This window comes from Chiloscyllium punctatum, chromosome 25 (assembly GCF_047496795.1).
Source record: "Chiloscyllium punctatum isolate Juve2018m chromosome 25, sChiPun1.3, whole genome shotgun sequence".
NCBI lineage: Eukaryota > Metazoa > Chordata > Chondrichthyes > Orectolobiformes > Hemiscylliidae > Chiloscyllium > Chiloscyllium punctatum.
Genome location: NC_092763.1, coordinates 7,330,512 through 7,474,690, shown reverse-complemented (window position 1 = coordinate 7,474,690; position 144,179 = coordinate 7,330,512). Strand labels below are relative to the sequence as shown.

Here is a 144,179-nt window from a genome sequence, read left to right as displayed (position 1 = left end):
GACCGCAGCTTTTTACAATATATGTAAATGATATAGAAGATGGTATCAGCAATAGCATTAGCAAATTTGCTGATGATACAAAGCTGGGTGGTAGGGTGAAATGTGATGAGGATGTTAGGAGATTACAGGGTGACCTGGACAAGTTGGGTGAGTGGGCAGATGCATGGCAGATGCAGTTTAATGTGGATAAATGTATGGTTATCCACTTTGGTGGCAAGAACAGGAAGGCAGATTACTACCTCAATGGTATCAAATTAGGTAAAAGGGCTGTTCAGAGAGATCTGGGTGTTCTTGTCCACCAGTCAATGAAGGCAAGCATGCAGGTACAGCAGGTCGTGAAGAAGGCTAATAGCATGCTGGCCTTCATAACAAGAGGGATTGAGTATAGAAGCAAAGAGGTGCTTCTGCAGCTGTACAGGGCCCTGGTGAGACCACATCTGGAGTACTGTGTACAGTTCTGGTCTCCAAATTTGAGGAAAGACATTCTGGCTATTGAGAGAGTGCAGCGTAGGTTCACGAGGTCAATTCCTGGAATGGCAGGATTGCCTTACACGGAAAGACTGAAGCGACTGGGCTTGTATACCCTTGAGTTTAGAAGACTGAGAGGGGATCTGATTGAAACGTATAGGATTATGAAAGGACTGGACACTCTGGCAGGAGGGAACATATTTCCGCTGATGGGGGAGTGCCGAACCAGAGGACACAACTTAAAAATACGGGGTAGACCATTTAGGACAGAGATGAGGAGAAACTACTTCACCCAGAGAGTGGTGGCTGTGTGGAATGCTCTGCCCCAGAGGGCAGTGGAGGCCCAGTCTCTGGATTCATTGAAGAAAGAATTGGGTAGAGCTCTTAAAGATAGTGGAGTCAAGGGTTATGGAGATAAGGCTGGAACAGGATACTGATTGGGAATGATCAGCCATGATCATATTGAATGGCGGTGCAGGCTCAAAGGGCTGAATGGCCTACTCCTGCATCTATTGTCTATTGTCTATTGTCTATTGTCTAATCAACATTATCACTTATTGAACAGAGAAGCATGTGCAGTCTTGAAAATTTTGTATTTAATGTCTAACAACTGCAGGTGAAATTCAAGTTGACTCAATATTCTGTGAAGCAGTCTTAAATGAAGGATCGCCATTCCTAGTACCACAGTGAGATGCTGTGTAGGTATTTAATTTGCAATGTAAGGTATGTAATCGATCAATATTTAAATATCATCTATTTTAGAATTTGGATTTGAACTAGTTGCATGTGGGTTTAGTCTGTGTGTCTGAAGTGGTTTAATAATAAACTTGGATGGATTTATGTAGCAATAGTTAAAACATTTTTAAAAAGACAGTCTGAGAGAGACAGTTTTCGGATACAACTGGTAATGTATTTTCATTTGGAGAATGTTTATTTTGTAACTGTACAAAGTAAACAGTTGTGCATTAGCCTTTCAGCTTAGAGGCTTAGAGAATTGTTTTCCCCAATATACAAATACCCATAGCTTCACAAAATCTTTTGGGTTTTGGCTATTTGCAGAATCTTGATGAAGCTGGATGTGTAAAACAGTTACTTCTGATGAAAGGAGACAGTTTAGAACCGTCTAGAAATAGGTTCCCACTTCTGTTAAGTGCCATATCAGAAGTTGTTGGCTTCGACATTCAAGGGGTTATTTGAAGCTGAGAATATTTATACTCTGTTCTGTGAAGGCTCAAGAAAGAATTGCCTTTAGTGTCACATGCACTCAAATCAATGCAGTGAAAAGTTAGTAATGTCACCTCTTGGTGCCACCTGAGGTACAAGGTACGTCGATACAGAATTATGGATGTTACAGAATTGAAATAGTAAGAAAATAGACTAATATAGGAATACAGAGTTTAAAAAGTCCAGAATGAGAATTAAAAAGTACCTTTAAAACTTTCAAGTTGTAGTCCTTTTACATTGAATCCATGCCAGCTGGGCTTTAGAACGTGAGGCCTCACCACCTCCACACGCTGGCCTTTGTCCTGAACTAACCTCTAGGACTCATCCATCTTGCTGGCTTGGGTTCACTCTGCTCCCATTCCAATCTCTGGTCTGCGATTCACTTCTGGTGCTTGGCCCGTATATGCTCTGTTCCTGCTCCAGGTTCCGGCCTGCAAATCACTTCTGGGATTCACTTCTGCATTGAAATCACATCGGCCCTCACTTGCTCTACTCCTGCCCTGAGCTTCGGCCTGTGACTTAGTTTTGGGACTTGGTCCTCACACGACCTTCCTGTTCTGGGCTCTGGCCTGTAACTTCCTTCTGGGACTCAGCCCTCACACGCACTGCTCCCGCTTCAGGTTCTGGCCTGCGACTCATTCCTGGGACTCAACCCATACACGGTCTGCTCCTGTTCCAGGCTCCGGCCTGCAACTCGCTTCTGGGATTTGGCTCTCACATGCTCTGCTCTCACTCCAGGGTCCAGCCTGCAACCACTTCTGTGAGTAGGCTCTCACATACTCTGCCCCTGCTCCAGACTCTGGCCTGCAATTTGCTTCTGGTACTTGATCTACACACTCTGTGCTCCCACTCCGGGCTCTGGGCACAACTCATCTCATGAGCTGATCTAGGACTCTGTTCATCATTGCCTCCAGGTAGGGTACTTCAAGAAGTTAAAAGTTGGATGGGGGGGGGTTGGCATGGAGACGGTGTGTGGAAGAAAAACTGCAGCAAGAGGAAGAACAGAAAGGAAAAGGAGCTGGCGAGCAGAGGAACTCTGGCTGAAGCATCTTACTCTGCTGCCATCTTAACCAGAATTTTAATAATAACATCAGCTGGGATCATAACTCATTTCCCTTTGAAGGGAGGCTAAATGATATTGAAGACAAAGAAAGGAGACCAGGTGCACAACAATATGAATTTGCTTTCAGGAAAGACAGGAAGCGAGTGAACATGCCACTGATGTAGATGATTTATTGGAGAAGAAGGTCTTGAATCTGCTTTTTCTTTTTCACGAAACAACATAGATGATATCCATGATACCCCTAATGTCATTGTTAAGGTGGATCAATATACTGTTAAAGAAGGCCTGAGTATATGTAGTCAGACGATTTGAAGAAATAGAGATTCTGAAATAAAAATCATAGAAATACACTTACAAATTGGGTGACAATTGTTTCAGGACTAATATTATATTAATAAAAATTGTGAAGCTACATTGAAGTTTCTGAATTTCATGATGGGAAATGCTGCAGGTAACCCAACTGAAATGTCATGCCAGGGATTGAAGTATGCAATAAATATGTTACAGATTTGATGATAGCCTGTGTAGAAGTACAGAGTGCTCCTGCTTCTGTTTGAGGTCCAGACACTCACTAAAACTAGAAATAGAAGAGATTCAACAGAGGACAGTCATGGTCACCTACCTACTGTGTGGAATAGTGGCACGTCATGATCTAGCTGGACAAATCAAAGATGTTCTGTATGTATTCAACTAAATTGGATAGATGTTCAGAGAATCACTCAGGAAGTGTTTGTCCAACAAGAGGTTATGAAAGAAGCTCAAAGATTTCTTCAGAAAATCAGTGCTCAGTTATACAACAAGAATGTCTTGAACATTTGAAGAAAATCTGGCTTACAGAAGATGGCAGTCAAACTGCATTAACAAACAGCAGAAAGGGATTCACACACTCGAAATGGTGCAATAGAAGAAAACAGACCTACTGCAGTAAAGGAATGTTTAATTGTTACACTGCACCAGAAGAGACTAAACAACATTAAAGTATAAAGGGCCACAGAGTAAGTAACTGAAGAAATGTTGAAAATCTATATTCTTCCTATTACCAGTGTAGCTGTTTGGCAGAAACTTCTGAGGCTAATTGTAAAATTTCAATCAATTCTTAGGCTCCAAATATTATGGTGAAAATTTCGATGGATCTTACTACCTGAATCTGCAAGTTTTTTCCACTGTTGATGGTGAAGTGTTCCTTTCTACTGGAGTCTGCAGAAGAATAACATGAATCTGAAGAAAATGTGGCAGTAGAACTGTCACTGACGGAAAAGCTGTGTTTTACCCTAGGACTAGGAAGGAAATTATCATTGATTCATCTCCAAGCAGTCTTTGAAAAAAGATCTTTGTTCTTCTTTACATGTAGCGTTTCACTTCAGGATGAAGTGTTGAATAGTCCTTTCATCATTCCAGTAGAATGATTCAGCTGTGCAGCTCTTCACGGGAGCTGAAAGTGTTTCAGTTTTGACAAACCAATACATTCAGCCAGCATGCCAAAGCAAAGACAGAATGCCGAAGATGTGAATCAGAATTTTAATTTGTTGTCATTCTCTTTGTATTTAGGTTGTGAAAACTTTTCCTTTGCTGATGCATCTCTGAGGGATTATGAGACTTGTTCCACAGAGGTGGAGAAGGAGATGCGCTGTGGGGTTTGCCCCTCCGCTGCCAAGACTGTACAGATGCCACTTGTATCTGCAGGAGATGAAAGAGAAAATGCCTTGTGAATAAGGGGTAGAAGTTCAAGCATGTCAAGAGTACATTGTCAGTGTCAGTAATGGCAAGCAGCACAGCTTTAAATATGGCAATGGTGCCAGGGATCCCGTGATGTCCTGGTGATGACATGTACTCTCACCTTCAGTGTGAGGGAGAATAGAATGAGCAAAGAGCCATAGTTTGTGCAAGTTTGGAATACTGCATGAGAAAACTTACTAGGCCTTGCAGAGAGAAATCCTTTATGGATCTTACCAAAATTGGTACTTGACCAATATCTGGTAAATTCTGTCCCACAAATTGAAAATTGCAGAGCAATTATAGAGTCCATAAATTCAAAAGTCCTAAAATCAGATGGGATTTAGGGTGGGTTGGCTAGGTGGATACAAAACTGGCTTGGTCATACAAGACAGAGGGTAACAGTGGACAGGTGTTTTTCAATATGGAGACCGGGAACTAGTGATGCTCCACAGGGATCAGTCTTAGGTCCTCTGTTGTTTGTAGTATATATAAATGATGTGGAGGAAAATATGAGCAGTCTGATTAGTAAAGATTGGTTAAGTTGCTGATAGTGCCAATGATTGTGAAAGGATACAACAGGATATAGATAGATTAGCGACTTGGGCACAGAAATGGCAGATGGCTTTTAATCCAAACAAATGCAAGGTGATGCATTTTGGAGGATCAAATTTCGGTGTGAATTATATTATAATAGTACAACCCTTAGGAACATTAATATAATGATAGATCTGGGTGTACAGGCCCATGGTTTTCTTAAAGTGGTAACACAGGTGGCCAAGGTGATTAAAAAGGCAGATGACATGCTTGCCTTCATTATCTGGGGCATGGAGTACAAGAGTTGGCAAACAATATTGCAACTATATAAAACCCTTGTTAGGTCACATTTGGAGTATTGTGTGCAGTTTTGGTAGCTACCAGAAGAATGTAGAAGAGAAGGTTCACCAGGATGTTGCCTAGTCTTGAGGACATTGGTTATGAGGAATGGTTAAAAAGACTAGGATTGTCTTCACTGGAAAGATGGCTGCTGAGAGGAGACCTGGTAGAGGTCAACAAAATTGTGAGAGGCATAGTTTGGGTGGATAGTCAAAGACATTTTCCTAGGGTTGAAGTTTCAATTACAAAGGAACACAGGTTCAAGGTGAGAGGGTGAAAATTTAAGGGAGATGGGCAAGGGCGTTTTTCTCGCAGAGACTGGTAGGAGTCTAGAACACACTGCCAGAAGAGGTGGGAGAAGCAGGCATGTTGGCAACATTTAAGAGGCATCTGGATGGGTACATGAATAGGGAGGGAACAGAATAAGGGCAGCAACTTTGTTTTGTAGTTAAGTTAGGGCGTGATGATCGGCGCAGGCTTGGAAGGCTGAAGGGTCTGTTCCTGTACTTCTCTTTTGTTCTTTTGTTCAATTATATGATCAAACTTCTGGAAGAAACAGCACAATTTACAATGTCTGTCAAATTTGTCCCTACTCCGGCTCCACATTGCACGGATGAAGGCCTACTTAGAGTTTGAAGCACTTTGATGACCTACATGTTCCAGAAGCTGAATGTTGGAATTAATTCTAATTTGCTGTGCCTGGAATTAGAGAGACATTAATGGCCTCAAAATGTCATTGGTAACCTTACTTGCCCATTGCAGTAGCTGACACCATTTTTAAAGCACCGAATTTTGATCAACTAAAACGTCTCGTAATTTTAATCCAGAAATTGGGGTCCAGCTCCCGCGCTTCTATTTTAGGATGAAAATCATCAGTGTGCTCCCTATCACTCAGAAGCCTCGGTTGATTCTGTTGAATGCTGAACTGGCAGTGAGGGAACCTAAGCAGGAATTCAAATAGGCAACACCACTTTAAAATGATCATTTAAGTAAAAGTTGTCTGCATCAATGTGATAGTTCCTTTTGAATGTATTGTTAATATCTATTGCATATTCTTCCATCCATTTTTCAACAATGTTGTTCCACTGCTTTTCATTTTTGTCACAAAAGAACAGATAGTAGTGTAGTGCTGCAGGCTATCTGCTACTACTGCTTGTTTCCCCAAGGATATTTCACTGTGTGTCCTCATAAATAGTCACGTGGGCAACATTGCTTATTTACAGCTTTAAGCAGAGGAGAATCCAAGCACATATGCTAGACAGCTGTATTTTCACCTTAGATCCTCAGTGAGGACCTTTGTTTGCTGCATGTACAAGGCCACACAGTTATATTAGGAATATCTGAACACAGCCCTACAGCTTACAGTTGAGAAATTCTGCAATACCGCACATTTTACAGGCACTAAGTGACCTCCTGTCTGGTATGATGAGACTCAAATAAATCATGATGATGTAACTGATTCTAATACCAATGCAGGAAAAAAAACCATCCAGGATGACCATGTGAAGAGATAAAAGTTGCACTATGTACAGATGTAAATAAAGGATAGTACACAAAGAGTTGAAGAACCTTACTTAGAGGTAAGGACCAAGTAGCCTCAGGATCAATGTACAAAAGACCACAGACTGAGATACTCCAGAGCAGTGTCTGAATGTAGCTATCTTGATAAGAGTACTTGATAAAAGCATTGCAACTTGGGAAAAAAACCTCCTAAGCCAGAATCTGAAGTTAAAAGAGATACAAAGCAAGTTAAAAGAAGAAGCATTGTTGAAAAGGAAAAATGTCAAAAGTGGTCCAAGAGCTTGGAAGACTTTGAGGGAAGAAGTTGGAAAAGAGATGAATCCAAAAGCAGAGAAAAGAACTTTAAAAACATTTACCACAGGGCTATAGTGTGGAAAGACTCCAAGGGGCAGGGAAAAAACCCAAGAAGACTTTGAAGCCTAGCCATAAATTAGCAATAGTCTAGATTAGAGTGGTGCTGGAAAAACACAGCAGGTCAGGCAGCATCCGAGGAGCAGGAAAATCGACGTTTCAGGCAAAAGACCTTCATTAGGAATAGAGGCATTGTGCTTGCAGAGTGGAGAGATAAATGAGAGGGGCGGGTGGGGGAGGGGAGAAAGTAGCATAGAGTATGATAGGCGAATGGGGGAGGGGATGGAGGTGATAGGTCAGAAAGGAGGGTGGGGGAAGATAGCAAAGAGTACAATGGGTGAATGGGGGTGGGAATGAAGGTGATAGGTCAGAGAGGAGGGTGGAGTGGATAGGTGGAAAGCAAGATAGGCAGGTAGGACAGGTTGTGAGGACAGTGCTGAGCTGGAAGGTTGGTGAGGTGGGGGAAGGGGAAATGAGGAAACTGGTGAAATCCACATTGATGCCATGGGGTTGAAGTGTTCCGAGGCAGAAGATGAGGCGTTCTTTCTTCAGGCGTCAGGTGGTGAGGGAGCGGTTGTGGAGAAGGCCCAGGACCTGCATATCCTTGGCAGAGTGGGAGGGGGAGTTGAAATGTTGGGCCACGGGGCGATGGGGTTGATTGGTACAGGTGTCCCAGAGATGTTCCCTAAAGCACTCTGCTAGGAGGTGTCCAGTCTCCCCAATGTAGAGGAGGCCGCATTGGGTCGCAATGGATACAATAAATGATATTGGTGGATGTGCAGATGAAACGTTGATGGAGGTGAGGGAGGAGGTGTGGGCGCAGGTTTTGCAATTCCTGCAGTGGCAGGGGAAGGTGCCAGGAAGGGAGGGTGGGTTAGTGGGGGGGACATGGACCTGACCCGGTAGTCTCGGAGGAAACGTTCTTTGCGGAAAGAGAAAATGTGTGGGGAGGGAAATATATCCCTGGTGGTGGGGTCCGTTTGGAGGTGGCGGAAATGTCGTCGGGTGATGTGGCTTATGCGAAAGTTGGTAGGTTGGAAGGTGAGCACCAGGGAGGGTTCTGTCCTTGTTACAGTTGGAGGGGCAGCAATACACTGCAGAGAGAAAACATAGAATTGAAATAGTTTGACAATAGGAAGGGAAAACCCAAGTACTCCCCTAGTTCAAGCAGACATGATAGTCCATAGGGTTGGCACTTTCAATATAAAACTTGATATGACTTCAAGTATTTGATAACACAGAAGGCCCACAACAGATGGGAAGCTGGTACTCAGGAAGTGGCAGTCACAGTGCTATAAGAGTGCTTTAGATGTACACATAGAGGAGTTATACAATCACATCAACGTGTTTTATATAAAGCAGATCCAATCGCTGAAAATTATCAAATGAGACAAATTGAGGAAGAAGCTACATAGGATATATTGATTAAAGCATTTGATGGATATTTTAACTCCAAAAGAATTTTAGCGATAGAACCAGCAATCTAAGCATTTGGGAGAATCAATCGAACCTTTTTAAATGGATTTATAACATCTTGCAAGTTGTTGCAGTTCTGGGACTTTGAAGGATAAATTCATTAGAGACTGTATATTACTGTATATGTCAGTGTAAGGGATGAGAATAGAATCAGACTTTCTTTAACAAGAGGAGGTTTTAACTTTTATCCAGACAATCCAATTCATAACAGATAGACATCAGGGTCCAGAAGTGGTCAGAATGCAAGGGAACATAGGGGTTCCTCTGATGCAATAGGATAGGTGGGCCCCCAGGTGGCATTGTCACCTCCCAAAAGCATGCCATTACACCAATAAAAGCAGGAAATACAATCGTCAACCATGCGATGATCTGGCTTCGATCAGAATCATAAAGCAACAAATATTCAGAAAGATAATCGTATCATTTTCAGTGTGACCAGTTGGAACACTTAGGAAAATTCTTTAAGTTAATAGCAACTTCATCAACTTAAAGAAAAAGAGAAAGGTCCTGCAGAGGGATAATTTGTGGAGAAATAGAAATCATTCAACAAGTCAAACATTCAAGAAGTTAAAGGCACAGAACAAGAGACAAAGACAACATTTTTGAGGGGGATCAAGCAGAGTCAAAACAGATTCTGGACAATCAAATGAAAGGTACAAAGATTTAAACAGAGTTTAAACTTGACACAGGAGCTGCTGTTCGAATACTGGCAGACAGCTTATCATGATTGAAGTCTGGGAGAGTCAATTCACTTCATATAATACTAAGGCCCATGAGGAAAAGCCTTCAGGTGCATAAAGCTTAGTCACAGAAGATTAACTGTCAGTAAAATATTGTATATACTGCGAAATGCATTGTCTGCATGACTGACACAAGACTCCCTAAGCAGCCGCTGTCCTCCCAGCTCTATAACAGCTGGCGAGCCCCAGATGGACAGAAAAAGCGCTTTAGTGATAGCCTCGAGGCCTCACTGGTGAAGTGCACCATTCCCAAAGATACCTGGGAATCACTGGCCCAAGACCATCCAAACTGGAGGAGGTGCATTCAGGAAGGCATCAAGCATCTCCAGACTTGCTGTTGGGGACAAAAATGGAAGCCAGGCAAAAACAGGGAAAGGGCTGTTCTGTCACATCAATGCCCCACCCCCACCCCTCTTCCCATGGCAACCACCTGCCCCAAGTGTAACAGAGTCTGTGGTAGCCCTATCGTTCTGTACAGCCATCTGTGGATTCACCCTGAGAATGGAAGTGAGACATCCTCATCTACGAAGGACCATCGGTGATGATGAAACTGAGGAATCAGAATTCCTCATTGTTCGGCAAAATGTCTTCATTCGCCTAACTCTCTCAGAGAGTATAGATAAAATATATCAGATTGAAGATAGTGGGAATTTCAGCACAAGTTTCCAAAGCTGTTCAACAGCTCAGGAAAACTGAATCAGGAATATAGAATGACTCTGTGAGAAGACACTAACCCCACCTGCTTGTATATTCCCAGGAAAATTCCTCACCTTGTAATTGGAAAAGTAAAATCTCCATTAAACAACATGAATGAAACTGAGTTCATACTGTCACTTAAAGAACTGACAGAAGGTGATCAGGGCTGGGAACAGGGCTTGTTCCCAAGACAATTGGAGAACGACGTTTGTGTGTGAGAATCTCACTTGCTTGAACTAAAGTATACAAATGGAAATCCATGTTAATTTGTCTGTTCTCATTTGATAAAATTACATTTATTACTTCATGCGGGCAATATTGCTTCAATTTGGGATTTCTTCTTCACCAGAGATTTTCCTAAGGGCAATAACTAAAATTCTGCAAAAGGAATAGGGAGCCATCTGACATGTGGATTTTATCCCAATGCTTGGTAAAGCAAACAAGGAACTCATCTTCGAGGATTAGTGATGTAATATAGGCACTGCAGAACGCACTAAATGATAAATACTAATTCTCTGGAATGATGATTACGTTTTGAGGACCTGCATTCATTTTCCTTTTAATCACAATATTCAATTGTACCTGAGAAGGAAAAGATCCATTTGTGAGTTTCTACACGAAAGTGAATCAATGATGGACAGTACTTTTGTTTGGCATGGTAGATCAAGGAGACAGTTAATTCCCAATTTAACCAGTCTTATTCAACCCATAAGAAGTTTTTTTTTCAAGAAGACCAGCAATGATATTCAAGGCAAGAACAGATTGCAGCTTTTGTAAGAATTAAAGAGAATATTTTTCAACATTTAATTACATTATGCTCCAGATTATTCATGACAGTATCCATAGGTAATCTGGGGTGGGGCAGTAGCTCAGTGGTAAGCACTGTTGTCTCACGGCACCAGGGATCGAGCCTCCAGTGACTGTCTGTGTCAGGTTTCCTTTGGGTGCTCTGGTTTGTTCCCACAGTCTTAAGATGTGCAGGTTGGGTGAATTGGCAATGCTAAACTGCCCACAGTATCCAGGGATGTGCAGACTAGGTGAAATAGCCATAGGAAATGCAGGATTACAGGGATGGATGGATGGGGTGGGATGGAGTTGTAGGTAGGATGTTTTTTGGCGAGTTGGTGTAGATTCAATGGGCTAAATAGCCTTCTTCCACCTTGTAGGGTTTCTATAGATACTTGGTCCACAGAATTTTTTAAAAATTCTTATTCAAGTACATACTGAAAACTGTTCTATTTTATGTCAGGACCTTTGATGGAGACCAAATGGAGGAATGTAATTGTAAAGAGAGAAGAATTAACAGTTGGATGTGGATGTGAAAGCTCCACTGATTATCTCAGAGGATTGATTTTCCAGGTTAAGATGGACTGCAAGCCTTTGGTAACATCATTGAAAATACAGAAATGTAGAACATAGAAGCAGGAGAAGGTTATTAGGCGCTTTGAGAGGACAGTGAGGTCTGCGGATGCTGGAGATCAGAGTTGAGAATGTGCTGCTGGAAAAGTATAGCAGGTTAGGCAGCATCCGAGGAGAAGGAGAATCAATATTTCAGGCCAGAGCCCTTCATCAGCCTTTCCTGATGAATTGCTCCAGCTCGAAACATCGATTTTTCTGCTCCTCGGATGCTGCCTCACCGGCTGTGCTTGTCCAGCAACAAACTCTCAACTATTTGGCCCTTCAAGCCTGCTCCACCATTCAGTATGATCATGGCTAATCTCCTAAGTCAGTACCTTCTCCCCATATCCTTCGACCCCTTTAGCACTAAGAATTATATTCTATGTTTTGTCAATGTTTTGTCTTCAACTGCTTTTCTGTGGCAGACAATTCCACAGACTCAGCACTCTCTGGGTGGAGAAATTTCCCCTTATCTCAGTCCTTCAAGTCTATCCAGTACCTTTGCAATTTGACTCCTGGTTCTGGATGTCCTGGTCATCGACAACATTTTTCCTGCATCAGCCAAAATAAATGTCAAAAATATCTACACAAACAAAGATTCAGGCTCAACTGATGAAATACGACAATGAATTCTGTATGTTCCAGGTAAAGCTCAAGTAATTATTAATGCACTGTCTCACTAGCTGCAGTGGATCAACCAGTAAGAAAGTGGTTCTTTTTCTTGGAAATGATATTGAGTCTTATGACTTGAAAAGAACTAACACATTATTAGCAACTAAAGAACATTCAGATAATTTTGTGTTGCTCAAAATTTGACGCGTGTATAAAAGTCAAACAAATCTGTCTCTAGAAGAGTGGATGTATATTCCAGTAGACTAAGTGCTGCAAATATACTACAAACAGACACAAACACTTGATAGCAGTGGAAGATTTCTTTGTGTAAGAGCATAGAATGGTTATACCTAAGTCAGTGCAAAAGAGAAATCCTAAAGTAACTCTGTAGGGGGCATCTTGGTATAGGAAGAACAAGGTAAGAGTACAATAGTCAGTAAAGTGGGCAAAGGCATACTGAATTAACATTTCATCATATCAAGCGTATGCCATACACAAACTAGTGCCTACAAAGTCAATCACTTGTTCAAAATTTACAGAAGACATTTTAGAAAATTTAGTAATCGAGTCTTCAAATTCTAAAGGGAAAACTAATTTAGTCCCAGTCAACTAGTATTCAAGATGGTTTTAAGTGGGAAGACCTTATTCAACCACTGCAGACTCAGTCATCCCAGCAATATATGCAATGCACCAGTTCCTTCAAGAATTAGTATCTGGCAATTGATGCCAATTCAAGGACAACAATTTCAAGAAGTCCATGTTAAAGCAGGCAGAAACAATGTGCTAAGTTCTGCACTTCATCCTCACTCGAAAAGAGAGGTGAAAAGATTGTGAAGTCATGTATACATAAGAATCCAGACTGCACATTAGCTTTTAGTTACAGAGCAACACTGTTGAAAAATGGATACTCACCAATTGATGTTTCAAGCATTTGGTCACCAGCCAGAAAGCCCTGAAAATTCCTGGTGGACATTGCACTACCGATACCACCCTACCAACCAACATTATACACCAGGTACATTGACAACATGTTCTTCCTCTGGACCCATAGCAAGGAGTCACTGATAAAACTACACAGTGACATCAACAAGTTTCATCCCACCATCAAACTCACCACCGACTACTCTTGACTATCTGTCTCATTCTTGGACACATGCATCTCCATCAAAAATAGACACCTTAGCATCACATACTGGATTAGTGGTGCTGGAAGAGCACAGCAGTTCAGGCAGCATCCAACGAGCAGCGAAATCAATGTTTCGGGCAAAAGCCCTTCCTGATGAAGGGCTTTTGCCCGAAACGTTGATTTCGCTGCTCGTTGGATGCTGCCTGAACTGCTGTGCTCTTCCAGCACCACTAATCCAGTATTTGATTTTCAGCATCTGCAGTTATTGTTTTTACCTTAGCATCACGCTCTACCGCAAACCCACAGACAACCTCACAATGCTACACTTCTCCAGCTTCCACCCAAAACATATTAAAACAGCCATTCCCTATGGACAAGCCCTACGTGTACACCGGATCTGTTCAGATGAGGAGATACGTGACAGGCACCTGGAAGTACTCAGGGATGCCCTCACAAGAATGGGGTACGATGCTCAACTCATCGACCGCCAATTCTGACGCGCTACAGCAAGGAACCGTAATGACTTCTTCATGAGACAGACACGTGTTGCAACTGACAGGGTACCCTTCATTGTTCAGTACTTCCCAGGGGCTGAAAAACTACGCCATGTTCTTTGTGACCTGCAGCACATTATCAATGAGGATGAGCACCTCACCAAGACCTTCCCCACACCTCCACTGCTTGCCTTTAAACAACCGTCAAACCTCAAACAGATCATTGTTCGTAGCAAACTGCCCGGCTCTCAGGACAACTCCATACAACCCTGTCACGGTGGATGCTGCAAGACATGTCAGATTGTGGACATAGATACCACTATTTTACATGGGAACACCTCCCACCTTGTACATGGCAGGTACTCATGTGACTCAGCCAACGTTGTCTATCTTATACGTTGCAGGCAAGGATGGCCGGAGGCATGGTACATTGGGGAAACCGAGCAAAGGCTACAACAACGGATGAATGGGCACCGCACAAAAATCAACAGACAGGAGGGTTCCCTCACAGTTGGGGAACACTTCAGTGGTCCAGGGCATTCGACCCAGACCTTCGGGTGACCATCCTCAAAGGTGGACTTCGGGACAGGCAGCAGAGAAAAGCGGCCGAGCAGAGGCTGATAGCTAAGCTCAGTACCCATAGGGAGGGCCTCAACTGGGACCTTGGGTTCATGTCACATTACAGGTGACCACCACTACACTATACACACACGCACACACACATGCCTATAAACACACAGACATACATATACACAGACATGCACATAGACACTCACACACACCCTTACAGGCACACACACCCCCACATGTATCCTCTTACAGACAAACCACTCTACACTCACGCACACACATTTTCACTCTCTCTCACAGACACTCACAACCCCTCACACAGACACTCCTCCAGACACACACACTCCCACACTCACACATACACCCCCTCACACATGCACTGCACTCACATACACACACATATACACTCTCTCACACTCACAACCCCCCGCCCCAGACAGGCAGGCAGACAGACAGACAGACACGCACACACACACACACACACTCCTACAGACACACACAATCCCACACATGCACCCCCTCACAGACTTAGACACTCTACACTTACACACACACATAAACACTCTCTCACACTCACAACCCCCCACCCCAGACACACACACACACAAAGACCCACATGCACACATATACATATACATTTGTGGGGTGAATTTGTTCTTGCAGAGTTACATTGTACTTTGCTCAAAAACTGCATAAATTCATGTAAAACTGTGTTATCTCACTTTTTAGATTAGAATCAGTCTAAACATTATGGCACAGACAGAGAACACAGAGGGCTAACACCTTCAACTTATTGTCTGGCTAACACCAATTGTTACAGCTAACCTAAACTTTTGCTAAAAAGGTTTTGTGATTTACACACGGAAGAAGTGAACCTATCATGGTATTCGAACAGGTGAAAGACTCAACAAACAATCAAGGTATTTCTCAATGTATAATTTCAGTTACCTCACCCTGTAAACACTTGCAATAAATTCCGTGTCTTACAATTGTGTATTCCACAACCTCCGAATGAAGGAGCGGCACTTCAAAAGCTAGTGCTTCCAATTAAACCTGTTGGACTATAACCTGGTGTTGTGTGATTTTTAACTTTATACCACCCTAATTTGTGTGCAATGTTACAAGAAGCAGGGAAGCAGGCACAAACCTTAAATGATAAATTGTTGGCAACCTGAGAATCTCTTCCTGCCCACAAGTTTGCAATCACTTGGAGGAGTTCAGAGGTCACAATCCAACAGGTCAGTTCACTTTGACATCAGGTGAGAAAGACCAGGTATATGTCTACCATTGGCACTTTTTAGATACCCACCAAGATCCACTTCCTGCACTCCCGCACCAGACCCACCCTCCATCACCACTCCTTATAGACTTCCCCGAACTGATTTCCAATCAATTCTACCAGCTCTTCCCCCTGTTCACCTTTCATGAAAGGCCTTTCACTGGTGGTGCAAGAACACACTGGTGAAACTGCTTGTAGAAATGGCCACTGCTCCTGGTTATACTGGGACTGCAGAGCTACCTTTCAATCAGACTGGCTGGCAGCTCTCTGAGGCAGGACTGAGTAAGAGATACTTCCAGCCAATTTATGCAATGTATTTCCATTTGAGAAAAAAATCTTGCTTACCTTTGTAAAAACATGAAACTTATTGATTCCCTTCAAAGTTTTGCATAATTTTACTCTTTTCTTTCCACTTTCCATTACTTTGATCGTCTTGTGACATTGTCTTTAATTGGCCAATATCCTTGACATTTCACCTTCACTCTATCTTCTTTTGCTATTAGTAGTGTGCTCCAAATTCTAAAATTTATCTCAAACGCCTATGATTAAGGCAATTTTGGGTCTAAATTACAGCAATACTGAGAAATCGCAGACTTTCATTTCACAAATCAAATATCAGCTACTCTGAAATTTGAAGAAAAATGCCTCAGTTCTGATTAATTTCAATTTAGAGAGGAGTGGAAAGTTATTTCTATACATGTACATGGGTATCATTGATTACAAATCATAGGTAAATAAGGAATGCTTTATAACTAATAAAAAGAGATGAAATGAAGAATAGAGGCTGTCTGAAGAATAAAAAGTCAGGGACATCCACCCCCAGTCCTGAAGAATGTTCACACCTGAAATGTTGACTTCTCCACCTCCTGATGCTGTATGACTTACTGTGTTCTTCTAGCCTCCTGCATGTCTACCTTAAAAAATAAAAAGAACTTCACTTTGCCATAATGGATTCTTGCATCTAGGTTCTACACATCACACTCTTCCTATTTAGTCCATTTTCATATCATATGTATTTTACCAGGCATTGTACTCAAGGACAGTTCATCCATTCTTGCTATGCTGTTTGCTGATGACTGATCCTGATTTTTTAATGGGAGTTGAACCTTCTAGAATATTCTTTGCTCAAAAGATTAAGAAACAGTGCATTTGACTTGATTGGGATAAAAACATGCAAGCAAAGGTACAATATGCATTTAGATAGTTATTAAACAAAAACAGACATTGCTGGAGAAATTGTTGCATATCTGGTAGCATCAATAGCAAGAAAGCAGAGTTAATGTTTTGAATCCACTGACCCTTCTTCAGAACTGTTAGTAGCCCAGAAAAGCTGGTATTGGTGCTGCTGATAAGGGGTGGGGGTACAGGGAGTGAGCAGATAGCTAAAGTGGAAGCTCAGTGAGCGAGCAAGAAAGTTAGGCAGATAAAAGGAAGCAGATTAGTAAGTCAGGGAGGAAAAAGAAAAGTCAATAATGGGACCATAAGTACATGAAAATGGTTTCGAGTTGGCTGTGCCAAAAGCAGTTCATGTTACATGTGGAGCTGAGTAAAAAAGAGGGGTTTCAGGCTGTAAACTTATTGAACTCAATATTGAGCCCCAATGGTTGCAGGATTTATAAGCGGAAAATAAGATGCTGTTCATCCAGTTTATACCGAACGGCGTTGGATCTTTGCAGCAGACTTGAGACAGAGATGTTAGCATGGGAATACTGTGGTGTGTTGGTGTAATAGGCAACTGCAAGTTCAGGATCATTTTTGCTGACAGAATGCAGTCACCTCGTCTACATTTCATCTCCCTAAGATACAGGAGACCACACTGTCAGCAGCAAATACAGAAGACTAGATTGAGTGCAATACAGATTAATCACTGCTTCCCTTAGAAGGTGTGTTTGGAGCTTTGGATAGAGATATTTTTCTTATATTGTTATTGTTGAGCAGGTTGGACCTTTTGGTCAATTGAGCAGAATTAGCTTAAAATGAAGGACTGATGAAAGTAAAATTGGCTGTTTAAAATTGATCGGATTTCCAGGTTTATTCGTAGTTCTAATAGTTCATAGCTTTAACTGTTACAATTGTTCCACTGTAATGAGGGGCCTATTTTGCTATGTCTAGTCAGTGCTTATGAATATATAGTGAATTGATTTTAACAGTAGTCAGTGATTGGGAGTAAATTCAAGGTAGGAAATCCCACTAGACTTGACATATTTAATTTCAATTTATTTTGGTAGAAAAAAGTGCTTAGCTCTTAGGTTAAAAAGTAAAAGATAATGAAAATATTGGTCTATATGAACACCATTTTGTTCATCATGCAAAGTACCTATTGCTTTTCAACAGCTATGTAGGAAGAAAATTATTGTGTATAATAATTCATATCCATTTTATGTGATAGTTTAATGTGCATGTTTCCCCTTTCTCTGGTGACTTAGTGATAGAAAATATCACTTATTCTTTGGATTCCACAGGATCAGCAAGGTTACGTTCAAAGGTTAGATTTAGAGCACTTGAATTTCAAGCTTTTATTGAGCGTTCAAGTCTAATTATCAGTACTTACAATAAATTCTAAAATTTCTCTGATGATTGGCTTGCCAATTAGATTTTGTTACTTTCCCAGTTTATTAAATGCTATCATGTGATTCTAAAGGGAACAAGGCAAACGCTAAGGGAACAGCAATGATGAATCCTTACCACACAAATATGACAGTGAAAACGTTGAAGACAAGGCTCTGTCAAAATCATGCACATTTCAAAAGTAAATCACATCCAGGAGAAAATCTGAAGACAACATCCCACCCATCTGCACCACCACCCCCCCACCCCACCCCCACCATCCACAATCACTCCCTCTTTGCTGATTTCATTACAACTCCTAACATTTCCATCTCTACACCCCCTCAGGTCACAGCCTCATTTTTTTTTGTAGAGTTTCAAAACTAGAGAAGTCACATTTGATGTTTTGCATCATTTTACCATGTATTCCAACATGTAACTTAAAAGTGTTCTGTTCATCACAGCAGAAAGAAAAAGATAGTAAAAAGGAGGAGAAAAAGCAATCTGTTTAGTGACAAGCCTGTGGGGAAAAAAAGAAAAATCTTCCAAATTATTGCTGTGTAGTGCTGCCTAGAGGTGATGCTGATGTCAATAAGACTTTTACAGAGGTTGAACATACTAGCATTATCACTTTCACTGGTTTTTTTTCCTTTACCATTGAGCAGATCTATTCTGACATTCAAGATATAACTGATTTGCATTTAAATGGCATCATTTGCAACCTCAGGATGTCCCAAAGCACTTTACATTCAATAAAGTACTTTTGCCGTTTAGACATCGCTGTAACGTGGAGAACACAGGAGTAAAATTGCACAACAGGAAGTTCCCGCAAGGAGCAATGTGGTAATGACTAAATAACCTGTTGCGGTCAGAGCTTAGCGTGTTACTGAGATTGAAATATTGATCATGACCCAAGGGAGAACTCTTTTGCCCTGTCACAGTACAAAACCATTGGATCTGTTACATCTACCTGAGAGGACATACAAACAGGTCTCAGTATAATATCCTCTGCGAAGGATTCCATCTCCTTCAGATCACAAATTCACATATTCTCCCACCCAGACCCGATCCCTTGAGATGCCAGCCTAAAACTGTGCCCAAGGAGCAGCCCTTGAACCCATGCCCCCTGATACAGCGATGAGAATGTAGCCAGCTGAGATACAACTGACATCAAACTCTCAGCCGTTTGAATGAACTCTTGATTAAAGTTGCTATCCACATTTTCAGTTGAACAGAAAAGCCACTGGCTTTGTTATAGTCACCTTGTCTGTTATCTTTACTGTGAAATCACTTTCTTGGGCATCCTGATGATAAGGTGAAGTAACTCATTTTCACTGCAGCACAACCATTAGGCGAAAAGAAATTGCATTTGGGAAGAAGTAGTGCTGTTGATCTGAAGTACTGCATGCTGCAGATTTGATCAACAGTAAATGATGTTTGGGTGCTTTTGTGGTGTAGTAACGGATGTGGGATACTCCAAAAGAATACATGACCATCCACATCCATTTCAACATTAAATGCAGCCATCAAAGAAAATTCTTCCTTCAGAAAGTTAATAAGACAAAAAACCGTTAAATAAAATGCCCTGTTTATAAGAAAATAAACTGCAGGCAGTGGTCATATTAAGTAAATTCAGAAAGGATTAGAAACATTCAGCAGATAAATTAGAATATGTGGACAGAAAATTAAAATTTCAGCTCAATGACCACTCGTCAGATATGAAAAAATAATCCTTTTTTTCATCTTTCCACCAGGTATACCTGACTGCAGTTTCCACTCAACATTATGTCTGTAAGTTTTAAAGTCTGTACTATTCTGTGCTTTATTGATCCTATTAAAAATGTTTCATATTGATGCACCTTTTGTACCAAGAATGGGAAATCAGTAGTTTTTTTTTATGGCACACTTCTGCTCCATTGTTATTCCAACAATTACCTAAATGACCTAAATGACCAATTACCTAAATGGTTCAGAAAAGATTTACAAGGATGTTGCCAGAGTTGGAGGATTTGAACTATAGGGAGAGGCTGACCAGGCTGGAGCTGTTTTCCCTGGAGTGTCAGAGGCTGAGAGGTGACCTTATAGAGGTTTACAAAATTATGAGGGGCATAGATAGGATAAATAGGCAAAGTCTTTTCCCTGGGTTGGGCAAGTCGAGAACTAAAGGGCGTAGGATTAGGGTGAGAGGGGAAAGATATAAAAGAGACCTACGGGGCAACGTATTCACACAGAGGGTGGTACGTGTATGGAATGAGCTGCCAGAGAATGTGGTGGAGGCTGGTACAATTACAACATTTAAAAGGCATTTGGATGGGTATATGAATAGAAAGGGTTTGGAGGGATATGAGCTGAGTGCTGACAGGTGGGACTAGATTGGGTTGGGATATCTGGTCGGAATGGACATTTTGGACTGAAATGTCTGTTTCCATGTTGTACATCTCTATGACTCTATGACTCTATAACTCACACCTAAGTGAATGCTAATGTTGTCTCAGATAAGAATCATACAGTCATGGAATCATACAGCATGGAACATACCCTTGGTCCAACTAGTGCATGTTGACCAAGTTTCCAGAACAAAACTAGTCCCATTTGCCTTTATTTGGCCTATATCTCTCAAAACTTTTCTTATTTATATACCTGTCTAAATGTCTTTTAAATGTTACGACTGTACCTGCATCTACCACTTCCTCTGTCAGCTCATTCCACATGTGAACCACCTTCTGTGTGAAAAAGTTGTCCCTCAGCTCTCTTTAAATCGTTCTTCTCTCACCTTAAAATTAACACTCCCCTACCCTGGGGAAAGACCTTTTCTATTTACCTTTTCTATTTACCTTATCTATTCCTGATGAAGGGCTTTTGCCCGAAACGTTGATTTCGCTGCTCGTTGGATGCTGCCTGAACTGCTGTGCTCTTCCAGCACCACTAATCCAGAATTAAAAGGATATGGGCCAAGCCCAGGGAAATTAGGTTAGCGTGGACAGACATTTTGGCTGGCGTGGACCAGTTTGGGATAAAGTGCCTGTCTCCCAACCTCATTCCCCTGAATCAGATTCAAAAATAGAAACACAATGATCTAGAAACGTCTTCTGAACACAGTTTCTACTCTTTGTTCTTTGCACTATTACTATCCCAGTTTATATTAGGATAATTAGATACCCCGTTATTACTGTTCTAGTTTTGCACCTCTCTGCAATTTCCTGACAAAATTGACCTTCTCACTGTTTAATTTCTCCTAATTGGTCACCTTTAGAATGCAGTGCAATAATTCCTCTACTGTTTCTTAATTTACCAAATGCATTCCATTCCTTAAGCCCTTCTAGACTTCTGCTCTAACATTGTCACATCACCCTTAATCAACACTGCAACCAACCCTTCCTTTCTATTCCTTCCTGTATTGTAACCCGTTCAGCCCTTTTAGAGTCAGTCAAATAAGCCAACATGTTTATCTGGAGCTACACCTCGCCAAAATCATTTATCATACTTTGTGTTTTGTAAACAAAATTGAACCCACCAACTCCATTGTTTATTTGTCTAGTGCTATAATCCTCTTGTGATCCTTTGTGCACCTTTTTTTTCTCCTTTTGATTGTGACATCTCTGTAGCTAGCATTGCAAAGTTAGTTTAAAGTCTCCCTAACTGCATTAGAAAACTACTCAAAAATGTTGAGGTACAACTTGTTTGGCCTGTGCAAGTCACAATTCATCCAGAATCTGTCCCTTTGTTCCAGGACTCGAAATCCCTCCCTTCTGTACCATCTCATAATTCAGATATTTATTGGGTCTTTCCTCTTCTTTCTATACTCAGTAGCTTGTGGTAGTGGTGTAACCAAGAGATTATGATCATTAAAGTTCTGCTTGTTTGTCTCCTTCTCAGCCCAGTAAAATCGAGCTGCAGTACATCATCCCTTTTTGTACCCATGCTGTTGCTACTTATCTAGACCACGAACTCTGGATGTTGTCTCCTTAAGTGTGCTGCACAACCATGCAGTTATATGCTGGGCTCTTACACCAGTGAGGCAACATATTATCCTTTATTCATATCTGCAGCCACACAAATGTCTGCCTGTTCCCCCTAACTATTGTTTCTTCTATCACTATAACTTTTCCAATCTTCCTCCTTTCTATCTGGGCAGCTGGGCTAGCTGTGGTGCCTTGGACCTTGTTCTCAGCTGAATACTGGCTGGTGAATGAGATGCTTTTCAGGTAATTGCACATGCTCTTGCTGCCTGCACATCCTAAACTGTGAGGTGTTCTTATCCAGCAACATGCTATCCCCAAAATTCTCAGCCATACAGATGCACTGCAGTGACTCCAAGTGACATTCAAATCAAGCTAAAGATCCTCCAGCCAATGCTGATTCTTGCAAATGTTGCTGTTCAAGGCAAAAGAAGCATCCTCAACTTCTCACATGGAGCAAGATATGCACTCAACAGGGATAAGGTAGTTCTACTATTCCCTAATAATTAGACTGAACTTAAGACATATTGATAACTGATCTAACAAGTTTCTTTATGACTCACAAATCAGCATGTTCCCACTTGCTGACGTCTATTTATTCTTTTTCTCCTCATTCTCTGATTCTTACTCTGGGCTCTGGTTCTACACTCCTTCAAGTCAGCTGTTTCATTTGTTGAACTTCAGCATTATTTTCCCCTCAAACCTTCAGCATCTATCTCTCCACCACTGTTTTTAGTCTTCAGTCCTGCATCTACTCACCTTTCTCTCTCTGATTCCCACTAGACATCCCGTTACTGCTCTTAGCTATTGACCTCTGGTATTGCTTGCCCTTTATATACAGATTCTTTGATTTTTTTTTGTTGACTAAGATGGCTTGGATACATCACACATTTCTCAGAATGCTCTGCCTTCAGACTTGGAGAAATAATAGGACTCTTGCTTGAGGACTTGATCCTGGTTCTGATGTCAAATAGTTAGATAGTTTATCATTACCTAATCCAACACCATGTTGTTGTTTTTTCCCTGTTAATATCAGACATGTTTTAAATGTTTATGTCAACTTCGCTTGAATGTTACTTTCTTGGCATTTCTGATTATAATTGGGTTCAATGCTTTTCAATGCAGCACAAAACAGAGTGAAAACATTAGGTTCAACTTTTGTAGGGCTTATAGAGCTTGCTATTTCCCAATGGATATTCATATTTTTTATTGTGGCAACTATTTTCCAGCTCTCATGGATATCTTGTTTTGAGAGAGCTCTATAATCCACTGGTGAATGAATATAGGCCCGAGATACTCTTGATATTTTTCAAGATTATGCCTCTCTTCCAATTTTTAAATTTAGAATGTGAAGTGAACAAAATAAAATTTGTGCCATACTCACTCACTTTACATCTCATCTTATTAATGAACTTTGCTGACACTCTTAACAAGGAAAGCAATATTGGCTCAGTTTTTTTTTGCTGTATTGTGCAAAACATGTATCTTGTTAACAAGACATCAGAAAAATTGCTGAGATGGATCGAAGCTTATGTGTAATGCTACTTTAAAGCTAATGTAGAAGAGATCAATTTATTATGAAAAACCAAATCAGCTTCAAATGAACTCTGCCATGCCGTATGATGATTTTTACATCTGCACTGTCCTGCAACTCATTCTAATCCAATTTAGTTAACAGTAGTCTTAACTATCATAAGTAATGTATAGTAATGAAATAAACTGGATAAATTAAATGTGCAGTAATTTAATCCATTAAATTATCATACATGCTCTTCTGACCCTTATTTCATTTTTGCCAAATGAATTAATAGTGATGTGATGTGTGATGTTGCAATCCTACAAAGTGTTTCTTTTTTGCTGAGTTGCTTGTCTTTGAAGAAGGATTTACACAATACAGATTTGTAATTGGATTATCTGGTATTATGAATCAGAAATATAGCCCATTATCTTAAAGTGTCATGAACAAAGAAATTTGTAATTCCTCTGAACATTCCCTTTATGAAGAAAATTGTGCAGCTGCACTAAAATATGCTTGAAAAGCAACAACAGAAAGCAGAGTGACATTATCGTTTTACTTTGATTTAATGAGCTTAAGACAAATGTGTGTAAGCTTTCATAAAAGCAAAGCTTTATTTTACATTATTTGAGGATCAGAATGTGCCAAATACGGAACCAAAGATAGCTTACAAAAAATGTAGATGTAATAAAAACAGTGATTGATTTATCAGAGTTGAGCTTCTAGAGTAAAGAATATATGCATGAAGAAATATTGTTTGGGATCTATAAAAATGGCCAACATTTCTATTTGATGTAGCAGAAGAAATCGTAGCAATGCTTAAAACTGCAAAGGTTAGCATTTATTCTCAATATTGCTTAATCGGCATTTCTGCTTCTTGCTTTATTCCACTTGTCCAAGGTTTATCATTCTAATTTTAAAAGAAATGGTTGCTTGCATATTGTTACCATTATTAATAGAGGCATGAACAGAGTAAAATGATCACTGACAACTTGAAGTTTAAATTGAAGATAGATATAAAAGAAGCAAAATGATTTACTGTAAGTATTTACTGGCTTGAGAAATCGTCACACTTTCAAATTTGTCTTGATATGTACCATATCCATAGACTACAATACCACTGGTGATATATTGCCTGAAATCCCTTTAAATTATGTTAAAATCATCCCCATGATTTGCAGAGTGCTGAATATATATGTAATAAAAGTGAAAATGAAAATTAAAAGTTAAATTGTGACCAAAGGTGAAGACATCCACATCTCAGCAAAGATCATACTTTGACACATGTTGGCTATGAGAGGTTTGGAGATAATATCCCATTCAGTCAAGTCAGCTCATACATGGTTGCCATTGCTTGAAATAATCTTTGTCATCAAACATAATCCAGTTAGCTGAATGTGAAACAGTGTGCTAATAGTATATATACAAAAAAATCTGCATTTCTAACTTTGGAAGTAGGATTGCTCAGCTGTCAGCTAATAACATCATCATTGTTTTCCTCCAAAATCTAGTGTACATCCTAAATCCTGGACTTTACTAAATAATACAAATTGATAAATTTGCTTATCACACCTAAGTATATAGCTTAACATTTAAGTTTTAACATAATTAGAATAAAACTGCATCGAAAAGCAGAGTGTACTGAATTTTGTTTTACTATCCAGTATAGAATGCAACACATTATGAGTCTTACTTGTAAGTCTAACACCAAACCATTCAACGACAGGAGCTCCCTGAATTACAAATGTCTGACTTACGAATGCTCATACATTTCAATGCAATTATACACATGGTTGTAATTTTAAAATCCTGACATCTAAACATTTCCTAGACTTACCAATAGCTGCTTTTCATTGTCCTACATTGTGTTCTGACTTGTGTACAAATTAACTTGCAATTGGATTCCAAAATGGAATCTGTTCACAATCCAGAGACTGCCTGTAAATGAAATTTGATCTGAGAGTATTTCACGCAACTGACCTACAATGTGCAGTGAGGTGTCCTAAGGTGTCCAAAATAACTTTATAAATGATAGTTCTTACTTCTTTCTTAGAAGTCTAGAGATTAGATGTTACATGTTCATGCACTGATTTGTACAATAAATTTGCAACACGGGCCATTGTGAGTAGAAGTGGAAAACCAATTATCAAATGAAATCTCCACTATGATGGTTTTGAAATTTAGCTGCATGGTTTTCTGTAATTGTCTTTTAAATGGGTTGTTTTTCACTAATTTTCTCTTAAGCAGTTTAAAATCATTCTGGTCTGTTACTTGGTCACGATCATATCAATGTCAGTGTTCTTGGTTTATTTTACACAACAGCAGCTGCATTATGGGAATCACATCCTGCAACCTAGCCAAAGGACTTTTCATTCTCAGATATACAAAGATCAACTCATTGCCCAACCCAGTCTATGTGTTTTAGCATCTTTTCTTTCAAAGCAGGTTTCCAAAAGTTTCTATCATGAGACAATATTAGAGAAGCAGTCAGCAGTATGATTCTCTGCCTTGCTCACAACTGGCCTTGTTAAACCTTAACCTCTGCTAGTTTTGCATCATCTGTACTCTGCATATAATCTTGTACTCCCTCATCCTCATCACAGTATATTTGTTCTTGGATGTCACTGTCTATTACTCACTTGAAGAATATGGTGATAACTTGTGTTTTTGCTCACTATTTCTTTTCAGCAAAAGCTTGAATGACAATTGATATTTCTTAGTCTGTGAAAACAGAGTTGGGTTATTATAAATTTAGAGATTTAACGCACAGGCGTAAAAATCACTATTCACTTCCATCTATGTTTTGCACTCTGTACATTCACTGCGTGATGATATTTTTGACTGAAATTTGATAGTCTATTAATTTTCACATTTTCTTGATTTCTCTGCATCTTTTTCACAGTAGTTCAGCTTAAATTCCGTGATCAATTACACACAAAATTATACTGTCAGGCAGCTTCATTTTGAACATGCCAATGGGGTATCCTGTATTATGAAAAAAAATCCTTGTTCCTTCATCATGCAGGTAAGAACCTCCAAGATTCAATCAGTGAAGTGGGATTTGCAATTTTGTCACAAAACTCATTTCAAGCCTGCAGTGCTCCCTAAAGCTAGCTTCACAAAGTCATTTCAATTTTACTAATCCAGTGACTTCTTCACAATAGAAATAAAGATCCATACTTTATAATAAGTAGTTGGACAGTCTTCTGGCAAGCTCACTGAAAACTACTTTATGTCACCAACATTTTTTTTGTTGCTTGCCTTGAAAATCTATGGGAAAATAACATTTAAAATATGCAAAACAAAAATATGATAATATGGTCCTTATAAAACAAATTGTCTTTGATCCAATTGATCTTAAGTGCAATGAAATGAAAAATCAAATGTAAGTTTATTTTGTGTGAACCATGATACAAATCTCAGAGCATTAGTCGATATAAAGCCATATTGTTTAACTTACTTATTCTTCCAGTTAAGCGCACTTTATTTCAAAATTACTTGATCCTGAAATTCTATGTATTGTTTTTGTTGCCCATCACTTTAAATCCAGAAAGAGATCGCAAGTACCAAATCAATGAGTTTCCTTCAAAATAAATTGCCAAATCCACCACTTTTCCCTGAACTAGCAAACCCATGGCAGAAGGTGTTTTTTATTAACCAATTAAGATCAGCAAGTGGGCTATGCAAACTGGATGGCCGAAGGAGGGCTTTTCAGTGCTGCCAAAGCCGCAGACTGAGAGATAAGTCACTCCAAGAAGAAGTCACCCTCTCTCCAACATTGGTAACTCTAAAATAACAAAACAATGTCTTTGGGAATCAGGCCACCATTGTGGAGAGGGTCCATAGTGTTGTTGTAGCTGAAGCCAGGCAGGTAGGTTTGACTTCAAAACCTGTTTGGAGAGCAGGCTTTAGCAGACTGTCACACAGAGGCCTCTTCCAAGCTACTACTCTATTCTCTGAAACCTCTGGGTGGTTAGGGGGCTGCAGGGTGAGCTGCAGACAAAATGGAAAATTCCACTTGACCTCAGCCAGCAGATCTTGCAATGATCTTAACTGAAGATGAGCACCTGTCACCTCTACCACCACCATCTTCGTTCTGAGAAATTGACCCAGGTGCTGGTTAGTGTTGGTAATGAGAGGCACGCCAGCCAGGGATGTGAAATTCTCAACCATCTGCTTTGAGGCTTGCTCCCCTTACAGACCAAAAAGGTTAGCCCTAGGTTTTTAAAGGATTTTTTGAAAAAAATCAAGCTTGAGATAAAGTCTACTTCCCAGCTGACTTGGGATCATGACATGAAATGGAGTTGATGCATTTATTTTCTTGGATGATACAATAACATTGGGCATGTTGCATGATAAAATAGTAGTTGGTTTGTTTTATGGTGCAATAGTGTTTACTGCAGTAAAGTGTAAAGCAATATTTGTTGTGGTTTCTAGTACATTATAATTTGTTGTGCTTTATGATACAGTGTAGTTTGGTGCATGGCACAAAAGTATTTAGTCTGATGTAGTTATACAGTATTATTCAGTGTGTATGGGACTGTAAAAATTGGCATGGTGTTTGATATAATCATATAACATTCCTCGTGGAGCTATGGTACTCTGCAGTCTTGGTTCTTTTGTGGAGAAAAAGAAAGTAGATACGAATGGAAACTTTGTATGCAAGTGTAAACTGTGCCGATTTGCATGTTCTTAAGGGAAGTTAATATTCTGTTAATATTCTGACATTTGAAAGTATCAAATTGTGTTCTGACTGTTATGTGGTGTTCTTCAAAATGGAGCAGACTTGATGGATGGTGTGGTGTGGGCTAGAAAAACACAAACAGCCAGGCAGCATCCGTGGAGCAGGAGAGTTGACGCTTCAAGCATGAGCTCTTCATCAGGAATGGGGTGGTGAGGGTGGCAAGGGGGATGAGAGATAAATGGGAGGGGGGGGTGGGACTGGGGGGAAGGTAGCTGGGAGTGAGATAGGTAGATGATGGTGGGGGGTGATGGTGACAGGTTGGAGTGGAGGGTGGAGCGGATAGGTGGGAAGGAAAATGGACAGGTAGGACAGTTTAAGAGGGTGGTGTTGAGTTAAAGGGTTGGATCTGGGATAAGGTGAGGAGAAGGGAAATGAGGAAACTGGTGAAATCAACATTGATCCCCTGTGGTTGGAGGGTTCCAAGGCAGAAGATGAGGCGTTCTTCCTCCAGGCATAGGGTTGCTAGAGCTTGGAGGTGCAGGAGGCCAAGGACTTGCATGTTCTTGGTGGAGTTGGAAGGGGGGCTGAAGTATTCGTCCACAGTGTTGTGGGATTGATTGTGTGTATATCCCAGAGATGTTCTCTGAAACGTTCCACAAGTTGGTGTCCTGTCTCCCAATGTAGAGGAGACCACATCGAGAGCAACTTACACAGTAGATGAAGTGTGTGGAAGTGCAGGCAAATCTCTGTCGGGTGTGGAAGAATCACTTGGGGCCTTGGATGGAGGTATTGGGGGAGGTATGGGCACAGGTTTTGCACTTCTTGCAGTGGCAAGGAAAGGTGCCAGGAGTGGAGAGTGGGTTGGTAGGTGGTGTGGACCTAACCAGGGAGTCGTGGAGGGAAAGGTCTCAGCAGAATGCAGATGGAGTGGGGAGGGAAATATATCTCTGGTGGTGGGGTCTATTTATAGGTGATGGAAATGGTGGAGGATGAAGCGTTGTGTTTGGGCATTGATGGGGTGGAAGGTGAGGACTGTGCAGGGGGGGTTACAATTGGAGGGGTGGGGTTCAAGGGTGGAAGTGCAGGAAGTGGATGAGATGCACTGGAGGGCATTGTTAACCAATTGTGCGGGGAATTTGTGGCCCCTGAAGAAGGAGGCCACCTGGGATATTCTATGATGGAATTGGTCCTCCTGGGAGCAGATGCAATAGAGGCAGATAAATTTGGAATAAGGTTTTAGCGTTATTATAAGAGGCAGGGTGGGAGGAGATGTAGTCCAGGTAGCTATGGGAGTCAGTGGATTTGAAGTACATGTCCATGTTGAGTGGCTAGCCGTAAATGGGGATGGAGTGGTCAAGGAAGGGGAGGGAGGTGTCTGAGATGGGGTGAATGGTCTACTTCTGTTCCTATGTCTTATGGTCTTATGATCCATAATAGGTAGCATTTGGAATACATGTTAGCACACATGTTTGTAGATAAATGGGCACACACATACACACACTATCTTTAATCCTGATTGAACTCCTTTCTCTTCAGAGTCAAGTTATTGCTGACCCTCCTTCTGAAGCATTTATGGACTGGATTTGTACTTTGAACGCAGGAACACACTAATATAAAAATTACAAGCAAAATTAGCCTATTTGCCCACATAGAAGTTTTCAAATTAACCCAATGATCAGTTAATCCACATGTGAATCAAAACAGGACATTACAAAAAAAGCTTTCGGGGGAGAATAGTTTTATACGTACATTGTACAACCTACCATCTGATCATGTAATAGTTTAATAGCAAATGTCTCTTTTGATTATTTTATGCCATTTCCGTTGAATCAGTTAACTGCACCTTAGTTATAAAAATGAACAAACAGATTTGTCAGACCAGCATAAGGTAGCATCACTGACAGGGATACACAGCAATCATATGGAAGTCATTTGTGTGTTGAAACAAAATATTGTATGGCGAAAACCATGATAATGTCCTTTATGGCCTTCATTATAAAATGTCCTAAAAGAAGTATATGAACTTGAACGAGATCAGGTCAGTACTTCCATATCTATTTGGATCGGTTCAGTCTTGGGGGGGTTGAAGGGCCTGTTCCTGGGCTGTAATTTTTCTTTGCTGTTGTTCTTTGTATTGTTAAAATTTCTTAACATTTGATCTAAATCTGAAAATAAGTTAATATCTTTTGAACTAATTGACGTTAGTGTGCTGTTTTGATTTGGTAAGAATCAGAAATCTCTGAAACAATATTAACTTTTAAGCTGCAGGTTTGGTTATGAAATCAGATTTGATATCGATTGACAGCTTTTTTTCATTTAAAGGACTCTGTTTGAGAACCCTGTGAATGAACTTACGTCAATAGGTTGTAAAACTTCAACTTCAGCCCGCAAATTGCAAACCTCCTGCAGTATAATTTATTTTGCAATTGACTTGTAAGTCTGGCTGGGACTGCAGCAGCATTCCAATGTCTACAACACAAATGGCTCAGGCATGTGGTGCTCCATCTGTTGTATATTTTAATTAAAGACAAAACTATGTGTGAACAGTAGTCAGATCAGACAACATTTAATCAGAGCAATCAAACCCAAATCCGATCAGTTGTGACAGATGCTGGCAGAGGGAATGTGTTTGCAGTGCTTTCAGATCATGGGTAGGATATTCCTGTCTATCACACCTTTAAGAGTAAAAATATCCTGTGGCAAAAGTATACACTTGATTAAATTAGTTTTGATGTAATTGAAATTCATGCGACTAGAAAGGTGTGGGTAAGTATCAATCAATCCCTCTTTGTGTTTGTGGGCAAATAACTACCCATTGGCTCAAGTATTATTCAAATGAAGAGGAAAAGACTTAACAATCAATTAATATCAGCAGATTAGCTTAAAATTATTCAATCGGAATTCTAACAACAGCCTAAGTGCTTCAATGAGCAGCCAGTATCGACCAGTTAGTTAGTAATGCCCAGCTAGTGAGCACCAATAAACCCAACAATCAAAATGTTCAAGACATTTCTCAAACTGTTTTCATGCTGAGCCCAATATGAACATGTAAGTTTTTTTAAAAGAAAGTATTGAATGTGCTCCTACAGCTTTGCTTTCTGCTGCCTGACATACAAGAGACTGAGGCCTTGAATTTTGCTGTGATAGAGATCATGTTCCCCATGGTGGACATGATGGATGAATACAGAAATTGTACGTCCACCTCTTAAAACACAGCACATCCCATTTGCTTGGGGGAAGGATGTGTATAATTCATGTTTCGGGTAGACGCAGTTCACAGAGACGTAGAAATCATGAGCTGCTTTAACTTAAGTTGGATTTTTGGAAGTCCAGTGATGTGAACCTCAATGTGTGGGGAGTAAACATGGTAAAAGAGAATCTGAACTTAGAACATTTGGATGGAAAGCCAGGCTTTACCTTTTGGCGAGTTAAGTACCATTTTAGATCTGGTCCATGGGTACCTTTTAGGAGAGATCAGGTATGTTTTGGAATTGTGAGAAATGGACATGATATGCATAAAATCTACATGAACTCATTCACAGAAAAGGTCAATGGAAATGACAACAATTTTGCCAAAATTAACAGACAGTACTGTTAGAAATAATTGTTAAGAGGATTCGTCAAAGGAAACTGTCAAAGAGAGTGGCAAACTAGCAAAGCATGTCAAAGGCCAGCCCTTGAAATCCTTGGAAGTAGAAGTCTGGTGTGCTTAAAAGAAAAATGCTTTCTTTTTCACGTTAATTGTAAATTCAAAGTGGAGATGGGTTATCATTGGCTTGGCACTAAATTGGAAATATCCGGGTCCATGGGTGGATATAGTGACACAGATCAGAATGCAGATGTGAGAAGTTAAAGGAGGCAATGGGGCATGAATTGACATGTTTGGGACATGAGGAGAGTTGGGTGTAAAGTGGTGTGTGGGGTGAAGGCTGGAGGGTTGTTTAATGCTTTTAAAAACAAGTGCCAAAGTCTCAATGGAGGTATTATGTCCAGCCTAATCTACACACCCAGTGTCTTCCTTACCACCTCTGGTGTTGCCCACCTCATACCACAGCACCCAACCTGGACTGAAAATCTGACATTTGGGAAGACATTTTTAAAAGTTCAGTTTACAGGACCGGAAATTCTCCTAAGTCCACGCAGCTAACTTTTGGATTAAAAAAAGGTCTCATTTTCTCTTTCCATTATTCCCAGAGCTGAGAGATGTTACACGGCGTTTTACTGGTCTGTTAAGAACTATCTCAAGTTGTGTACTTTTGTGTATGTACACATTTTCTGTCTGTTTATTGCTGTTTTCTGGCCACAATATAATGTTCCCCTGCTATATTTTTGTTGCATACTCATATTTTGTTACATATTACATTGTTAAAGATTCAATTTGTATTTATTTGGAGACTCACAATAGCTTATTGATTGTACTAAGCTTCTTTAGCCTATTGACATTATTTTCCAAACCTTTGTCCTGTCTTGATAGCATTTTTGAGTCAGTGCAATATTTACTACTCATTCCTCAAGGCTTTTCATCCAGATCCCAAATAAAAATCAACACATATTCCCCCTCAAAGCTACAATCTACATTTCCTCACTCCTCGGCTACTGCGTTGAGCCCATTGCATTTCTAGCTCGCTATTAACTCAGAATAGGGTCTTTCTCATTCTCTGTAATACTTTTTAAGATCTTTATTTATACAATGGGATATATTATACTGACACAGTTATCTCTGTCACTATCATATTTATATCTCATTATATGACAGCAGTGGATCACCTTATTGAACTAATAAAGGCCATTCTTTTTATTTGTTCATGGGATGTGGGTGTTGCTGGCCAGACCAGCATTTATTACCGATCCTTAATTGCCCAGGAGGAAGTTATGAATCAACCATTTATTCCTGATGAAGGGCTTTTGCCCGAAACGTCGATTTTGCTGCTCCTCGGATGCTACCTGAACTGCTGTGCTCTTCCAGCACCACTAATCCAAAATTTGGTTTCCAGCATCTGTAGTCATTGTTTTTACCTATATTGCTGTAAGTCTGGAGCCACTTGTAGACTAAGCGAAGGACAGCAGATTTCCTTCCTTATCGGACATTAATGAACCCAATGGATTTTAATGTTGGTTACAGCATGAGGACCAGAAGTCAAATTGATATTTATGCATGTTAAGTTGGGATTTCTTCCTTTTGTGAAACAAAAGTATCTTTTTGTCAATATGAGTTTAGGTGGCACTGAAGCAGAGAATTGTGAATTATGTAAAATAAAACTTCTTTCGTATTACGCTCCATCAGTTATTAAACCCTTTTGTTAATTATATTTGGTTCATGCTTTTTTTTTTGAGTGTCCTTGATTGGATGATCTAATGTTCCTTTACATAAGGGACATCATTTGGAGCAATTAACTGAATTCAAGAAAACTTCTGGCTTAGACAATAAATGTATTCATTCCTGCCTATGAATTTAACCCAACTTTCTTGCATTAGCTGCAGTAGGTTTAGGCTACATTTCTGCAATACTCCAGCTGGTATAGATAACCCTGGATGGAGTATATTGCCAATTTTGCAATGCTGTGAAGTAGTTTCCATCTGCAGCAACACCAGGTTGATATATAACTCTGGGGGCAGGTCGTGACCTGAGCAAGAGTGAAATGAAGTGGAACTCATTCACAGAGATCTGCTTATATGACTTGGACTTGACACTGCAAGGCACATCACACAATTTAGTGTCAAGTTGAATTTAAAGAATGTGCAGTCGTGATCATTGGACCTCCTGGATATTTTGTAAAATGGAACAGCGCTCACTTAAATCTTTTGAGCCTGTAAAATCTCTCACCTGTGCTTTCAAAGCACCTACAGTTTATCACCTAGAAACTGAGCTCTGCGCATGAAAACATACATCTACATGCAGAATTTATTTCCGGTTCCCTGTGCTGGATTCACAGCTAAAGTAATACAGACCTGAACCTGCAACTATGAAATAACAGCATCAATAAAAAGCTATTTGATGCCGTACCGACAACTTAGGAAACACGTTCAAAGACCACAATGGCAAAAGAATTGGGAATATAAAACTGACCATACAATAAACATGTTTAATTTCAAGTGCAGTAACATGCTTCATGCATTAGATCACTAAACTTATCCTTTCTTCAAGGACTTTCCAGCTGAAACTTAGGCACACCATTATCCCTTTGTAAGAGAAGCACATGATGGCAAAGTGTATATACTTGTCAAATGCAGTTAACTCGCAACTTCAATACTCCAAATTATTTCTTATTCATAATGTGTCACAATATGTTCAGATCAAAGCCCCACAGCAACTCATATTACGCTGCATCACACATCTGAACCTTTTGCCCTTTGCCTCCAATGATGAAAGGTCGTGCTGGGAGAATAGTGACATCAATGTTGGTTGGGTTTGGTGTAGGCGGTGGTGAGGTGGTGAAGGAGGGATGGCGTTACAGGTGTCGTTGATGTTGAGCTGGCTCAGGACCAATGGATTCTCGTTCTACTAAGTCTTTCTACTTTTTCTTTCTTAAAACTACTCAAAATGGTGCTGGATTGTAGCAACAATGGAAAAGGTTTTCACTATATTTTACTGTTTTTCTCACTGTAAAACGCATGTGACAATAAAATCATTCAGTCATTCACATGAATGCACAATCAGCTGAATTGTTGATTTAGTCCTTCAATCCTAATTCTATCTCCACCATTTTTTTAATTTCACATGTTTCAATTTTTTAAAAAAAATTTCACCTCTATCAGATATGCGCATGATTTGGTCATATTTTTGGACAATTGGAAGTTCAGTATATTGTGGAAAAGTGTAATGAAATCCAAAGAGATTTATAGTTCAGACAAAAATACTGGAAATATGTTGTAGGTCAGTAATCATTGGTAGAGGATGCAAAACATATTTATCAGATAGAATTTTCTGCTCTTGTTAGTGGGTTGTTGGAACCAGGAAGGGCAAAATATAAAGTGGAATGGTGACTGAACCTCATCATCTTTGTGTTGCGTCCAGAATTAAAGTCTGCGTGGGTAAGCTTATAATTAAACTTCTTGCTCAGCACCAATTGAAGTGCTTAAGTGACTAATTAATCAGTATATAAGGACGCTATGCCATTGTTACTGGGATAAACCCAGCCGTAAGTGGATCTGTCATCATGCAGAATGTATGAAAGTAAAACGGTGTGCCCAGCGTATCACATCAGTGGCATGGATTGGGAGGTCCCTCAGTTAAAGCAGACAGTTCCTCATGGGAAAGAATCCTAGGAAAGTCAGTGGTCTGAAGGAGGAGGTTTGGGAAAAAGTCTGGGTATAAAAGCCCACAGAGCAGAACCTTGAAGGTAGGTCCTTCATTGGGTCCAGAAGTCTTCTGAATTGGTTCCCCACCGCTGTTTGTCTGACAGTCATAGATTCATAGAGTCATAGAGATGTATAGCATGGAAACAGACCCTTCGGTCCAGCCCGTCCATGTCAACCCAATTGGATATCCCAACCCAATCTAGTCCCACCTGCCAGTACCCGGCCCATATCCCTCCAAACCCTTCGTATTCATTTACCCATCCAAATGCCTTCTAAATATTGCAATTGTACCAGCCTCCACCACATCCTATGTCAGCTTATTCCACACATGCACTACCCTTTGCGTGAAAAAGTTGCCCCTTCGGTCTCTTTTATATCTTTCCCCTCTCACCCTAAACCTATGCCCTCTACTTCTGGACTCCCTGACCCCAGGGAAAAGACTTTGTCTATTTATCCTATTCATGCCCCTCATAATATTGTAAACCTCTATAAGGTCACCCCTCAGCCTCCGACACTCCAGGGAAACCAGCCCCAGCCTGTACAGCCTCTCCCTGTAGCTCAGATCCTCCAACCCTGGCAACATCCTTATAGATCTTCTCTGAACCCTTTCAAGTTTCACAACATCTTTCCAATAGGAAGGAGACCAGAATTGTACGCAATATTCCAACAGTGGCCTAACCAATGTCCTGTACAGCCACAACATGACTTCCCAACTTCTGTACTCAATACTCTGACCTATAAAGGAAATCATACCAAACGCCTTCTTCACTATCCTATCTACCTGTGACTCCACTTTCAAGGAGCTATGAACCTGCACTCCAAGGTCTCTTTGTTCAGCAACACTCCCAAGGACCTTACCATTAAGTGTATAAGTCCTGTTAAGATTTGCTTTCCCAAAATGCAGCACCTCGCATTTATCTGAATTAAACTCCATCTGCCACTTCTCAGCCCATTGGCCCATCTGGTCCAGATCCTGTTGTAATCTGAGGTAACCCTCTTCGCTGTCCACTACACCTCCAATTGTGGTGTTATCTGCAAACTTACTAACTGTACCTCTTATGCTCGCATCCAAATCATTTGTGTAAATGACAAAAAGTAGAGGAGCCCAGCACCGATCCTTGTGGCACTCCACTGGTCACAGGCCTGCAGTCTGAAAACCACTCTCTGTCTTCTACCTTTGAGCCAGTTCTGTATCCAAATGGCTAGTTCTCCCTGTATTCCATGAGATCTAACCTTGCTAATCAGTCTCCCATGGGGAACCTTGTCGAACGCCTTACTGAAGTCCATAAAGATCACATCTACTGCTCTACCCTCATCAATCTTCTTTGTTACTTCTTCAAAAAAACTCAATCAAGTTTCAGAGACATGATTTCCCATGCACAAAGCCATGTTGACTATCCTGAATCAGTCCTTGCCTTTCCAAATGCATGTACGTCCTGTCCCTCAGGATTCCCTCCAACAACTTGCCAACCACCGAGATCAGGCTCACCGGTCTATAGTTCCTTGGCTTGTCTTTACCACCCTTCTTGAACAGTGGCACCACGTTTGCCAACCTCCAGTCTTCTGACACCTCACCTGTGACTATCGATGATACAAATATCTCAGCAAGAGGCCCAGCAATCACTACTCTAGCTTCCCACAGAGTTCTTGGGTACACCTGATCAGGTCCTAGGGATTTATCGAGCTTCATGGCATCATCCAGGGATTTCATTCCCTTGGTGTTCAATTTGAGACTACAGTCACCAAATTCTGCAGGTGTAGGCCCACTATCTAAGGTGCCCTCAGGCACTCACACTCTGCTGGAGTTCCAATTTCCTCAAATATTTCCCAATCCAATTATTTCCAATGCTAATGATCCAAACTCAGACTGATGCTGTTGCCCACGATTCCACTAAGGCCATCACTGAATCGACAATTGGTCTTTTGAAGATGAGCTTCAATTTCCTTGTCTGCACAGATGGAGCACTCCAACATTCATCTGACAAGGTCTCCCAGTGCACTGCCCCTTGCACAGCCTAGCTCTACTGTGAGGTGAGAACTTAAAAGGAGGGAGATGGACCAGCCATTGGTTTCCTCAGACAAGGATGAAAGGATGTCTGACAGCAATATTGAAGGATGCAGCACTAATAGTGACAAAGTGAAGGAAACCAAGGTGGTACTGAGTCAAGACAGCCAGGCCTGAGAGAAACCGATAGCAGCTAGTGGTCTTTTTATTCACATGTGGGATATCCCTATTTACCATTGAGAACGTGATGGTGAGTTGTCTTTTGGAACTGCTGCAGTCCATGTGCTGTCAATAAATGCATGATGACCTTAGGTTGGCAATTCCAGGATTTTGACCCATTGACAGTGAAGGAATGGTGATATCTTTCCAAGTCAGGATGGTTTGTGGCTTGGAGAGGGGACTTGTAGGTGATGGTATTCCTTGGAATCTGCTATCCTTGCCCTTCTAAATGGAAGTGGTCGTGGATCTGGAAGGTGCTGTCTATGGATCTTTGGTGAAATGCTGCAGTGCATCTTGTAGATAGTACACACTGCTGCTGCTCAGCATCAGTGGGGGTGGGAGTGCATGCTTGTGGATGTGGTGCCAATCAAGCAGGCTGTTTTAACCTGGTTGGTGTCACACTTCTTGAGTGTTTTGGAGTTGCAATCATCCAGGCAAGTGGGGTGTATTCCATCACATTGCTCTTGTTGATAGTAGACAGGCATAGACAGTAGTAGATAGTAGACAATCAGGAGGTGTGTTGATATTTGAGTATGAAGGACTTTGAATTAACAATGTGGACAATCAGAATGGTCCTGATCTTGAGCAAATATTTGCTTCATATCTTTAAAATTTTAAAACATTAAGATACTTTTTTTGCCATCTTTGGGACCAATAATTTCCTTTCTAATATCCTGACCACAGCATCAGCATGCAGGGTACATGTGGTTTGACCTTTTAAGTCCCAAACCTCAGTTTTTAAGAGTTATTCATCTACAACAAAGAAATAGTAGGGGTAAACTATGATGATTGACTGCTGAAATCCAAACACCGAGTTCAAATTCCTGCTTTCCCGAGATTAGATTCCTCCCAGAGGTCGGCAGAGAATGACAGCCTGTGTGCTGTTTATACAGTTCCACATGAAGCCGATGTGGGTGTGTACGATGATCAAAGCACTCAATGATAGCTTATAAGGAAAGCATGCACAGTCAAAAGCAGTACTGTCTGTAATTTGTTCTTGCTGCTGTGCTGACCTTGAGGTGCGTGTGCAGCAGGGGCTATTGGAGGCGGCAGCCATTCATCAGCGTATTGATTGACACGTGTGAATCTTCCTGCAGAGGGAACATTGGACAGAAACTTTAATAGATTGAAAGAGATCACAGGGTTCCATGCAAAGCGCTTTATTCATGTTGACACCTTTGCACTCAAAATGACTTGATTGTTATTCACTCTTTCCTTTCCACACATTAAAAGCACTTTAGCAGCTGCAGCTAAGCTGAAGAAATCCTGCTGACTACCTTACCAGCTTATCTCTAATGAGATTGGTGGATATCTTCTGGTTATCTGGTTACCGGGACTCTCTGACCTACTTGGGCTCTCCCGAATGGGTGGAATCATATCTTCCTTGACTTGATCCATTGGGTCCCTGGCAGAGAGAAGATGGAGGGGCTCCTTTGGAATATCATCTCATGATAATCCCTGAATACTTGTCGATCATTCTTCCTGCATAATAGTTTGAAATGTCTTCTCACTCACCCCTTGAGGGATGATGCAGCTGCAGAAACACTAGGGTCCCTCTTGCTGAGCCAATAAATGAATACCTCCTCAGTTTGAAGGACATATATCCAGCAGATACTGATTGTGATGTTGGATATTACTTTCTAAGGCAGCTGCCATGAAGGTTGCCATGTCTTTGCATATATAGGCCTGATATCAGGCAGCCTCTTCTGCCCTTCATTCCAGGCTGCCCATTATCTCTAGCATCTCTGCAAGACATTCCACCATTTGTCTTTCCAACTGCATCAGCTCATTAATTGCTAAGTCCAGGGGGGTCATCATCTATACAGGGCTCAACAAGGGAGTGTTACCCATATATCCTCTGAAAATCCGAGACCTGAATGTTTCTTCCTCTGCTAGCTGCTGAGTGCTGTGCATGTAACATGGAGCCTAATCTAGCTTGTTGACTCATCAAGGTGAACATCTCGGCACTAGTAGGAAATAGGGACGGAGGCCTTGATGGTGCATTCTCCAAGGGTCCTGACTATTTGTCATCAGCCATCTTCTGAGGGGCTGGTAGAGATGAGCATGTGGCTGGGGTCTTCATCTTCTTCCTGCTCCTGGATTAAGAGTGGGATCTGGAGGTTGCGTAGAAACACAGAAAGATTTGTTAATGTTGTGATCTGCCCTCTTGCCTAAGGTTTTATTATGACATCAGTGCTTGATGTGCAGTTGAGCATAGTATATCAGAGGCTTTCTTCATAGATCGCTGTCATGATCCCTACAGTCTAGCTGTCCTCTTGTTCTCCTGCCATCTCGTGGCCTGCTCCTTATGGGGGAGGGGGAGGGGTGAGGAACCTTACAACAGCCATTCCCCTGGCCCCATCAATACGCACTCAGTGCTAGGTTTGTGTTTTTCCTCCTGCAGAAGGGAAAAAAAAGCATCAAGAGACATTTGCAGGCCATATGAACACTGTGTCCGCATTGATAGATACAAATAGGGATGCCGATCCCCAAATGTCAGAGCTGAGACTGTCCGTGTGTCTTACTAGTAAGAAGCATGTGTAGAGAGAAAAGTACAAGTTATAAGATTAAGAATGAAAGATGGTTTAGTGTTTTCATAGAGCTCAACATTACATAGCAGGTGTGCCTGAGATACCTGTGAGGTGTTCATTCTGACACCATTATTTCAGGGTCATGTCCTTTTCCTCTGTAAACCTTTGGTGAAAGTCTAACCTGATTCATAGATTTCATAGAATCCCTACAGTGCAGATAGAGGACATTTGGCCCATCAAGTCTTTACCGACCTCTGAATAGCATCCTACCCAGGCAGTGACCACCATCCTATACCCATAACCTTGCATTTCCCAGGGCCAATCCACCGAGGCTGCACAGCCCTGGACACTACGGGATAATTTAGCATGGCCAATCCACCTAACCTGCACATCTTTGGACAATTACAACATTTAAAAGGCATCTAGATGGGGATATGAATAGGAATGTTTCAGAGGGATATGGGCCAAACGCTGGTAAATGGGACTACATTTATTTAGGATATCTGGTCGGCATGCACAAGATGAACCAAAGGATCTGTTTCTGTGCTATATATCTCTATGAGTCTATGTGCGTTATTCACCCTGTTGAAAGCTGTTACAATCAGGTAAGGAAGGGAGAGCTGGCTCCCCTCTTTTCAACCTTCATGATTGGTTACTAGAAAGATTTATGTTCTTTTTGGTGTAAGGTCATATTTCTTTCCAATTAAATATGGTTAACAAATCTCTATTACAGTAGTAAGGTGCTATTTATCATGTTTTCTTGAATGAATGTTTAATATTATGATATGCTAATCCCACTACAAGTTCATTAATGCAATATCAAGCACACACATGTCCAATAGGAAGTGAAGATAAAAAGTGATACTGTAGTCCAATGACAATTTCACTGGACTGGTAATTCAGAACACCAGGCTAATGTTTTGATGACATGGATAAAAATAATCTCAAACTAAAAAGACAAACCATGGTTCACCATTGTTCCTTAGGGAAGGAAATCTGATCCGGCCTACCGGTGATTCCACATCCAGAGCAATATGATTGACTTGTGACAAATATCTGGGCACTTAAGGGATGGGCAATAAGTGTGGCCACATCAACCAATCCCCACATCCCACAACTAAATTAAATACAAAGTTTTAACCTGAGAGCAGTTATTTCATCGACACTTTAAATCATCATTAGCCGTAGCAAATATTCGAGTTGTCCTTTGGGTTCACGGTGTGCAGGTTTTCTTCTTATCCATCTTGTCATTAGCTGGCTTTCTCCAGTTCAGTTCTACAGTCACAAAAGCATTTATCTCCTCTCTGTCAAATGCAGTTTCTCGAAGTACAAGCTTGATTTGTGTAATTCTGTTTGGAGAAGTTATAATTTTGTTTTTACTTTTACTAAGTGGAAATGAGGTCCCATCTCCAATATGTGAAAATTCCCATAAAGATGTAAATCAAAATTGAAGATGAGGGTCTCTTCACATCTCATTGACTTGGCTAGTTTCAGTGCCTTTTTGATAAAAAGTTCATATCAGTTCAGACTGGTTAAAATTTACTGCACATTGGTTTCACGATAATTAGCAAATCCATATAGTCAGGCATTTGCTGTGGCTGCTTAAAGTCAACATTTTTGCCCTTTTAAAAAGAAATCTATCTGTGGGAGTCTCAGGTATTAAAATCAGATGAGGGAAGTTGAAAATCAATAGCCCATATTTCATCACCATTGTGACAAAGTAGAAAATGTCGAATGCAACAGGAATTAGGAATGATATACACCAGAGAATATCAGAATAAGCAAAAGGACAGCATTAATAAAACAGACAGATACTTGAATCTGAATGGCTAATATTTGACCAAACATCAGGGGAGATTTCTCTCTTTGCTGTCTAGGCAGTGACCTTTGTACATATGCCTGGCTCTTTATGGAAACAGCTTGGTTTCATTCCACTAAGCTTATTTGAATAGAGTTCAGGCAGCTTCCATTAAGGATGGTTCATCTGTTTGACCAGATGACTAGCTAGAAGATGAAGAGAAAAGTCTCCGTCATTATATTTAACTGATTTAATCTGCATTGACTCCATTCAGGCACTGCTGATTAATCCGAAGTGAAGGTGGTGGAGAATTAGAACAAATTGCATGCAGATATTCCTAGAACATTATCTTGAGGTTTTTGATGTTAATCTCATGAAGTTAAAAGATGGTGAAGGGAGGATTCTAATCTCATTTGAGCTGTCCGATCTAGGCTCTGGTTTCAGATATGTGTGTCTATGTCTGTTGATAGCTGCCAGCTGTCTACACACATGGATTGTAAACTTACATTATGTTACATGGCCTGCAGGCCAACCTGTCATTTCTTGCAGTTATTGGAGCTTCTGATAATTTTGTTATACTGAGTAAATGTGATTGTTTTTGAGTATAATTCCTTGTGTTTTCTCATTGGTCTTTCCGGCTGGCCCTGGATACAAAGTGATTGCACATGCTTTGGTTCAAGGCCACCAGGAATTACATGAGTATAGAATGACATTCATTAATGCTGTAATCATTCTTTTACCATTCTTTCTGATACATGTTTAAAGTCAACCTCATACCTCCTACTGAGAGATTTGTCAGAGCAGGAAAAGTATTGCCACTGTTTTGCCGATCTGTAGATTATACATAATGAAGCCAGTAGTGAGCTGTTTTGTGTTTGCCATGGCATTCATCACTGTTTTACTGCACCACAGAGAAGATGGTGGAATAACTGTATGATATTTCCCAGTCTTTTGTGAGAATTCTAATTCTGATTTCACCAAATCATAAGGGCCTGGGTTTTACAGCCTCCCTCTGTGCATGTTGTGAATGGGGCTAGAAAACTGTAAGTTCGATTGGTGGCTATTCAGGGTGTTATCGTCCCACTAATCCTCGACCCATTCACCTTCGTATAGAGTTGATCAAAGCACCCACTAAGTCGCCTTCCCTTTGGCCTGTTGAAACCCCTAAGGGACCAATTGTAGCCTACTTAAGGTTCTCAATCTTAAAATGTTGGGCTGTAGCTGATGGGTAAGATTGAAAAAGCCATCTTTTTACACAAATGGTTAAAAGGCAACAAAATAATTTTAAAAAGTGATTCATTAGTTGCGGGGTGCCCTGTGCACACCATGGGACTGCACCTCCAAGATGATAGCATCACCAATGTGCCTCCCTATCTAGTCATCAAAACCCACATCTCCAACCTTGTTGCCTCTGCCTATGTACCTGATAGCTTCCCAAAAGACCAAGAACGTCTCAGTATTTGGGATCGCTGTGTGATCCCACAAGTGAATTTCTGTTGCTGCTGGGATTGTTGCAGCTGTCAGCCAACCAGATTGGCCAGAATTTCATAAGGACAGGAATGTCTTCCACTAAAGTTCCAGAAGTTCAAACCTCACCCTATCAGACTGCCTAACAGTATTATAGCTGCAGGGTTGCCTGGTTTTAAGTTCAGTCAGTTTGGGCTGACTTCTCTTCGGGGATAGGTTACAAGCAGTACTCAACCCAAAATTCAGCTCAAGCTCAGTTTCCCACATATCACTCTTGATTTTCTTTCTGATTCACAATGATAAGATGTTTCCATGAGATTGATTTCTTGAAGAAGATCACACTACCCTTGTTTTTATGGTCACTAATGGACTTATCAACCTGGTTTTCTCTCCAGTAAAGATCATGCTAATGCATAAAACCTAGTGTTTAGATCAAAGAGATTAATTATTTATGTTGTAATTCTGAGAATGTCAAGTACAATCACAGTAGCATACAACATTCAGAAATTGACTACTCAATTGATTGTGGGTAACAGGACATAGCACATTAACAAGTCAGAAGTCAGATTGCTAATTGTCTTATCATCTAAAGCACCAGATACAATAAAAACAACACTACCTGCTACTCTGGATAAAGACAAGACCTCAATTTCTTCCTGGGGAAGCTCCTTCATGCACTGCAATGAGTTGTATCATAGCTTCCTCTCATCTTTATTCGTGTAGAATTGTAAGAGGCCTCATCCCTAATATCACATCTTGCACACACTGCAGGTTATTCAACCTTAATAGCTACATCACCCAAACCCATTGCATCACATTCACTGGCATGTTTCACTCTCCCTCTTGCAGGATAAGCTGTTACATAACTATCGGTAGCAGCATCTTACACCCATAGACAAGACAGTTTGCTTTTGTAGGAATGATGGTGACTGAGGCTGTAGCCAAAAATGAAGCTGAATACTGAGAAAGTGATGGTATCTCCATGCGATTATCCATTAATCCATCAATCTTTTTTGATTTTCAATCTTCAAATGCTGTAAGCATTTCACTATTCGCCCCTTCCCACATGACAATTTTACCCTGGTGCCTTTCTCTATTCCGATGCCATAGAACTAAAAATGGCCATGCTGTGGTAGAAGGAAAAGTGATAGGAGAGCAGGAAGACACTGACAAAAAAGAAACATCTTCACTCACTTTCATATTCGCAGTCACCACCTCAGATCCAATACTTTAAAGGGCATGGTATTTGGATTCACAGATCTGGCATCAGCTTGGCAAAGTGATAAGTGCAGACCTTGGAGCCCAACCTTGCAATTGTGAATGCCATGTGCCATGGAAATATTGATACATGATGCAGCACTGAGTGGGAGAAATCTCAGTGTCCAGTGCCTCAGAAACACAGCCATTCAGCAGGATCTTTCAGTGAAAGCTCAGGGAGAAATCGTGCCAGGTACCACATAAGTTCAGGCGACTGCTATAGCATGGCTTACAACAATCAAACAATCTGTCCCTCAAAACTTTACTCGGATTGTTGAATTGTCATCCCTCAAAGGTGGCAATAGAGCACTTATCCCTTGTCCTTCTCAGAATTAAGATGTCATTGTCCCACCATTGCCACTCCACTGTTGACCTCATTGTAACTTCTTAACCAACAGTTGCAGATTATTAGAGTGCACTAGAGTGGAAAGTACAAGGCTTTTTACCAGGGTGGAGGGGTCAATTACTAGGGGACATAGGCTAATAGGGCAGTGGGTTGGAGGGGGAATTTAAAAGAGATGTGCAAGGCAAGTGTTTTTCACAAAGGATAGTGAGTGCCGAGAACGTGCTGCCAGCGGAAGCAGACACAATAGCTGCATTCAAGAAGGACCTGAACAAATACATGAATAGAAAAGTAATAGAGGGTTGCAAATCCCGTAAGTGAAGGCAGTTTTAGTGTGGAATGGCAAACGTTCAAGCGCAGGTTTAGAGGGCGGACGGGCCTGTTTCTGTGCTGTATTGTTCTTTATTTATTGCTGCCTGTGTTGAGCTGGTGAGAGACAAAAAGACTGCAGATGCTGGAATCCGAAATACACAGGCAGGAGGCTGGAAGAACACAGCAAGCCAGGCAGCATCATCAGATGGAGAAGTCAATGTTTAGGGATTGCGTTCTTGCAGCCTTCTGCCTGTGTTGAGCTGATGCCATTAGAAATTGCTTTATGTAAGGTCAGAACTGCTTGAGATCATGTTGGAAATGTAATTATGTTTTAAAAATGTCGTTGATACTCACTGACATGGATTAAGCCACTTTCTACCAACACCCAGATCATAATCGATCTACAAGGAATACGAAGGTCATCCTCAACCTTTATTAATAGGGAGGAAGAGAGACATTGCAGGGTCTCGACCCAGAGTCTTTCATCTGATTCTAGGACTCCACCACATCAATTGCTCAGCCTGCTTATGAGTTGGGGCTGGGCAATGAGAACCTTGTTTTAAAAACTATCCGCTGAGACTGAGGGAGAAATATTGCTCTTAGAACTTTCCTGATGAAGAGCTTATGCTCAAAACATTGATTGTCCTGCTCCTCAGATGCTGCCTGATGTGCTGTGCTTTTCCAGCACCACACTCTTCAACAAAAAGAACATATAGCCTCATGCTGAAAAGCCTTCTTTCCATTTGCTTCATTCCCCTCGGATTAGCTTGTTGCTTTCTAAGTTGCCAATACTCATTCTTCCTGTCATGACAGATCAAGAGAAGTGGAATCTATTGCATCTATATTGGAAGCATGTGATCTGAACAGGAGCCTGAAGACATTGAGACTACTATTTGTTGTCGTCTTCAATGACATTAAAAATCAATGCATAGCCCATCTACAAGTTTCAAAACAGCCAGTAGAAATCAATCAGAAACTAATCTGCAAGCAGCAAATTATCTGGGTAAGTAGCAATGGCGTTCAATCCTTTTCAGTGTTAAATGCACGTTCAGTTCTTCAAAGTAAAGAGGGGGGGGGGGGGGGTTCAGCTTCAGAATGTCACCGCGGGCATTAAATCAGCTGGATGAATGTTTTGTTATTCCCAATATCACAGCGTTAATGCCCTACCCAAGATAGCATCAAGCACAGTTCACGCCAGAAACATGGCACTAACTCCCATCTATGTCATTTTGCAACTAAAACAATATGAATGGCATCGAGAATATTTTCATTACGTAACCAAGTTTTGCAACTTAGGATCAGTAACAAAATTTTAAATTAATTATTGGAAGGGCTTGATCATTGTTCATCCTGTCTAGAGAGGCCAAAATGCCACAGTGAAGCGAACCACATTGAAAGAGGGGTCAGATACTGGGATTTTCCATTGAGAAGGCCATAATATGGATAACTATCTGTATGGAAAACTGTGAAAGCAATTCCATTGCTAATGAGAAGAAAATACAGGCTAATAATTCAAAAACTGAATGTTACTATTAACCAGTTTGATCTTTACAGCTGCTAAACAATACCACTGTCTAGTTTCAAGATATAAGCAACATTACCAAAAACATGAACATGTATTTGGTGGACAGAACAACTGTGAACTGAAATGCAGGAAAAAAATGTTTCAATTAGATGTCTCGATATGAAAATAATTCATTGTCAGCTCACCAGAAGGTATAAATCAAAACTCAGCTGCATAACCTAGTATTATCAAGGATATTCAAATGAATGAAATCAAGCACTGAGGCTGTAACAATTGTAATTACATCAGTCAGGTAGACCTCATAGAATATGAGTTCCCTGACTGTGTCTTTTATCTTGTCGAATCAGGGAGCCCTGGCTGACAGATATAAACAGGGAGTGAAGCCTCCTCCTCTGCTTTTGGTTGCACTTCAGTCCCACGCTCCTGATCTTCGGGCACCCGGTACAGAGGAGGGAGGGCAGGTCTAAAGGCCTCCTCGTGGGTCTGCTCCTGGGCCTGGCCAAACTGGCCATCAACAGCTCGAGGCAACGGGCCATGGAGGGGGTCGTTAGGACCGACTGCCTGCCCCTCTTCTGTGGTTACGTTAGAGCCCGGGTGTCCTTTGAGAAGAAGCACGCGGTGTCCACCAACACCCTGGAGTTGTTCAGGGAGAGGTGGGCGCCGCAGGGAGTGGAGTACATTATTTCCCCCTTCAACTCTATTTTGATTTAGTCCCTACCCTCCCCTTCACTGGTTTGATCACACAGCATTGCCCTTTGATGTGAAGGGCAGTGCTTGTCACTGGCCACTTGGGTGCTTTCCTATCTTCCTTGTGGTGGAAATTGAATAAAGATTCGTGAAAGAAAATAAACAGGGAGTGTCAGAAGTTCTGTTCACTCTGAGAGCTGGCTCTTAGGAAGAGAGTTGTTTCAGAGGCAAACATTTGGTACTGGTGCTCTCATTCCAAGAATACCTGAAGGCTTTTCTTTGAAATTGAATTGGGCCATTTTTCCCATTGGCGTCTGCCTTATATGAGTATACTGAGGGGCCTAACACCTATTTCCATTCCCATAACAGAAATGTTCAGTAGTGAATAGGACAAGCATTGGGACAAGGATTCTTCACCAGTTGCTGCAACTAGTGAAAGGGGAATTGATTTGAGAGGAACAAGAATGTCTCTGTCAGGTGGACACCTCTTCTAACAGCCAATGGCTTTAGGCTGGCTTCCCAAGCTGTTATGCACCTTTACCCAGGAACCTAAAAGAAGGTTGTGTACATTTCATTCACCAGTTCTGTGAACTGGCTGGGAAGGGAGCCACCTAAAAACAAAAATGGGCATTGGAGAGATTAAGGAGGAGTTGAGTTGAAACCTGTCTGTGCAATCATGCTAACAGATTCAGTGCATTTTTTTACGTTGTCCTGATTTTGTATTTTTTAATATAACATGGACTCCTGGAAAGAAATCTCTTTGAACAGGAAATCCATTGTTCTTCTGCATTATAATGCCAGATATGTGGGGGAAGCTAACTATATGGATAAATCTAGTTTTTAGATCACTTCCAGAGAAAGTACAGGGCAATGTAAGAGCAGTTGATAAGGAATTCTTATTGCAAATACTTTCAGCTTTTCTCTGTGAATATGCATTATTATCCAAGCAAAATGGGAATAACAAATATTGTTTGGGACAAAAGATAAAATATATTTCATGTCTATGAAATGATTCTAAATGTGAAATATTTGAAGGCTACGTGAAAATCTTAAGGATATTCAAGGGACATCACCTGAATTAGAGAGTCTACATTTGGCATGAACTGCATATTGAATTTCTCACTTCCACTGCTGAAATACAAGGACATAATTACTATATTGTGCAGCCTTCACCATTTCTCTATCCTCCCTTATCTTTTTCTCCTTACTCCACATGCTATGATATGTAACTCAAACAGAACTGTTCTGTCCCTAGGAAGAATGAAAGGCTGGTGAAGCCCTGCAGGGCTTCCAATCTGATCCTTTGATCCTGAGCAAGACTCTCCTAGTGTTGTTATACAACTTGATCTAAGACAGTCAGTTGTGGCCAGTTTCAAAGATTAAGTTACATTATGGGTTTGGGAGAGGAAATTCATCAACAAGGAGAGACAGCATTCAAGATGAATTCTGACAGCTCTGATAAATCTCCTTTGGATAAGTCTAAAGGAACATTAGTAGGATATTTGCAGGCAAATATTCAGGCAGATGCATTAATAGATTTTCACAGAGAAAATTAATGATGAATAATATTTGGATGAACTGATTTACGTCATATAGAATTTATGAAAGAGATACTGTATTCACTTTTCATGTTATACTTCCTTCACTATATTCCATTTAATTACTTGAATTGCCATAGGCAACTTGATCGATATGTAACCTTGCTAAAATGAAGCAAAAAACAGTATTAGAATTGTTCAAATCTTCAACAATGTAGTGTTGCAATTCTGTACAAATGGGTTTTGGCTAAAATTGATCACCAAAAATACTTCTTTTGTTGTTACACATCATCAATAGTACAGTTTAATTTGCCGGAGATTGGTTGAGAATTGTACAATTCTTGCAATAAGCACATTGGGGCTTAGATTTATTAACTGCTACAGTTGATTTATGTTTCAACCCCTTTAACTCATATTGTTTGCAGATATAAATTGATCCCTCCTCCCAGGCAAACACCTTAAATTGTCTTTCTTGACAATCTATTCAGTACAATGCAACTAATGTTAAACTATTTTAAATAATGTCAGAATTATTCCACCAAGAGACTTTTTCCTGTACTCAATCAATGCAAATGCTGCACAGCGATGATGTGTGAGAGAAAATGCAGATACCTTCAAAGTTAATAAGCAGAGGAGAGAGATCACTACTGGGAACATAGATTTATTTGCTGTCAAATTTATTTATTGTGCTACTGTTTTCTTTATTTTCTCCCAACATATATCTACGGTTAGTCACTGCATTGATTGTGAACCAAAATCAATCCATTAATTCTCACCATTGATACCATTTTCAAAATATTCATTATCATACAATTATAGACCATAGACCTTTTTTAAAATGTCACAATCTGGTTGTCCCAATCCCCTGCATTTCCCCAGTAAATTACATTATCTTTCATTAAATACAGCAAACACAGAGAAAACACATTAAACACATTAAACACAGAGAAAAAGACTGGTAATATAATCATAGGTGTAAATAATGGTAGGTATCTGAATGGAATTTTATTTTTCCTTTAAGTCAAGTTTTGGAGCTTTTAAATTTTTTCTACAAGAGAGTGGGTCTGTGCCATTGAAATGATCTTGGATAAATTTTCTGCTCCTTATCAGGGCAGATTTGATCAATACTAGAGCAATACCCAAAACCATTTCTGCTGAAATTTCAATTTTTTTTTAGCTTACTTTAATATCAGCCAAATCAGGCACACAGCTCACAAAATATCCTACTATTGCAAAACAATCCTCAACTAAGGTCAAAATTGTGAGTTTCTGCCAATTGGATGAAAGTAAGTCACTTAGTTAAATAATTAGACACCAGCAAACTGTTTGATGATGATGCTGTAAATTCATGTAATGATGGGTCAGTGTAACATGATTATTGGGGAGAACTGCACCAAACCAGACACTCTACCAAGGTTTGAGAGAATGAGTGTATCAGCAAAGCTAAAAGTAAAGACATCTTAAAACCAACACCTGGACTCAAGAAGCAGAGCTTCAGGGATTAATTACAGTTACATCTTACACATTGATAAACACACTAAAATTGCAGTAATTTTCTTCGGTCTTATGTACTAATAGCTACATTTTTAAAGCTTTCAATATCTATAAATATTATTCTATGCCATTATCTATACCATTATTTACAGATATAATTTGTCGAAGAACTATCCACTGCAGAGCAAAGGAAGTAGTAATGCTTTTGTATAATTTTTGAAATCATTTTAATTGATTTTAAATTGAGTTACAGGCAGAGAGATGCACATTTAATGTTTTGTATTGTGCCAAACCTATATTCAGACTTATTAATACAAGTGAATCAGATTGGCAGTCTTACATGCAAATAATAACTAACAGTGAGATAGATAAATAAACAATTAATTTATATTATGTTGCCCAGTTGCATTGGTACGTGTTAGATTTTACATTAGTAATCATATGAATTGTTTTTTCAAATGTTTGAAATGTAACTGAGCCAATTCAAACACATTTTGGACAATTTCCTGTCAGTGGCAAAAGTGAAAATGTTTTCCTGGTTAACCGAAAATATCCATTTCAATGTCTAGAAACATTGAAAGGAGAATAATTAGTAAACTATTGAAAGGAGAGAGGGACTTGCAGGTAGTGGTTCTCCCATCTATCTCTTGTCCTTGTCTTGTTAAGTGCTCGATGTTTTGCATTTCCTGTTACTGTGCACCAGTTGTGGAAAGAGTGATTTTGTTTTTTAAGATGATTGTTAGAGTGCTAAGAAATGAACATGATTGTCTTAGATGGTGTTAACATTTTGACCATTGGCAAAGCTTCCCTGATCTATCAAAATCTTGTCTTGAGCACTTAATTTGTGGACAGGCTAGTGAATTTTTGCCCCTGATTTGCTCTTGCGTGATTTACTCCTGATTTACATGATCAATCCAGTTGTTGCTGGTTAATGCTAATTTCCAGGATAGTATTATAGTGAGGAAATGCTGTGACATTTAGATTAGATTCCCTGCAGTATGGAAACAGGCCATTTGGCCCAACCAATCCACACTGATCCTCCAAAGAGAAATCCCCCAGACCCATTCCTCTACCCTATATTTACCCCTGACTAAGCACCGAGCACTCTGGGCAATTTTGCATGGCCAATTCACATGACCCGCACATCTTTAGATTGTGGGAAGAAACCCATGCAGACACGGGAAGAATGTGCAAACTCCACACAGACAGTCACCCAAGGTGGGAATCCAAACAGGGTATCTGTCACTGTGAGGCAGCAGTATTACCCACTGAGCCACCATGCTACCATGTCATTGATTATCAAGGCAAATGGTTTGATTTGCTCCTATTGAAGGTGGTCATTGTTCTGCAATATTTGGCAAATATTTCTTGCCAATTGTCAGCTCAAGCTTGAAGGTTATTCAGATTGTGTTGGTTATAGATTGCTTTAATATCTGAGAAGTTGCTAATGATGCTGAACAGTGTGTATTGACACTGATTAATGTGCAATTAATAACAGACTGGGGTCATATGTGCTGTGTGTGGGTGTTTCAAATTATTAAAAGTGAATGCAAGTAAATTGGCGAGAAATGTAAACCGAACATTAAGAGCTTCCACAGGTATATAAAAAGAAATAGAGCAGCTAAAGCAAAAGTTGGACCTTAGAGGACACAACTTGGGAATTAACAGCACGGAACAAGGAGATAGCCAATAAATGAAACAAATGTTTTGCATCAGTCTTCAGCTGAAAAGCACTTTAAAAATTCAACATAGAAAAGTAAAAATGGAAGGTAATGTGTTTGTAACATTCTCAATCACAAAGGACAAAATATTTGACAAGCTAATGAGACTAAACACAATCAAGTCACCAGTGCCTGATGACATGCGTCCAAAGGTTTTAATGGAAGAATAGGCATTTGCCAAAATTTTCTGGAAATCACTGGATTCTGGGTGGGTTCCACAGAATTGGAAAACTGCCAATGTGATGCCTCTGTTAAAGAAGGGAGAGAGAAAGCACGAAATTATAAGCTAGATGGCCTAATGTCTGTCATTGGCAAAATGTTAAGAGTCCATTATTGAGGAAGAAATAACAGGGCATTTATGATGGATGCAATCAAACAGAGTAAATATTGTCTTGTGAAAGAGAAATCATGTCTATCAAATCTGTGAGAGTTATTTGAGGACATACCAAGCAGTATATAAAAGGTGACCAGTATATGTGGTGTATATCCAGAAGGCATTTGACAAGATGTCATGGTTATTGCACAACTTAGGTAATCATGGTCATGTGTTGGCATGGATTAAGGATTGATTAACATATAGAAGACAGAAAGTCAGGATTAATGTGGCTTTCTCATATTTGAAAGGTGAAACCAGTAGTGTGTCACAAGCATAAATCCCAAGGTCTCAATTATTTGTTCTCAATATGGATAACTTTTAGGAGGGGACAGAATTAATGTATCAAATTTGCTGATGATACAAAGGGTGGAAGTGTATGTTGTAATGAAGGTATAGGAAATCTGTAAGGGTATATGGATAGATTGAATGAGGGGGCAAAAATAACTTGGAGCAGATGGAGCATAACATTAGTAAGTGAGAGACTATGTCGTTTGGTATAGACAATCAAAAGGCAAACTGTTATTTAAATACAGAGACTCCAAACAAAGTCCAGCGCAGATGGACCTGGGCATTCATGTACATGGAACAAAAGCTTTATTATGCAGTTACAACAAGTCAGTAAGAAGGCAAATGGAATTTTGGCCTTTCTTGTTATGGGGTTGGAATTTTAAAATAATGAAGACATATTACAACTGTACTGGATGTTGGTGAGGCTACAACTGGTCTCCGTATTCAATAAAGGATTCATTGGCATTAGTGGAACTTCAAAATATAATCATTCAGTAGATTCCTGGGAAAATGGGATTAACTTATCAAGAATACTCAATAGGTTAGACTTTTACTCAATCAAGTTAGAAGAATGATGGGTGATGTTAATGAAACATAAAAGGCTCTGAGAGGGCTTATTGAATGTAGTTACTGAGAAGATTTTTCCACGACTGTGGGGAATCTCAGACAAGCAAAATGTTTAGAGAATAAAGGGACACTGATTTAAAACTGAGATGGAAAGGAATTTCTTCTCCCAGATAGTAGTGAATGTTTGGAATTCTCTAATTCAGGGAGTTGTGGAGGCTAAATAATTGAAAGTAAAGGCCATAGATAAAGTTACCAAAGTCTTACCAAGCCAAAGGGCTGCTCTCCCGTAGCTTAGCCAAGACAAGGGAGAAATTGAGAAGGTAATCTTTACGGTAACCTCAATCAGGGCAACACACTATTGTCCTCACTTTGCCATCACAAACCAGCCATCCAGCCAAATAAGCTAAACTGGCCCCTGAAACTATCTAAGGAAGAGTTAGATAAATATTTGAAATATAAAGAAGTGGTCACACTATGAGGCACAGAAGAGGAGTCGAGGGCTAATATGAGGTACAATAGACTGTGAGTTTTAAATGAGGTGAGAATATTTTACATTTAAAAGTTCCTGATTGTTCCTGCAGTTGACTCTGATTTTGATATGGAGATGCCGATGTTGGACTGGGATGGATTGTTTCAAATAAATCAGTAAAACTGAGCAGAAATTCTAGCTCACGGTTTGTGTATTTGAGCTTCTCCCTGAGCCTTCCCCAAAGGCTGTTTGAAGATTTAGATCAAAATGTCTGGGGATCAGTTGTAAATGAGAGGGCTTTCAGCACAGATTACAAGAATTTGTGGTACCTGTTACTTTGTTAAAGTGCATTATAATCAGCCTTATACAGTGTGACTCACAATAGTTGGGCAATATCTTGAGGAGCGTCAGAGATTTTTTTCAGGGAACTTTCCCATTTGAGCACTCTAACTTTGGCAGAACACAAATGGATCACTCGATTCTTCTGATGTTACGATCTCCGGTTGAAAGGAGACCAATTAATATGCTTCCTGAATGTTTTTATTCTTTTCCTCATGAACAGAAATTTCTAATGTTCAAAAAGGTTGTTATAACAAATTGAAAGTTATATTGTAAAAGAAAATGATTAAATGTATGAATGAAATGTTTGTTTTATGTTTTAGTGACTTAATTTATGCATTTAATACAAGCAACCTCAAATCTTAAGATGGGTGGATTTAAAACTTTTAAAAACCTGAGTAGCGAAGTAACAGTCAGTATTTTATTAGCCAAGAACTAGGATTCAATTCCTGGCTGTACACTTGACTTTGGAAGGGTTGTTCCATCTTAAATGAAGAAGATAAGGCATTTTGAAGTGATGGCACAAAGAAGAGAGTCTCACTATATTTATTTGGTTATATTCAGTTGAAGTCTTCCCTTCAATTTCCATTTCAAATATAGGGCTGAGTTTCACCAAATATTGGCTTAGTATCAGTTTTGAGTAGTTTCACACAGGATATCCCTCCTTGAGCTTTAGCAAGTTAACACATTCTCCGCTCAATGGCACCACTATCTTGTGTTCACCAGCAGTGGAAATGTCTGAGATGACTGGGATTTTCTGGGATGTCCGCTGCTTTCACCATATTTAAAACACAGTTGCATACCAGGTCAATCACTGCCAGGCACAAACAGCCCTTCATAGTATATATGGTGAGAGGGAAACAAGAAGGAAAGGCTTCTGAGGGTACATAGGATGCATGGGTAACATTTGATAGAAACAGAAGATCACATTCACAAGTATATTAACACTTTACTCCATCACCTGTCTGATCAACACTCAACTACAAGGGTGAAGCCACAGAGGCTACCCATCCTGAGCACTTCAATAATGTTAGCATCTTATGAAAGGGAATGCTTCTATTTCCCTAACATCCAGTGTAACATCACATTTTGCTATTGTTCAACATGAGAGCATCACATGTTGATAATGTTAACTTTTGTTGAACAATAGGAAAAGCAAAATGTAAACACATAGTTGATTTTGCTTCTGGAAAGAAGCAGGGGTTGCTGCCTTTTGAAAAAACAACAAATTTATTTGCAATGAATAATCACTACACCCAGCTCACATTTACAGGAAGTAGGTGGAAGTTAACTCTTGTCTGGCTTGATGTGCCTGATGACAAGCCACTCTATGATGTAGAATGTAATGTTCCTCTTGCAAAATGTACTCTCTTCCTCTTTGGGAGTCTACTGTTAGTCTTCGAGCTCATCAGGGTCAGTCATATCCCCTCTTTGTCTGTTCTACTCTGGATGTTAAGGCAACCAATTTTCATTTCCATTGTGTTACAACACGGGGCAAACCCTCCTGTTTAATTTAAACCAGCAAAACACAGAAAAGATTTATCCCATGCAGTAATCTGTAAACATTCAAGTGGCCAAGAACTATTTAAAGTAATAATTAACAAACTTTATTTCTTAAAGTATAACAGAGAATAATTAACTAACAACTATCCACAAGTCCTTACTCTAACCTATCTTTTACCTTCCCTTCTGTAATACTAGTCCAATAAAACTCTCAATTAAGATTTACAAAAGAAAACTTCTTATCTCAATACCAGGCAGCTTTCGGTTTCTCTGTATGGATCTTCTTGTGTCTTCTTTTCTTCTTCTTAGTGATTTCTGCTTCACAGTTGACTGGTCAAAAATGGACATTTTAAAAGCACAATTTTTCAGGCAGTCTGTTTAAATGCTGAGGCTTGGCAGTTCTCCTCCTAACTGTTCAGATTTTCCCCAACGCTTGGATTGTGTCATTGGCTTTGAAGATTGTCAATATACTCAATTCAAATTTGATTGGAATTTGGTATTTTACAGGGTATAATTTAAACAGATTGGCCTAATTCGAATCTGTTTTTTGTCATTTCCAGATAGCCAGCTACTCCAGTAGTTTGACCATGTTACATTGTGACTTATTGAGAACACTTGGTGCTGTCACTGCTTGCTTTTAACTCTCTTAAAAAGTATAGTTCACCCACATCTTCATAACATCTCACCCCTTAAGAAAAAAATGAACCATCATGATGAAAAGATGGCTTAATTCTTTTCTCGACATTTTAAACACATTAACCTTATATACAGATAACTTTAATATAGGTTCACCTTAACTTCTTATATATATATATATATATAATAGATATATAACATTAAATAAAGGCAAATCTCATCTAAACTTTAACAGTTAAATCCACAATAACGTATCAGTGATTACATTCATCCGATCTGCAACATGTATGATTTTTATACTAAAAGTTTGTAACTTTAGACCCCAATGAAATAGTCTCATATTCTTGTCTTTAAAGTGTTCTAAGAATGTAAGTGCATTGTGATCCATGTACATAACCACCTCCGGCACATTGTTTGTGACATACACATTAAAATGTTGTAAGGCCAGGACCAAACCCAATAGTTCTTTTTCGATTGTAGAGTATTTCCTCTGGTGGATGTTGTTCTTCTTCGAAAAGTAACCAACCGGCAGTTCAATCCCATCCTCATCATCCTGTAGGAGTACAGCTCCAACTCCAATGTCACTTGCATCGATGACAACTTTAAAAGATTTTGAAAAGCTTGGTGTAGCTAAAACTGGTTTGGTGGTTAATATTGATTTCAAATGGTTGAATGCTTCCTGACATGGTTCTGTCCACTAAAACCTTGGGTTCTTCTTCAGCAAATCAGTTAACAGTGCCATTACACTGCTGAAGTTTGGAACAAATTCCGACAGAATCCGTTGAGTCCTAAGAATCGAAACACCTCTTCCTTCGAGATTGGACATGGAAATTCCTCGATGGCCTTCATCTTTGCATTCCATGGGGTCAACCTTCCATTACCAATGTTATGTCCAAAGAACATCAGCCCTGCTTTCGTGAATTCCATTTTATTTAGGTTTAGCACCAGTTTTGCTTCTTGTAGTCACTCAAAGAGTTCTGCCAGCTATACTATGTGATCTTTCCAGAACTTACTAAAGATTACTACGTTTGTATAGATCAGGTACTAATTCCATATCCATCCTCTGCTTAGGTGTGCGCTCTCCTAAAGCTCCTCAGCGTTTCTTGGTGTCTCCTTTACTACCTTCACTAATGCCACTGGCTTAGTCTTTTACCATATCTTTTCCCACGGTGCCTTTCTTTAACGAGTAGCACTGTGTCTTTATGTATCCCACAATGCACAGAAACACAAACAAGACAAGTCAGAGATGTGGCGAATATCTGACTTGGCACAAAATAAGAGAACAATATGAGGCCAAGCCAAACGTCTTCAGATGCACCCTTCTCCGATGCATAAGATGGATACCAGTCTTTGCAACAAAGTGGCCTGGCAGCCACATTGCAATAAAAAATATTTCTGGCATTTTTTTCAATGTTAACGTCCTGGGATGAAGCATGCAGGCAATCTCTGCCCTTGAAGATGCCCTGCATCCCTTTGCTTGGCACATTAGGGCTGCTGGCCTTAGGAGCAAGTGATGAGCTGGACGCTCTAGGTACCCGTTCTGACTCTCATGTTGGATTGGTCACCAACTTGTTTCTCTCTGTTGCTTGGGTATATGAAAGCTGTATATAAATTAGGTGAAATTAGGTAAATAGGACATAAGAGACTAAACCAATAGGCTGCTACCTGGTCACTAGCAAGATTCTCATCTTGAACTTGGGTGAAAATTGGACTTGTTTTCTTGAAATCAACAATCTTAATCTTTCATATTTTCCCAGTTGACTCAACCCTAACTTTGCCCTCAGTTTCTGAGTCCCATTTGTGGGACAACCAAACTTCTTTCAGACGTATTGAAGGCCCAGGCTGCTGACATTCATATTTTGTAGTGCTCGCCATTGGATTTCAGCTCAGACCATGTCTTACTTAAAATATCCTCTGCCATGGGTTCATTCTTATATATTTAATGCAGTGTAGGAGTGAATAATCAATCTATTCTGTAACAGTGATGTAATGAGTCAAAATTTAATTATCTTTAATGTAATTAGAAGTAACTTCTTCAATTTTAGGATTCTGGATTCTAATTGTTTGCTGTCTTTAACAAACCATTACAATACTTTAAATGTATTTTAAGTAGAGACCAACCTCTTAAAATGTTAATTTTACTGTTTAAGCTCAAGCATTAATTTAATTCTTGAATATTAAAGCAATATCTTCACACATGATAAGTATAATGATCTGAATAGATGGAGCAGAATAACAACTAACAATACTTTCCAAAACAGGGTTTACGAGGAAAGCATTTTAAAAATTCTTATGATTAAAATATGCACATACAGGCTACTCACAAGTCAGTGATGAGGTGTATAAACTTGTATTTAATACACTGTGAGCAATTGAGAGGGTTGGGCTTTTCAAATATAAAGGTAGCGTATTTTCATCTCAATGATCTCAGCAATAGAGTTGCTGTGCTAATATGAATGGAAGTTTTTAAATAAACATAACAAGGTGAGAAAGATTAATCTATGACTGTCTCACTCATTATCCTCTATTGAAAATACATATGTGAGGAGAATAGGTGAGGATGGGATCAAATGGTGTTTTTAATGGAAGAACAAACCATTTAACCAAGGCCTAGGTATAGAGTTATTTTTGAATAGAACCTGTGGAATTATAAACAAACCAAAACAAAGTCTAATAAAAGGGGTAAAAAGAACAACTGTCATCAATCTAGTCACCAAAAACAACAAAAGCAAACACAACCCATTTGATACCACCCCTCCAACATTTGGGGTTCTCTGGTGAGTTGGGAGAGCTGATAGTCAGACTGGTCAAGCAACATCCTAACAGCCAGACTCATGTAATCTTACCTTAGCTACAATGTGCAAGATACCAGCATAGATCCACCAGAGGTGGTGATATAGTAGTATAAAGGCGGGAAGGATTTGGACTCAAAATCCTCAACTTTGACTCCTGATTTCATGAAATCTCACTTATTAGGTTGAACATGGAAAAGGAAATCTCCTGCTGATTACCACCTATTGACATTCTCTTGACTAATGAATCAGTGTTCCTCCATGGTGAACACAACTTGAAGGAAGAACTGTGGATGACAAGGGAACAGAATGTTCTTTGGGTGGGAAACGTCAATGTCTACAATGAAGAGTAACTCAGTAACATCACCACTGACTGAGTTGGCCAAGTCCTAAAGAATATAGATGATAGCCTTCATCAATGGCAAGTGATGAGGGAATCAGTAATAGAGAAAAAAACTACTTGACTTGGTCCTCATCAATCTACCTGTCACAGATGTAATAATTCATGACAGTATTGTAAAAAATGTCCACTGCAGAATCTTTGTGGAGACAAAGTTATATCTTCACATTGAAGATAGTTTTGCATGGCATAACAACTGTGCTAAATGGGACAGACTTTTAGAACAGAACTAGCAACTAGTAGTTGGGTATCCTAAAAGTGATATGGTCCTTCAGAGAGCAGAATTGTAAACAACCACACCTGTAAGTTCGTGACTCTATTTTTACCATCAAGCTGAGAGCTCAACGCTAGTTCAATGAAGAGTGCAGGACCAGGCATACATAAAAGTGTCGAACTAACAAAGTTAAAACACACGATTATGTGTGTGCTAAACAAGGGAAGTAGCACTTAATAGACAGGACTAAACAATTTCCACAACCAACAAGCTCTGCAATTCTGTCATATCCAAATGTGAATGATGTTGGATGATTAAGAATACATGAGCAAAACAGCTGAACTCCAGAAGTGAAATGAGAGTGACTAACTTTGACACCAAGGCAGTATTTATAACCAAGTATGACATCAAGGGGTGCTGGCTAACTGTCAAAAAATGCGTATCGGCGAGGAGATTCTTTGGGTTGGTTGGACTCAGGCATTGCACAAGGGAAAGTGGTTGTGGTTCTTGAAGATCAATCATCTCATCCCACGACTTCACTGCAGAAATTAATTAGGATAGTGCCTGAGGCTTAACAATCTTCAGCTTCATTAATAATAACCTTCCCTCCATCATAAATCAGAAGTGGAGACGTTTGCTAATGATTGCCCAATGATTGACACAATTTGTGAGACATCAGATACTAACTCAATTTGCGTTAGTAAGACCTAGGCTACATCCGGCTGATAAGTGGTGAGTAACATTTGTGCCATACAACTGGTGGGAAAGTGAACCTCTCCTAAAAGAATCTATCAATAGCCCACACACCTCCAGCCACTGCAAGATCCCACCTGTGGTCTTTACACTCTCCTCTTTATTGTTCCAGATTGCTTTTGCTGAACTTGTTATTGCAAAGATACCGTAAGCTGACTCTCATCAAACCTATAATTTTCTTCGATAAAATGTGGCACATGTTGAATAAAACTTGTTCTTTTCTTCTAAATATACCCAGAAATAATTTATCTTTGCTATTTGAAAACTGTCAATGTTTTTGCAATATGCAATGCAATTTACACATCCATCAAGTCCTGATTTTCCTAAGTTCAAGATATTTTTGTAATAACTCTGAGCTACTATACAATTTGGCTTCTGTTAGATTGCTTGAAGTGTGTTTTCCTCCTTTAGGGTTAAATATGTATCTCCAGCTACCCTACATTATGAGGAGAATTATTTATTTTATATACCTTGAATGCTGTTTAATTGGCTTAATTGATTTTTTTTTTATTTGTCACTTATGACTATACATTTAGGAGTTTCAAAGCTAGGAAACGTAATTTTTTTAAGAGAACCAATTTTCTGATTAAACCAAAGATAATAATTTAATCTGAATAACGATATTTAATTAACTTTTACTTAATTGGCCATATAGGATCTGATATAAGTAGTTATAGACCTGTGAAACCAATCTGAAGCACATCTAACCTATACTATTCCATTCTTGTCCATATGCCTAACCAATGACCATTTAAATGCCCTTAAATTTGGCGAGTCCACTAATGTTGTGGGCAATTGCGTTCCACTTCCCTACTACTCTCTGAGTAAAGAAACTGCCTCTGACAACTGTCCTATATTTAACACCCCTCAATTTAAAGCTATGTTCCCTCGTGCTAGCCATCACCATCTGAGGAAAAGGTCTCACTCTAACCTATCTAACCCTTTGATTATCTTATATGTTTCAATTAAGTCACCTCTCAACCTTCTTCTCTCTAACAAAAAAAGGCTCAAGTCCCTCAAGCCTTTCCTCGTAAGACCTTCCCTCTATGCCAGACAACATCCTCGTAAATCTACTCTGAATCCTTTCCAATGCTTCCACATCCCTCCTATAATGCAATGACTAGAACTGTATGCAATATTCAAATGCAGCTGCACCAGAGTTTTGTACAGCTGCAGCATGATCTCGCGGTTCCGAAACTCAATCCCTCTACCTTTATAAAAAATCTTAAAGTAAGGGAACACATAGGAAGCAGCGATCACAATATGGTAGAGTTCAGTCTGCAGTTTGAAAGAGAGAAAGCAAAATCGGATGTAATGGTGGGACAGTTAAATAAAAGTAATTATGATGGCATGAGAAAGGAACTGATGAAAATAGACTGGAAGCAGAGCTTAGCGGGGAAGACAATAGAGCAAAAATGGCAGGAGTTTGTGGGTATAATTGAGGACACTGTACAGAGGTTCATCCTCAAGAAAAGAAAGATTATCCGGGGAGGAATTAGACAGCCATGGCTGACAAAGGAAGTCAGGAAATGTATTAAAGAAAAAAAGAGATCCTATAAAGTGGCCAAGATCACTGGGAAATCGGAAGATTGGGAAGGCTACAAAAACAAACAGAGGATAACAAAGAGAGAAATAAGGAAGGAGAGGATCAAATATGAAGGTAGGATAGCCAGTAATATTAGAAATGAGAGTAAAAGTTTCTTTCAATACATAAGAAACAAACGACAGGCAAAAGTAGACATTGGGCCACTTCAAACTGATGCTGGAAGCCTAGTGATGGGAGATAAGGAAATAGCTGGAGAACTTAATAAGTACTTTGCGTCAGCCTTCACAGTGGAAGACATGAGTAATATCCCAACAATTAAAGGGAGTCAGGGGGCTGAGTTGAGTACGGTTGCCATTACAAAAGAGAAAGTGCTAGAAAAGCTAAAAGGTCTTAAAATTGATAAATCTCCTGGCCCCGATGGGCTACATCCTACAGTTCTGAGGGAGGTGGCTGAGGAAAAAGCAGAGGTGTTGGTTGAGATCTTTCAAAAGTCACTGGAGTCAGGGAAAGTTCCGGGTGATTGGAAGATCGCTGTTGTAACCCTCTTGTTCAAGAAAGGATCAAGACAAAAGATGGAAAATTATAGGCCAATTAGCCTAACCTGTTGGTAAAATTCTAGAATCCATCATTAAGGATGAGGTTTCTAAGTTCTTGGAAGAGCAGGGTCAGATTAAAACAAGCCAACATGGATTTAGTAAGGGGAGGTCATGCCTGACAAACCTGTTGGAATTCTTTGAAGAGGTGACAATAGGTTAGACCAGGGAAACCCAGTGGATGTGGTCTATCTAGACTTCCAAAAGGCCTTTGATAAGGTGCCACAGAGGAGACTGCTGAGCAAGGTGAGGGCCCATGGTGTTCGAGGTGAGCTACTGGGATGGATTGAGGATTGGCTGTCTGACAGAAGGCAGAGAGTTGGGATAAAAGGTTCTTTTTCAGAATAAGCGGTGTCCCACAGGGTTCAGTGTTGGGGCCGCAGCTGTTCACGTCATATATTAATGATCTGGATGAAGGGACTGGGGGCATTCTAGTGAAGTTTGCCGATGATACGAAGTTAGGTGGACAGGCAGGTAGTACTGAGGAAGTGGGGAGGCTGCAGAAGGATCTAGACAGTTTGGGAGAGTGGTTCAGGAAATGGCTGATGGAATTCAATGTGAGCAATGTGAGGTCTTGCACTTTGGAAAAAATAATACAAGCATGGACTACTTTCTAAATGGTGAGAAAATTCATAAAGCCAAAGTATAAAGGGATCTGGGAGTGCTAGTCGAGGATTCTCTAAAGGTAAACATGCAGGTTGAGTCCATGATTAAGAAAGTGAATGCAATGTTGTCATTTATCTGAAGAGGGCTGGAATATAAAAGCACCACTGTGCTACTGAGACTTTATAAAGCTCTAATTAGGCCCTGTTTGGAGTACTGTGTCCAGTTTTGGTCCCCACATCTCAGAAAGGACATACTGGCACTGGAGCGTGTCCAGCGGAGATTAACACGGATGATCCCTGGAATGGTAGGTCTAACATACGAGGAACGGCTGAGGATCTTGGGATTGTATTCATTGGAGTTTAGAAGATTAAGGAGAGATCTAATAGAAACTTACAAGATAATACATGACTTGGAAAGTGTGGACGCTAGGAAATTGTTTCCGTTAGGCGAGGAGACTAGGACCTGTGGACACAGCCTTAGAATTAGAGGTGGTAAATTCAGAACAGAAATGCGAAAACATTTCTTCAGCCAGAGAGTGGTGGGCCTGTGGAATTCATTGCCACAGAGTGCAGTGGAGGCCGGGACGCTAAATGTCTGCAAGGCAGAGATTGATAAATTCTTGATGTCACAAGGAATTAAGGGCTACGGGGAGAATGCAGGTAAGTGGAGTTGAAATGCCCATCAGCCATGATTGAATGGCGGAGTGGACTCGATGGGCCGAATGGCCTTACTTCCATTTCTATGTCTTATGGTCTTATGGCCTTATAAAAGATAACACACCGTATGCCTTCTTAACAATCCCATCAACCTGGGTGGCAACTTCCAGCGATCTATGTACACGGACACTGAGATCTCTCTGCTCATATACACTACTAAGTCCTTGAATTGCGAATAAAAATTTAGGGAGGTTTACACAGAAAACTGTTTGACGTTCACTGTTTCTCCCATTGTCTGTTGAATGGGACAATTATACATTTCATTTGCCAGCTCCCACTAATACATCATTATCTTATACACAGGAATAGCATACCTATAAAATGTAAGACATAAATACTGAATAAATGACACTAACTTTCTAAGTATGTATGTAAAATAAAAAATAACCCAAGTCTGGCAAATTTCACTTTAACATGTTTGAAGGCAGTAAAAAAAAATTGGTAAAAAGTGATTTCATCACCTGCCTTTTTAAGATTGGATTAATTGCACTAACTTAATCAGAAGATTATAGTTTCAAATTTTAATCCAGCAATTTTAAACACAAGATTTTGGCTGACATTTCAGGATTGTGTTGATGGAGTTCTGCACTCTTGGAGTTTCAATCTTATGGAAAAGATAATAAAACAAGACCTTAGCCACCTTTCAGATGATTTAAAAGATTCCATGATTCTATTTCATCATTTATCTTTCAATGAAAATCTAAACCAAAGATGTGGTTAAACATCTGATCACTGTTTGGGGAAGATTACTTTGCACAAATTATGATGGTTTGAGGCTGTGAAACACTATAACTGCTTTGGTTTCGTTTTGCATCAGGTAACTCGATAGTTTATTAGCTTCTTGCACCTAATACATCTCTCTAATTTTTCATAACAACATTGGAGGAATGAATTGCAGCAGAATGGGGACATAATCACAAAATAAACTGTGTCATCCTGTGTTTCCATTTCAATGTGTGTATTTCTGCAGTTCCGACATTTGATCTGATTGTCCTATAAAAATTCATTGGTTCATCTATAATTGTTTCCCTCTGGCAAAACCACCTTTTAATAAGGAAGTTCACAATGGCAGGAGAAAGTGAAATAGATTGAATTAATGAGTTTGACACCTGATTTGAACAACACATAAAATATTTCACAGAGGTGAAAACCAGGGAAGCATGAAGGCAAGCAGGAGAAGAGCTCTTGGACAATTCAACTGGAGAAGAACAACTTCTGATTTCTGCAATTAGAGACAGCAGAAGTAATCTGTCCTTCAAATTTTACTTTACCTCTCTCAGACTACATCAAATCAATTCCACCAATCAATCTTTGCGCTATCTCCCCCATACCTTGCAATGCATGCAGAAAAGATCAATGGAGAAATGTACAACTCTCTGTGCATTTCTCAGCCAGGATCACGGGTCACCAATCTTCCAGTTATTCTCCCAATCAATTCATTATACACAAGAAAGTTGGACAAAAATCAATAATGTCCCACTGTGCTTCAAATGAACATTTGTGTCTGTTATTGTAAAATAATATAAAAGTAAAGCATTTGGGCACAGGAGGAATGTGCTATTCAAAGGCTTTAATTGAAACTTTTTAAATGATTTTTTTTTGACTGGATTGATATAGAACTGAATTTTTACCTGGATAGTTTGGGGCGGGGGGGGTGGGGGGTGGTGGTGATGTATTGCAGATGTGATTGGACTGAAATCAGAAAATTGAGTTTCCCCTCAGGCCTTTCTTGCTAAATTTAATGGTAGGGTCTGAATTCATATGTTTTTCCCTCCATTTCCCAGCTGCAACCTGACCGATTAAATAACAATAACAAAGAGGATAAAGAGGTGTCCAGAGGAAGTGTAAATTAGAAGGCTGATAGATGAGGGGTCATTGAGTTTTCATTGTTAAAGTGGTGTTGGCTGAAAGGTCATAGTACAAGTGGAACTGTGTACTAAAAAGACAGGTGACCAGGAGTCTGTTGTCATGCTTTTGGATTAACCCTATCTGTTCTACAACATTGTCATGTGATTTACAATTTCCTTCTGCAACTTGGGGGAAGCCACATCATAGCCAGTGTACACATTATAAAGAATCAAAAGCAATGTAACTTGTTGCTTCACCTTAAAGGAGATTTCTGTCCTTTGTCATCAATCTGATTTTGGTGATTACACTTTTCCCATTGACATTTCCTCTGGCCATATGACTTGATTTTTTTTTACACCCACAGTCCCCTCCCCCAACTCCCCCCCACCCCCACCCATTAGTATCTCTTTGCCTTTTAAATCTTTCCCACATCAAATCCGTGGTTCTTTTCTTCTAGGAGCTGGGCTGAAACCCAACTGATGCTAAGGTCTGGTCACCTCCATGAAAATGTTGAAAAATACTCTGGAGGTGGTCCCCAAGTTAGCTTCCTCCATTATAGTGTAGGACCTGCTCCCTCCCTGCCCTAGTGAAAATGGAGAAAATGATGGGAATAAAGGTCGGACCTTATGCCACTCCAGTTAGCAGTCAATTTTATGCAGTCTTGCCTCTGTTTGTGACCATAAAAATCTGGCCATCAACACCATCTGTCCCTATGGTAACTATCTGAGGCTGAACAGGACAGTATACAAACTGTTTGTTTTCACCAAGACTGTCTATTCGCTTCTCTAATAATGTCTAACACTCTACCTCAGTTCATCTGCAGCAAAAACCCTCAACCTCAAAGCTTGACTATTCTGGCAGCACTTCCACATTCTATCATCGCTACACTTTAGTTAACCTGCTGCTCATGTGCTAACAGGAACCACACTCTGTTCACCATCACCCTGTGATCGATGACCTATATTTGTTCCTAGTTAAGCAACATCTCAGTTTTAAATTCTCCATCCTTGTTTTCAACTTCCTCACATGCCTCATTTCCTCATAACTCTGCAAACTCCTCTAGCCCTACTGCCCTGTGAGATATCCACACTCTTGCTTTCTTTCCTCCTTTAATATGAACGTCTCAACTAAAATCTTTGATTGAGTCATTTCTTTTTTTATAATATCCGCTCATATCAATGCCAAATCATGTAATATATTGCTCCTGTGAAGCTTTTTTGTGATGTTTTACAATGCCACTGACACTACACCATTACAAGCTATTGTTTTTGGGATGCACATTTGAATGCAACACTGGGTACCTCGAGTAATTGCTGTTCAGAGACAGGAGGTAAAATTTATTTCAAAATATGAGATAAAATTGTCAGCTCCTGATCTGAACGACACAATTTGATTAATTATACCATGGGAAATGCAAAATCTGTTCCCTACTTTTTTTTTGCAGTTGATCCATTTAAAAGAAAAGATCGAATTTTCCCTGTTAAATTTACCAGTTGATTTACTTAATTTGTCCATCCTAAATTGGTTTAAGGTACTACAAAAATTGTGAAACATAGAATTATAAGCATTAAAGTTTCACTTTGAGGTAATTCAGTCCATGATGTCTGTAATGGTTCTTTCCTTACACATATCAAAAACTAACTGCATCACCCTTCTCGCTTCCCTTAACCATTAATTTCACTTCTCTTAAAATAATACAATAGCCTGCCTGAACCATTCTGTGACAATGCTTCATAAACTCTCCAACTAAAAAAGTCTCTCCTTTCCTCTCCCCTCAGTTTCTTATATAATTATAAATGTCCCAATTACTTCCTAACCTGGACAAATAACTTTTCCCTATCCACTGTATTAAACATCGCCCTTAGTTGACATAACACACTGCCAATGCCTTTTGAGCCTCCTCTGCTGGGGTGGGAATAGTCTCAGCATCTTAAATCCATGCAAAACTTTTTGTTTCCTATTGCTTGAATTCTCATGGTAAATCTATGTTTCACACCACTGATAGTCTAGATTCGTTTGCCGTGATGCGAGACCCAAGACAGCACATTGAATTTTAACTTAGTTCTCTTGTACAAAATATTATTATTGTTCTCTTCTGTACTACTACACAAATAAAACTCACATTTTGTAAGAAGTCATTTCAGAAACAATGTTGTCTTATTGTTTCTGAGGAAACTGCAGTTAAAAAAACTGACAATAGGGAAAAATCTGAAAATGTAATAATCCCAGTATTTCAAAGATTGTGAACAAATAATTAACATATTACTTATTTTGAAAACTTTTTTTCCAAAGATTTCATGAGTCAAAATACATTGCTGCCCTGGCAACGGTTTGTGCTCCCACAGTTTGGGCAATAGAAATTTGGCACTACCACCAATGGAGGGGGCTATTGCAGGAGTGTAACCAATAGTTTTTTTTAAGACAGCATATACTACTTTTCCAAAGCACTAATAGTGGGATTATGGCTTTCAGTAAACTATGTCTTATTACTGAATGTGTCATAATATGTGGTTATACAAAGTGTGAATTGACTTCATTAAAGCAAATTCTTGTTTTCGGTAGCTTGCTGACCTGATATGAAGAGAAAGTTAAACCTTCATAAAATGATAAACCTTGGAACTGGAGGTAACAAGATTTTAATTTGTATTTTGTAAAACTCTAGGTAAATTCTTCTCAACTTATTAATTCTTTTCTGTTTGTAATAAATAGGGTAATGAGATATCTAATAATACAGAAAATACTATTATGAAGACAGTGAAATTGCACATGGTTAGTTTTGATTTATCAGTTGATGTTTAGAGAAGCTAGACTTTTCAAAGGAAAAATAGTGCACAAGGTTGATTTGGTATTGACTGAATTTAATCTTACAAGATGGTTTGACAGCATAAGGGGAGTATTAATGTGAGTTTCATATTTTATGGAAACAGCCTCCATTTTTTTTTAATTGCAGGAGTGGTTCTGACGTTGTCCAGGCAATGAGTTCCAAATCTTAGACCATTAGAGAACAGTGCTGAGCTGCAACCTAGTCTAATGAATGCACCTACTTGTTGTTAATTATAGAATTATCTGTGAAGCAATGGCTTTAGTTGGCAGTCTGTTCACTTCATTAGAAAATTCTAAATGTTGAACAGTGGCTTTAAAAACAGGGAAAAATAATTTGAATTGGAGGTGGAAAATGGTTGTACAGCCTTGAGGGAAATGTATTAATCATTTACATGTAGTGGTACCGAAAAGAAGATAAAGAATTTGATCCAAATGAAGTCAGAATAAACTATGTTGCAGAATTTCATTGGAATAATCCTAGCTTGTGATATATATTACAATACATCAGAATTATTTAGCACATGCATTTTATTTATTAACTTAGAAAGGAATTTATCTTGCAAGTAATATTGTCAGAAATTTATGCTGTATTTTCATACATTTTCTCCACTTTTGGCAATAATACTGTGTCAGCATTGTTTGTACTGTTATGCAGCATAAACAGAAAAAAATGTTACAGGAATATTGAATATATCTTTTCAGGTCCAGTTCTGCTTTTAGCTATTTGATGGTTTGGAGCAAAATAACTGCCTGAGGAGTTTTGAAATGTACTCTGCTGTCTGTCTGTCTGTCCTCAATTCAGTAAGACAGTTTAAAAAAATATTACTATTTAAACCATTCAAGCTTTACTAATTAGGTGAAAACTTAAATATGAACATAACAAATACTTGAGAAAATTATAATGTCTGTTTTTGATTCTGTTGCTTTCCCTATATTAGTAAAAGCACATTATTTCTGTATGTTAGCTTGATTGTCAAATCCTGGTTTACCATGTTATTGAAGTTCTGATGTATTGTAGTATTGTGTGCCCTGGCCACGCACTGTCATATGCTGGTACTCTGTTCCAATCACCATGTTTGCAGGGCTGTGGGATCAAAGTGGAGTAGTATGACCAGTTGGACCACTTTCTCAAAGAGTTGGCACAAGCACAATGGACCAAATGACCTCATTTGATGTTCTAAGATTTTTTTATTCTCTTTAAATTTAGGTTTTTAACAAACATCAGGATACTTAATTAATTTAAATATAGCAATTTGCCTGAGCAAAATGCAGTTTTTCACAGTGGGGATTCACTGCACCCTTGACACAATATACCAATGTAGTTATGTGTAAGGTTGTAAGGTGTTTGTTATTCTAACCACAAACAACACCACAAGAACAACTGAGATAATTTATTTAGGCTGTGTGAAAGATCAATTACATTAGAGGATTAGTGAAACCTCTTTTGTAAAGGTATATAAACCTATATAAATGTACAGAACAATAGACTAGCTGTCCAATGCCAAACAGCTTAAGAAAATAAGAGGAAATATGCACAGAAGGTAAACTTCTAAAAGCATTGAAAATGTATTAATAATGCAATTACTGTATACTCTTTGAAATTGCTGGTATTTTTAAATGATATGTTAGATTGTAATGAGTAGAATCTTGCAATAACATAAAAGTCAGGATTGTCACTAAAAGAACAGAAGAATATAATGTTCACTGATGATTTAAATTGATTGCTTTGGGATCTTAACCATTTATGTATGGAGTTTGCTCAAATTTGGAGACAGCAATACATTTCAAATGGATAATGCAATACACCAGACTAGCAGAACAAACAGTTGAAAGAGTGTGCAAAGGGCTCAATGAAAATAGGTTCGAGAGTATGTAAATTAAACTGAGAAGCAGGAATCTGACAATTTCAGCAATTACATCAAATGACTTATTTCTGAGTAGTTAGATGTCACACAAAGAAAACCAATTTCACCTTTCCTGGTAAGTGTTTAAAAATTGCAAAACAATTTGAACAATTGCTAAAAGTGCAGCCTCCAGTGGGCAGAGTCAAAAGCACAAATTTTCCTTCAATTTCAACACTATATGGCATTAATTCTGTAATCTGACTTTCAAGAGTCCAGAGAAATATAAGAGAAATTGACATACTAGCTGAGGGCATGTCCTCTGAGGGAAAGGGCAGAGAAAGGAGGGAGTAGTCAATTGATTATCTGAAAAGCTTTATGTTATGTCTGCCCATGCTGTATAGGAAAATGTTTCAAGTATATACACTCGATATGATGGAGCCCTCAATGTGCACGTAAAGAATGGGCTTGCAATTTTGCTAGACCTAATACTTAGGGAAATTGAGAAACAAATTTGTAAGGAGATCTCCGCTATCTGTAAGAATAATAAGTAGGGGAGTTTAACTTTCCAAACATAGACTGGGACTGCCATAGTGTTAAGGGTTTAGATGAAGAGGAATTTAAGTGTGTACAAGAAAATTTTCTGATTCATTATGTGGATGTACCTACTAGAGAAGGTGCAAAACTTGATCTACTCTTGGGAAATAAGGCAGGACAGGTGACTGAGGTGTTAGTGGGGGAGCACTTTGGGGCCAGCGACCATAATTCCATTAGATTTAAAATAGTGATGGAGAAGAATAGACCAGATCTAAACGTTAAAGTTCTAAGTTGTGGAGAAAGGCCAGTTTTGATGGTATTAGGCAAAAACTTTCGAAAGCTGTTTGGAGGCAAATGTTCGCAGGTAAAGGGATGTCTGAAAAATGGGAAGACTTCAGAAATGAGATAACAAGAATCCAGAGAAAGTATGTTCTTGTCAGGGTGAAAGGAAAGGCTGGTAGGTATAGGGAATGCTGGATGACTAAAGAAATTGAGGGTTTGGTTAAGAAAAAGAAGGAAGCATATGTCAGATATAGATAGGATAGATCGAATGAATCCTTAGAAGAGTAGAAAGGCAGTAGGGGTATCTTGCATCAGTATTTACTGTAGAAAAGGATATAGAATGCAGGGAAATAGATGATGGCATCCTGAAAAATGTCAATATTACAGAGGAGGAAGTGCTGGATGTCTTGAAAACATCAAGATGGATAAATCCCCAAGACCTGATCAGGTGTACCCTAGAACTCTTTGAGAGGCTAGGGAAGTGATTGCTGAGATATTTGTATCATTGATAGTCACAGGTGAGGTGCCTGAAGACTGGAGGTTGGCAAACGTGGCACCATTGTTCAAGAAGATTGGTAAGGACAAGTCAAGGAACTATAGACCAGTGAGCCTGACGTCGGCGGTGGGCAAGTTGTTGGAGGGAATCCTGAGGGACAGGATGTACATGTATTTGGAAAGGTAAGGATTGATTAGGGATTGTTATCATGGCTTTGTGCGTGGGAAATCATGTCTCACAAACTTGATTGAATTTTTTGAAGAAATAAGAAAGGGCAGAGCAGTAGATGTGATCAATATGGACTTCAGTAAGGTGTTCAACAAGGTTCCCCATGGGAGACTAATTAGCAAGGTTAAATCTCATGGAATACAGGAAGAAATAGCCAGTTGAATACAGAACTGGTTCAAAGGTAGAAGACAGAGGGTGGTGGTGGATGTTTGTTTTTCAGACAGGAGACCTGTGACTGGTAGAGTGCCACAAGGATCGGTGCTGGGTCCTCTACTTTTCATTATTTATATAAATGATTTGGATGTGAGCATAAGAGGTACAGTTAGTAAGTTTGTAGATGACACCAAAATTGGAGGTGTAGTGGACAGTCAAGAAGGTTACCTCCGATTACAACAGGATCTTGACCAGATGGGCCAATGGCATGAGAAGTAGCAGATGGAGTTTATATCAGTTAAATGCAAGGAACTGCATTTTGGGAAATCAAATCTTAGCAGGATTTATACACTTAATGGTAAGGTCCTGGGGCGTATTGCTGAACAAAGAGACCTTGGAGAGCAGGTTCATAGCTCCTTGAAAGTGGAGTTGAAGATAGATAGGATAGTGAAGAAGGTGTTTGGTGTGCTTTCCTTTATCGGACAGCATATTAAGTACGAGGGCTGTATTAAGGCTAAGGCTGTTTTCCCTGGAGCGTCAGAGGCTGAGGGGTGACCTTATCGAGGTTTGCAAAATTATGAGGGGCATGGACAGGATAAATAGACAAAGTCTTTTCCCTGGGGTGGGGGAGTCCAGAAGTAGAGGAGGGGAAAGATATAAAAGAAACCTAAGGGGCAACTTTTTCACGCAGGTGATGATACATGTATGGAATGACTTGCCAGAAGAAGTGGTGGAGGCTGGTAAAATTGCAACATTTAAAAGGCATTTGGATGGGTATGAATATAAAAGGATATAGACCAAGTGCTGGCAGGTGGGACTAGATTGGAATGGAATATCTAGTCGGCATGGGCGGGTTGGACCGAAGGGTCTATTTCCGTGCTGTACATCTCTATGACTCTGTGTAATGCACAAAGGTCAGTTTGATTGTATATTCAACAGCTGCAAAGTTGAAGATTTCAACCAACCTAATTCAGTTGATCCCATTTACATATAAGCAGAAACTTGATGTTTAGAAGTTAGAGGGTGAAGGCAAGAACAATTCTATTACCAAAAGAGAAAATGCTGGAAAATCTCAGCAGGTCTGGCAACATCTGTAAGGAGAGAAAAGAGCTGACATTTTGAGTCTAACTGACCCTTTGTCAAAGCTAAAGTGGGAACAATTCTATGCCTACAATTAGATTAGATTAGATTCCATCCAGTGTGAAAACAGGCCTTTCGGCCCAACAAGTCCACACCAACCCTCCGAAGAGTAACCAACCCAGATCTTTTCCCTCTGACTAATGCACCTAACACTACGGGCAGATTAGCACAGCCAATTCACCTGACCTGCACATCTTTGTGACTGTGGGAGGAAACCGGAATACCCGGAGGAAATCCACGCAGACATGGAGAATGTGCAAACTCCACACAGATAGTTGCCCGAGGCTAGAATAGAACCTGGGCCCTGGTGCTGTGAGGCAGCAGTGCTAACCCCTGGGCCACTGTGCTGTCCCTGTTGCTGACTATACTAATTATAAAACAAACTGCACTACTCCTTTACTTCTAGTTACCTCTACAAGGAATGATTTATCTGCTGTGATGTTTCACACACAAGTTTTAATGTTGATTTTTGTACAAGTGGATTGAGACAGAAGATTTTCTTCTCTTCCCCCATTTCCTCTCCCTGTAATCCAGCCCTCTTTTGTGAGTAGATCCACTGTTTTATTTCCCCTCATCACAACAGTTACTGCACTTATTAATTCAGTGCTATGTAAAGTTTTGAGGTGATATTGAGGAAACATTACAAAACTTTAATTGTTTTCTTCTTTATATTGTCTGGCTTTCTGTACCATCACTGATTTCCACCTGTGTAACATTGCCAATTTTCTCTGCCTCAGTTCATCTGCTAAAATCCTATTCAATATATTTGTTTCTTTTGGTTTCACTTCTCCAGCAAAGTGTTCATCCAGTTTTGGCCTCTTGTGTATCCCTGATTTAAATCCCTCCTTTATTTGTGGCAGTAAATTCGGTTGCCAGAGATTTAAGCTTTGGAATTCCTTGCCTATACTTCTCTGCCTCTCTCTCACTTTTTGTTATTTTAAGATGCTCATTTAGATTGATCTGTACTGAATATCTCCATGCGTAGCTCAGCTCAGTGATAATTCCCCCATGTAGCACCTTAGGGCATTTTTACTATAATTGTGGTTCTGTAACAATTCCACTTGCTGTTATTGACGTTAACTAGAAGAATCCCCAGTTCCATAACAATAGCATCTATACCTGTTAAATAATTCCAAGCTTTGGTCCAGTTACACAAAATTATGTTCCAAGATGTTTTGCATTCTAATTGTGAACATAAACTTCCCAACACCTCTGGCCCCTTGTCCTATATAGTAGCAGACTATGAAATGATATGCATTTTTCTATCGTGCAAATTTTTCCTGAATTGTCTTTTCCCAAAGCTGAAGAACTGAAGTGTCGCCAATCTCTGCTAATTTAAATTCCTTCAATGTATTATTCCTTCTGAGTAAAGACACATAGTCGGAAGATAATGAGAGCTGAGCATAAAATGCATAAGGAAGAGAACTAAATATGTTAGAGTTAGCGTGTGCGTTGCTTTGGAATATCAAAAAAAGTAAGGTATAATATGTCCTGCTCTGTATTTTGTACTGGTGTTAAAGTGGTTTGGCTGCATTGTGATATTTGTTGAGATGAACTATAATCTTATTTACTTCCATGCCAAACTTTTGCTTAGGTCCCATATCCCACTGTCAAACTTGTCCTGAGCCATCCCTCTCCTGGGTTTCTCCCATATCTCACCATGTCCAAGATTCATTCCTGCTCCTTTGACTCCATTCCAGGAACAGGAATAGGAGTAGACATTTCTATATGATCATGCTTGGTTGAACATTTCGATCCTTTTTACTCACCCCATCCCCATAACCTTGTGGATTCCTGTTACTCTAATTAATGACGAACTAAATTCATTTCTTGGTCACAAGCTAGCTGACATTGTAAATGGGTCACTCTCATCCAGCACTATCACACAGACAGTATCACTTGACTCGGTCCCTTCCACACACCATGCCTGATCTGTCTGCACATAATTTCTATTTCCTTTTCAAACAATTGTGCTGTGCAATTCTGTTTAAATACAACTGATCAGGTTTCAACCCTTCTTACAGCATCAAAATAATTTTAATAACATTGTCTCTCACTATTGCCTATTGTGCTTAATATTGCCTTTTGCAGTATTTAATACAAAAGACTATACTGGCTTTCTCTGTCCTCTGTTGTTTAACTTGATGGAAGAGCCCTGATTTCATTCTGCTGTTAACTCTTCAATTATAGCCCGCCTCAGGCGACTCTCTGTGTGGAGTTTGCACATTCTCCCCGTGTCTGCGTGGGTTTCCTCCCACAGTCCAAAAATGTGCAGGTTAGGTGAATTGGCCATGCTAAATTGCCTGTAGTGTTAGGTGAAGGGGTAAATGTAGGGGAATAGGTCTGGGTGGGTTGCACTTCGGCGGGTCGGTGTGGACTTGTCGGGTTGAAGGGCCTGTTTCCACACTGTAAGCAATCTAATCTAATCTATAGCTTGAATATTTTTCACAATGCCTTACCATCCTATTTTCTTCACCATTTTCATAGGAAACAGAACAGGTCCTTAGTAATGTGAACAGCCAGTATTTGTATCTTTCACAAATGATAGTTTAACATAGTCCTCCATATATGGACTCTGACTAGGAGGACTTTCAAGTGCCTGTCCATAGACCTTTGACATACCAGCTTCATTCAGATGAATACATGTTGTACAAATGTGGTAGGAGATTATAAATACTGTATGATCACCAAGACCTTGTCCTCCCATAGCCCTCAAAACTCCTTTATCTCCCCATCGATCTCATTGCTAATGAGGTTCCACACATTGAGTTATGACTTTGCCTCTCCATATCACCACATATGCTCCAGCCCTATAGCATATACATAATAATGACTATGTTGCACTGTTCCCCAAACCCCAGCGCATTTCCTTGATGACCTGAACCACCACAGTAATTCACATCCTCCAACGCTCGATCATCTACCCTATCACCCACTTGTTTGTGAGTTCAGCTGCTTTTACGATTCCTGATACCTCTGCTACTTGCCATGCTTCCTCCAATCCTCAGAACTAACTTCTTTGATTTCCCTACCATGACAGAGGGCTTTGATAACACTGTTTGACTTTCATTGAACTGATCCCAGGGCTGGTCCCATTGGCCTGTAGCCCACTGCCCTGCCTACCTTTGATGGACAGCTGAGACTAATCTCCATGGAGCTCCTTGACTTAGGGAAAATTCACACACTGGTTCCAGTTGACCTACATGACTGACCAGGTCCTAGTTCCTGATAAGTTTTGCTATGGACTCCCTGCCCCTAACACTCCAAGCTGAATGACACCCTGAGCTCCTAAGCTGACATTGGACACTGCTCTTAACTTACTGTGTTGGGTCCCCTTGACTGAAAGCTGTCTTCTTTAACCTAACCAAAGACTACTTCCCTTAAACTGGCTGTTTGATTAAAGGGTGTGCAGTTTGTTTGCTGTGTAAGCTGTTAGCACGTGGTGACATTGACATAGCACAGTGCCATCCAGCAAAAGTCTCATGCTCTTGACTGGTCTCTGCTGGCAGAATTGACAAGCTGTTTGGTTTTGCATCCATGCTCAAAGGCAAGGTACAACAGAAGGACTGAGAATCTTTAAGGAACAAGGTACCAAAAGGCAAGGCAGATATGTTGAGAGAAATCAAGTTGATGGAATGTGGAAGCAAGGAGCCATAAAATGACCATCTGTCCCTGTGCATGAAGTGCCCTCGCAGCAGCATTGTAATGAAAAGTACTGGTGTGCTCCAGTTAATGTGGCATCAAACTGTATTGTAAGTGAGTCAGAGATGCACCATGAGGGTGGTACGTATCTGATGCCAACCATTGCGTGCGGAGTTGAGGGGAGTGCTGGATGGTACAGACGTCTCACTGCCTTTGCAGTGTACCCTGAAATGACAAGGACTGCAATCTAAAATAGGAGGAACAGACAGTTAGCTGGAGTTGCCAGATACTCAATCTAATAGGACAGTAAGCGATGCTAATAGCTGGACCAGGAGGTCTTATTGGTGAGCATATACTACAGACCTCGTTGTGATCATAACGACTGGACCCAAAGTAAAGAGGAACTGCCTTCCAAAATATGCATGTGTTTAAAGTTTAGCAGAGGGAAAACCACAGTATAAAAAAGATTGAGAAAATGAATTGGATTGAGTTTAAGATGTTGTGCTGTTGAGAATCATTATCTTCCTTGCCCATGGAGATGTTATTGCTCAAGTTTGTTTTCTTCCTGTAGAGTCAAGATTCTTCTGGTGTTTTAATTTAATCCTGAATCTTGGCCCCTTCGTCTTTAACCATCTCTCTCCTCAACTGGGAATTTAACTGCTTGTAAGAGTCCTGCTTGAAATTGTAACAAATTAAGGAACTTCACCTGGGTTCTGGAGTCCTAATGCATTCTCTGATTGGAATCATCCACTGTATTTAAATAGTTAAACGGTTTGTCATCATTTACTAGACAGTGGATAAAACATTCAAGATATTTAATATACCGCTGGATGGCATGAAGTGATAGCCTCAGTATTGTTGCAATTGAGCTTCAATGGCTTTTTCGCTCATCCTTGACCTTTTTTTATGTTCTTAAGTATATGCTACTATTATCAACATCAGCCAATCAAATTGTGCGATAAATCAAAGAAAACAGAGACATGTGGAAATGTCAAGTCAATCAAGCACTGTCTTTTTAAATATAGCTTACTGAAATGTCAATGAAGGGTTGTCATGAGAAAGACATTTATATTGCATGACATGAGACACAGGAATACAATGTGCGTCCCTCCAGGTAAAATTCCACAGATAACCTCACTCTGGAAGTAAATGCAGATTTAAATGTTAATTTGCAGTTGTTTTGAGTACTAACTAGAAATATAAAGTTTAGTTTCAATTATTATAAAACAATAGGAACCTGTTTCATGTTAATTTTGCAAATAAAATGGTTTAAAATGTCGTGCAGTTGCCACTTGTGGATCAGACAATATTTCATTCTTGGACAAAAGTTGTAATGATGCATATCATTTCTGATCACGGGTGTAACACATGAGGTAACAAATGATGAAAACCAAATCAATTTTTAAAATCTAGGATGCCAAACCACAATCTGCCTGAATATGGAGGGGAGATTCTGAACTGAGTCTATGGTAATTGCATTATCTTATCCCCAGCGTATTTGTAAGCATTATGTTTCACATACCTTCTAAATTGTTATGCTTTGTTTGTTGGGATGTTTCTGTTGTTCCAATTGGATTCCTTGTCTTTAGTTTACCAGCTAATTGAAGCAGAACATAGCCAGTCAAAAAAGAAAATAGACATTTGCAAAAGTAAACCATTGATTTTGGTTTATCGTGATGTATAACCATTAAAGGTAGCCAGTGGAAGTATTATTATTGTGTGCTTTATTTGTCAGCATGAACCCTAATTGGCATGATTTAATCATTTAAAATTATTGGCATCTGACAATGGACGAGATGGATACCGAAGGGTCTGTTTCCCTGCTGTATATCTCTTACTCTGACTCTGAAAAACTAGGCTACTGCTTGTGCTAAGCTTGGAACCAAAAGGGGAAAGGTACTCAACATTTAAATATTAATACTCTCAGCTGTTAACCATAATCTGGAGGTACTGGTTTTGAACTGGGGTGGACCAGGTCAGAAGTCACATGACACCAGTTTATAGTCCAACAGGTTTATTTGAAATCACAAGCTTTCAGAGTGCTGCTCTGTTGTCAGGTGAAGTAAAGTCACTTCTGACTTTTTTGCCCACCCCAGTCCAACTCCTACACCTCCACCTCATGGCTCCCATCAATATTACAAACTGCCAGCTCAAAATGGAGAGGACACAGACATCGGGTTTCTGCAGAGATGCAAGAAGGCAGAGAACATCCCGAAAGGACTACAGATTACAAATGCACTCAAGTCAGCCTACAACACAGATTACACTGAGAAACTCTGCCATTTCACCTTTTGCACACTCCTCAATCATCTGATACACCAGTTCTACAGCAGATGCTGCAATCTCTTCATCTGAGGAAGGGGCAGTACTCTGAAAGCTTATGATTTCAAATAAATCTTTTGGACTATAACCTGGTGTTGTATGACTTCTGACCACAGCTTTTAACAACTGAAAGATACAAATGAGTATGGGGAAGGCATTTCATCTGGATAAATCTATAAATTCTGCAATACATCTGAATCAAAAGGCACTAGATGAGCCTTGAACCCTTTCACCTTACTTTTGTCAACCATTTCATCTCAAGTCTTCAACCAAAGTCCACAATTCCTTGTTATTAATTCCCTGCATGTTAGCATCAATGTAATGTTTAGTATTTGTTACCCATCCTAATTGACCTCAAAAGATTAAGGCAGAGACACCTTCTTGATCTGGTACACCCACAGGGATGCATGGAAGGGAATTCCCAGATTTTGACACAGCGGCAGTTAAGCAATGATTGAATAATTACAAGATCTGACATACTGGAGCTTAACAGGGAACCTTCAGGTGGTAGTGTTCCTCTCTGTTACTCTTGTCTTGCTGGATTCTGGACATCATGAGTTTCGAAACTCTCATGGTTGGAGGCTTTGCAAGTTGCTTTGGATCATTTTATATATGGTGCACACTGTTGCTGATGTACTTTGCTGCCACGATACTAGAAAAAATGATTGGTGATGGTCATAAATTGATCAAGCAGCCTGCTTAATTCTGAATGATTAGCTATGTTCTTCAAGACTCTTGCCTGTCTAATTCTGAATGGTGACAAATTTCATGAGTAGGTTTGAAGCTGTACCCATTCAGGCAGGTGCAAATGACTCAGTCACATCCTTGCCAAGGCTTTGTAGATAATGGATGTGATTTGGAATGTCAGAAAGTGAATTACCAACTGCTGTATTCCCAATTATTGTTGTGGTTGGTCCAGCTAAATATCTGGTAAATGGTAGCTTAGTATTTTGATTGGGGGTTCAGCAATGGTAATGCCATTGAATGATCAGAAATGATTAGATTCTGTCTTGTTGGACATTATCTTTGCCTGGCAGCTGTATGGCACAAATGTTACTTGTCAGCTCAAGCCTGGTTGTCTAGGTCTTGTTGTATTTAGACACAAACCTCTTCAGTATCTGAAGAGTCTGAAATGATGTTGAACGTTGTGCCATCATTTAATGATCATTCCTGCTTATAGTTTTATGATGAAGGGAAATTTGTTAATGAAGCAGTTGATGATAGTTGGGCATCGGATGCTACCCTGACGAAGGGTTCTTGTGGTGCAGTGGTAAGATCCCTACCTCTGGTGCAGGAGGCCTGAGGTCACATTCCCACCAGCTTCATAGGTGTGTAATAATATCACTGAACAGGTTGAAAAGAAAATATCTATCCTGAGGGATCCATGTACTGATATCCTGGGGCTGAGATGATTGGTTCTAACAACGACAACCTTTATGCTGGGTAAAGCTACAATTAGGGGTTCCTAAGTGATTGCTATTGATTTCTGTTTTGCTAAAGTAGCTTGCTGTCACCCTCACTCAAATGCTATCTTGAACAGGTTGGTGAAGAAGACATTTGGCATGCTTGCCTTCATTGGCCACAATATTGAGTATATGAGTTGAGACATGATGTCCAGGCCATTGGTGAAGCCCCTTTTAGAATATTTCATACAATTCTGTTTTCCCTCAGATAGGAAAGATGTTATTAAACTTGAGAGACTGCAGAAAAGATTCAGTAAGGCATTGCTGAGGCTGGAGGGTTTCAGTTATAGGGAGACGCTGAAAAGATCAGGGCTTTTTTTCTCCATCATTGAAGATGGGGATCCTCACGGAACCATCACTTCAGGTTGATTATTAATTGTCCATCACTATTCACAAACTGGATGTAACAGGATTACAGATCTTTACTTTATTCCATTGGTTTTGAGATTGCTTAATTCAGTCTATTACTTGTTGCTTTTTTTTTATGTAGTATGCAAGCAATCATGAGTTCAAGCTTTACCAATTTTAGACTTTGGCGACGTTGAGGCATTCATGATGTAGATAGAGCACATGCTGATGTCTGTTTCCTGCAACTTATTTTCCCTGGAGATAGTCGCCAGTTTTTCGCCAGAAGCTGCTACTGAAATAGCCCCAATTCTGCATCAAGCATAGCTGACCAGGGGACAATGCTACTATTGCCACCTGTCACAGCAGGCATATTAGAAGAGTTTACAGGTTGATAACCAACCTTTTGGGCCATAAGAACACATATTCCATGGCCACTGAGTCATGAAATGGTTTTTTAACCCAGAGTTACTATTCAGGCATATTACCCATGGCAAAACAAGATCTCCTCATTTCACCAGGATGTCACCATTTATTTTGGTTTGCCTGGTTCTGCTCCTGCATGCTTTCATGAAATCTTCATTCAACCAAGGTTGATCTCCTCACTTGCATGAGGGAGATGACGTATCATGATGTTAAGGATTATAGTTAAATAGAGTTTCACAGCACCTCAGGGACATCCAGCTTCTAGCTGTTAGATTTGTTCTGAATCCATCTAATTTAGCACAGCAGTAGTGCCACACAGCATTATGTAGTTTGTCTTCATTGTGAAGATCATACCTTCTCTACACAAGCACTTGCAATGGTCATCCCTGGCGTTACTATTATGGACAGACAGCAAGGTGAGAAGTGAAGTCAAGTAGGTGTTTCCCTCTGGTTGATTCTCTTCCCAGCTGCTACAATGTCAGTTTGTCAGATATGTCCTTTAGTGCTAGCCAACATTATCAGTAATAGAGTCATAGAAATGTACAGCATGGAAACAGACCCTTCGGTCCAACCTGTCCATGCTGACCAGATATCCCAACCCAATCTAGTCCTACCTACCAGCACCCGGCCCATATCCCTCCAAACCCTTCCTATTCATCTAACCATCCAACTGCCTTTTAAATGTTGCAATTGTACCAGCCTCCACCACTTCCTCTGACAGCTCATTCCATACACATACAACCCTCTGTGTAAAAAAGTTGCCCCTGAGGTCCCTTTTTATATCTTTCCCCTCTCACCCTAAACCTACGCCCTCTAGTTCTAGACTCCCCCAACCCAGGGAAATAATTTTGTCTATTTATCCTATCCATGCCCCTCATAATTTTGTAAACCTCTATAAGGTCACCCCTCAGCCTCCGACGCTCCAGGGAAAACAGCCCCAGCCTGTTCAGCCTCTCCCCATAGCTCAAATCTTCCAACCCTGGCAACATCCTTGTAAATCTTTTCTGAACCCTTTCAAGTTTCACAACATCTTTCTGATAGGAAGGAGACCAGAATTGCATGCAATATTCCAACAGTGGCCTAACCAATGTCCTGTACAGCCGCAACATGACCTCCCAACTCCTGTACTCAATACTCTGACCAATAAAAGAAAGCACACCAAACGCCTTCTTCATTATCTTATCTACCTGTGACTCCACCTTCAAGAAGCTATGAACCTGCACTCCAAGGTCTCTTTGTTTGGCAATACTCCCTAGGACCTTACCATTAAGTGTATAAGTCCTGCTAAGATTTGCTTTCCCAAAATGCAACACCTCAGTGATGAAGTGTTATGGATCAGATCAAACTCTCTCAAAATATAAGATTGTCTCGACCTTAAATGTTTCTTATTTTAAAGGTATGCAATTCAATTGCTCACTATACTGGACGTTAAGCAAAATACATTTTATTTCTACATTGCAGTTAAAATGCATACCAATTAAAAATAAAAAAAAATCAGTTTAACTATAACCCTATTGAAATAGAATCACAGAATTCCTATCCTTAACAATGCTTAATAAATTCCTATGCTTAAAAAGGCTTAACAAAGGAATTCATATATTAACTACTGCTAATTAACTGTTCCAATAGAGTAACATCCCACAAACACACCCTTGTCAAAGACATATTCCGTAAAATAGATGGTCTCACATGCAATTCTAGCAGCAGGAAGAGAACCCCAGCTTTTAGCTGTAACAGAGCGAGGAATAAAAGCTTCCACTTTCAGCTTAAAGACCCCAGCAATTGGTGCTGAAAGCGAAAACTAAAATTTCTGGTTCTGTGGGAGTTTGACACCAACCAATCAGGCTGCCTCTATTGTTCCAACGCAAGAAACAAAAACAAGGTGTCACAAGCCGTTTACTTTATTCGGTTTGAGCAGACTTTTCATCACCTCTGTCTCAACATTTCTTCATTTTAAAAAAAAAGGATGAAATACCCTCTTAACATATATTGTCACAGAAATCATAGATTCTTGATAATAAAAGGGCAAAATGTTATATTAAGGAAAGGCACCTTACCTTTAAGAAAGTTCACAGTTTAATGATTCAACGTGCTGCGTGTTTACAATGTTCTGACTCTGCCTGAAAGTTAGTATGCTGTGTACTTGCAATCTAACTAAATAGAAATCGGGTAGTTGCTATATTGCATGCTTCATGACTTATAATATGTCCTACAGGTTTAAGTGGACATAGGCAAAGAGTTAGTTAATCCTTGATGAGTAACTGACTATTGGACCATGACCGTTAATATGACAAATGTTGACAGGAATAGGTAAGTGCGTGGCATCAGATCACCTATGATCTTATTAAATGGGCCAATAAGCTTGAGGGGCCAAGTGGCTTATTTTTGTTCCTGATTCATATGTTCATCCTGTTGATAGGTATTCCTATCACCCATTGAAGGCATATGATAGGGCCTTGCTACCTTCAGTACTTCTTCCAAGGGGTGTTCAACATGGCGGAGTACTAGTTTATCAGTTGAGGGAGGGAACTAGGATTCAATAAGTAGGGTATTTTACAGCCCATATTTAATCTCAGTTCAAGAAATTTCATGGGACCCAGAGTCTATATTGAGGGCTCATAAGTCAACTTCCTCTTGATAATGCATCGGTATACAGTCACCTTTGTTGCACTTGTTGTGCCAGTAGGTTGTGATAATGAAGTGGGAGACATTGGGTGTAGGATATGATTTAGAGTGAATGACTGTATCAGCCTATTGCTGATATTATATTGTAAATGGCAAAGCTTGATTGATTAACAAATGAATAAATTGTTGATTTATATAATTTAGAAGTCAGACAGCAATGTCACAAATTATCAATTTGTTTAATAACACAGCTGTAAAACATGGCTAATAGTATCTTCATAGTAAATATAAAAATTACCTATTACTAAATAAATTAGCAATGCTACAGGCAAAATGGTATTTAAATTCTACCAATTTTTTTTAACATTCGTATGCTTAATTAACACTGAAATAAAATGTCCAAGACTGATGTGAAGTCAGTTTGATTATTTAGAATTAAACTCCATGCACATCTAAAAATGTTTAAAATCTTCTTCTCTAAGTTCATAACTTTTAACAACATGATGCCTTAATCTTGTACAAGCTTACCCTCTCAAGCTGGCCATAGTAGAATTGGTTATTTCACTTCTCCAATCACTCTGTTCACTTCAGAGATGTTCAAAACATAGGAACAGGAGTGGACCGCTCAGTTTTTGATTTTGTTCAGTTCAGTTAAGACAAATAGCCTCTGAAGATAAAGAAGATTATTTAATTTTGCGGCAATTTTAATAATTTCATCAGCAATGTTTGGACTGTATATTTCTCTCACCACCCTCATCTTTCAAAGTTGTAGTTATTAATACTAACACTCCTCTAACGTAATGTTAATTCAACCTACAATTTTAATGTAATGATGATTAGAAACTGATTTATTTTTAAACTATTGATTCATGATTGTCCTAGAAAAGAACCCTCAATCCCAGTCAAATGGAATATAGATCAGTGGGCATGATGTGGAGGAGCCAGTGTTGGACTGGGGTGGACAAAGTCAAAATCACATGGCACCAGGTTATAGTTTGTGTGAAAATGTAAGCTTTCAGAGCCCCAGCTCCTTCCTCGGGCAGTTTAGGTGTGAAGCTATTCTGGTCAGTCAGTAGGCAGTCAATTAATGTGGCGTTTTATAAATTCCTACTTTGGAAATAAAACCAGTCTGGCTCCAGGCTGAGATACAAACACACTTGAAACATGACCTCACACCTAAAATACATTGTCTGACATGGTGTCACTTTATTCTGATTAAACCTGAAGTTATCTTGGGGCACTGATTTAAAAGAAATTCTGGGATTTACATATTAATCATTTGAAACCTGCATCTCCATTCTAACTGATGAAAGACTTAATAGCCATCTAGGTTTGTTCAATACATTCGCAGAAGTTGTATGATCCTTTGATCTTTTACTTATAAATTCTGTGCCCATTGTATTCTTTCTCACTAGCTGCCTGAGGAAAGAGTGAGGCGCTGAAAGGTTGTGGTTTCAAATAAACCTGTTGGACTACAACCCTGTATTGTATGACTTTTGACCGTAGATAAGTAGGCTATTGTACTAACAATGACAGTTCTCAATTGGCAATTCTGAAGTCTTGGCCATTATATGCTCCAGGCTAATTGAATAGCCCAATGTAAACTGAAAATAATGTTTTTGCTTTGCTACATCTATACATTGAATGTAGATAATGCTTGATTCCACCTGCCTTCCCTACTGCTTTCACTAACACATGATGACTTTGCTTGAGGGAAATGATTGAAGAATTACTGTTATATTCAGAAAATGCCTTCGAGAAATTCATAACATTCAGGCCAATTTACATCCAACAAAGTCTCAAACAATACTGTGACAATGACCTAATTTGTTAAGTTACAGAAATATTTTTGTCAGGACACTGGAAAGAATATGATCTTGCATTTCCTCAAACATTGACCCTGGAATCCTCTACTTTTATCTGAGAAGATCCAATTGCAGTGTATTTCGGTAATGGTAATCTCATGGGAAACCCTCAAAACTGTTGTGTAAGGGGTTAATTCTGGTGATATGCTAATGAGACACAGCATAAATCATCATGAAGTAATACAATATCACATGAATGTGTGCTATTTTGCAGTATCATGAGACAAAATCACAAAGATGTTTTTCTCAATAAAGTTAATGTTTTCCTTACCTCAGCAGACTTTTTAAATATTCTTTGGCTGCACACTTATTTTTCTTAAAGCCAGGTGTACATGTGTATTAAGCACCAATCAGAAACATTGAATATGTCTGTTCATAATTCCTCAATAGGACAAAATCTCTATTTATGTTTTACAGTTCAGCACTACTTCTATTATCTGAACTTGCTTTTCTCTGCACCTAGGCTGGTGCACTTGTAGTGTGGAAAGCAAAGATTGTGTATGATGTGAATTTATTGTTCACTTTGAATGGATGGTCTTTCTATTCATTGAGCATACTCTGCAGTCCCACATGCAGTTTGGTAATTGTAGGCCGGTTTCTGCTTCATTGAGTCATTTTAGCAGCATGGAAATATTCTGTAACTGCTGTCAGATTCTCGGGATGGTGATTTCTTTCCAAGCTTTGTTTTCTGGTGTGCAGTTTGGGATGGATGCACACCTGAATCAGATATTGTTGCTCTCCCCAGCCAGTGTCATTCTTTGATACTTTAGTGTCAGTAAAACTGGATTGTGTGAATGATTTTTGAACCATAAATCTAATCACATATCTATACTGTTTGGTAAACTTCACAAATAGCAAGTGTCATGGTACCTCTCAAGGGACACTGCAGCATTTCATTGTGTTTACCTTGAGCAAACAGAAGTCCTAATGAGCAGAATCTAATGTCACAGATAATCTATAGTTTATCTCTGTGTAAGTCAAATGCTAACCACAGGTGTAGTCACTCAATTGAATTAAATTTTATCAAATCTTTACCCGATAGTTGATGGGATGTGGTAATGTGCATAACAACATCAACTTGTACTTATATAGCTTCCTTTATGGAATAAAGCACTGAAAGGATTTTTATCAAACAGAATTTGATTCATTTACTGAGGCATTCAAAGCAAAATCAATTTTAAAAGATAACCCTTTAAGCACTGTCTGAGGAGAGAAAAGTAGGGAGATTTCAGATCCTAAGGCTTAGGTAAATGAAGGCAGAATGAGTGGTGAAAATAAAGGAAATGTGTAAGACCAAAAGTGGAGGAATGCAGAGATCTTGGAGGATATCACGGGTAGGAGGGCAAGTTTTAAAAACAAGGATAAGAATTTAAAAATGAAGCTTCTGAATTGGAATATTTGGCATGCATTGGGTGGGTGAAGGGATGTGTTTTGAGAGACAGTAGGCCTGGAACAATGAACTGATGGTGCAACAGCTCTATTCACAGTAGAAAATTCAACAGCATAGGAGGGGAATAAATCAACATGATCAAGCTCTGATAAGTCATTTTTATACTGTTTCTAAATATAAACACATTCCTTTAGTTTTGATATGAAACTTGGATATGATCATAAATTCAGAAAGTTGTGCAAGTTTAGTTTAAAGAAGCCTAATTACTAGCTGTGTTCAGCATCTAGTTTTTATGAATATTTGGCAAGGTTGATTTTCTATGAGGCAAAGGGATTGTGTTGAACCTGAAGAACTGTAATTGCTCATAGTTAACAAATCTATGTGGATGACCATTTTATGTCAAGGTTGTCCATGATTTTATTTTTGATAGCAATGGTGTATTTGTGATCCTTTTTCGCTGAATGATGAAAATGGTCAAGTGGTAAACCTCAGAAAATCATATTGCAATTTTTTGCTATCACTCCTAATGATCAACCCATTAGCCACTTGGTCAATTGCCTGTAATCTCTAAACTCAAAGTTGTCAGCTCAGGACATGCTTCAAGAGCTTTTCAAAGTTTAGAGATTTGTGACATACTGATTGACATTCATTCAACCTGAACTACCATCCTAAGTCTGAGAGAAAGCTCATTCTTCCAAAAACTGCTTTGCAAACATGTGAAATAGCAACTGAGGTATGCCTCTAGCTCCTCGGTCTACTCAGTCATTCAATAAGATCCTGGCTGGTCTGATCACTCCATATCCTGAGTTACTCCTGATAATCTTGTAACTCCTTGCTGATCAAGAACCTATCCATCTCCAACTAAAAAGTACTCACTGCCCTTTGGAAAAGAGTCTTCCAAAGATGCACAACCCTCTTTGTCAGAAACGTTCTCATGCTTTTGGGATGATTTCTCAAATTATTTTTAGGCCGTGATTCTACCATTTCAATAGCTACCCTGTCAAGAGCCCTCTGAAACTTATGTTTTAATAATGTCAGCTTACTTTTCTAAATTACAGTTGATATAACCTTAGCCAGCCCAAGTTATCCTCACAAGACCAAGTATTAGTCTTGTAAATCTTCTCTGAATTAATTTCTATGCACTTACATCCTTCCTTAAATAATGAGATCCAGTCTCTACACAATATTCCAGTTGTGGTCTGACCAATGCCTTGTACACCTGAAGCATTATGTCATGATCCTGGATCATAACACTGGATCACCTTTGGGTTTATTGAAGCTTTAACTTCAGTGTGTGTTTGGTGAAAGAAGCCTGTTGCAGCTAAAGAGATGACTGAAAATGCAAATTAAATTATTGTCTGGACAAAATGATTCAGAATTATCACAACTGACAAAGCATCAAGGAAGCTTCCAAAAGGGTGGATTGAAAAATGAAAAAAAAAATGCATTGCAAACTGAACTTTACTCCTGGACTTCATCTCCAATTGTGAGCATGATGAAAGAAAAGACAGCAGTCCAGACAAGAAATATGTCTTGTATATTTCTATAAAATACTGATCTGTGTGCGCTTGTGGAACATTGCTTGCTAGTGAGTTGTGGTACTCCTATGTAGTGATCTGACTTCACATGCAAATATGCTATGATGGTCACAGTCAAACAGCCACACTTTCATCAACCCTGCCTTGCAGGTAAAGATTCTCTTGATCTGAGTGCCAGAGCCAGCTTTCCAGCAAGCCATTCACAAGGAAACTTTCTTCGTCCTGTGTGCTGCCAGTTAACCACCATAAACTGAACAAAAGGCTTTCAAATGACCAGAAAAGCCAAGAGTTTCAAAATTGACTGTTCAACTGTTAATGTTTCACAACCTGTAGAATCTAATTTATATGTCTTCTATTTTAGACTTTTTTTTTGAGTCTACCTTCTCATTTCTGATCTGTGAACCTTTGTGTTTTATTATTATTATTTCTTCTCATGTTTAGTAACCAGTAAACTCATCTGTTAGCTCAAGCCTAATTACATTGACTCCTTTTAATATCTACTTTCATTTGGTTTGGGAGAAAGCTATCCACATGGAAGGGGAACACGGATTCATCCCTCCTTACCCGTGAACTTGCAAACTTCTTATATCCGAGCTGAAATCATAACTAAGTTTGGGGGTATTCTCCTGGATCTGATGGTAACAATAAACTCCTTACTTTTGTGTTCAGTTCCTATCACAACAATTAATATTATTATCTTAGATTTCCTAATTATTTACTATAGTGATATAGTCACATTTTGTGGTTTACGCACTAGGATATCCAGATTTCTCTCCACATCTGAGCTCTATATTTATAACCATTTAGGTAATCTGTTTTGTTTTTATTTTGCCTATTAAAGTTCACAATGTAGTCAGTGGATGTGGTTTACTTAGACTTTCGGGAGGCTTTCGACGAAGTCTCGAATAGAGATTAAAGTATGTGGGACTGGGTGTAGTGTATTGAGATGGATAAAGAATTGGTGCACAGGCAGAAAACAGAGGGTTATAAATGAGTCAATTTTCTGAATGGCATGCAGTCACTCTGAGGGTATGGCAGGGATTAATACTAGGACCCTAGCTATTAATAATATGTGTTAATGATTTCAATGAAAAAAATATATGTAACACCTTAAAATTTGCAGATGACGCAAAGCTGGGTGGATGAGGGAGCTGTAAAATGGATGCAGAGATGTTGGCAGAGTGAGTTTGGTCAGACCAAATACCTAGCAGATGCAATAGCATGTGAGATAATACACTTTGATGGCACAATTGCCAGATTATTGGTTGGTTGCAAACAGAGAAGGCAATGTTCAACAAGACCTGGGTTTCCTTGTGCACCAGTCATTAAAAGTAAGCACACAGGTGCAGCAGACAGTAAAGAAGGCAAACTATATGCTCATCTTCATAGTCAGAAGATTTGAGTAGACAAGGATGACTTGCTGCGATCATACAGAGTATTGGGGAGGCCACACCAAGAATATTGTGCAGCTTTGGCCTTCTTATCTGAGGAAGGATGTTCTTGCTATAGAGGGGTGCAGCAAAGGTTTACCACATTGATATTTGGAATGGCAGGACTGACGTATAAGGAGAGATTTAGTCGGTTAGGAGTTTAGAAGAATGAGGGGGATCTATAGAAGCATTGTTAACAGGACTAGACAGGTTAGATGCAAGAGAGATTTTGCAATGGTGGGGAGGCTGGGGATATAGTGTAAAGATAAAAGGCAAATATTTTAGGGCTGAGATGGAGAATAATTTCTTCACCCAGTGAATGGTGACCTATGAATTCACTCCCACAGAAAGTGGATGAGACCAAAACCTTGTGTTTTCAAGAAGGAGACTAAAAGAATCAAGGGATATGCGGAGAGTTGGTGTAGGGAATTGAGCTCAATGATCGGCTGATCATATTGAATGGCTGAGCAACTCGAGGGGTGGAATGACCTATTTCCTGCTCCTTTTCTCTATGTTTATATGTAATAAATTGGTTAAATATGATTTCCTTTTCACAAAACTGTGTTGACTCTGCTTGATTACCTTGAACTTTTTGAAATCGCTTGCTTTAATGCCTTTTATTAATAGCTTCGGACACCTTCCTTATGACAGCTGTTCAGCTAACTGCCTGTAATTTGCTGTTCAATCTCATTCCCTTTTTGAATAAAGGAGAAACATTCACTATACTCCATTCAAAAGAAACACAGTTTAAATCTAGGGAACTTTGGAACTTTGAATATAGTGGGTCAGCTACCTTGCTAACCTCTCCTTTCAAGGCACTAGGATGAAGTCCATCAGGATTTTAGGACTTGTCGGTCTGCAATTCCAACAATTTGCTTAGAACCACTTCTCTGGTGATTTTTTTTTTCAAGTTCCTTCCTCCATTTTCCGATCTGAAGCTATTTCTGGGATGTTCTTTTTCATGCTTTGCAGTGAAGCAAAAACAAAATATCTATTCAGTTTATCTTCAATATCATAACTTTTCCATTCTAATTCACCAGATTCACTTTCTTAACAAGAATATTCACTTCATTAACCGTGTCCTTCTTATTAATAGCTATAGAAACTCTTACTATCTACTTTATATTTCAAGCTAGATTTCTCTCCAGCCTTGATTCCACATCACCCTCCCAAACCACCCCCCCCCCCCCCCATTAATCTTTTCAGTCAACTTTTGTTTTTCCCTTGAGGAGCCTCCTTCATAACAAGTTTATCAATTAATCCTATCTGGTTTAGTATAAGTTAAAAATTGCACAACACCAGGTTAGAGTCCAACAGGTTTATTTGGAAGCACTAGCTTTCACAGCATCGCCCGAAAACTAGTGCTTCCAAGTAAACCTGTTGGACTATAACCTGGTTTGGTGTGATTTTCAACTTTTGTCCACCCCAATCTAACACCGGCTCCTTCAAGTCATGTTTTAGTATAGTTTGCTTTCTGACAAACTCCATCTCATACTGTTCAACTAAGGAATTGTTAAAATATTCTTTGAATTCTTCTTTTTGTTTAGCATTGTCCATCTGATTTTCATGGCCTTTATCTATATTTTTATTCACAGAACTTCTGAGTAAAGCTAAAAACCATGTGTACTGGACTGTTTGAGTTCAGCATTCATGTTTTACAAGTTAAACAACATGGAAAGAATGTAAACGATGTAAGGTTCTAATCATAAGAGATGCATTTTTCATATGACATCAAGCTGTTTCCATGCCAAAATACCAAATGATTGCTTCTCTGCCTGTTACATAATTGTTTTGTTCTACAATATGTGCATAATATATCTGAACTAGTAACACAGCAATTTAATTAATTTAATACTGTACAAACAGGGAGTCATGATCATTTGATATTTTCTACTTGCCAGGCTTACAGAACTACTGGGAATCCTATGCAAGTTCTTTTGCTGCAGAGGTGTGGTACTATTATGAACTAGACAATTGTTAACCCTAACAGAGCTTACATGATAACTGAACGACTGGGAATTGATTCACTTGTGCAAAGACCTTTTCAACAACAAATGAGTGTTGGAAAAAATATAATTTTCTGACAAAATATAAGCATCTTAATTTTCATTCTGGCAAAGACTTTAACACACGTTTGTGGAGAGAAAGGGTCCTAATAGTGATCCAGGGACTGAGCTCTTAGTCAAGACTCATACTTTGATGAACCATTCTGTCTAGTTGTGTGCAGCTTAAAATGAAGGTAATGTGGGACAGTCAAACATTAAAGATCTCATCACACTATAATAGGAGCAGAGAGCTTTTCCCTCTTTCCCTTCAAATGATAACAGGTTACTCATTTAATCGATTGTTCACCCCAATGTGGATCACTTGCAAGTGCAAAATATCTGCCATGCTTCCAGAGCATGTTCAGTTTATGTCGTTCAATAGTGATTTGTTATATGGAACACAATGAGACATTCAAATGTTGGGCATATTTAAGTCACAGCATTTAATGTGAGCTTGCATGAACAGCTGTAAATAGGTCTTTATATTAATGTAAATGTATTGAGTTACTTTGGGTTCCACAGGCATCAGCTCACATCAAAAAATTTAAAGCAGATAGTTTAATACTTTACTAACTTGATACCAAAATTCAGTGGCTGAAGTATTCTGAAAGCACACGAGACAGCCTTCCACTGAAAGTGTGCTCAAAGCAGTGAGCCATTCATTTGACTGCATTAAATTAGAGAGCCTGGTTTTCCCATGGAAGCACTGCTTTACAGCAAAACGAAAAAAATTAACTGCTAACTGCAGAGGCCAAGGGATTGTGTGCAGCAGGCTGTGTAAACAGTTCCAGAACAATTACCAGTTTAACTTAGTGGGAAAAATTGTTTTGACAGTCTGTCTTTTGGAGCACTTTTGTGTCAGACTAGAGCATTTTCTACATTATACCAGTGACTCCACTTCTAAAGAGCTCATGGCCAGAAAAGTACTTTTGGATCTTTTAATCATGTACATAATCAAGTTATTTCCTCTTTTAACTGACAAGAAATATTCCTATATTTATCGATTATTTTTCCTTCACTTTAGAACTGATCGTTTAGTTTGCCTGCAGTTTAATCATCAATAAGGCTTAATGCAAATGAAAATGAATAACTCCCTGGGAACTCATATAAATAGACATTGTTTAATCTTTTCAAAACTCAGGATCATACCAAAAAAAATGATAGTCCTTTTACTTTCAGCATATTTGGCAATCCTGGAATAATGTGTGGTTGAAATTAAATTGCAAAAGTGAAGTCATGACAGAAATTTCTGCTCAAACTCTTATCAAAAACTTCAAATCTTCTGTGAATCATTTCAATTATGCTGTGTTTAGAATTTTTTTTGCCTTTCTGCTTTCAAAAAAATCTACTCTAATGTAAGAGAAGTAGTCTAATGCGGTTTTTATTATTCTAGCTGAAAGTGGATGTAGCATTTTTTAAAATTAATTGGAAGAAAAATACAAAAAGAAATTATGAACTACTGGTTAGTATTAGTTGAAATATGTTGACCAATCCTGGATATCATACTTTAAAAAGGATGTGAAGGCCTTGGAAATAGTGAAGAAGAGATTAGTGTTACGACACAGTGGTAAACCCTTCTGAAAGTTAAACCAAACATCCAGAAATGCTCACTTTGTCTCATAATCTGTTAAAATATGAGTGACAGAGAACTCCCAAATTCCAATATTTACAGAAAATAACATCAATTTATTTTTTAACTCAAAAGCGAACATGAAACAACAACTATTCACAACTCTAAGTCCCCTTTCTCTTAACTGCTCACCATCTGCCTCTACCTCTATAACAATATGCTGTTAAAATAAAATTACATCATCTCAATTTCCAAACCACAATTCTGGCTGGAGATCTTCCTGGGTTGTTGTCTTTCTTTTTACTACAAATATATTACATATGAAAAGGTACCTTTGATAGAGTGTGTTTATTGGGTCTCTGTTGATGGCAGTTGTTCCGTCTTCAATTTTGAAAATGCCTGCATTTTTATATCTCCAATATCAGATCATCTCATTGGTCCGATGTTAGCAAAACAATACATTCAAGCTTGATTGGGTTTTAGTATCTTGGGGCATAATTTAAACTGGTTAGATTCAAATTGTTGTCAAAACAGCAACTAACTCAGGTATTCATTTCATAGCCAAATGGTACATATTTTCAATTTTCCAGTACAATCTGGGATTGCCATTTAGTCATATATACGGGTGCCTATAATCTCTCAGTTCAGAACAACATTCACTCTCTCTGAAAGGTACAAGTACATGCCTTCAACTTCATAACATTAGATTAAGCCAGAGATAAAAACACTCAATTAAAAGGAACAACTAGTGAAACTGGGGTTATTCTTAAAGTAGGAAATGTAATGGGGAGATCTGAAAAGCATTTAATAGAATCACTAAAATGTAGAAGCTTGCCATTTAGCCCATCGAGACCACACTGATGCTTTGACCTGTAACCCCATATTTCCCAAGGCTAATCCACCTAGCCTGTGCATCCCTGGACACTATGGGCAATTTAGCGTGACCAATCCATCCTAACTTGCACATCATTGGAATGTGAGGGAAAACCCATGCAGACACAGGGAGAATGTGCAACTCCCACACAGACAGTTACCTGAGGCTGAACTGGAACCTGGATCCCTGATACTGAGAGGCAGCAGTGCAAACCATTGAGCCACCATGCTGTCCCCAAAAAGCATTAGAACATTAGAAAATAGTAAATAGATAGAGATGCAGGCCAGCTGGCCACTCAAGACCGATTCAACATTCATTAGAATAAAGGTTGATCTGACATTCCTCATATTTGCTTTCCTGCTTTTTCCTCTTAAACATTGATTCCCCTACTGATCAAGCATTTATCTATGTACCTATCTCAGCCTTAAATAGTCCCGAGGACTCTGTCCCATAGCTTTTTTTGGCCAAGGAGTTCCAAAATTCCACTTCACTCTCAAGAAATTTCTCCTCATCGCATCTTAAATTGGCACCCCTTTTTCTAAGATTATGCTTCTAGTCCTAGATTATTCCATGAGGAAAAACATCCTCTCAAAACTGACCCTTTTAAACCCCTTAAGAGTCTTATATGTTTCAATGAGGTCACCTCTAATTCTTCTAAACTCTAGTGAGTAGAGTCACTTAGCCTTTGCTCATAAGACAATCCCTCCATAACAGGGATCATCCTCCTGAACGTTCCTTGAATTGCCTGCTTTGAAAATATAGTTTCCCTTAAATACAGACTAATCCTGCTCACAATACTCCACATGTGCTCTCACTAGAATCTTCAACTGTTTGCAGTAAGACTTCTCCACTCTTATTCTCCAATACCATTGAAATGAGGGTTAACATTCCATGGCCATTTCTAATTATCTGCTGTACCTGTATGCTAGTTTTTTGTGTTTTGTGCACAGATACCCTGAAGTCTCATTGTGTTGCAGCTTTCTGCAGTTTTTCTAATCTTAAGTAATATTCTGTTCTTTGCCTCTTCCTTCCAAAATATCGACTTCACATTTTCCCACATTATACTCCATTTGCCAACTTTTCTCCCCAACTCACTTAACCTGTCAATATTTCTCTCTAAACTGTTTGTATCCTTCTTGTAAACTACCTTTCTACCTATTTTCATGTCCTCTACAATTTTGGCTCCAACACAATCACTTCCTTACTCAGGTCATTACTGTATATTGTAAAGATTTGTGGGGCCAGCACTGATCCCTGTGGAGCCCCAAAGGTCACAACAAGAGCGATGCATTGTATTCAGAGTTCCAAAAGGTTTTCCACCCAGAGCCTCAAAAAAGTTTAAGTTATAAGATAATATCCCACAATGTTGGAATCTGAAAAAGAACCCCCTATCCCCATTTGCTATTTCTTGCCCATGAGCCAATTCTCTATCCATGCTAATATACTACCTCCAACACCATATCTTTATAGCTAACTCTTTTAGGATTCTAGGATGCAAGCCATCAGGACCAGGGACTTAGCTGCCTTCAGCCTTATTAATTGCCTAATACTATTTCTTTAGTGATGGTATTGATGAGATGTTTGAAGAACTTTCCACTGTAAAGACTGTTGCGAAATATTTGTTTAACTTCTGTGCCATTTTCATATTTCTCATAGCCATCTCCTGTGATATTGTAAAAGGACCCATTTTTATTTTTACCTCTCTTCCTTTCTATTTATTTTAACAAGTACTTATTGGCAGTTATTATGTTCCTTGCTAGTTTGCCATTGAAGTTTACTTTCTCTATCTTTATCTATTTTATTCATCCTCTGCTGAATTCTGAGTGATAGTCTTCAGGGGTATCACTGCCTTTTGCATCCTTTATATTTTTTCTTTCAACTTAATATTTTGTTTAATTCCTTGATTGGCTATAGTTAGTTCATCCCTCTCAGAATCTTTCCTACCATTGGAATGTATCTTCATGGATTATCTTGAATTATCTCCTTAAATATCTGCTTGTTTACTGTTATTCCTGCTAATCTATCTGCCCTGTTCACTTTAGCTAAGTCTATCCTCATTTCATTATAATTCCCGTTATTTAAGTTAAACCCAGTTGTTCTGGCCCAACTTTCTCATTCACAAAATGAATGTTCAATTGTATCATATTTTGATGACGACTTCCTCGGAGATCTTTTATTCTGAAGTCATTCCCCATTACTAAATCCAAGACAGCAAGGAAATTATCCCAAATGCACTCTATGAACTTGTTGTTGTAGTACCTATCTTTTCCAATTTGATTAACTCAATCAATATGAAGATTAAAATTGCTCATAATTATTGTTCTCTTTTTTTTACTCCTTTTATTTGTTGATTTATTAGCTTTCCCATAGAGTGGCTACTGTTTTGAGTCTGTTTGGATTTCTTTCAAGTTTGAAGTTTGGATTACTTCTACCAATGTCATCTTCCTCTTGCTGTTTTACTACCTCTGCCCAAATGAACTCTACATCATCTGAACCTAGATCACCTCTCATAGTCCTTCTCATTTCATCTCTTACTAATAGTGTTAACCCACCACCTTTTCTATCCCAACTATCTCTCCAAAAGTTCAAGTGTCCCTAAATGTTAAGTTCCCAATTTTGATCTCCTTACAACCTTGTTTCTAAAATGGCTATGAGGTCATATTCATTTAACTTGATCTGTACCGTCAGATCATTGACTTTCTTCTGATACAAAGTCTTTAAGTTGGTTCTATTCTTGTGCTTCCTTGGTACAATATGACATTCACACATTCTGTCCATTCATTTTATTTTCTGAGACCACATCAACCCCATCATCAACCAGCAGTCTTTCCTTCTCCTTTACTTTGTACAATATTTCATGAATGTCATCATCACACCCCCCCTCCCCCGCACCCCTCACCACCTAACACCACTCCCACTTAACTCATCCCCCCCCCCCCCCCCCCCCCCCAACCTCTTTCTGTTAAAGTCATATCCATGGTTCTCGTTGTGCCAATCACCAGAACTCTGGTTTCAGAATGATTTAGGTGGAACTGACCCCACTGGAACAATTTCCTCCTTCCCCAGTATGTGTACCAATGACACATGAATCCAAACCTGTTTCTCCCACACCAATCTTTGAGCCACATGACTACCTCTTTGTGTTGACCCTGTGGCTCAGGTAGGAATCTGGAGGCTCTTACCTTTTTAGTTCTGGTTTTCAAAATAGCTTGTGGCTGCTCATTTTCCCTCAGCAGAACCTCCTTTCTCTTTTTTACCTGTATCATTAGTGTCTATGTGGACCGTGGCAACTGAATATTTCCCTTCCCACTCTTGGTTTCAATGGAACCCCGATGAGAGAGAGTCACACAGCATGGAAACAAACTCTTTGGTCCAACTCATCCACGTCAACTAGACATTCCCATTTGAACTAGTCCCATTTGCCAGCAAAAGGTTCATACCACTTCAAACCTTTCCTATTCATGTACCCCCCATCCATAGTTTTTTTCAATGTTGTAACCACTACTTCCCCGGCAGCTCATTCCATACACGCACTATTCTCTGCATGGAAAATTTACTCCTCAGGTCCTTTTTAAATCTTTCCCCTTTCACTTGAAACCCTATGCCCTCTAGTTTTGGACTCCCCTGCCCTAGAAATAAGACATTGTCTTTTCACCCTATCCCTGCCCCTTATGATTTTATAAACCTCTAAAAGATCATCCCTCAGTATCCAAAGCTTCAGGAAAAATGCCTCAGCCTATTCAGACTCTCTCCCTATACCTCAAACCCTTCAATCCTGCCACCATCCTTCCAAATCTTTTCTTCACCCTCTCAAGTATAACAACATCCTTCCTATATAAGAGCGAACAGCACTGTATGCAGTATTCCAAAAGTGCCATCAGCACTGTCCTGTACAACCACAATGTGACATTCTAATATTATGACAAATGAAGACAAGCATGACAAACACCGCCTTCACTATCCTGTTTACCAGCAACTCCACTTTCAGGGAACTATGTACCTATACCCTTCAGTCTCTTTGTTCAACAACACTCTTCTAGGTTCTACTATATAAGTCCTGCCCTGGTTTGCCTTTCCAAAATGCAACACCTCACATTTATCTAAATTTAACTTGCTCATTGACCCATCTGATCAAGGTCCTATTGTACTCTGAGATTATCATAGAATCTCAAACCCATTAGACAAGCTCAAAGCCTGAGGGTCCTTCAGCCCTACGTCCTAGTTCCCTCTATCTGGCTTGCTCACAGCCACATCTTCCTGTCCCTGATCACTGACTGAATTTGAGGTGGTTAATCCAAGGGGTGTGACTGCCTCCTGAAACTCAATATCTAGGTAACTCTCCCTCTTGCTGATGTGTCACAGTGTTCAAACTCACCAAGTCTGAGTGGAGTCTGTCAAGAAACCAACACTTGCTCAAATAGTGGCCACTATGAACCACAATAAGGTGTACCAGCTCCCACATCATGTGAATACAGTACATCGTTTGGCCCTGCCTTTTATTTACTTAGTCCTTAATTTGTTTTTTTTCTAATCATCTACTTGTATTTTAATTTCTAATCTGAAGAATATTTGTCCTGTTTGCCTTGAATCTGAAAGCAGTTGATACTAATCAAATTAGCAGCTATTACCAACCAATGAAAGTATGATTTTCATGTAGTCTCACGTTTTGCTTTACGCTGGGACCCTGATCATGGTCTTCAGTTTATCTTGGGCTGTGCCTCACTCAGCAGTATGATCTCCTTCCGGATTGTGCGAAGCTTACCACTTATTTTTATATGCCAACTCTCAATGGCAGTGGGGTTTGGTATATATGACAAAATCTGGTCCTCTCTCAGCCTAGTCCCTGTTGTGTTATATTCACCAGAAACTGCTGAGGTACTTGGGGTAGATTCAATGGAACCAACATTTCACAAACAAAAAACTGAAATTACTGGAAGAACTCAGTGGGTCTGACAGCATCTGTGGAGAGACAGCGGAGTTAACCAGTCTATAATTTACAGTTTTTTTTAGAAAGGCAATACATAAGAAATGCTTGACTTAATACAGGGACTCTTGTCTGCCAAAGGAAGCTCTATGGTATCTGTAGCATTCAACACTTCCTTGATTTCAAGTAACACTGTAACACTGATTATACTAATCTGACCTCGCTGACTAAAAAGCTGTTTGTATTGTGTGGGCAAATCATGAGACCAAAATGAAAGCATTATTTCTTGATCCTTAAGTCTTTTTACTTCCCAAAATTTTTCAAACTCTATTTTTTGTTATTCCTTGTCCACGTTGTACAAAACATTGGTGAGGCCTCTTCTGGAGTACTATGTCCAGTTCGGATCACCCTGTTATAAGAGAAAAATTATCAAGTTCAGAAAAGATGTTGCCAGAAATGGAAGGTTTAAGTAATCGGAAGAGGCGAGATAGGTTGGGATTTTTTACACTGGAGCATATGAGGTTGAGGAATGAACTTAGAGGTTTTGTAAATCGTGAGGGGTATAGATAAGGTGGGGGATTTCAAGACTAGGAGGCATAATTTTAAGGTGAGAGCAAATATACAGTACAAAGGACACGAGGGACAACTTTTTTACATAGAAAATATTTGGTGTGTGGAATGAACTTCAAAAGGAAGTGGTGGATCCGGGTACGGTTCTAACATTTAAAAGACAATTAGATAAGTGTATGAATAGGAAATGCGTGGAGGGATATGGGACAAGCACAGGCAGGTGGGACTAGTTTAGTTTGGGATTATAGTCAGCGTGAATTGGTTGGACAAAAGAGTCTGTGTAATGTAAGACTCCAGGACCTATTTTTAAAAAATGACATTCATAAAGCAGGCAGGAAAAAAAAGTAGATGTCTGAAATGATATTAAGACATTGTAAATCCATGTATTTAAAAAAAAAGGTAAGGGGGTGGGGGGAAGGCTGACAGTGGTAGATTTTCTTCTTCACTGCATGGATGGTAATCTTTTACATCAAATTTGATTTCCATCCAATTAATGTAAAATGTCTGATGTTTGTGTGCCAGATTTAAATAATGAAGACTGACTTGTCATTGAGTGAAAACAGCAAATACTGGAGATCACAGTGGGTCAGACAACATCCATATAGAGAGAGAGAGAGAGAGAGAGAGCGAGCTAATGTTTTGGGTCTAGATGACTGTCCATCAATTGGAGGGTCATCCAGATTTGAAACATTAGCTTGCTGTCTCTCTATGGAGGTGATCTGAACCACTGATCTCCAGTGTTTGTTGTTTTCAGTACAGATTCCAACATCTGCAGTAATATGCTGCTTCTTCCCTATAGGGTATAATGCATGAATGACATATTGTTGGTGACAGAACAGACACATCATGTTCAGAACTGGTAAGCATTCCTAAGAAAATGGAGGTCTAGAATTGTGGGCACAGAATGGCATGTTTTGAGTTAACAGTCAAATTGGACAAGTTCCTCAGTTAAACAAAGGAAGGGAAATCCGTCCTATTTCATCTGCCAACTGTAGTTTAACTAAAATTGCGAGAGGCATGTTTTTCCATAAAACTGGATGCCAATACTGGATTCTAGCAGATATTCTTAGAGCAAGAGTCAAGATGACTGGCAACATTCATGACACCAACCAAATGATATTGCTTCAACTACTTAGCATTTGGAGTGTTGTAAAGGATAACATCTAGAATTTTGCAATGGGAATAATTTGCCAAGTGCATGGCACCCTCGTGTATGGTTCAATCAAGGACAAATGCAACCAGAAGGTCAGGGGCATGGAAAAGGCATTACAGATTGCAGGCTTTACACTAAATGAGAAATGAAAATTCTCTAGAAAGATGATTGGATTTCTAGGATACAATCCAAAAACAAGGCATCATGCCTGCACCCAAGTGCACAAATGATGTTTGGTCATTTTTCGGTATCATAAATCAAGTGGAAAACTTTTATCCTCAACTTCGCCCATCTTTTACAGCCCATTAAAGAGCTGTGAAAAAAAGACTACAATTTTTGAAAAAGTCAAAGAGAAATTACCTTCTACTGATGTTGTAATATGTTATAATCCAATATTATTCACTATAGTAGCTGAGGAAGGATCATCCAACCGATTTGCAGCTATCATTGTTCAAGTGTAAACTGATGACATAGAAACTGGTATATTTTACATTGAGAGCTATAACAAAGATTGAAGAGATGTTCACAACTGTAGAAACAGAAATATTAGCAATTATTTGAGGGTGTGAAGAGTTCACAGGCTACCTCACAAGACTGGAACTCCAGGTCAAGATTGACCATAAACTGTTGGTAAAATTATTGGGATGGAAAGAAATCTCAAAAATGCACCTTCGCATGTGAAAGGTTTCGATGTAGGCTGATGAGGTACAATTATGGAATAGTCCATGTTCCTAGAAAGGTAAAAATAATGCCAAATACACTCTCAAGTTAAACATTAGTTTGAACAGGAAAAGAAATTGTACTGTTGTAGAAAATATTATAGCCTTTTTCTACAGCTTTAACTGAACAGCAAACATGGGTGTATTCAGACCAATTCAACAGTTCAAAACTCAAACAATTAGAGGACAAAGATCAGCTAACACTCTGCAAAGGCTGGAAAAATATAATCCAGGGGTCCAAGTGCTGAAGAGGTTTGATGTGCAGCAATAACACTTGGCAATAGTTCAAAATTTATTGGTGTGTGCCACAGAATGGTTACAGCAAAGTTACTGTGCAGTGAAGTCATACCAAAACTCCGATGGGTATACTTACAAAGTGGTAAAATGTAAAACAAGAGCACAATAATCAGTGTGGTGATTGGACATTTTGAAAGACATAAAGATTTACATTTCATCATAATCGAATATCACTCAAAATGGATTGTAATAGCAAGACTTTATTCACTCTGATCAGAGCATTGAAAAAAGATCTTTCAGTTTCCAGAAGATTTGACATCAGACAATGGATCTCAATTTGTGAAGAAATATTTCAGGCAGTTCACTTTAGAGGCAGTGATCTACCAGGTGACAGATCCTTCTAACCCACCCTCGCTCGAATGCAGAGGCAAAAAAATAGTCAAGACTGTGAAGTCGCTGATAATTAAGAATCAGCTCTGCTCCAATAGACCACAAGAATGCAACGCAACATGAGAATAGTCACAGCATAAAGCAGCAGAGATGTTAAACTCTACAAACAGGGTGAAAAGTCTGTAAATCTGAAAGTCAGAGCAAAAAGTCAAATTTAAAGATTAGGAGGCCAGAGCTTTCAAACCAACTGATTAAACAAAATACTTTATAGTCAGAATAGCTGAAGGGACATTTGGAGAGAAAGAAAGGAATTAATATCATCTAAACCAATGGCTTGACAGTTATGATGATTGAAGATCAATCATCTCAGCTCCAGGATATCTCTGCAGAAGTTCCTGATGGTAATGTTCTAGCCCAACTATCTTCAGTTGCTTCATCCTCCATCGTAAGGTCAGAAAGGAGGATGTTTTCCTCCTTTTGCACAATGATTCCTCAGATACTGAAGCAGTCCATGTCCAATTCAAAACTTGTGCAGAAATAATGTGTATTGAGCATCATGGAAACTATAAAAGTGTAACTGATCACATGATGCTGACATTAGGAAGAAAACATTGCTCTGCATTGGGCATGTGATGGGACAGTTTTTAGACATGTTATGGATCAGACCAAGCTCCTTCACAATATATTAATGTAGTCTAGACCCTAATTGCTGTCCCCTCCACACTTCACATCGTCTCTGATGAAGAGTCACCTGGACTTGTTCTCTTTCCATGGATGCTTTCTGACCCATTGTGATCTACAGCATTTGTTGTTTTCTGTACAGATTCCAGCATCTGCAGTAATTTGTTCCTTTATTTCAAAAAAATTGAACTTGATGTTGAGCCCTGAAGGCTGTAGAGTCTCCAAGCAGAAAATGAGATGCTGTTCTTTCAGCTTATGCTGAACCTCACTGGAGCATCGCAGCAAGCCCGAATCAGAAATATTTCACTGCAAAGGAAGTTGGATAAAGTTGACTGAGAAAATAGATTCATGAATCATCAATGGATAAGTAGCACAGCACAAGAAAGGTAAAGTGTGCATCATGCTTTTGGTGCTTGGGCGAGTCAGGTGATAGTTTATAGTAATCTTCTGTCCAAGTGGTTCAGATTCTGATGGTCTGCTGCACTTAGCAAACCAATGCTCTGAAGGAACGAATGAAACTTGAACCAGCAGTCAAGATTGTGGTGAAAATGGTTACAATTAAGGACCCAACCCAGATGTTTCACCGCTGTGTGTCACGGTCATAATGAAGCATTCATGGCTGTAAATGTGCAGTGTGATTGGAGAGTATTTAATAACTGATTCGTTGGCAAATTGAGGAAAATACACAAGAATAGGCAAAAATTGAAATTCAAACAATTGACTGTTACAGCAGTAGCAGCTTAAATAAAATTTGAGATCATTGTTCAAAATTTTAAAGAAATATTGAGAGCAACAATTATAATACAAGTAACCAACAAAAGGCAAGCATCTAGAATATGATAAAACAATGAACTGTGCCTGCTGAAAATCCTTGCTTTGCACTGCTTTTCACACCTATTCACGCATTGGTTCTCTAAGTTCCCTTAAAACCATTGCAGCTATTGAGGCTACCTCTCTGTAGTACATGAATGAATTGATGGGTATCTGCTTTGCTAATAGTACACTCTTCAAATATTTTCCTGGACAATTTCAGAAGCTATTCATTTACCCTCTAACAATGCATCACTTTTTGTTTTTGCTCTTTAGGCAATGTCCGCAACTTGTGGCACAAAATTTATTGATGTTAGACAGACAAGGGCATGTCTAGCTTTGCAGCCATTAGATTAATTTCTATGGTGATTTATCACCTAGTAGTTTTGGTCTTCTCAATAGTTAATTGGAGATAATTTCTGCTCGACCAGTACTGGATGTCAGACAAGGAATGTGACAAATCAGATGCATAAATGAATAGTATTGCATTAATAAGTGTAAAATGCCCGTTAGTCACGATTTGGGCATCAAATGTAAGTATTCTGCACATGGCTGACTGCGCTGCTCGCTATTCATAAATAATTAACAACTGAATTATTACAGCTTAATTGTTCCTAAAAAGATCAAAGGAACGTGACTATCAGTTGAATGCTGCATTGGGTTTAATTTAATTCTAGTGACACTTATAGACATTTGATAAATTCATGAGAAACATGAATAATTGCTGAAAAACAAATCTTGCCATGTTAATAAGTCTTATTAATTTGCAAAATGTATCCAGTTTATTGGCCTGATGTTTTAGTGCTTCAAATGATTCTAGATGCCATCCAACCTAATTTAATAAAATAAAAGCAGCTGGTTGTGCTGAAACAAAATGCATACACTTATCTGCCCAGCTGTGCAAAATGTCATATTAAATTCATAGCCAGACAACTGAATTGTGAGAGAGAATTTTTGACAGATGCATGTTAATATCCCCTGACACTACATTCTGCAACCTTAGCTACAGGTGCCAGTCTTACCTATGTCTTACAAGCCATCTTTGAACATTGATTCCCTTTTAAATCAATTCCAATTCATGTGTTTTTGATTGTTCACAAATTTTAATGACATTTCAATGCTTGTCAGTTCATTTTTGAGGAGATTAAATGTGTTACTTTTGCAATTTGTTCAATCTTGGTTTCTTTCTTAATTAAGAGCTTGGTTGAAAATTACATTTTAATGTCGATCCCATTTGTTATGTTAAGGATTCAATAAAATTTACTTTGACTTCTGCAATGTAAGGAAGGATGCAAGAACTCAGGAAGGCACTGGTTAGGGCAATGGATTCATTGACCAGCCATGATTATCATAAAATCCAGATCTCTGTGTCGTAACCTTCTGTCAAAATCAACGTCAAGAATCAGATTACCATGCAGTACACAGATCATTAAAATAGCTCGAGAAAGAAAGGTCTGATCTGCACTGTTGGAAGTCACTTTGAAGGAAGATGCCTCAGAATTGATTAAAACATGGCAATAATTTGATTAAAACTATGGAAAAGAGGCAAGCTCAGAAAAGAGAAGGCAACTGTAATTGAGGAATAATATCCTCGACTGCTTGAATCTGCACATCAGAGGGAAGGCAGACAAAGGAAGTTTCATCAATCAAACTGCAGTCATAAGCAGAGTCTCAGTGTCTTCTTATTGTGTAACAAAAGTTCCCTCAATTCCTATTTCTCTTCAATTACCATAGTGTAACATAGACTTATTCTTCCTTGTGGTCAGCTGAATAAAATATGACATAGTGTTGAATTTAATCCAGGTGATGGGTGTCTTGCTGCCTCACTGGAGAGCTGATGAGAGCCCTTCCATTGCTAAATTTGGGGGCAATATTCTGTATCAAGTATTTATTGTTTAAATTTGGAACTACTGGTATTGGACTGGGGTGTACAACGGTGTAAATCGTGCAACACTAGGTTATAGACCAACGGGTTTAATTGGAAGCACTAGCTTCTGGAGTACTGCTCCTTCATCAGGTGGTTGTGGAGCAGTGCTCTAAAAGCTAGTGCTTCTAAATAGACCTGTTGGTCTATAATCTGATGTTGTGTGATTTTTAACGTTAATGTTTTATACTGTAATAGATAGAGCTCAACATTGTTGTTACTTTGGCTCTACCCATTATATCTTCTTACATGCATTCTTTCGGTGGAGATAAAGATTTACATCTCAGCATTCGGAGGGAGCAGATGGATCTGTAGCAGCTCCCCAATGTCCCAGTAATTGTGTCTGACTGAGGTTAGTTGCACTCTGTTGCTAACTTCTTGTCCAAGGTCAGTACTATTCTGGTGGTTATCCTCTACCACTAATTGTGAGATAGATAAACGAAAGGCATAGGAGGATTGGTAGCAGTAAACAACTTCCAAGCATTCTTGAACCAGTACCGCATACTGACAGAGGTAGTCCATACAAAAAGCTGCCAGGAGTGGTCATCTGAAAAAATAACACACAGATAAACCCTTAAGTGGTTACTGTTAGGCCTTGCCTGAGATTACGAGTAGTGAAATCTGGACTGGCCTCGCAAAAAAGCACTAGAGACTCGGTAAGTTGCAAATTGAGACTGATAGATTTACTAAGCTAAAGGATAAAAATGGAGTTAAAATGCAAATGATCTTATGATTCAATTAAATAGTGAAAAAGTTTTCAAGGCCTTTAATGGCCTAAACTTGTTCCTCCATTGTTGTCTCAGGCCTTTAATCTGGCGGCAATCTTTGGAATTCTGTATGATATCTAATGTTTCTCTGAAAGGGCAGGTTGCCATTGAGGATCCATAGCAAATAATAATTAATTAGTAATGTAGTTTTTTTGGTCAAACATCACTTCAAGTATGATATGGTCTGAGTACTTTCTTATATGTTAGCCCATGTAACATTATAACATAAAGATTATGTCCTTGTTGAGACAGACACCTTTAGTTTTATTAACAACGGAGTGCTGAGTCAGCTTTTTGAGCTATAGACTAATAGGTTCCCAGATGTTGATTTATAGATTCATACAGCACAGAAAAGGCCCTTTGGCCCAGCGAGTTGGCATAACTACCACTAAAAGTGCACTAATCCCAATTTTCTGCGCTTGTCCCATATCCTCAAATGTTTTGATATTTGAAGTGCCCATCCATTTTCTTTTAAAGGTCATAAGGTTTCTAGCCTCCACCACCTTCCCAGGCAGTGCATTCCTGATTTCCACCATTCAATGAGTGAAAAAGCTTTTCTTAAATCCCCCTGAATCTCCTGCCCCTTACCCTAAAGCTGTGCCCTCTTATGATTGACCTCTCAACCAAAGGGATTAACTGCTCTCAATTTAACCTGTCCATATCCCTCATAATTGTATACACCTCAGTCATGCCCACATCCCCCTCCCCCCACCTCTCCCATCCCCACTTCTCTGCTTTAAAGAAAACAATCCCAAGTCTATCTTGTCTTTTGTTATAAGAAAATTTCTCCATCCCAGGTAACATCCTGCTGAACTTCCTCTGTATCCCCTCAGGTGCTATCATAACCTTCCTGTAGTGAGGTGACCAGAACTGTACACAGTACTGCAGCAGTGGCCTGAGCAATGCTCTGTACAACTTCAACATTACCTCCCTGTTCATATACTCTCCACCACAACTGTTGAATGCAGTGCCCCATATGCCTTCTTAACTATCCTATTCATATGCTCTATCACCTTCAGGGAGCTATGAATAATTATCCCAAGATTTCTCTGTTCCTCGAAGCTACCAAGGGTCCTGCCATTCAGAAAATACTTCCTCATCCTGTTTGTCCTTCCAAAGTGCATCACCTTACACTTATCAGGATTAAATACCATCTGCTACAGGTTTGTCCATCTGACTAGCCCATCTCTATCTTCCTGTTACCAACAACCATCATCTTTATTAACCACTCTACCAATCTTGTCATCTAAAAATGTGCTTACCATCCCGCCCACATTTTCATCGATATAATTTCTGTACATAACAAACAGTAAGGGTCTCAGGACTGATCCTTGTGGTACACCACTGAATGCCTGCCTCCAATCATTCAAACCGCCTTCTAACACTACCCTTTATGTTTTGTTACTAAGCCAGTTTCTGATCAAAGTTTCACCAAGTTTACCTAAATTCCATGTGTTTTAAGATACTCGATCAGTCAGACTTTATCAAAAGCCTTACTAAAATCCATATCAACTACATCAACTGAACTTCCCTCATTCACACACTTGATCACATTTTCATAAACTTCTAACACATTTCTTAGGCATGACCTCCCTCTGACAAAAGCCATGTTGACTATCCTAAGTATTCCATGCCTTCCCAAGTGGGGATTAATTTGCTCCTTCCAATCTTTCTTGAACCGTTTCTCTACCATTGATATGAGACTCACCAGTGTGTACTTACCACCTCTACCACCTGTCTTATAAAGTAGAGTTGCATTAGCCATCCTCCAGTCTTCTCACACTTTATTCTGACTATAGGGTGCATTAAAAACTTGTGTCTGAGCCCCTGTGATTTCCTGCCTTCCCTCCCACAGTAGCCTAGGATGCAATTCAGTAAGTCCAGGGGATCTGTTTGTTTATAAGGCAGACAGAGCCTCCAATACTCCCCCATTTCCTATGTCGAACTGTGCAAGCTCCTCACTCTCCCTGAATCTCGTTGCCTTATTATTCATCTTTCTTCAGTTAATACTGTTCTTAACACCTGACTCTTTTACCCTAAGATCATCATAGATGACACTCTGTCAAATTTGCATAATAATACTGTAAATCAATTGGGATGTTTTTCTGTACAAAGGTGCCAATTAAGAATAGATTGTTTCATTGCGTTAAATTAATAATTATGTAAATACCTTGTTGACTGTTTGAAAGTGATAAGTGCTGTTGTCTGCACCAGTTATTACATCACAGTTTGTTTGACTTTCATATCCTTGATGAGTGTAAAGGGAGAGGATGGCCTCGTAGTGTTATAGCTGGATTGTTAATCCAAAGATATAGGTAATGTTCTGGAGACCTGGGTTCTGTTTCTGCCACGGCAGATGGTGGAATGTGAATTCAAATTTAAAAAAAAACCTGGCTTGAAGAGTTTAAAGCTGACCATGAACTCCTTATCGATTGTCAGAAACATCCATCTTGTTCACTAATGTCCTTCAGGGGAGGAAACTGACATCCTTACCTGGTTTATCTAACATATGACTCCAGATCGACAGCAATGTGGTTGACTCTCAACTGACCTCTGAGCAATTTGGGATGGAAAATAAATACTGGCCTAGCCAGCGGCACCTTCATCCTATTACTGAATTTTTAAAAATCAAATTTCTGGAAATCCCTCCCCCGTAAATCAGTTGACTATCTCTCTCCTATTTAAGGCTCCCTAAATTTACTGCCTTTGTCCAAGCTTTTGGCTATCTGCCCTTATCTATTCTTATGTAGCCCATGATCAAATTTTGTTTGGTCTTCTTTGAAGTGTTGGAATCTTCATTCTGTCAAAGGTGCTTTATAAATGGAAGTTGTTTTTAGTGAGAAATGTTAAACTTCAATTTGGGAAGCAATAAAATTCTGCTCCAAATATTTTACACATTGTGTCTTCTTGAAGTTATATGTAGTAACTTGTATTCAGTCGATTAGTTGCTGATAGATGAAGACTTGGGTAAAATTAGATAGCAGGCTTTCAACATTTTAACTCATTCAATTACTGAAAGCACTATTGTGGTTCTGTTCGCCGAGCTGGGAGTTTGTGTTGCAGACGTTTCGGCCCCTGTCCAGGTGACATCCTCAGTGCTTGGGAGCCTCCTGTGAAGCACTTCTGTGATCTTTCCTCTGGCGTTTGTAGTGGTTTGAATCTGCCGCTTCCGGTTGTCAGTTCCAGCTGTCCGCTGCAGTGGTCGGTATATTGGGTCCAGATTGATGTGCTTATTGATTGAATCTGTGGATGAGTGTCATGCCTCTAGGAATTCCCTGGCTGTTCTTTGTTTGGCTTGTCCTATAATAGTAGTGTTGTCCCAGTTGAATTCATGTTGCTTGTCATCTCTGTGTGTGGCTACTAAGGATAGCTGGTCATGTCGTTTCGTGGCTAGTTGGTGTTCGTGGATGCGGATCGTTAGCTGTCTTCCTGTTTGTCCGATGTAGTGTTTTGTGCAGTCCTTGCATGGGATTTTGTACACTACATTGGTTTTGCTCATGCTGGGTATCGGGTCCTTCGTTCTAGTGAGTTGTTGTCTGAGAGTGGCTGTTGGTTTGTGTGCTGTTATGAGTCCTAGTGGTCGCAGTAATCTGGCTGTCAGTTCGGAAATGTTCTTGATGTATGGTAGTGTGGCTAGTCCTTTGGGTTGTGGCATGTTTTTGTTCCGGACCACTAGGACTCATAACAGCACACAAACCAACAGCCACTCTCCAACAACAACTCACCAGAATGAAGGACCCAATACCTAGCATGAGCAAAACCAATGTAGTGTTCAAAATCCCATGCAAGGACTGCACAAAACACTACATAGGACAAACAGGAAGACAGCTAACGATCCGCATCCATGAACACCAACTAGCCACGAAAATGGCACGACCAGCTTTCCTTAGTAGCCGCGCACACAGATGACAAGCAACATGAATTCGACTGGGACAAGACTATTATTATAGGGCAAGCCAAACACAGAACAGCCAGGGAATTCCTGGAGGCATGGCACTCATCCACAGATTCAATCAATAAGCACATCGACCTGGACCCAATATACTGACAACTGCAACCGACAGCTGAAACTGATAACCGGAAGCGGCAGATTCAAACCACTACAAATGCCAGAGGAAAGATCACAGAAGCGCTTCACAGGAGGCTCCCAAGCACTGAGGATGTCACCTAGACAGGGGCCGAAACGTCTGCAACACAAATTTCCAGCTCAGCGAACAGAACCACAACAACAAGCACCTGAGCTAAAGATCTGCTCACAAACTTTGAACTGAAAACACTGTTCAGTAAAAGATAAGTCCCTTAAGCTTATGTGTTACATGTCTTGATCCTGTAAATGAATTGCAACTCCCATAGTGTATTAAAATCAATGTAACCAGAATACAGATAATCAGAGGAAGCTTTTATAATGCTCAGGTAACATGAGATGAAAACTTATTTTCTTTTCAAGTAATAAATGCTCCCATGTTGAATAAGCTGCAGTAATATTCAATGTATTTAAAAAGGTATCTTTCTTTCCAGACAGTGTTCTAGTTATTCTTTTCTTTAACATATTTCTTCACCTTTCTCTATTTCTCCAGTAAGTCAATGTGATATTGTAATAAATTACAGTTCCAGAGCAGTTTCCATGGAGTTATAGATGGAGGTTCATGAGAATATGATATTTAACCACACTTGCTGAAGTCATGAACATGGATATTTAAAATTGTGGAAGTTATTTAGCCATCCTGGAAGTGATGTGGGCTGACACATTCCTGTTTTCACTTGCTCTCACGAATAAGTGGCAAGAGGACCTGCTCAAAGTCCATGAGGTTCCTTCTAACAAATGCAGGAGAGATCCTAGAGGTATCATCAGAACATACTGCCATTTTCACAGTGCACCTTGAGCTTCCCACTCATTCCACTGATGAAGAGTAGCAGGGCCAAGAAGAGCCAAGTGATATCAAGAAACATATCGAGTTAGACCCCATCTACTACCCCCTGAGAAAAGGAACAGAAAGTGACTTCACCACAGGAAATAACATCACCAATAGATTTTATAAACCTCTATAAGCTCATCCCTCAGCCTCTGATGCTCCATGGAAAACAGCCGGCTGGTATTCAGCCTCTGTTGTCACTCAAACCCTCTGCCCCGGCAACGTCCTTGTAAATCTTTTCTGAATCATTTCAAGTTTCACAACATCCTTTTGAAAGGAAGGAGACCATAACTGCATGTAATACTCCAAAAGTGGCCTAACCAATGTCCCGTACAGCCACAACATGACCTCCCAACTCCTGTACTCAACACTCTCTGACCAATAAAGGAAAGCATACCAAATGCCTTCTTCACTATCTACCTGCAACTCTACCCCATGTATTTGTTTTTATTCTGACACAATTGCTTATACTGTGCTCATAACTGGCCATTTACATTTTTGCAAAGTTGTGTGCATTTGTTGTCTCTTAAACTTTGAAGTGTAAACAAAATATAGTCAACCTATTCTGCTACTTTTTAAATTCTCTGTATAATTTCAGTTCTCTTGTGTGATTAGGAAGTTTAGTGGCAGTTGGAAGCAAATGAGCAGTGTTTTATGTACTATTTGAATACAAGTACTTGAAACTAAACAGAACAGACAGCAGGACCATGAGTGTATGAGCCCTGCTTTTAAGTAAGCACTTGATATTGCACTACTTGCAAAATCAAGCATGACTTGGAGACACAATAACTGATCCATTATTAAATGAGCAACTTGGTTAGAAAAAGAGTATGACTTGTTTTACTTTCTAAGGACGGCCTCTTGCCATGTGTAGGTAACATAACTGAAGAGTCACCTTCATATCTTCTTTGTTGTAATGACAGGATCCTGAGGTGCTTCTCGGCCAATTTGCACACCTTTTACTTGTTGGAAATTTGCTGTTGGAGATAGGTAGGCAAGCTAGCACAGTGCTGCAAAGATCATAGCCTATAGTATGGAAGCAGGCCATTCGGCCCATCAAGTGCATGTGAACCTTCTGAAGAACATCCCACCCAGAACACCACATACCTCTGTAACCCTGCATTCCCAATGGCTAACCCAACTAGTCTGCACGTCCCTGGAACATTGTGGTCAATTTAGCATGGCTAATCCACCTACCTACATGCCTTTGGACTGTGAGGGGAAACCTGAGCACCCAACGGAAACCTACACAGACATGGGGAGAATGTGCAAACTCCACACAGACAGTCGCTAGAGGCTGGAATCGATCCTGGGTTCCTGGAACTGTGAAACAGCAGTGTTAACTACTGAGCCACCATATCACCTGACCATTCAAGGGCAAAATTATGAGTGAAGAGTAAAATTGTCTGTCATTTATTTACTAGCTAGAACAACACAAGATGACCTAGCCATTCAAATTTCATGTGTGAGAATTTTCTTTAGGAATCACGTGGGAGTCAAGTAAGCCAGGTAGAGAAGTATAAATTTTCATTAATAATAAACGCAATTGTGAACAAACATGGTCTTTTTATTTAAAACTGTAATACTGGTAAGGCATTTAATTTATAGTAAATGAAGTAGGGATGCAGTGAACCAGAGTTGAAAATGTGTTGCTGGAAAAGCGCAGCAGGTCAGGCAGCATCCAAGGACAAGGAGAATCGATGTTTCGGGCATAAGCCCTTCTTCAGGAAGAAGGGCTTATGCCCGAAACGTCAATTCTCCTTCTCCTTGGATGCTGCCTGACCTGCTGCGCTTTTCCAGCAACACATTTTCAACTCTGCTCTCCAGCATCTGCAGTCCTCACTTTCTCCTATGCAGTGAACTAGGTTGAGGTAAAGTAAACCAAGACAAAGGACAGTGAAATAGGTGGACACCGAACAAAGCAGAAGGTGATACAGTGAAATAATGTGAATCTGACATCACATCTAATCAAACTGCATTTATATTGTATACTTTGTTTTGCTATATACTTAAACCTTTGTCGAGTTATGACCAGGGGGTGGAAGAATGCACTGTCACTCTCGTCCCAGTATTCCATGGGTCACAGTATAAAAAGACAACTTTCCAGTTACTAAGATGTTTAATTAAATACCTTTATCTATATTAGATTTTTACCACAAAAACTTTCTATCAAAGATTTCTTAACAAACCCATAATTGTGTTTATTAGTAAACTAAACTTGTTCAATAAAAATTCAACACACACTTTTTTATCTTACTGACTGTGTAAAATTACATTTGTCAATATGTTCCCAAATACATAAGCATCATCTTCAGAAAAATAGGGAAAAACAAAACAACCAGTTTTATCAGCAGAGATGAACTTTCTGAAAAAAAGACACTTTGGCCAGTGGATTATATTTGAAAGCACAAGGATAAAGCTTAAGATGTTCTGGAGTGAGTTGCTGTGGTGTTCTGGCATCTGTGGTGAAGTCAGTAATCATGGTCTGTTGTCTCTGAACTCCTGCAGGCAGAGCTTGCTTAAGAAATATAATCTAGCGATGTTCTTTCAAAAGAATACGTATGTTTCACTATGAACTTACTAAAAGGAGTTTCTTTTCAGAAATTAAAGCAATCAAGCTGATTAATCTTAGCAGGCTTTCCTCCAACTCAGGTAGAGAAATCAGAACGTCTCCAAGCTCATCACTGTTCAAAACCCTGTCGGAATCTACAATAAAGCAAACAGTTGTGGAGCTTTCTTGAAAGAAAATCATTAATGTACGCAGTGAACTTTCAATTGCCTCTTTTAAAAAATTCGCTCCAGGTATGTCTACAAAGCTTGAGGGAAAAAAGACATCTGTTTTGGTTTGTTTTTTGCCAACAGTGACAATGCAAAACGCATTGCATAACTGCATGACAATTCTTGAGTGCTTGATATTGGTGCTGTTCATTGACATAAATCTTTTTTTAAACTTCATGAATAAAAATAAGAAAAGGAAAATTTAGCTAACCTTGAGATTTCGCTATAATGGCTTCTGTGTTAATTATTACAGGCATTCATCATCCAAGGGATGTTTTATCTGATTGCATTTGTCATCTATTAACTGTACGTAAGGTACCAGCAAATTGTATCCTCAACCATACCTACATCATAATCCTGGTGGTTTGTGTTTATCTCTTTCATTTTCAGTGATCACACCTCATTGAAGTGCAATTGAGCACCTCCCCGCATTTCATCCAATGGAGATGATTCCGTTTGTCATTAACTGCTTCCACAGCAATTAGATTATATTAAATCCATTAGCTGTCATGATGCAGAATATCTCCTGATTTCAAACCATAAGACATAGGAGCAGAAATTAGGTCATTCAGCCCATCAAGTCTGCTCCACCATTCAATCATGACTGACAAGGTTTTCAACTAGGCAGAAGTGGGTATTGCAGATGTTGGAGTTTAGAGTCAAGAATAGAGTGGTGCTCGAAAGACACAACAGGTCAGGCAGTATCCGAGGAGCAGGAAAATCAAAAGTGATTCCTGATGGGCTTTTGCCTGAAACGTCGATTTTCCTGCTCCTCAGAAGCTTCCTGATCTGCTGTGCCTTTCTAGCACCACTCTGTTCTTGACTGATAAGGTTTTCAACCCCACTCTCCTCCTTTCTCCCCATACCCCATGATCCCCTTGACAATCAAGAACCTATCTATTTCCATTTTAAATATACTCAATGACCTGGCCTTCACAGTTTATTTAACACTTAAAAAAAAATTACGAGCTATCTAATATGCTTCACAGAACCTGTACCACCAAGGGATCATTCAACATGTGCTAGTATTTCGCTGGTTTATGACTAAAGAAATACTGAATGAAGTCTAACTCCATTTCCTACTACCTTGAACTACTGCTGGAAAATGCAGGATGCGATACAATATCTGATATGGAATCAACAATGCATACCTCTGAGAATTGACTGTTCAATATGCTCAATATGTTCCTTCATCTAACCATTACCAGGTATAAATGGAAACATTTCTTATTTCATTGATCTGCACTCTCTCTGTGCAGCATAGCTCTTTTGTAACTTTTTAAGAACATTTTTTGTCCTGAGATGTTATTGACTCTTAAAAGGTTATTGGTTCTGCATCATTGTCATTTCTGACAAATTCCACTTTGTTTTACACATCAGACTCTTAAAACCATACAAATGCCACATGTTTCATTTACCAGATAAAATCAACGACAAATCTTGGTATATTTCAATGATATCATTCATTTTACAGAAATATTGTTCAGTTGGGAAATGAAAAAACTGAGATATAATCAGGAGCTATATACATTGATTGTGTTATTATTTGTCTTGAGGTCTTTGTGAAGTGTTGACGTGGATATGATAGATGTTTGTAAGGGGGAGCCTCACCAAAATAAACTCAGTTCTTAAATTAATGCCAGCGTGAGAATAGGAGATAAACAATCAGTGAGTAATTAGAACTAACTCGAGTGAATTCTCTGAAGCATTAGAGAAGGTTGATCAAGGCAGTAGACATTGTAAAGATGTGCTTTTAGTAGGCATTTAACAAAGTGCCACAGAGAAGCTGTCTCAAGAAGGTGGAAGTAAATTAAATGGACATTAGTACCAATGGTATGGAATTGACAGAAAACTGAGGGTCATGTTGGATTAATCTTTTCTTTCTGAGCTAAAGCATGATTTGCAGTGCTGTTCACCTTGGATCTAAATTTCATAACCATTGCATATTCAATTTTTATAAATGACCTCTTCTTGGGTGTAACAAGAATAAAAATTGCAAATAATATGAAACTTGGTGGTTTTTAATATGTGGTGTTGAGGGTATACTTCATGATGACAGACATGATGGTGAAATGGAGAAATTCTAAGAATGGCAGATGGGGTTTAATTGATCAATGTGTGAAGGGTTCCATTTTGGAATAATTAATAAGGAAAGACAGCACGCGCTAAATAGGATTATATAGAAAAATGATGAGAAGCAGAAAAAGCTGAGACATTATTCAAGATAACAGGGGAAAAAAAAACTCGTGGGCGGCACAGTGATTAGCACTGCTGCCTCACAGCACCAGACACCTGGGTTCAATTCCCACCTCAAGCAACTGTCTGTGTGGAGTTTGCACGTTCTCCCCATGTCTGCATGGGTTTGCTCCGGGTGTTCCAGTTTCCTCCCACAAACCAAAAATGTGCAGATTAGGTGAATTGGCCATGCTAAATTGCCTGTAGTGTTAGGTGAAGGGTAAATGTAGGGGAATGGGTTTAGGTGGGTTGCTCTTCGGAGAGTCGGTGTGGACTTGTTGGGCCGAAGGGTCTGTTTCCACACTGTAAGTAATCTAATCTAATCTAATCTAAAAAGTGCATGAGTTAATTGCATTTTATAAATAGAGTTTAAAGGGAAGTAGATTATATGATAACTTGAGAAATCACTGTATTTGCTTAACTGGAGAAATGTGGAAAATTCTGACTCTGCACTTAAAGTTGTAAAAGTTTTTGATTTTGTGCAGAGAAAGCTCATTGGTGATAATTGGAGTTCAGTAATAAGAGGGGGTCGGTAAAGTTGTGAGTCTTCACCTTATATTCGAGGCAGTTAAATGGTTATTGAATAGATGTGTACAAACTTTGAGAGGTTTTGTTAGAATAGATAGGAGAAAAAATCTCTGTCATATATGGGTTAATAACAAATGGTCATAGGTTTGAAATGATTGACAAAGTGGTGATCGGCAAAGAGGTGAAATTTATTTCAAAGGTGATAGGATGTAAAACCTGAAAAGGTGGTGGATGCTGATCCCATAGTTAATTTTAGAAGGCGTTGAACAGGTGCCTGATAATGAGGCAGCTTATTATATTAAAGACAGAAAATATAGTTGTGAAAGTAGGCTCTTCAAAGAGCCAGCATGGGCATAATGTGTCAAGTGATCTTGTGATGCACTTTCTTTCAATAATTCTATGAATAGCTATGAAAATAGAAGGCACTCCCTTCTAAACCCAAAACTGAGAAAGTGAGTGACAATTATGTTGCATCACTTACATGGAAGCTAGTCTATATTTATTATCATGGACCAATATGAATCTTGACAAATTGCTGAATGACTGTACAAACAACATAAATTCTAATGCTGTCTGAGTGTGATAAAGTTGAAGCCTCGAGGCATATATGATTTTTTGAAAGGACAGACAAGGCGCAGCTTTGTTAATATGCAATTGAATAAGCATGATGGCAAAAAAATAGCCTTAGTTCAGACAATGTAAAGTCTATATAGGTGAAGATAAGAAATAACAAGGGGAAGAAGAAACTGGTGAAAGTCACAGGCTCCTTAGCAGCATAGAGTCCTAGAGTCATGGAAGCAGGCCTTTCAGCCCAAATTGGTCCATGTTGACCATGGTGTCAACCCTTCTAGTTCCAATTGCCCACATTTGGTCCATATCCCTCTAAACCCTTCCCATCCATGTACCTCTCCAAATGATTTTTTTCAATGTTGCTATTGTATCTGCCTCAATCACTTTCTCTGGCAGCCTATTCCATATACACACCTCTCTTTGCCTGAAGAAGTTGCTACTCAGATTCTCCTTAAATCATTCCCCTCTTATCTTAAATCTAATTTTAAATTCCCCATCCTTGGGGGAAAAAAGTCTATATGCATTCATCCTATCTATGCCTCTAATGATTTTGTACACCTCAATAAGGTCACTCTTCATTCTCCTCTGTTCCAAAAAACATAAAACCCAATCTCAGCCAACCTCTCCCTATAACTCAGGCTTACTAGTCATGGTAACATTGTCATAAATTGGAAAGAGTGCAAAGAAGATTTAACTATGTTTTTCCTATATCAAGATGACTAAGACTGTGTACACAATACTCCAAGTGTGGCCTCACCAATGACCTATAAAACTTAACATAACATCCCAACTCCTGTACTTAGTGCTTTGACCAATGAAGGCCAGCATGCTGAATGCTTTCTTCACCACCCTGTCTTCCTGTGACACCACTTGGAACAAACTATGTACTTGCACTCCTTGGTCTGTCTGTTCCACAACATTCCTCAGGACCTTACTATTTACTGTATAAGTCTTGCCTTGGTTTCACTTTTCAAAGTGTAACGTCTCACACTTATCTGTATTGAATTCCATTTGCCAACCATTAGCCCACTTGTCCATCTGATCAAGATCCCTGTGTAATTTTTGATAAGCTTCTTCGCTAACAAAGATATCTCCTAATTTTGTATCATTTGCAAACTTACTAATCATGCCTGATACATTTGCATCCAGATCATTTATGTAAATAACAAATAACAAAGGTCCAAGCACTGATCCCTGTGACACACCACTCATCACAGATCTCCAGTCCAAAAAACAATCTTGAGCCATCACCCTCTACTTCCTGCCATCGATCCAGTTTTGAATCCAATTAGCTAGCTCTTCCTGGATCCCATGTGCCCTAACCATCATGGAGGAGAAAATGAGGACTGCAGCCCCTCAATTGCTGCTTGACTTGCTGTGCTTTTCCAGCACCACAGTCTTCAGTCCTAACCTTTATGACTAGCCCGCCATGCGGAATCTTGTCAAAGGCTTTAGTAAAGTTCATTTAGACAACATCTATTTGCCTACTTCATCTATTCTCTTGGTTACCCCTTCAAAAAACTCTAAAATATTTGTCAGACATGACTTCTCATGCACAAATCCACTATCCCAAATCAGACTTTGACTATCCAAATGTTGGTTGGTCTCATTCCTCCATAACCTCTCCAACAACTTGCTTATTGCTAATGTCAGATTCATTGGCCTGTCGTTCCCTGGCTTGTCTTTGCTACCTTTCTTAAACAATGGAACAACATTAGCCACCTTCCAGTCTTCCAGAACTTTACCAGTTGTTAAAGATGAAATAAAAATCTCTGCAAGGATCTTTGCAATTTCTTCCCTAGCCTCCCGCAGTCTTTGAGGATGGACTTGATCAGGCTCAGGGGATTTATCAGCCTTAATGTGCTTTAAGGTTGCAAACACCTCCTCTCTGGTAATACATATGCAGTTCAAAACATCCCTACTTGTTTCCCTCATTTCCTCAGTAAACACTGAGGAAAAATATTCATTAAAAATCTCCCCCATTTCCTGTGGCTCCACACATAGACAGCTTTGCTGATCTTTAAGGAGACCTATTCTCTCCCTAGCCACCATTTTACTTTTAATATAGCAATAGAATCTTTTGGGATTATCTTTAACCTTATCTGCCAGATCCATCTCATAGCCTAATTTTGCTCTTCTGATTTCTCTCTTACGTATGCTTCTACACTTTTTATAATCATCTAAGGATTCACTTGAGCCCAATAGCTTAAACCCTTCTCCTTTTTCCTGACCATAGTCTCAATATCCTGAGTCAGCCAAGGATCCCTAAACCTGCCAACTTTTCCCTTCACGCTAACAGGGGCATACTGTCCCTGGACTCCTGACATCACACTTGTGAAACCCTCCCATTTCCCAGGTATTCCTGTTCCTTCAAACAGGCTCACCCAATCAACCTCTGCTAGATCCTGCTTATATAGCAGCTATATTATGAAGAATAAATCATGAGATTAGATTACTTACAGTGTGGAAACAGGCCCTTCGGCCCAACAAGTCCACACCTACCCACCGAAGCACAACCCACCCATATCCCTAGATTTACCCCTTCACCGAACACTACGGGCAATTTAGCTTGGCCAATTCACCTGACCTGCACATCTTTGGACTGTGGGAGGAAACCGGAGCACCCGAAGGAAACCCGCGCAGGCATGGGGATAATGTGCAAACTCCACACAGTCAGTCGCCTGAGGCGGGAATTGAACCCGGGTCTCTGGCACTGTGAGGCAGCAGTGCTAACCACTGTGCCACCGTGTCGCTCAGATAGTAAGGGGCATGTGAAAAGGGCAGGATGTTAATCATGCTTGAATTTAACCTTCATGTAGATTGGGAAAGTCAAATTGACAGAATTAGCCATGTGGAAGATTTCCCACATTGTATCCAAGATAGTCTCCCAGAATAATACGTTATGCACTTTGCCACGGATCAGGTCACTTGTGATGAGGCAGCTTTACTAAATGATCTCAGAGTAAAAAATATCCGCTAAGAAACGGTGACAAAAATGGTAAGATTCAGCATTCATTTTGAGGGGGAGAAATTTGGTTCAGAAACAACTGTGCTAAATTTAAGTCAGGGAATGTACAAAGGAATGAGTGCAAAGTGGCTGGAGTGGACTGATGAAGGAGTTTAACAGTAAAGACGTTTCCTGAACAATTGCAGATATTTAAGAAAATTGTTTATAACTCTCGAAAAAGATTGTTAAAAAACTTGAGTAAGCAAAATTCTGGTAAAAGATTACGTTGACCATGGTTAAATGGGAATGTTAAGGATAGTTTCAACTTGAAAGAAAACAAAAACATATAATGTGGCAAAGATCACTGGTATGCCAGAGAAATGACAAAGCTTGACAAACAAAAAAGGGAAAATAAATTTTAATAGTAAACTTTTAAGTAATATAAAAGTAGACATCAACAGCTTCTTTAAATGTATTTAAAAGGGACAGAGAGGCCACAGTGTACATAGGCCCCTGAGAGAATGAGCTTGGGGAAGTAATGGAGAACCAGGAACGGACAGAGGAGCTAAATAAATACTTGCATAACATTCTCAATCAAAAACACTAATAGTTCATCAAGGGATAAAAGGTCAGGGTGATAGGAGGAAATGAGTTGGGGAAATTAATAGACCTAAAGACAAATGCAACCCTAGACTTAGTCTTACGTTGCATCCTAGGATTTTAAATGAGATCACTACAGAAATAGTGAATCACTGTAGTAATCTTCCAATGCTGGATATGTGATCACCATGACTCTGGTTCCAGCATTGTTCAGGTGAAGGCTGTCAGAACAGCTCCCTCCTTCCCCAGTGCTGGTGCATTGTAACCCATTTCTCCAACTCAAATCTTTGACCCACAAACCTATCTCTTTAATTTTGTTGATCCTATGCTAATTTGGTCATGGTTAAGGTGGTAATCCGAGAATTTTTTTTTTTGGTTCTGCATTTTAATTTAGCTCCTAGTCAATCATAGTCCCTCAGCAGAACCTCTTTCCACTTTCTAGCTTTATCATAGTACCTACGTAGAGCATGACAACAGGATCTTTCCCCTCCCACTCTTGGTTTCTGTGCAGCCCAGATGAGACATCCTGAACCCGGGCACCAGTCAGGCAACACAGCCTTCCTGACTCCTAATCCTGGCTGCAGACTATTTATTCCCCTGACTATCCTAGCCCAATTACAGCTTCATTTCTCTTTTCTCCCACTCTTGAATGGTGTCCTATACCATAGTGTTAAGGTCAGTTTGCTCATCCTCCCTGCAGCCCCTGCTCTTGTCCACACAGAGAGCAAGAATCTCCCTGTGTGAGTTAGACAAGCTCAAGGGCTGAGGGTCCTTCAGCACTACCCACTGGATCCCTCTACCTGCCTCGCTGGTAGTCACGTTGCCCTTTACCTGACCACTGAGAGAATTTGTGAAAGTTAATCTCAGGGGTGCAGGGGTGTGATTGATTGCCTCTTGAAACACAACATTCACTTAATTTATCCTTGCCCCCACCCCCGCGCCGATGTGTCGCAGTCTTTGAAGTGCAGATGTCAGTTGATCAATTCTGAGCTGGAGTTCCTCAGGCAACCAGTATTTGTTACCAATGTGGTCACTATGAACCATAATGAGGTTCACCAGCTCCTATGTCATGCATTGAATATTTTTATTGGCCCAGCATCTCTATTTTTATGACATTGTTTTTAATTTGCTTTTTTTTCAATTGCACTGGTCTTTTAGTTTGTAGCCTGTAAATATTTCCAATATTTACCTTCAATCTGAAAGTAACCTATAATAGATAGTGAAATTAGTCACCAAGCAATGAACTTATGGTTTACATGTGATGTTACTCTTTTGTCCTGGATCTTTGATGCTTGACATCAGTTTATCCCATTACTAAAAAACTTGCAAGCTATAAGCCAAAGCAATAAGCTAAAAAAAACTCTTCGTCTTTACACCAAATTCTCACACTTCCTCCAAATTCCCTGAACTCTCAACTGACTCGTGCTGTGTCTCATTCTCTGGATTAATCTCTCCTTCCTGGCTGTGCGAAGCTTTATTGGTGATATTGATAGTGGCATACTTGTATGAATAGAAACATTTCTAAATAATTGAAGTTAAATGATAATTTGGGATAAATGATGCATTTTCAGGATGGCAACCTATAAGTAGTGAATGTAACATGGATCAGTGCTGGGGCCACAGGTATATGTTAGTGACTTGGAAGAGGAAAATGCATGTACTATGCTCAGTTTTGTGAATGACAGAAAAATAGATGGGAAGGTAAATTGTAAGGATGACACAAACTCTGCAGAGGTATTCAAGTGGGTTAAGTGAGATGGTAAAAACATGGCATAATATAATGCAGGAAAATGTGAGGTTATGCACTTTGACAGGAAGAATTGAGAAGTTGAATGTAACTTAAATAGAGAGAGGCTTCAGGAAGATGCCGAACAGTGAGATTTGGGAGTCCTTGGGCATAAATCACTAAAAGCTAGCATTGAGGTTCAACAGCTACTAGTAAATGCAAAGGTATGTTTGTCTAAATTTCAAAGAAAATGGAGAATAAAAATAGGGAAGTCATGCTAAAACTATAAACGGCACTAGTTTGAACATAGTCAGATTACTCTGATAATTTTGCTCTCCTTATCTGAGGAAAGATGTACTAATATTGGAAATAGTTCAGAGAAGACTCACCAAGTTGATCCTGGCTGTGGAGGGATTTGTAATGAGGAGAAGTTGAGTCAGTTGAACCTATACCCATTTGAGATCAGAAGAATGACTGATGACTTTACTGAAATATAGATTCTTAGTGGGCTTCATAGGAAGTGCTGTCTCCCAAAGGTGATGAGCCTAGGACCAGAAGACATAATCTCAGAACAAGAGCTTGCATGTTTAAGACAGATGAGGAGGAATATTTTGCTAGAGGGTAGTATTGTTAACTATATTTATGGCTAAGGTAGATTTCTAATCAGTAAGAGAAACAAGGATTCTGGGAAAGAGGCAGAAATGTATTATCATATCAGCGATTATTTCAATGAACAGTGAGGCAGAATGAAAGGACTGAATTGCTTACTTCTGCTCCTATATCTTTTAATTTTCTGGTCTTATTGTTTAAAAAAAAACTAGCTGTCTTTGCTTTCACTCTGTTTTGAAACTCTTTATTCAGGCAAGGTCACTGTCATAGTGTATACATTTACATCTTTGTCTCTTCTAGAATATTAGTTGGTCACTTATTTCAAGGGACAAGAGACCTTATTCTCAGTTGCTGCCCTCAGTACACAGACTTAGCTGTAGGCTTTTTTTTAGCACTGTACAATGGAAGGATTCTGATGGCAGTGTATTTTACATGTCCTAATGAGCATCAGACTTTGATACTGGATTTTGAACAATTATGTAATGCTAGAGTCTAGTCTTCATTCAGACCACATACAGCAAATTTTAAGAGGCACATGTAAAATGAATGTTTTACTGCTGCCCTTTATGGGTTTTATGTCTTTCTGATATTGGAGCGAATAATTATGTGAGTGAGTAATAGCTAAATCTAAACATTGTGAACATTTTTTAACAAAATATTTCCTACTTTTCAGTCATTGGTTGGAATGAAAGAAAATATTTTCATTAAATTTAATCCTTCTTTCAATTATGATGAAACCATTGTGAAAGTATTATTTGTCAGTAAGATTTCAAGTTCACAAAAAAATGTGAATCATAAATGCAATAAATCAGCCACACAACTTCACTCCAGCCAACGGCAAGGTAAAATCTAATGGCTACAGGTTTGATTAATGATGACAGAGCCTTTCAGTCATAGACTTTATGAATTTACCAGAAGAATGTTGGATCAACCATTTGCATGCACATCCTATGTTTCCTCATTTTCCACGGTTTATTTTTCAGTGAAGCTAATACTCAGTTACTGAAAATAAAGAAAAATGCTATCGTGATGAAACAGTGGAAACTGAGGCAAATCCTTGCTTCTTTTAATATTATTCCCTTGTTCTAGTTAACAGAATTGGACAACCATGCAAATCCTCTCCATGTGAATGGCTGCATAAATGGTAATGTCTCAAAACTCACTTGACATGTAGCATCAAATCTGCTGTGTTCCACAGATCTCCAGCAGGACAAAGGAGGTGTCATTAGCTTGCTGCTCTGTTCACAGCTGGACAATTTATCACCATACACTTCACTGAAAAGTTTTCTCTTTGGGATATCTTGGTGTCATTGACATTTCCTGGTAATAAATCTTGTGTGGATTGATTCAAAATGGTTCAGGATGATAGCCATGAGATTTAGTGCACTCATTCCTTCAACTATAATGTCACATAAGGCTTGCATTTATTTCACAGGATAGTAAAATATGATCCCTAACCTAATGAATGCCCTATTTACCTTTCTTACTGAAGTCCGGGTGGATATAAATTACAGGTATATCCAGCCAAGCTCGAAGTGCAGGTCACAAATAAAATTCAATTCCCTTTACTTTTTTTCCCTGTGGACGGGATTTGAAAGTTGATGCCATTTCCCTGGAGAATTCTTTGTGTCTTAGGCATTCTTATTTTATTCAGTATGGATCGTTGTATCTGACCTGGGTAACAATATCGAATAGGCATCATGTTGAACAGATTCCCTCGAGCATAATACAGATATATGGCAAAAAATGGTCACACTGCTATAACTTTGTGTGGTAAAATGGGTCTTTTCATGCATGGCCAATGATTCTGCACGTGCATACCATCGTTCTTCACGACACAGTACTATACTCTTGATAAAAGTGGGAGGAAAAGGTAGAAGGTAGAAAGTGTTGGGCTAATTTATAAAAGGGTTGGTTCACATTTGAGATTTCATGTGTTATATTACCCAGCTTTACACAATTTCACAATTATATTTCGGGAGACAAAGGTGGCTGCATCCTCAGCAAGTTACAAATGCATTTCACCCACACAGTCACTCAAGACACACATATGACACACATTTTGAGCATTTGAGAATAACAGAAAGCACTCCCTGGGCACACAATAACATATGTCTGATAGTTTCCATCAAAGGTTTGCACTATGCTTTCTGATGCATTTGTAACCTTTCTGAGCGAGGAGAGACCTTTGTCTCACCCAAAAAATATGGATTTGTGCAAATCTGGGTACTAAGATGTATAAAATCTCAAGTGTGAATCTACCTTTTTACAAACTGGTCCACTTTTGGTTTGAGGAGAAAGTGAGGACTGCAGATGCTGGAGATCAGAGCTGAAAATGTGTTGCTGGAGAAGCGCAGCAGGTCAGGCAACATCCAAGGAGCAGGAGAATCGACGTTTCAGGCATGAGCCCTTCTCCCTGAAGAAGGGCTCATGCCCGAAACGTCGATTCTCCTGCTCCTTCGATGTTGCCTGACCTGCTGCGCTTCTCCAGCAACACATTTTCAGCACTTTTGGTTTGAGGCCAGGATGACAAATATGCCACTCCTATATAGATTTTAATCGTTCCTGTAATGATTTTAAGGAGGCTATGTGTCTCACATGCTACTCCCATTTTAAATTTATTGCTGGCAATCAGGTTTTGGAGTTCTCCAACAAGGTGGATAGTGATCAAACCTTTCCACTTCTTGAGAAGACTAAAACTAAGGGGATACTATTTAACATTAAGAGGTTTTGCCTTTTAAAATGGAGATTATGACACTTTCTATTTATTATCTCAGGAGATTGGTCACCTGGGGGTTCTCTCCCTGAGAAAGCAGTGGAAAACATTTAATTTATTCAAGGTTCTCCAATAGAATTTTGCTCATGGGCTGTGGGGGTACAGAACACAAAGTGGGGTTGAGACCCACAACTGGAGCAGGATGAAATGTGTCCACCATTGGCACCATTCCATCACCATAAGTTAGAGATCTAACTCCTTCAAGATCCATTCTCCCTAGCCAAGTCCTTTATGACATCATGTTGGTGAAGCTTGATGGGCTCCTTCGCATTATATCTTTCAGAACCAAACCTTTATCAAGATAAGCTGTGATCTTATTGAATTAGAAAGCAGGCCTGAAGGTAGAATGGCCTGTTCTCCAGCTCCTAAATTCTATGTTTGAGAAACCCAGCTGCTAAAGGGAGGACTGGGCTGTTAGATCTAAGGTAAAATCTTTTCCAGCCCTGCTTGGGCACTGGAAGAACCTTTTTTTTGCCACAACCAACATGTTAGCCATTCCTTCCACCCTGATGTGATTGGATAGCCCACCTTCAACCCTGAATAGACCTCTAACTTCCACCTTCACATAGACTCCAAGATACCATGCCCCCCATTAACTCAGCTTTTCCAATCTCCATCCTCATTCCTGTCATGTCTTTCTGATTACTCTCCTCATTCTTTTTACTCTCTCTCAACAGCCCAATGCTGAAGCAAGACCCATCAAACAATCAGAAGCCCCTCAATCTGCTGACTGTCACAAAAAAAATACAATGAGAAAGAATGACAGTTGGTTCCTGCTATTATATTTAGCAGCATCTGATTCAAAACCCTCTCTACCACTATAACCACTCACCCTTTCAAACCCCTGGCAGACTTTACACTTCTGTGAAACATCAAAGCTAATGTTTAAAGTTCCATGTCCTGATAACTGAACATTAGGCCACTATTCATGTATTTAATCTATTTACATATTTAGCGCACACATATAAAGGTATCCTAACAAAACTAAGCAATAACATTAAAAAGAAAAGTTAACCAAGTCGTACAGGAAAGGCCATATCTTTTAATATAACAATAGACCATATCAAGAGTACCCCATTCTGCTTTTCAATCAAGTAATTTCTCCTCTGATTCTCTAGTTACTTACTCTTTTGTCAATAAACACTGAAATATACTTTGATAATTAATTTCTCCAGGTTTTCAAGCTAATTATTGCTAAAAGTTAAAAGCATTTAAAAAAGAACAATTCTCAATAATATTCACATCCAAAATTCCTTCCATGCTTGGGAGAGAAAGATGAGGGGAAAACTAGCAAGCTACTGGTAGTGGAGACAGCTGGACCTGCAGGAGGCACCTTTACTCTGGGTTGCTCCGTTTTGAGGTTTAGTGTGAACATAAACTCCAAGTGGGACATCATAGGAAAACTGTAATTGATTGTTTGACTAAAAGTGGCTCTAAAGCAATGAGTTTAAATAGCAGTTCAGCACAGCCAAACAGACTAGACATCTTGCTGTATGTGTGAGATACATACCATGTCTCCCAGACCAACACATCTACAGGAAGAACTTCAGCTTCCAGCAATTGAGCTGTGGCTGAAGTACACATTGTGCATCCATGACGCCATGGACTGTGTAGGTAACACATATAGTAGACAATAGACAATAGATGCAGGAGTAGGCCATTCTGCCCTTCGAGCCTGCACCGCCATTCAATATGATCATGGCTGATCATTCCTAATTAGTATCCTGTTCCAGCCTTATCTCCATACCCCTTGACTCCACTATCTTTAAGAGCTCTATCCAATTCTTTCTTAAAAGAATCCAGAGACTGGGCCTCCACTGCCCTCTGGGGCAGAGCATTCCACACAGCCACCACTCTCTGGGTGAAGTAGTTTCTCCTCATCTCTGTCCTAAATGGTCTACCCCGTATTTTTAAGTTGTGTCCTCTGGTTCGGCACTCTCCCATCAACGGAAATATGTTCCCTCCTGCCAGAGTGTCCAGTCCTTTCATAAGCCTATACGTTTCAATCAGATCCCCTCTCAGTCTTCTAAACTCAAGGGTATACAAGCCCAGTCGCTTCAGTCTTTCCGTGTAAGGCAATCCTGCCATTCCAGGAATTGACCTCGTGAACCTACGCTGCACTCCCTCAATAGCCAGAATGTCTTTCCTCAAATTTGGAGACCAGAACTGCACACAGTACTCCAGGTGTGGTCTCACCAGGGCCCTGTACAGCTGCAGAAGCACCTCTTTGCTTCTATACTCAATCCCTCTTGTTATGAAGGCCAGCATGCTATTAGCCTTCTTCACGACCTGCTGTACCTGCATGCTTGAGATGGTTATATCGTAGGTCATATATGTGCCGATAAAGAGAGAGTGGGTAACTGTCCAGGTTGTCTAGGAGAACTAGACACATAGTGTAAGCGTCCCCTAAGTCTTTCTTTCTTGATAACCCGCTTGTAACTGATGAAAATGATGTTTCCTCAGGGAATGCAGTCCATGGCACCAAGGGTGTCTCAGTTGTTTGGTGGAAGAGGGGCAGGAAGAAGAATGGGAGAGCAATAATGATTGAAGATTCTATAGTCAGAGATTTAGAAAAGTGTTTCTGTGGCATTAATTGTGACTGCAAAATGGTGTGCTATCTCCCAGTTGACAGATGTAACAGAACAGCTGCAGGACATTCTTGGGAAGGGAGATAAAGTGGACGTTGTGGTCCACTTTGGTAGCAAGACCATTGACAGAAAGACAGATTAGATGCTGAAAGCAGATTTCTGGGATGTAGGAAGGAAATTAAAAAGCAATAATCTCAGGATTACTCCCACTGTCACATTCTCGTGGGCAAAAGACAGCAGGAGGATTAATTAAATAAAAATGTAGCTAGAAATCACGTGTAGGAGGGAGGGCATCAGATCTCTGAGGCGGGAGAATGGTTTTGGCAGTCAGGGTCCATACAAGCTGGATGGGTTACATGTTAAAATAATTACAATTGACATCCTCACAGGAAGATTTGTTAGGGCTGTTGGGGTGGGTTTAAACTAAGCAGTCAAGGGATGGGAGCCTGAGGGTTAGCCCAAATTAAAAGGAAGTAAAGTCAGCAACAGGAAATAGAAAAGCTGCTGTGGAGACTGAAAGATGGCTGACAAAAGTTGAACATCAAATCTGCTTCTAAAGTAGAATGATGTCAAAAAGGTGAAGTTAAGGCCCCTCTACCTGAATGTATTTGCCACACAGTTGATGATCCAAAGGCTTAAACTAAAGTAAATGGGTTTGATCGAATTACAGAAACCTAGCTGTATGGTGGCCAGAAATGGAACTGAGTACTGAAGGATACTTAGATGTTTCAGGAGAACAGATTGCTGCAATATTGACAGCCTGTCAAACATATATGAGCAGCTATTAAAATTGCATGAACATAGTATTTTCATAGAAAATCATTGTTCTGATCCCAGCTGATGTTGTTACTGGACATGTGAGATCCCACGCAGGAACCCAGCCTGTTAGATCGCATTCAGATTTTAGCAAAGGGGTGTCTCATTGAAACATGAGTAAGAAATGCTACAGATTTTGCTTGATAAAGGAAACAGAAGGACATGCAAAAGAAATGAAGATAAAATAGAATAATCCAAGCTATCTACTTTTTAACCAGGCATTTTTGAGCACACATTAAAATATAATCACATTATTCTCAACATATTCCTTTGTACCTTGAAAAGAAGGAAATCAGCTTTTGTATAGTACAAAAAATCTCACCCCTGGTCCAATCCATGAAGCACCATTTGTTTACGGTCACACCAGCATCCTTCTGGTCACTTGTGACTTCAGTTTTAAGACTGGAACTACAGATTATTTCAGGAAGTAGTTATCACGCAACTATGCTTCAATGTACTCCGACTTATGTAACATCTTTAAAGTTTAATCCTAACATTTCTGATCTTGGACTAACACTAGCTTTTCACTCTAACACTTCTTGTTACACAATAATCTCATTCCAAGGGCTTCCCAGGACTGCCCCATTCAAAATTGAAATGCAATCTCAGATCGGTGTCTGTTTGTCTCCCTTAAGGTTAAAGGTAAACAAGATCCAGAATACACTAACTATCTCTAAAGTTCAATTATTAACCTTGCTAGGTAAGGAAACATCAAAACAAAAAAAAAGTTCTTCAGTGCACAAAACCTCAAAAGCTATTTTTAAAATAAATCACCATAGCTACAGAAATACTTGCAAGTTAATTATTAACTTCATACATACAGAAAACCCATTGGTTCCTCACTTAAAACTCAGAAATCCAAACTCAGATCAAATAACACTCCAATTAAAAACACAAGTTTACATCACATTGTGTTTTTGTTTATTTTTCAAAAGACTGGTATTTAAAGAATTTCACATTATGACTAACACAAACTCACTCATAAACCTTCAGGAGGCTTGATTTCTGCTTCATTAATTTGTGACTCCCACGGTGTGGGGTCAGGCCATTGTTACAGTGAAAATTGACTCTGAACTCTGCATTGAGTTCAAATAGTCATTCTGATTTTTGGTTTCCATCGTGTGCGTAAAAACTGCCCAGTTCTTCATCAGCAAAATTGAGATTCATTGGAAAATGCAGTGGAACTTTCAAATCTGGGACGTTCTTACCATTTTGGATGGTCCTCGGAGTCTCTACAAATCTGCAAAAATCCAAGCCTTTATCTCATTCCTGGCCAAGAAAGAGTAAAACACAGCTATCATTAAAATTTAAAGTGTGTAATTCATATTCTATCATACATAAATAAAAGCATCTTCACCAAGATCTGACTTACTGCTGACATTTTTAATGAAATCCCTGATGATTTACTGAATATTAAGTTAATGTCTAAAATAACAGGATGGACTACTTTGATAGCCACAGGTACTGAGTTCATTCTTGTAACTACCTTTATTGAAGGTTATTTTCTATTTATGACATTACAGCATCTTGGCACTATGTGAACTTTCATTCTGCCTAATTACAAGAATACTATTCAATTATATTTCTTTAAACATGGAAAGATCGAAAAATATGAGAGTAATTATATGTGAACTAACTAGCGATATTATGCCAATTATAAAATATATTCAACATGCTCAGGTTTCCATTTTTACCCAGTTATAATGAATATTGCACTTGCCCATTAAATTTTCTCTTGTGGCATACAGGCAACACAGTAAGTAGACTAAATGAAACTCCCCTGTAGCAGGACAGGTTTGTTAGCTAGAGATGGCAGGGTACATCCAACCTGCGGTAATTTAAATACCTTATTTCCAGACTCCACTATTCCTCTATTCCTATTCCTGTTAGGGTTCAGTGCTAAGACTGAAGACAAAAAAGCAAAGGAGATGCTCTGGGAGGCATTTCCAAAAAATGGAGGAGATTTAACACAGAACCTCTTAGAAATGAATAGACCAGCAATATAGATAAAAGGCGATGTATTTGTCAGGGACCAACAATACTTTAGACAAATGATAGTAATTATCTTTATTATGTATAATCTTATTCTTTTTTTTGAAATACTCTGACACTACAATTTGGGAAACATGTATTTTGCAGTAAAAATTGTAGTGTTATAAGATACTGATGCATATTATAATTCATCTGTGATATCTGAAGCCATGTGGTAGACGGAGAGTACAGCAGTCTATATCAGAGACAATTACCACCTCACAGTGAAATAGGTATAATATTGTCAATAAAAAGAGGTGTGCAGAAATATGAGAGTCAGATTACAGTTACCCTTAAGTGGAGGATAAATTTCCTGAAATGGATTAGCTACAACTTGCCCAAAGAGACATAATCCAAAAGTAGAACCAAACCACAAACCAAAATTTGCATTCAGTGCTGAAGGATTGATATTGTTTCACTTATACATTCCATTTTTTAACCATATGAAAGATTGCATCTTTCCTTAAAAGATTTATCTATAAAGTACACAAAGTCCTATGAATATAATGCACTTCTTGTCACATTTTCAATTTCTAAAGTCCTTTTGGCATCTTATTTTTGCTATATCCTTCTCTCACACTAAAACATGTCTATTTATGATACAGATTTCATCTGCTTAGCTCTTCCTCAGAAATAGGTGACACTGTTCTCTATGTTAATGTTAAAGTCTATACATTAGACTGGTCAGCCAATGTGAAACAGAGGCGAAAATGGAAATTGCTGGAGAAACTAACCAGTTCTGGCAATATTTGTGGAAAGAAAAATAGAGTTAACATTTTAAGTCCAGTGACCCTTCATTAACTTTCTCTTTCTTTTCACAGATGCTGTCAGACCTGCCGAGTTTCTCCAGCTGTCTCTGCTTGTTTTATAGGTTTTCAACATCTGTATTCTTTTTTTTAATGAAATGAAGCTATATGTATAAACATTTTCTAATCAACCTGTTCAGTTATTCTTGCACACCTCTGGAGCAGGTGGAACTTGAACCAAAGCCTCCTGACCCAGAGGTAGGGGAAGTACCACTGCAACCCAGGGATGTGTATGTGTTTGCCAAATGACAAGGGAGGAATATACAAAGAAAAAGTTTCCAAAATGAATAGGTTCCAATGCTTCCTTATGTCATCTGCTGCTGAGACCCATACCAATGTTTTTGTTAGCTTCTAACTATTCCAATCGGTTCCTCACCAGCCTCCCATTTTCCATCCTCCATAAAGTCACATTTATCCAAAGGTGTGCTCCTCTATTCTAACTTGCACTAAGTCACATTCACCCATCATGTCTGTGCTCTCTGACCTATTTGACTCCTGCCAAAGAATTATTCAGTTTTAAAATTCTCATCCTGTTTCAGCTTTTTCCCGTAACTTTACTTTTGTTGTAATAAGTCCATAAGACCTATAAGCAGATTATTGATGATCCTTAGCTCAACTTTCCTGCCTTTCCCCACACCCTTGATTCATTTACAGATTTGAAATCTATCTCCACCTTGAATATACTTGAAGAACCAGCTTTGACAACCTTTTGTGGTAACAAAGTCCACAGATACACCCCCCTCTGAGAAAAGAAGCTCCTCGATATTTCTGTCTTATATGTGTGACCTTTTTTCCTTTAGGTGATGTCCTCTGCTCCCAGGCCCCTCCACAAGGGGATTTACCCTTTTCACATCTATCCTCAAGTCTGCTAAGAATCTTGTAAATTTCAATAAGGTCACCTCTCTCCTTCTAAATTGCTATGAGTAAAATCAAAACCTTCTCAAACTCTCCTTATAAGACTGTCCCTCTATACCTGGTATCAGCCTAGTGAATCTCCTCTGGACTGCCTCCAATGCCAATATATATATACTGCTCAGCTGAAGGGCCCAAAGTTGTCATTGTATTCCAACCATGATCTGACTAGCGCCTTACATACAATTTAGCAAAATATCTCTACTTTTTTACTCCACTCATTTGAAATAAAAGCCAAAGTTCTAGTTATTGTTCTCCTCATTTGTTGAACTTGGACACTAGCTCTTTGTGATCCATACACAAGGACTCTTCAATCCCTCTGTGCTGTAGCTTTCTGCAGTGCCTCTCTTTCTAAATAATATTTGGCTCTTCTAATTTTTCTGCATAGTGTGTGAACTCATGTCTTCCCATATTATGTTCTCCTCACAAGATTTTGTCTAGTCACCTAACCTGTCCATAACCCTCTGCAGACTGAATGTGTCATTCTCAACATGTGCCTTCTCACCTATTTTTTTGTGTCATCTGCAAACTTGACTTATAGTCTATTCTCCTTCCTCATCTGTGTCATTAATATTTGTTGTAATTAATTGTGCCCCCAACACTGATCTCCATGGCATGCTAGGACTTGTAGGTTGCCATCCTGAAAATGCCCTCTTTTGGTTATAAAAACAATTTTTAAAAAAACTGTGAAGTTCCAGCCAGTCTGATATTTAACACAGCTACGAGCTGAAGACTGGAGCTGTCTAGGGCAGTTTGGTCGATAATAGTTTGGAAGTATTTGGAAGTGTCTCCGAATAGACACGTGTCTTCTCTACCTTAAGTGCAGGTGCCAGTGTTGGACTGGGGTGGACAAAGTTTAAAAATCAAACAACACCAGGTTATAGTCCAGCAGGTTTATTTGGAAGTACAAGCTGCTGGAGCACTGGTTTGTCATCAAGTAGCTAGTGGGGCAGAATCATAGGACACAGAATTTATAGTAAAAGATCAAAGTGTCTTACAACTGATGTAATGTATTGAACAAACCTAGATGCTGTTAAGTCTCTAATCACTTAGAATGGTTTGCAGGTTTCGATTCATTAATATGTAAATCCTAGAATTTCTTTCAAGTCTCGTTCCAGAGATGAATTAAGGTGTTATTTTAAAAAAAAGTGACATCTCAGCTCAGACAATTCATTAAAGGTTTGAGTTTAGAGTCTGTCTGTTTCCCAATCTTGAGTCAAATTGGTTCTATTTCCAATGTAGGAATTTATAAAATGTCACATGGACTGACTATTTTTTGAATGAAATAGAATGCATCTGCAAATGCAAATTCACCCCATAGACTTGTGTGTGCGCATGTTAGGCTGAGAGAGAGAGAGAGTGTGTGTGTTTGTGAGAGAGAGAGGGAGGGAGAGAGTTATGTTAGTAATGGTTAATACGCCTGAGAGTCCAGAAAACAGCTTTACTGTTGTGTAATAAATCACATTATCAAAAGTAAGTGTCTCTTCTGCTGAGGTTGATTTGTAGTCTATCATCCACTGCAGAATACTAGACTGCCCCTTAGACTTGCATAGGAAGGAAAGTTGGTAGGCAGGGATCTACCACAGTGATAAACAATCATATTCAGGCACTTAATCAATAATTATAACACTTATACCTCCTCACCCTGTGAATTCCTTCAGCACTACAACCTCCAAGATATCTGAGCATCCACAATTCTGCCCTCTTAAGCGTCTCCAATTTTAATTATTTAATAATTTCAGCTTATGAAACCTTAAGTTCTGGAATTTCCTTGTTACTCACTCACCTTTCGGACCTTATTTAAGCTGCTCCTTAAAATCTGTCATCTCAAACAAGCTTTTGGATATCTGCCTTTTTATCCCATGTGTGTCTTGTCAAATTGAGTTTGTTGACAGACTTGTAAAATGCCTTGGGATGCCTTTTTTCATATTGAAGGTGCTCTGTAAATGCAAGTTGTTATATGGAGTATTGGGAGCTAAAGAAACTCAGGAGTTATGCAACAGAGACAGACGGATTTGATGACAAATCCAATTTTAATCAGAACATCTGTTCTGCCTCTCTCAACCAGATGAATGTGTAAGTATGCCTTCAAGTGTTTATTTTAACATCTGGACCTATAATCAGAGAGCCTACAGTCTAACACAGTTAAAATTGCAGGTTGAACTAAATTGCTCATAACCGGTATGTTTGACATCTGTGTGAACAGCTCTTGCCGTAAACATTTGGAGACAATTTTCACTCGAAGACAGTCTGATCACAACACCTTAAAGCACATTTCTAATTAAAGTTTCATAATCTAATGTTTGGGTGGCGAATTAGCAGAGCAGCCTGCCTGCATGATATAGAACTCAGCCTGTTTTTCATTTTATTGACAATATTTCTGTTATTTCTATTGCCAATACTTCAGCAAAAATACATTCAAGTTAAAAGAAGTCAAGATTGCAAAGCAAAAGCTATTTGTGATGGATAATTTTTGAAAATTGCTCAAACTTTGACTCCCAATACTCCAGGAGACATGAAGTGCCTGACATTCAGGGTGATTTATTTTGTCGTTATGCTTGTCAGGAGAGAGCTAACAAAGTAATCTTGACCACAGATGGCTGTATGTCCACAAACTAGTTACAGCAAAAAGATTTGGCGTTCCAACATCTGAATTTGTCCCTACAATCCTTGCAAGTGCTGATCTCTGATATTTTATTCATTAAATTGAAATTGATGTGATATTATGGATTCTTTCTCATCAAAATATTAAATAAAAATGTTAAATTAATATTTTGTGTTACTATTTTTTACTGTGGAAAAGAAATGGAGGCTAGAAAACTCGGAAATAAGTATTGATGTTTTGAAAATAGTTCACATTACAAAAGAGGAAATTCTTGAGGTCTTAGAAAATAAAGATGGATAAATCTTCAAGACCTGGTCTAGTGTATCCCAGGACTATGTGGGAAGTTTGGAAGGAAATTGCAGGGACCCTCACAGAAATAGTTATATCATCTATAACTATGGGTGAGGTGCCTGAGGACTGAAAAGTGGCTAATGTGCCTTTGTTTGAGAAGGATGTAAAGAGAAGTCTGGGACCTATAGACCTGTGAGTAGTGGGTAAATTGTTGGAAGTGAGTCTGAAAGATAGAATTTATATGCATTTGGAGAAGCATGGAATGATTAGGGATAGTTGACATGGTTTTGTGCGAGGGAAATCATGCCTCGCAAACATGATTGAGCTTTTTGAGGAAGTAACGGAACAGATTGATAATGGGCAGAGCAGCAAACATTATTTACATGGATTTAGTAAAGCTTTTGACAAGGTTTCACATAGTAGACTAATTAGTAAAGTTAGATCACATGGGATTCAGCGTGAGCTTGCCAATTGGATATAAAATTGGCTTAATGGCAGGAGACAGAGTGTGATAGTGGAAGGTTGTTTTTCAGACTGGAGGCCTGTGACAAGCAGTGCTGCACAGGGATCACTGATGGGTCAATTTTTTTTTGTCATTTATATGAATGATTTAGCTGAGAATATAAAGGGATGGTTAGTAAGTTTGCAGATGAAGCCAAGATTGATGGTATAGTGGACAGTTATGAAGTTTACCTAAGATTACAAAGAGAGCTTGATCAATTGAGTCAATGGGCTGAAGAGTGGCAGATGGAGTTTAATTTGAATAAATGCAAGGAATTGCATTTTGATAAAACAAACAAGGGCAGGATTTATACAACTAAAATAGGGCTTTGGACATTATTGTTGAAGAGAGAGACCTAGGGGGTCATGTACATAATTCTTTGAACTTTGCATCACATATAGATAGGGTGGTTAAGAAGATGTTTAGCATGCTTGCCTTCTTTGCTCAGAACTTTGAGTAAAGAAGTTGGGACATTATGTTGAGGTTGTACATGGCATTGGTAAGACCACTTTAGGGATACTGCGTATAATTCTGGTTGCCCGGTTATGGGAAGGATATTATTAAGTTGGAGAAGGTTCAGAAAAAATTAACCAGCATGTTGCCTGGAATGAAAAGTTTGAGTTCTAGGATAGACTGGGATTTTGTTTTACGAGAGCACAGGATGGTGAGGGGCAATCTTACAAAGGGTTATAAAATCATGAAGGGTATAGACAAAGGGGCATGGCAGGTGTCTTTTCCCTAGGGTGAGGGATTTCAAGACGAAAAGGTATATTTTTAAGGTAAGAGGGGAAAGATTTAAAAAAGACATGAGCGGCAACTTTTTGTAATAGGTGTGTCGCCAGAGGAAGTGATGGGCGCAGGTACAGTTACAACGTTTAAAAGACATTTAGTTAAGTGCATGAAAAAGAAATATGAATAAGAATATGGGGAGGAATACAGGCAAGCACAGGCAAGTGGGACTAGTTTAGTTTGGGATGATGTTTGGCGTGGACTGATCCAACCAAAAGGGCCTGTTTCCATGCTGTATGAACTTGCCTTCATATTAAATAGCTTTCCATGAAATTGGATTGCAATGTTAAAGACAACAGAATTGAGGTGGGGTTTCTATGACAATGCTTGCCATTGGTGTTAGTTTATTTGTTTTTAAAGAATGTGGTTTTTAGTTGTGATTGTAGCTAATGGTAGTTATAGCATTAGACCGCATCGAGCTCCAGGTGATTTTGGAGTATGATAGTGATTTAATTCAAGAAAAGAATGAGAGTAGTGACATTTGTAAGTCATACAAGTTAGGAGCAGGAATTGACCATTCATCACCTTGAGATTGCTCTGCCATTCACTCATGGCTGATCTGATTGTGAGCTCAGTTCTGCATTTCCACCTAACCTCCGTAACCTCTGACTATCTTGAGATTCAAGAATCTATCCTTGAAAGCAATCAATGCATGAATATCCATCTCCATCCCAAACACACTCACTTCCCTGGAAATCAATTCTCCTCATTTCCACCTTTAATGGGAGACCTCTGGCACCCATCCTGAAGTTGTTAGGATCTGACCAACTCAAATTCAGCAGGGATAATTTTTATATAGTCGCAAATATGTCATTGACATTTGATTGCAGCATTTTACTATTGGGCTTATTGGAAAGCAACATGACTTACCTATGGGCCAACTGTCAAGTGAGAAATCGCTTCCGGCCCAGATTGTAAGGTAAATCTTCTTGTGGTGACAACAGTTTATTTTAAGCCCAGAAGGAAATCTTAGGCCTGTCATCTCATAATTGCGCTTTCTTCCTCCAATTGTGAGTCCAGCTTTTTCAAATTTCCAAATGTATGATTCCTCAGTGAAACTGGAATCAGTGGTAATCAGGGGCAACTCTCCGGTAGTTAGAGTCATACCTGACACATAGAAAAATGGTCATTATTGTTGGAGGTCTATCATCTCAGCTCCAGAATGGATCTGAAGGGGTTCTTTCAGGGTAGTGTCCCAGGTCCAACCATCTTGAGCTGCTTCATCAATGATCTTCCCTCCATTATAAGGTTAGAAGTGGGGATATTTGCCAATGATTATGCAATGTTCAGCACCATTCGTGACTCCTCAGACACTGAAACAGTCTGTGTCTAAATGCACCAAGATCTGGACAGTACCCAGGCTTGGGCTGACAAGTGACAAGTAACACTTGTGCCGCACAAATGCCAGGCTATGACCATCACCAATGTGAGACAATCTAACCACTGCACCTTGACATTCAATGTTGTTACCATCACTGAATTCCCCCACTGTTGACATCTTGGGGGTTATCATTGATCAGAAACTCAACTAGACTCTCCGCATAATTGTAGTGGCTACAAGAGCAGGTCAGAGGCTAGGAATACTGCAACAAATAATACATCTCCTGACTCCTGAAAGGCTGTCCCTCATCTATAAGGCACAAGTCAGGAGTGTGAGGGAATACTCCCCACATGCCTGGATGAGTGCAGCTCCAACAACACTCCAGAAGCTTGACACCCATCCATCTGTTCATAGATAGAGGGGCAGAGTTAGGCCGATAGGCCCATCGAGTCTACTCCGCCATTTGATCATGGTTGATATGCTCCTCACCCCCATTTTCCTGCCTTCTTCACATAACGCTTCAACTCATTGTCAGTTAAAACTCTGTCTAACTCCTCCTTAAATTTACCTACGGTCCTAGCATCCACTATACTTTTTAGGGTAGTGAATTCCACAGACCTTTGGGAGAAGTTGTTTCTCCTAAACGCTGTTTTAAATTTGCTACCCTTTATCCTAAGACTATGACCTCTTGTCCTAGACTGCCCCACAAGAGGAAGCATCTGCTACGCGTCTATTTTATCTACACTTTTTATCATCTTGAATACCTCAATTTGATCTCTCCTTCTAAATTCCAGAGTATAGGCCTAAACTGTTCAATCTTTCTTCATACAACACACCCCTCCTCTCTGGGATCAAAGAACAAAGCAGCATGCTTGATTGGCACTGCATCCACTCCCTCCTCCACCGATGCTCAGTAGCAGCAGTGTATACTATCTGGACGATGCGCTACAGAAATTCACCACTGACCCTCAGACAGCACCTTATAAACCCATGATCACTTCCATCTCGATGGACAAAGGAAGCAGGTACATGGACTACCACCACCTTCAACTTTCCCTCCAAGCCACTCACCATTTCTTCACTAGCGATGGGACCAAATCCTGAATTCCCTCCCCAGTGGCATTGTAGGTCAAAGCAAGCAGGTGGACTGCAGCGGTTCAAGAAAGCAGGTCACCACCACCTTCTCCGGAGCAACCAAGGACGGGCATTAAATGCTGGTCAGCTACTGATGGCCCATCCCACAAAATGAATATTTTTTTAAAAGTTGGATTCTTTTTAATTGTAAGATGGGGTGAGTACCAGGCATGGAAGTGTTTGTGACTATATTTGAATAATGAGATAGGCTAAATAGACTGAATGCCTATCTCTGTTTCTGGTTTCAGTAGACTGAGTTGAGAGAGGGAATCTAAACATATACTGCTTCTGATTAGTTACATAAACTGTATTCATAAACTTTGAAGAATTTATTAAGGCCATCATAGCAAATACAGAAGAAATAACAAAACCAGAAGTTTTTGGTTGCTTCATTTTGCAATGGCAGTTTGTGGTTTATTCAGTTTTTCTTTCTTGTGCACTGCACTCCAGACAGAAACCGTATTACCATCTTTACATATATGTAAAACATAACAATGGACTGTAGATAATGGAAATCTGAAACCAAAACAGAAATTGCTGGAGAAACTCAGCAGGTCTGTGGAGAGGAAGCAAAGTTAATGATTCGAGTCCAGTGACGCTGCTTCAGAACAGAACATATTAATGCTTGTTAGCCACTACCATCAGTGTATCATCAGAGATGTCCTAAATTCTAAATGGTTTATTTGTGCATGAACAGTTCATGGTCATTCTAAGATTGGTTAGATAGCATTAGGTCAATCCTTCTAGGTTTCTTTGAAAGTATGGATCATGATACAAATATCTCTTCCCACTGTCATCTGATTGATTCTTGTAAAATCACTCCTTTTGTAACATCTCGTCTCAGCTTACCAACTCCATGGATTTTAACCAATGAACAATTCATTTGCCTGCTTCAGATATGTGGCAAAACCTCCCACAAAGTATCTATCATATCAATTATCCCAACTTCTCTATCTGAATGTCCCTTCAAACCTGTCAAAATGTTTTCATTAAAAGAGCCATATGCAACTTCATTAAGGCCTAAAACATATTAAAGTTTAAAATAATCATGAAAAATTAATTTTGAGTTACAAGACTAAAGTATTTTTTTTAAAACATAGCTATGCCTTTTAACAAAATCCTTCTACCTCAAAGCATTTGCAAAGTTGACATTAGCTTGACCCACCAAAACCTTACTTTTGATATGGGCCATTTATATTTCTTCATTGAGAAGTCTTTGCAACTTTCTACAAGAAATAAGAACATAATTGAATTCCTCATTTAATCAAATCAAAATAATTTTTGAAAACGAACTTACCCTATTCTAACATTGTTTAATAATCAATACTTTTAAAAATAATGGTTTTCTATCGAGGTTTTTTTTGTTTGTGTTATAATGTGGATTTGTCTCAGTAAATGAAAGTATTCATTACAGGTTGTTCTGCTGTAGCATGTATTTCGTTAACACAAATTCGCTGTAGTGCGATTGACGAATTGAGGACACTATTTCTAAAGCGCAAACTTTTAAAACGTGTGTTGGCTGTACAGCGTAACACTGTAAGTTCTGTTTCTAAACACAATTTTTCTATAACGTGGTTGCACAAAAACACAACCATAGCTTTATAGAAGAAATACCTACAGAAGAAAGTGTTTACAATTGATAGAAAGTTACGTAGCAAATAATATATCAAATTAGCTTCAGTATGCATTTATTGTCATAATCTTTACTTGGTCAACTAAGAAAACATTGATTAAATGACACAATATGGATTTTTGATATTTGCTTGAAGTGTTAAGATTGTGGTATTGAGATAACAGTGTGGAGACAACCTTACAATTCTCAAATTCCAAGATGGATTTAGATTGGACTTTGAACATATGGATTTTAATATTAAATTTATATTATTAAACAGTAACACAAGCTGTGGCTGGAAATTACAAATGGGTCAACAAACTGAAGCATAGCACCAGACTGAATGAATTTAGCTGTCAATGAAAAGCTTTTTAGTCGTTAATGGGATTGAAGTGAGAACCATGTTGCCAGGGGTGATGTAAAATGCTTTTGAATAAATCATGTCAACACTTCCAATTTGTTGACGTTCTTTTTTCACCAATTCGACTCTGAAAATACTATTCAGATAATAACGATCTCAACATTTCTCTCAGCAGACAGATGTATTTTTGAATGAGGAACTTAGAAGAAACCATACAGGCCAACAATACATGGGGAAGAAAGAGAATGTTGGAAACACAAAGCAACGAGCATCTTAAAATATACATGGAGTACTGATAACAAGGTATTTCAAAGATATAATCTATTTCTCATTTTCAGATATTTTCCCAGCAAGAATGTCTTATACAGTTCATGATATGTTACCAAGATGCAGTTTCAGCTTAAAAGGGCCCTTAAGACCACAAGATATAGGAAGAGACTTTGTCATTTGGCCCATTGAATCTTCTCCACCATTCAATCATGCCATTGAGATACCTTTTTCCCCATAAATTCTGATCTGTTTTTATGAATCAAGAACCTACCTATTTCTGTCCTAATACACTCACTGGCTTGACCTCCATTGCCTTCTGTGGCAATGAGTTCCACAGATTCACCACCTTCTGGCTGAAGAAACTCCCCCTCAGCTCAGTTCTAAAGGCTCATCTCTCCACTCTAAGGCTGTGTTCACAGGTCCTATTGTTTCTCTGATTACTGGAAACACAGTTAAAAATCACGCAACATCAGGTTATAGTCCAAAAGTTTTATTTGAAAGCACTAGCTTTTGAAGCGCTGCTCCTTAATTAGGTGGTTGGAGAAGTGCTCCAAAGTTAGTGCTTCCAATTAATCCTATTGGACTATAACTGGTGCTGTGATTTTTAATCTTGCACATGCCAGTCCAACACCGGCATCTCCAAATCATAGTGGAAACATTTTCTCCATTTCCACTTTATCCAGGACTCTCAGTATTCTGTAAATTTCAATCAGATCCTCCCCCACCCTCATTCTTCCAAACTTCACCGAGCACAGGCCCAGAGTCCTCAACCGCTCCTCGTATGGCAAGCCTTTCATCTCTGGAATCATTCTTGTAAACTTTTTCTGGACCCCTTCCAATAATAACACATTGTTCTTTAGATGCAGGGCCAAAACTACTCTCAATATTCCAAATGCAGTCTGACCAGAGCATCCCAATACAGAAGTATGTTCCAGAAGTATGTCTCTGCTCTTGTATTCTAGCCCCTCTTGAAATGAATACTAACATCACATTTGCCTTCCTAACTGTCAACTGAACTACATAGTAATGTTAAGAGAATCCTAAACTAGGACTCCTAAGGTTCTTTTGTGCTTCAGATTTCTGAAGTCTTTGCT

The 144,179-nt window shown here is 39.3% G+C and overlaps 1 long non-coding RNA gene across 1 annotated transcript; it reads right to left on the bottom strand.

Annotated features, from left to right (window-relative positions):
- Window positions 1-38,851: 38,851 nt before the first annotated feature.
- On the bottom strand, window positions 38,852-124,190 carry LOC140495638 (uncharacterized). Its single transcript, XR_011964061.1, has 3 exons — window positions 124,052-124,190; window positions 85,007-85,145; window positions 38,852-38,927 (listed from the first exon to the last, which is right to left on the bottom strand). It is a non-coding gene; the product is annotated as an uncharacterized lncRNA (long non-coding RNA).
- Window positions 124,191-144,179: the final 19,989 nt, after the last annotated feature.